The sequence below is a fragment of the Hippocampus guttulatus genome, chromosome 20 (genome assembly GCF_054856545.1).
Source record: "Hippocampus guttulatus isolate MCC_2025c chromosome 20, RoL_Hgut_1.0, whole genome shotgun sequence".
Classification (NCBI taxonomy): domain Eukaryota; kingdom Metazoa; phylum Chordata; class Actinopteri; order Syngnathiformes; family Syngnathidae; genus Hippocampus; species Hippocampus guttulatus.
This window is the reverse complement of record NC_141280.1, coordinates 6,376,349-6,501,589: the sequence shown is the minus strand read 5'-3', so window position 1 is coordinate 6,501,589 and position 125,241 is coordinate 6,376,349. Positions and strand designations below refer to the sequence as shown.

Here is a 125,241-nt window from a genome sequence, read left to right as displayed (position 1 = left end):
TATTCATCTCCCCTCCTCTTCCTCTCTGAGGCTTCCATATCCCGAATCTTGTTCGCCTGCCTTGAATACGCGCGCGCATTGTGTGAGCCGTCCACGTATGGATTTGTGTGTTCATAGTACCTTGCGTGCTAGCTCGAGGAGGTAGCCGCGATGACTTGATGTCTGTTGATAAGTAGCTTTGTAGCGACGTGACAAACCTTACTTGTACTCCCGTACATCCAAGTGTACACACCAACAACTATTTGAATCCCTCAAAAAAAAAAAAAAAATGCTGTCCCCTTGATGTGACACATTTAACAGTTAGCTGCTACAATTAGCGCCTAAAGCTAACAATAATACCTCCCTGCCTCACAGGCTTCATTATCCGCTGTTCCTTCCACTTACTCATTGTCGCGGTTAGCATCAGTCAAGTCAATACCCAGCGTTGCATTACCAAACAGTTTTTTTTTTTTTTTTTTTTATGCTAACTGAGCAGGCCCTATAAGTTACGCCGAGAGTGCGCGAGACTGTTTGGATGCTAATGCTAGTCAAGGAAGTGTAAGCAAAAGTTTACAATGCAATGTCTTTGTGGACTATTGTAAGTTTCGGATGTTTCCCCTTTTATTTAGCTCGGTGTGTTGTCACGCTGCAGAGCTAGCTTAACTCTCATTCCAATGAATGACTTTGCACCTGCCTAAGGTCATTTTTCGTCTCTGGGACTGAAGGTGACCAATCCCGTCCTGGTTATCTCCCCTCGAGGGAGGAAACCGCTCATCTTCACCTGGAAGGTTTGGTGCCAGAGCTCAGTTTTATAACCCATGAAATAGTTAACACAGGCCGTCTTTGACTTTTATGGCTGACTCAAGGAGAAATAGTCCGCATGATTTCCCACTCCCCCCCCCCCCTTGCACCTTTCGATCACCTGAAGGGATTTCACTGATTTTTTTTCCCCTGAGGTTGCAGTCAGAGTATGTACATTTCTTCCACTCGAGCTTCAAACCGAGAAGCGTCCTTCCTGCCCTCCGAATTATCGCGAAGCATTTATTTTGTGCTTCCTACGGCTCGGATATACAGTGCTTGTCCAATAGAAGCTTTACCCGAGCATGCAAGCGGTGGCCTGACATTTAGTTCCATTTCGAGGCACCAAAACATCCAACAGCACCACCCACCTGGATGTCCACCAAGTGTGTTTCCTCCACCCGCGGATGATCTCCTGTTGACAGGTTATTATCGTCGTTTCGTGGCGAAGAGGAATGTCGCTGCGCTACACACACAGACACACACGTACATATACAAGCGCGCATACGCAGCTTGAAATCTTATCCACACCACCCACAGAGAGGAAAAAAGAAAAAAAAAGACAGTCATAGTGCAAAAGTGACGCCTTGAGTAATTCGCGCTTTAAATGTCATCTTTTTATTGGACTTGAGTCTGCCGGTTTAACTCCAATTCATCACTTACGATAATTTACGGTACTTCTTTGCTTTGTCTTAATTTGTCATCTTGGCAAGAATTCGAGACCACTCGATGCTCCCCAATATCTCAGAAGGCCTTTTTCTGTTCCAACTTGACCAAAAATCATATCCATATTCCTTTATGGTTTGTGATTGTCATTCCCTTCCCCCCTTAATTTTTTAAATTTATTATCATAATTTTTTTTACTTTACAGCTGAGCTGTGACTAATTTCATGCTCGAATCAAAACAACTTTGCCAGCAAGCAGTCTGCAGTCTGTTCTCACCAGAAATAAAGAAAAAATAGGCCTTCATATGATCGTTTTATATCAAATGCATAGAGATCAATTTTCCCCTTTCTGCTTCGAAATGTTTTTTTTTTCTTCTCTCATAGACAGCTCTGTGGTCTTCATGTTTGCGTAGGGGCTAAATGTCATTTTCATACACGCCAACAACCATTCACAGTCACATTCAAACGTCAGGACAAATTCCAGCTCACAAATCAGTATCGGGGTAATATTATATAATCTCTCTTTTTAAAAAAAGAAAATTCTTTTATACTACAAAGACTGCTAGCTCAAACACTGAGTGTGGCCCTGCCGTCCGTGATTTGCTCCGGTCCGCCGTTTGATGATAGCTCGCCCGCATGGCTACTTCCTGCCGCCATTTGTTTTGAAGAGGCAACGTTGCCACAATGTCATTTTGCTTTGTTGAGCAAGAGAGGAGAACAATGCGGTTGTGATTCAAGGCTTTAACTGCTTCAGGAATGAGAGTGTGTTGTAAACGGGGGAACTTTGAAGGCGCCCGGTGACAACATGGATGACATCATCAGGTGCCACTGTGTCTGTCTGTGACATTTATTTTTTTTTAAACGCAATCACGCACTCTCTCCCTCTTCTCTAGAGAGCAGTCAGACGGCACTGCCCTCCACCTGTCTCCATGTCTTACCTGCCCTAGTCATTAACAGGGTCCTGGAGCCCCACTGTAAGTGCACATGTCAACAGCCAAATTACAGGGCACACCTTGCCCACACATATTTGTTTTGCTTTTAAAAGGGTAATATCCGTCTGCACGCAAAAGCTTTACACTCACTCTGCTCACTGCCCGGTGCACTTTTTTTTTTTTTTTAAACCCTCCACAAAGTGAGGTTCAAAGATCGAGGGGAAAAGGGATGATGACATCAGGGGGTCTTCTATTGTACTCTTAGCTTACGTTACAAAGCCCGAAGACAGTGTTTTGCTCCTCGCTGCTGTATAAAATGACATTTGGATGAAAGCTTCATTCAATAATTTTCAATATGAACATTTTTTTCTTCCCTGATCAGCTGCTGGAACAGATCATAGTCTTTTATTTTACTCATGGGGTTGCTCGTCGGGTCAATTTTGAACAAGGGCATTCTGTATGTTATAAATCGTCAGCCTCCAAAAACAATGGTCCTATTTTGATTAAAAAATAATAATTTTAGACATCTCCTAAGGGTGCTGGCCACCTCGGCTAAAAACGGGCTGTATCCTTAGCCAGGCAGACAAAAAAAGTCAGACCAAAAAAAAATCGATATACCGGTAATCTCATTTGGTTCCGTTTTTTTTGGGGGGGGGGGTGCTTTCTGAACGAAAAAAACAACTTAGCCCTTTTTTTTTTTTAGGAGCATGACAAAATTCTGTTTAATGTGTTGAATGGTTTAATGCACAGCCGTGTCAAACTCAAGGCCCGGGGGCCAGATGCGGCCTGCCGCGTCGTTTTATGTGGCCCGCCAAAGCAAGCTATGTCAACAACTTTCTTGATCCTTGCTAAAATCTGTACCAAAATGTCAAATTTTCATGAATAATGTTGACATTTTGCACTAATTTTTTTCCAGTTTAAACTCACTTGAACAAACAACAAAATAGCTGACTGATTTCAAAACTAGTCATCCATCCGCTTGTTGTGTACAAGTAATAATACGATGTGATGATGAAACATTTCTTTGCTTTCGCTATCGTAACGAGCCTCCAAGGGATGACGTAACTCTGACGTGGCCCACCACAAAAATGAGTTTGACACCACGGGTTTAATGAGTCCTCTTGTTGTTGGGTCACTGTTAAATTGTCAGTCCACAAAAGTGGAAAAAAAAAAACAACGCACCGTGCAGCGCTCGGTATGTTTGTCAGTTAGCCGTCTACTTCCTGGTTGACGATGACGAAATACCGGAGAAGTGAACAGTTTCATTTTGATCTGGAAATACAGGCCTCGCTTTGCAGCAAAGTTCCGTTCTAATGGCAGCTACCATGAGTGTTTTGGGGTGAGGAGGGCGGTGTGGAAGAGCCCGGTATGACTGATAGCATGAAAAGGCAAAAACCACAAGTCACCATAACTGTGTCATGAATACTCAATGCCGGTAACGAACAAATAGCAATCCAAACGACACCTCTCACCCATCAAGAGATACTGAACAGAAGCCAAATGTGACTGCAGCTACGTTTTGACTTCTCACCGTACATTTGAATACATTCCCAAATGAGGACAAACAAATGCCCGCAATGACAGTTTTGCGTGGGCAGCCCGGCTGGTTTGACGAGTAGGAAAACACGGTGCCGCTATAGCACATGATACAAATCGCTTCTTTTTTTTTTTTCTCAACCATGACGTCTTTTGAATGCAAGTATAAATATCAGTGATGCATGTGGCCCACATCTGTAAGTAACAGTTGTTTTGTTTTGTTTTGTTTTTGCGCAGACTATCCTTTTATTCTGGCATCTATCAGCGGTCCGCCGTTGAGTCACGCGAGTGTCTTCCTTTCAACATTATCTGTGCAAACAATGACAAACTTCCCTTCCACTCTGACTAATTGGCAGGTTCTTCTTGTAGCTCTGGTAATGTTTTTCTTCTGACGTATGACCGGAGTGGTACAGTTGCATTACTTCATGCGTTTCATCGCTTTTCATTAGCAACATTACCAAGAAACTCGATCTCGTAATCCCGTTTCCACAAAACGTTGTCGGCGGTTGAGGCCGGCAGCATTTGACAGCTATGTAGTTTTTTTCCGCTCATCTAAAAATATCTCCAGGTCATATATTATTTCTGTATAAAAATGTTTAGAGATTATTTTTACTGGAGACATCGCAAGTTTGCAACTCTTCTTATTCGGCAAAATGTGAAGCTTTGCCCCCAAATCCCAATTAACAATTGGCTTTGATTTAGTTTCCCTGGCAACTGGAGCCCGACGGCTTTGCCGCCCTCCATTAAGTACACACACACACAGACAAGTAGCAATAAAAACTGAAAACCGAGATGACTCCATGCAATCGTGCCACCCTGGTTGACCTCGCATATCTCCACACTGACTTCACATTTTACGATGAAATATTTGCCTCATGCGCCATACATCCAAACCCGCAATGACGCAATTTGGAACTTCCCTCTTCCTGTTGACATCTGATGGGACAGGTCGTCCTGACCATCGACCGCGTCACGCACCGGCAGGACAGGACAGAGCGGAGACTGTCCCCCCGGCCCTCGGCGGTTAATAACAGCCCAATGAGACAAACAGGCAGGAAGCCGTCCTCTGTGATCTCGGCACCTAAAAGCATCCTCGAGCATTGTTGTGTCGCCTTGGCATCCCCCTCAAACAACTATTATTATTAGGATAAAAGGACAACTTAAAATAGTTTTTTAGCCGAGGTTGTGTCATTTGTGCTTATGTCGTACAATGGACAGCGTTTAAATAGTATTTTGTTTGCATTGTTGACTATTTTCCCTGGAAGAGGTATGAAAATCATTCTGGTTCTCTGTGGAATGTTTTATCAGTCAACAGTACTTCCTACTCTTCGGTAGGCCAGTGCATTTTATATTTAATACAGAGTACTGATTCGATCACTCGAAACAGTCTGGTTTTGGGGATTAGTTCATTTTTTCCTGGATGTTTTTCCAGCTTCCTGTTCCTATTGCCTGTTGTTGTTATATCTGCTTCCAGGGCATTATGAATTCTGCCCAGCAACAAATGGTCATCCTGCGCTAGCCACCTAGTCTTAGTCTATGTATGGTTTTGATCAACTTTCCGCCTCCAGGACACTCCAACTTGGCATTTTTTTTTTGTACCAAATTGCACTAAATTCAATTGGAGTGAGCATATGAAGGTAACCTCGTGATGACCCCTCGCCTACAAACACAACTGGTGGTCGTCCTTCTTCATCCGCTCCCACTGAGACAGGTGCTTCCTCCTGTGATGGGGGGTGGGGGGGGGGCGGTGTCCCATCATTGTAGACGCCGGATAATGGCGTTAAAAAAACCGAGGGAGGAGGAGCTTTAATTCATACGCCTCCGTCACATGTCAAAAGATGCTTCAATACCCCCCCCCCCCCCCGCTCCACCCCACTTACTCACCGAATGAAACTAAGAGGTCAATTTTTTTTTTCAATGCAAACACACTCATTCAAAGTGTCAGTGTTTGTCTCTCCCTCGTGAGAGGACAATAGTTTGACCCATATCCGACAGAGGGAAAACATCCTCTTTGCATTGTGGGGTATTCCTGATTTGAAGTTAGGGGAAGAAGAATAGAATTGGGTGGAGGCCAGGTCCAACGTTTATCCCATTAACACCCATCAACCTTCCCTCCCCAGTTTTTAATTTCGTCTCCAATAAAACAGGATCGAAAAACGTTCACGCGCGACCCTCATCTTGCAACTCTGCCTCACTTTCGCTTCGCATACTTCTAGACGACACTGACGAAAGTTTTTCTTCCAAAATATGACATGTGTGATGCTAAATCTGAAAGTGAAGAACTGTGCGGAATGTCCCGGACGACATCTGACTGTCTGATCAGCTGCGGCATCCAAACAACGCGCTCCATTTTTATTTATTTTTTTTACTGGCGAGACAGTGCCACTGTATTAAAAACCTGTTTCAAGGATCTTATCGATAGAGCCGTGAAGAAAGCCAATGAGTCGCAGTGTTGAAACCGCCGTTTAATTGTGGCCGACAACGACACGCCAAGTTAAAAGCTAATTTGGAACAATGACCGACTTATTTCCTCAAGGCCACGAGTTGTGTGTCGCTTCATTTTTGCCTTATCTGCATGCTATCGCTCTTGTGCAAGAATGGGCGCCATTGATAATTATAGCCAAATCAAGATTGATTGATCAAGTCAGGCGAGGAAGGAAAGGGGGGGGGGGAAGACTAGCAGAAAGAAAGAGGAGGGAAAGGTTGAGGTCTCTCCTTCTCTGTCACGTAGATAAGAGTTGATGATGGAGATTCCCGGTGGACCCACATAGCCTTTAGCTAGAGGTGCAAAGGTCAACATTTACAACTGCACCCTTCACACTATATGCACTCACGGGAAACGGTTTAGAATAAACAATACATGCAGGAAAATAAGGCCTGGCAGAGAAATAGCAGGGTTGGCCATGTATCAGTATCGGGCCGTTACCAGCCTTAATTCGAGGTATCAGGAATCGCGAAGGATGCCGATACCAGTCACCGATACTTGAAAATATCTGACATCGAGTAAGTCTTCCTTGTCAGTAATTGGCACTGTGCTGTGGTCGCTTGGCACATGTGCGTCAAAACGACAGAAAAGTTTTACAATATACAGTATATTTTTATGTATCATAAGTACTTGTGATGTTTTGAGAGTGAATACATGTACTGGTATTGGTCTAGAGAAAAAATGATACAGAACATTCCAAATATACAGCAAATACTGTTTCAGAAAATCAAAAGCCAAATGTTAACACAATGTAAATGCTGATTGATTATTGTCAATGTTGTTTTGCAATTCTAAATCAAAGACGTGTTTATGTTGGAAAGAAAATCAGATTTTACTAATATACCAAATGTATATTACACAAGCCTGTTTGATATTAAATTAAAGGATGGTGATAAATCTGTCATTTTATGCATTCTCATTCACTTCTCATAGTCCGGTGTCTCATGGGCGGGCTCATCAGTGAACATTGGACCCTTTGTAAAAGATGTCTAAATGCCTGTTTTTTACTCTGCACCAGAACGTGATTACTGCACAGGAACCAAAATGCAAACAGGAATATTATGCACAACGCCTTCATCCATCCATCCCTTTTCAACACCACTTTTCCCGAACAGGGTCGCGAGTAGTTACTGGAGACTATCCCAGCTCGCTTAGGGCAGAAGTCAGACGACTCCCCCTGAACTGGTCGCCAGTCAGTCGCAGGGCAGAAACTTTAAAATCACCAAACTTTTGAAATTATTCTCACACTGTTTAATACATTACGGTCACCGTTGACTATTGTTGATTTATCTGTGTGGTATAAAATCATTTTTCCTCCAAATTAGCAGAGGGAATCTATTTTTCGAGGACTGAACCGCATTGTTACTGTGGCAATCTTCCTCCTCGTCACAGGGGGCGCTCTAACATTTCCGTGCAGGTCGGAACTTGATCCAACGCACCTCTTGACACAGTGCTCGTTGGCCGCCGTGAGGTAGCGAATCTGCTAGCGTTTCTACGGAGCCAATTTATTTTGTGTTCATGTGTTTGTTTGTGTGCGCGCGCGTGTGATTGTATCAAGTTAATGTTCTCCGTCTTCCACAGAGCCATATCCAAATATCCACTTCGGGCACAGGGGCATTTATTTTTTTTCTTACGCGATCCCCGAAAACTGGCGTCCAGAATGGCTTTTCAATACCCCGCCGCTTATCGTGACGATGCAGTCGTAAGTATTGTGTGTTAGCCCGATAAGCTTTTAACGTGCTAATCAACCGGACTGCTATCTTTGTGCTCTTTCATTCGTTGGGGAGAACGGCGTCTTTTGTTAGCATGCTAGTTAGCTTAGCGGGGTTTACGACACTGACTCCACTGCTTATTTCTGGATGAATCACCGACCGTTCCTTTCTCATTCTGACGACGTGATCACGTCTAACAAGTGGTGTTTATGTATCATAGGTGGATGATTATCATGGTTACAAAATACCAGATCCATACAGTTGGCTGGAAGACCCCGACAGCGAAAAGACACAGGTAATGAAACGCGAGAAGATTGTTTCGAAAGCAAATCCGTCACTGCTGTCCAATGTCTATCTGACAAAATATGAACCATCGCAAATTGTTGGGATGATCTAAATGTCATACGCAGTATGATTACACCAGTTTGACTCTTCCAATTGACCAGAAAGATGTTTCTGATCATTTAAAATCAAAACCAATTTGATTTCAATAGGCGTTTGTCAGTGCTCAGAATCAACTCACATTGCCATTTTTGGAGCGCTGTGAGGTACGGGATCTGTTCAAGGAGCGCATGACTGAGCTGTACGACTATCCCAAGTATAGCTGTCCCTTCAAAAGGGGAAACAGGTAAGGCTAATAAGAATAATAATTGCTCATTTCGTCTTAGTTGTATGACGAGTCAATGGTTATCATGTTCTGATGTCTTATCTGTCCTCATCTCCAGGTACTTTCACTTCTACAACACTGGCCTGCAGAACCAGAGTGTGATGTACGTGCAGGAGAGCCTGGATGCAGAACCGTCTGTCTTTTTGGATCCCAACACGTTTTCTGACGACGGGACAGTTGCCTTGCGAGGTAATGACTAAGACTTCATGACTTCACATTGAATTCTGAACAGACTTTTCAAATTCACAAACATTTTGTCTCCTCGTGAAGGCTACGCGTTCTCAGAAGACGGAGAGTACTTGGCGTACGGTACCAGTGCCAGCGGCTCGGATTGGGTGGAGATGCACTTCCTGCGAGTGGAAGGTACCCTGCGACTGGAGGACCGTCTGGAGCGGGTCAAGTTTAGCTGTATGTCATGGACGCATGATGGGAAAGGCCTTTTCTACAACTCGTACCCCGAGCAGGAAGGCAAGAGCGATGGTGAGGTCAAAAGATTAGGTCAATCTGTCCTTTTTCCTTCAATAGTGGACTCAACTACGGTAAACGTGTTCCAAGTTAATGTATCTTCTTTCTGCAACTAATTCGCACGATTGAAAATAAACCTCTTCTTTTCAAGGCACCGAGACCTCGACTAACTTAGACCAGAAGCTCTACTTCCACGTTTTGGGAACCCCGCAGTCTGACGACGTGCTGTGCGCTGAGTTTCCCGATCACCCCAAGTGGATGAGTGGAGCCGAGGTCATTTCTCCCCCAAATGAGGCTGAACTCAGTTTTTTATTTTTATTTTTTTTGCTTTGTCATTTCTACCCACTGAGAGGGTGACAAATGTCGTGACGTGTAGGTTTCAGATGATGGCCGCTATGTGCTGCTGTCCATCAGGGAAGGTTGTGACCCTGTCAACAGACTGTGGTATTGTGACCTCAAGAAGACCCCTCAGGGCATTGCAGGCATGTTTGACAGGACTCTCTGATCATTGTATGGATCTGCGTTTTCAATGTGGGCTTGCCCTTCTTAATTATCAATGTACCCATTGACAGTTTTTCTTTTGATCATGTGGTCACGTGTTCCAAGTTTGCCCTCGTTCCACTCTGCAAATCCAGGACTTTTGCCTTGGGTGAAGTTCATCGACAACTTTGACGCCGAGTACGAGTACGTAACCAACGAGGGCACGGTGTTCACGTTCAAGACCAATCTGGAGGCCCCCCGTTACCGCCTCATCAACATTGACTTTGCCTCGCCGGCGCAGAGCGACTGGACAGAGCTGATCCCTCAGCATGACAAGGACGTCATTGGTGAGCGGCGGCGGCGTGCTTGGATCCTCAGGATGCGTTTATTTTGTTCATCTCATACACCTCGCGCCGTCTTAACGCTCAACAGTATTCGCCACCTGCACCTACTCCAGCTACCTGTTTGTGTGCTTCCTCCACGACGTGAAGAACGTCTTGAAAATGTATCGTCTCAGTTCCGGGGAGGAGCTCCGAACCTTTCCTCTGGATGTCGGCTCCGTTGTCGGATTCACGGGAAGGAAGCGCGACTCGGAGATCTTTTACTATTTTACCTCCTTCCTCTCGCCAGGTAAAGTGTGACTAGATTGAACTCTGAAAACTTTGTGTGACTTTGTCTGTTGTTCAAATTCCATATTATCTCCACAAGAAGGGTAAGAATGTCATTCTGAAGTCGTTTTTGATTTAATCATTAGGAACATGTTGAGCCTGTTGAGGCATGAAATGCTGTGCGCCCTCTACTGGTAGCTGCCTTGATTGCCTTGGAACATTTTGACAACTGAACAGAACGATGGTGAAACATACTTGAGACCAATCAAATTCCATCGGATTGACAACATTCTGAATAATTGAGCAATTTGTCAAGACTCCCACCCCAGCCTTCAAAAAATCTACAACTGGAATTTTGCCCTATTAATTAGTCTAGCAACTTTTTTGTTTTTGTTTGCTTGTTTTTTTTTTTTTTTTGAAATCCAGCCATCATTTATCACTGCGACTTGACCAAGGAGCCTCTGCAACCGCACGTCTTCAGAGAGGTCACAGTCAAAGGCTTTGACCCGTCCGACTACCAGACCACCCAGGTAACATCAATTTCAATCTCCCCGTTCATCTTTTTCCCCATCTGGTCATCACCTCCCCGCTCCTCGTCCAGATCTTCTACGCTTCCAAGGACGGCACTCAGATCCCCATGTTCATCGTTCACAAAAAGGGCATCAAGCTGGACGGCTCCCACCCGGGCTTCCTCTACGGCTATGGCGGCTTCAACATCTCCATCACGCCCAGCTATAGCGTCTCGCGGCTCATCTTTGTGCGACACCTTGGCGGAGTCCTGGCCGTCGCCAACATTCGGGGGGGTGGGGAGTACGGCGAGACCTGGCACAAAGGTGACGAGTGTCGAGGGGGGGCGCTGCGTTGTTCTCAGGACGCAAATTCCACAGGGAATGGATGGAATGAAGTGACGATTTCCAGAAATGAGTGTGTTTCCACTTAAGTGTGAAGCCTGTCCTTCTTTTAGCTGGCATGCTGGCCAACAAGCAGAACTGCTTCATGGACTTCCAATGTGCGGCCGAGTACCTCATCAAAGAGGGGTACACATCTCCGTCCAAGCTCACCATCAACGGAGGCTCAAACGGCGGCTTGCTCGTAGGTACGTGCCAACCCAAGATGGTAACAAAACAACGTGCTCCATTTTTTGCCGCGTCAGACCATAATGTTTTTTTTTTTTTCCCCCCTTCCTACGCAGCGGCGTGCGTGAACCAGCGGCCAGAGTTGTTTGGCTGCGCCGTGGCTCAGGTGGGGGTCATGGACATGCTTAAATTTCACAAGTTCACCATCGGCCACGCCTGGACCACCGACTTTGGCTGCTCGGAAGAAAAAGACCAGTTCGAATGGCTCATCAAGTGAGTGAAAACGTGCGATCGCGTTTATAATTCTCTGCTCTATTTACCACGGCGCTGTTTAGATGCAAATCCATCACATCTAGAATGAAAGTATTGTCCTTCATGGAAAAAAAAAGTTTAAAAAGAACTATACGGATTTCATATTGATTCTAATGAATGCCGAGTTGCATCGGGGCATAACTTTAAAAAGCAAATATTTTGAAGGAATCAACAGCGCCTCCACTGGCTGTCGACATGTAATGCACCCAAATCAACAGTCAACAAGCCCCCCCAAGACTTTACTTTCTTGTGATGTATTTTTGTTTATGATCATATTATATTATCATTAATCTTTTCTTGGGAAAAAAAATAAGCCACAACTGATTCCCACTCAAACCTATGTTGAAGCACAAAGAGCATCTATGCATTTCAGTGATGAAATACGGTTTATTTAACATGAATGCATTTTAAGCTCACACGTCTGAGTTTTCGTTTGAATGTTTCATCTTTCGCTGCGGATTTGATTGGACACGTTTCAGGTTGCAGGGGCGGGCAGACCTTTCTGGATTCCTTAAACTGACCTGCGCTCAAATGAATTGCGTTCAGTTGCTGTGCTTGAAGGACTGAATGAGAGATTCTCACTGGAGGGAATGGACACCAACTGAATTTGCATCCCGTGTTGGTGTTCACCAAAACGTTTTTTTTTTTTTTTGCAATCAACTCCAGCGTGTCCTCCCAATCTCGAGAAATTGCCTTTCATGCGCCGATATTCACGACGACTTGACGTACATGCATGAGGCAACTAACCTTGACACCATTTCCATATCTTTTGGAATATGTGTCTATGCCAGATACTCCCCTCTCCACAACATCCGTGTCCCAGAGGACAACGGGGTCCAGTACCCCGCCGTCCTGCTGCTGACGGGCGACCACGACGACCGGGTGGTGCCGCTCCACTCGCTCAAATACATCGCCACCCTGCAGCACACGGTGGGCCGCAGCGGCAAGCAGTCCAACCCCCTGTTCATCCTCGTGGACACAAAGTCAGGCCATGGCGCCGGCAAGCCCACCAGCAAGGTCATCCAGGAGGTGGCGGACACCTACGCCTTCATCGCTCGCTGTCTCAAAATCGCATGGGTCAAATGACGGGCGTCTCCTGTCGACGCATGCATGCATATTTGCCCCCAACCTATTGCGCCACCCCCCCCCCCCCCCCCACGCCCTTGAAGAACTCCTGCACTTAATCGAAAGAACCACAAGCTAATGTGCAAAACGGCCATCAGTGTGGGCGGGGTTACAATAATCATCCAATCAGCTGCTGTCATGAGGCTTGAGTGTGACAACCCTTCGCGTGGCGGATGCTCCGCCGGCGTATTTATTATTATCTCAGCTTGCACATTTCTCACGAGGCTGCACCGTTCAAATGATTTGTGTGTGTGTGTGTGTGTTTGTATGTACAGTATGTATGAAGCCCCACAAATTCACAGATTTTTCTACCTCTTGACCTAGGCTGATTGTTACCATTTGAAAGGGAGCAAAACACAATAAACCTTTTTTTAAAGCAATGAGAAGTCTGCTTGGTGGTTCTTCTCCAAATGTTAACGCGTAAAAAGGGGCGTTAAAATGACAGAAATGAATCACCGCATGTGAAGGGCATAAAAAATAACAGATAACATTCCATTTCACAAAAAAACACTGAAGCGCATTTTACTGAATTGTTTTATTTCTGTGATTTGTACCAATTCACAAATTGTCAAAAATGTCTACACTGACAAAAAAAAAAAAAAAGAATGACAAAGCTTATGTTGTTGACAGTGATGCCTTTGACTGATTGTCACCAGTTACATACGGTAAGTGTTGGAAATGGCATGTTACTTGTACTTTACCTTAATTTCTCATCATCTCCTGTTGGATGTTATTTCATTGACCTTGAAGAATATGTTTTAATGATGCACTTCCCTTCCATCCGTCCATCCAATTTCTGTACCTCACTAGCATGTGAACGGGCCAATTGGAATTTGAAATCCATCCAGTCAAATTGTATAGTTTTAAAAACAAACAACAACAAAGTGTCCACTGTTTCACGGTAACACATTTGACAATGGTGTTGGCAAATTTACTAAAAACAAAACAAAACATTTGAACTATTTCTCTGATCAGCATATGGCCACTTTTCAAGACCTGGCCTCGAGATGGCGCTATAGAGCACAGAATCGAATTCATGCATGGGAGTTGCAGCACCCGGAAGCAGGAGGACTGTGTGGTTACAGTATTTTATTTGATATTTACCACGGTTTTGCATTGAACTAGTCACGTTTTAACATAACCCCGACCATCCATCCATACGTCTTAACAAAATTAGCATGTCAAAACGTGATAACGTTCATGTATAGCAATAACTTGATAGGTTTTTTTTTTCTCCTGGTGTGGCAGCAATTCGCTTCCGGAAATTCGACATTTGTTTTCTTTTTGTTTTATTGTATTTTGCCCCAACTGCAACTTTAAAGTGACGAGGCCGTATGCGACCAATGGGGGCGCTATTTCGTTTAATTCCGCCTCAATGCACAAAATGTGTAAAAAGAGTATGAATGGGAAATTCAAATACATGCAAAACAACCGAACTACACATGGTGAGTTATATATGAGGGGGGGGGGCAACAAAAAACAAACGGGATATTTACTTTCATTTGTGAGGAAAGAGGGCGAAGGGCTTTCAGGGCAACATGGAGTTATTTTGCACCTCGTTATCTGCAAGCAAGTCCCCTTTACGGACTGCGTCACTGTTAAAACATTTGTCATATTTGTAGATGTACAATTAAAAAAAAAACAGGACGTTTTTTTATTCAAGGCAAACCGCCCTTTAAAAGAAAACAAATCTTAACAAATGGTACTGTCGTGGTAAACCGCTGCTCATCTTACGTTCCAATGTGACGATTAAATATTCATGCATGGAAAATGTGTTTAATTGCAGACGGCCAGCACAATGCAAAACGCGGCTGGGACGTCCAAGCGAATTCGTGCACTTTTATTCGCTTGGCAACAAGCTACAGGGAAGATGTCGGCGCCATCTCCTGCAGGTAAGTCACTTTTATCATTTACAATTATACTCCGATGGAACAAATATGCTGTTTCGGTAAAACACCGCAGACTCGTCGTGATCGTGCTAAACTTTACGTGTGTGTATTAAAAGATGGCTTGGGGGAAGCAATCCAACACCAGAGAGACCATAATCGATCATTTACAAGATTTGTGGGGCTCCCTTTCCTTCCAGAAATTAAAATAAAAAACATGAGGAATAAAAGCAAGTCTCAAGATGACGGACTCACCTTTAAAGTTGAATAATACAAACAAAAATGCATTTAGTCAGCCGGAAGTGGTTATTTTGTGAACCATTGTGCGCATTTTTTTGCGCAGATTTTCCCTAAAACGCCTCTTCGTCCTATGACGTCAAATATTTTGCGTTCGCCTAATAATCCCTCTTAATCCTGTTTGTTATTACGATTTAGTATACGAGGAAAGCTTTTCTTTCTCTCTTCTTGGTGGAGTTCGGCTACTTAAATCAAAGTCGGTCAGCGCGGGGGGGGGGGCGGTTTCTCATTTCACCTTCGCAAAATTCAAAAAGCACTAAATATCAGGCGTGATTTTAAACGGTCCGTTTAAAGTATTTGTTTGAAAAATTGTGAATGTACAATAAAGTTTTGAAGATACACGCATGGTCAAATACGTATCCAAGCACGGCGCATGCGTGGTTTCGTCGACGTATGCAAATTTTTCGTTCCTTCCAATTTGTAATCAACGAAATCTGACAAGGTGGCGTGTGAAACGGCAGTGAAAAGTTTTGTACGAATAAAAAAAAAAAGTCACCCCAGGTGTTGATGCTCATCAAAACTGAGACAGTGATCAGAGCTTTATGGTTAAAAATAAAAAAATAAATATTTATATAATCAAGAAAGTGCTCCTATTTCTCCCTGGGGAAAATGGTCAGCTCAGATTAGAAAGACTCGTGAGAGCGAGTTTACCTGCTTTGCCCCCCTGAACTGTTTACACATCTCTTGTGGTGGATGTAAGAAAGTTGAAGGATTGGTGGCTGGAATGCATGAAATAAGTGACAAAAACAACCCCCCCCCCCCCCCCCCCCCCCATCACCCCTGCTCACTTAAAAAATGAAAAGCGGGAGGCGAACTCAATGAACCCCTTTGAACTGCATTGACAGCAAGTGAGGGTCGAAAAGACACATTTCCTCTGGGAGCCTACCCAGGCTTGCCTGCATGCATGTGGGGGTTGGGTCGGGTTAACTGGGGTGAGGGAGGTCAAAGTTGGAATCGTCGTCAAGCAGCTCAGGAATCTCCCCATGTGCCCCCAATACTCACTCGCTAAAAGCGGACATCTAACAAGCATTTTGGATTAGGTGACGTCACCGTATTATTGGCTCTGGTTTTTAATTGATAGGAATAAGGAACAACGAATGTATGATTGTTAGAGGTGCCTTGTCTCAGTAAAAAAATGTGTATATCTGGATCATGTTACTAGTAACCCCCCCCCCCAAAAAAAAAACACTACATGAGCAATTAAGACATCAAACTACCGGTATATGTGATGAGAACCATTTTAAGTGGCGACTCTTGCTCGTGCGATATGACATTTTGTAAAATAATAATAATAATAATAATTGAATTTAACTATATGTAAAAACAAAACGAAAGCACATCCGTTATCATTCATTTAACTGAATTAAATTGAATTTCTCAGTGATGTTCAGCAAACTCAACATTTCAAGGGAACAAACTTTGATAGAAATTCAAGTTGGGCAATTCAATAAAATGTTTAAAGTTTGACTTATGTCAAAATTGGCCTTCCCGCATTTTCAACAACAACAAAAAAAAAGAGAACTTGTATTGTCCCCAACTTAAAAATAGAAGAACAAACAACTCAGCAAATTTTGCTTTGTTTTGCTATAAATGTTAATAATTTCTATTTTAAAGTTGAGCCATCTTAAATGACTGTTTTAGCCCCCAAAATGCACTTTTTTGTAACAGTGTAATACACATTTTTCATGAGCTTCGTGAACAATATTTGCGAAGGAACAAAAGAATGAATGGCATGTATCCTTTTGATGAAAGTAAAGTGTATGTATCGAATAATTTTAAATAGGCAGAGACTAAATTCAAATTCAGTCTGATGTCACGATGTACAAATCATTGATTGACTTGCGTGGCCTCAAGAAATCCTCATGAAATTGAAGTCCGGAATCAAGTTTGTCCCTTCAAGCGTCAAAATCGGGCGAATCAATTTAACTCATTCACTCCCAATGACGTTTTTAAACGTCTTTTTAGACTTGGTCCAGAATTGGCTGGTACTGAATGAGTTAAATGCCGTTTCATTTGCGAAACATTATAGAGCGTTATTAAAAATGGCCTCAACGTCTCACAAAGCTTCACGTTGAAAAATAGCTTTTTTTCCAAGCACCGTTTGGTTCAAACTAGATTATAAACAAGAGTTTTATGCAGTGAGAAGCGGTTTCCAAAAGTCGCCCTCTTCCATCAGCGATATCACATCAAACATTGGTTTCCCCAATTAAACATCGCCTCCGCGTTTTGTTTGAGTGCCCCCTCCCCCTCTGCTATGCTTTTTTTTTTTTTTTTTTTTGACTGGGCCCACCCAGGGCGACCCTCGACGACGACTTGCCGTCGACGTGATGATGAGGACGCGATCCCATGTGACACTGGCATCCAGCCCTGTGACCCACACAGTAATCGTCTGGCATCCTCCAAAACACGTCTGCGTGTGCGTGCGCGGGGGCCCGGCCCGGGGTTGGGCCTAGGCGGGCTCTGGCCCGGGCCGGGGCCTGACTCCATGTGTGTGCGTGTTTGTGTGTGTGTGTGGGGGCGGGTAGTTGGCCGATGGGGGTTGAACTTGCGAATTCCGGAGGGTGGGCTTTCAAGGTCTATGGTGAGTGGGGATGGGCTTGTTGTTGTTTTGACTCTCCCGTTCCTTGTAGCGTGTCCCACCTCCTGGTTTCTCCTCGCACATCTTGGGGAACACTTGCACTCGATTCTCGACGGGCGAGAAGACCGGCACCGTCTCGCAAGCGGACGCCTCCTTTCCTTGTGGACCCCCATCCAATTTCCGTATTGACTTTCTCCTGAGCGGGATGGGCAACTTTAGCTTGAGAGCACCTTGGCTTGATTTTTGGGGGGATTTGCAAGTCGCAAAAAAAAAAAAAAAACCTTACCAAAATACAATCACAGTCGATTTAAAGGTTTAATCAATATTTTAGGAATATACAACTGACTAGCAGATTACGTCGAATCGCACATGCTCGAACTTAATCGGCAGCCAATACTTCTTGTCGCCCCACAAAATTCTTAATTTCATTCACCCCATACAATAAACAGTGAATGTTAAGTGACAGTTTTGCGGGCCCAGGATCAATTTAAGAATGAAAGGCGACGTCGAAGGAACGTCACCGTGTTTTTTTTTTTTTTTTTTTTGCAGTCCGTTTGGTTTTTCTGGGTTTTCCCGTCACATTCCAGAGTTGTGAGTTCAGCTCTCCGCTGCAGTGCCCACTAAAAAGATACAAGGAGCGTGCTGAGCGAGTGCAAAAACAACACGCAGAGCATGTCGGGGGGAACGGAGCAGATATTTAGGGAAGGAATTGAAAGGAAAATAAGCAATAGGACGCTTTGGGTTTTCCTCGTTTCCTTTTCGTGGATATATTAGCCCCAATAACAGTATGACATCCTTAATCCTCTCAGTTCTTGAGTGAGTGTGCGCACGCGCGGGTGTTTGCAAGTTCCATCTACCACATTGAAGTACTTTTGTGAGTAACCTGTGTCAGTTCAGGTTCTGTTTTTGCATTTGAAATCATTTGAAACTGGCCGCTGAATGGATGAGCCCGCGCACTCATTGATTTATTTATTCCTTATTCTCCCTTTTGGGGTAATAAATGTATGTGTGGGAAGACACCAGTACGAAAAAAAAAAAAAGAAAAAAAGGCTGATGGATGTCTCTCCCAAACGCTTGGCTCCCTCCAACTAGGCACTTAACGCAAGCCACATTTGGAGGCATGTGGAATCGTTCCAGCTTGAGCTCAAGAAAAGCGTGTTTCAATTAATCACCATCTCCTTATTTGCGGCTCTTCATTCGGACAGATTTTCAGTTTGCTTCAACAGATTATATATTTACGCGCAGTGATGTTGTTCAACCTTTTTGAGTCATCATTAGAATTGTTGTTGTTTTTTTTTGTTTTGTAGTGGTGACTGCTATTGTCCCAATCACCCCTTTGGAATCTTGAGAGAATGCTGTGGTCTCACATTCACTACTGAGCTGTCGAGAGCAAATATGATTTTTTTTGGAGTCGGTTATTCCATCAGTTAATCGGATAAAATGTTATTTAACACGAAAGTGTGTCACAGAGGCACCCCGCCCCTCCCAGCCCCCCCAATTTCTGTTTATCAGCAAATTCTTGTCACTTGGTGGTGTTCATTGATGAGGGAAAAAAAAAACCCTCAGACGAGAGGAATTGATGTGTTGGTACTGTTTAACTTTTGGGAAACTGATTCAGTTGCTTCGCTCAGTGTTTTCCAAAGTAAAAGCAGATGTTTGTCTTATTTTGATTCGACACAGGAGCTCATCGGTCTGCTTTCACGAAGAACTGCAGGAATTTAAAAGTGATTACCATTAGGATGCAAAAATACGACCATGTGGACACCTTTTAAGATCAAAATAGTTGATTCATTTGATAATTGATTCGAGGTTGATTAATCGATTCATTGTGAGAGCTCTAATTCTATGTATGCTGTTTTTGCATAAAAACGGGTCATGCTGCAACTAAATATAATTGTAATGATTGATTAATCTGTTGATTATTTTGTGAACCAGATAAAGGTATTTTCATTTCTATATCAAGATTCAAAGTAGACATGATTTCAAATTGACAATGCAGAAAATGCAGAACTCCGAATATTTACTGCTGAGAAGCTGAAGTCAGAGCATTGAGGCAGTTTTAATGAGAAAAAAAACGTTTTTCAACAATTATCAAAACAAATGTTTGATTATCAATTATTTGTCAAATAATCATTTCATCACTGCACCTCGAAAGATGTTTTTATTCAGCTCTTAAAGATAGTCACCCCCCCCCCAAAAAAAAAAACTAAAGATGAATTTTTCTTTTTGCCAACACATTTGTTGCGCTAAATCCAGCACATGGATCATTTAAAATTCAGTCACGTGCCCCAACGCCAAAAAAAAACAAATGCCTCTCAAGAAAATCAACTCACGGGTGTCCTTTAAAAGAAGGTTGCGAGTTTGATTCCTCCAGTGAGTGGCAAAATGAGACCGTTGCAAAGTGAAGGAGGAAACAAAAACAAAAAACAAACATAGCAATCGGCAAGGTCACGTGTTACTACGACGACAACGGCCACAGCCAGGTCGGCAGCCAATCAGAGCGCGCGAGCTCGGCGGAGGGGCGGGGGCTGCGGAGAGAGAGAGAGCCAACGACTGGGTGAGGCGGAGGTGGTGCAGTTTGCTAAGGAGGAAAGCGGGGGGCTCGAAGGGAAGCCAGAAGGGGCGACATGACACCGACAACCGGCCGAACCACGCAGGCCGCGCCATGCGAGCCCCCGACGCGGGCATGACGACGTTGGCTTCATGGTGACCGCCGCAGCTGCTCTCGCTGGCTCCACAAGCTTCTCGACCGCAACTTGGCCGCAGAGGGTCCGCGGGGAAACATGGCCGAAGGTTCCCCCACGACACTTATTTCCTCCACATTTTTTTCAAACCGATTAACGTGAACGAATTGAGTTTGGAGATGCACAAAAGTGCCCACTCGCGTGTCCTTTTTTTCTCTCTCTCTCTCTACGTGCGCGTTCGCGTTTGAACGAGCGCGCTGAAGTGTGCGTTCGCGGTCCAGTAAAGCACGTCCACCATGTGTATAGAACACCTGCCTTTCGGACCAGCACCTCCCAGAACTCCCCGGAAGGAATACGAACAACGTGTGCAAAACAAGCGAGTAACTTTTAACTGGGGCCGTTTGCTCAAACTAGTACTTTACGCACTGTTTTATTGAAGATAAACGCCCTACCTTCGGGAATTACGACCGGCCATGAACCTCTCTCGACCTCCTCACCTCCAGTTAATTAAAATGACTCACTTTCACTCTGCTTTTTATTTTTATTTTATTTTTAATTCCAGGGGGACCCGCCAGGTCCACTGAGCAGGAGGAGCGGACTCGACCCCACGTCCGCTCGGGATCGGGCTTCTGCAAATGGTTCAATGTCCGCATGGGCTTTGGATTTATCTCCATGACCAGCAGCGAGGGGACCCCCGTCGACCCACCCTTGGATGTTTTCGTGCACCAAGTAGGTGGTCTCTCTCTCACACACACACACACACACACACACACACACACACACACACACACACACACACACACACACACACACACACCGTGGCGGTCTCAAGATCATAATAGCATTTACTACAAGCTCAGATGGTTTGCATCAGGCAAACGTGTGATGTGATCACGCGTTGTCCACTGGCCTGTGGAGGAAAAAAGAAAAGAGGAGACAAAACACTTTTCCTCTCCTGGCCACATGCTGCAAGTGTAGTTTCCTCCTCCTCCTCCTCCTCCTGCCTGCAGAGGGAGGGGAAAGTGTCTCCCACTTGGCCCCACAGGGTTCCCACGGGTGCTTGAAATTCTTGGAAATGCTTGAATTTCAATGTTGGAATTTTTGAAGGAAAGAATAGTCTCGGAGCTGGAATGATTGCTTTTGACTTGGCTACGACACAGTCGGTTGCGTTTTAGATGGAGACGTTGAATGTCGTACATGGTAATAAAACGGTCTATTAAACGAATGTTTTCATTTCATTTCTACGCCTCTTTGCTGTTTAAAAAAAGATACATTACTTGCTTATGACCATTACCATCTTCTTTCATTTGATATTATATTGTGTCGGGGGGGGGGGCAAGGAGAAAGGCGTAGTCAGGTGATCTTCATGGGAATTTTGTCACTTTTTTTATTTTTAATGGATGTCATGCATACGTAAAGGTTTCCCCCAAAAAAAGGGCCGATGCCGTTATGCATAAAATAATCGCTGTAGATAATCAGCCCGGCCGATAATCAATCCATCTCCGGTTTTGAGTCGTTCGCTAACGTCTCAACAAAAAATAATCGTCTCTGATTTGCGTAGCCCTCCATGAAAGCAGACCGCTCATTCTTGCCTTTCTCCAAAATACGATTCCAGCATAGGCTTTTACTCGGATCAGCATTTTTGCCCATTTTCTGACAAGTTCCACGCCAGGCGCTGCGCGGTCCATTTCCAATCGTGTCCTAATTTTGAATCCAAAAGGGATGGAAATTCAAACTTTTCAGAATTAGATCCGTCGCCGAATCAACCGAATCACTGACGGATTCATCCGGGAGTCAAATAACGAATTGCCGTGCCCGAGTTACAACCCGACTGCTGACGCTGCAGCCGTTCGAATGTTGTTGATTTGAGGCTATTGAAGGGTCGGATTGGAGGGAGGGGTGGGGGGGGGGGGGTTGGGCCAGCTTCAGGGGTCACCCACACTAATGACAATGTTGCCGCGGCTTCTTCAGGGCTGCTTTGTGGGTGGGTGTGCGAAAAGCCGCAAACCGTCCCCGTCCGCTGAATGCACGCGTCGGCGGTTGCCGTAGAAGGAGAGTGACGGTGGCGGGGGTAATGGTGGTCATCTCCGCTTCCACATCAGCCCCCCCCCCTCCCCACCCCCACCCGCAACCCCCTCACCTTACCGCTTCCTGTATTGATTGGCAGCTCCGGTGATGACGAGGGCCCGGCTGGTGAAAAGGACGGACGGTTATTTCTAGCCCGGCGTGCCGGAGCCCGTTATCGATCGCCGCTCGCTTCTTCCCACACGCGCGCACACGGATGGAGGTCAAAACGCACAGCTTTGCATTTATTTGAGAACGGCAGAATGCACCGCGCGCTATCGGCTGTCTTTCTTTCATTTCATTTCCAAGAAGCTGCTGGTGTGGTCTAGGGTAGTGGGGGTGGACAGGGGTTGGGCTTTTACAGGCTTCTGGCTTTTGACCTTCTGATCAAATGGGGGCGGGGTTGTTCTCCCCAGGCTCAACCCCCCCGCCCTCCCCTCCACGCAGTCCACCCTCACTAGCACTGATCAGGCGTTGCTCCTCCGCTGGAGCTGATCAAAATGCTCCGGAAGGCATTCCATGAGGCCACTCCTCTGTCCCCCCCCCCCCCCCCCCCTCCCACCCCCACACCCTTTCATTGACCTCTGCGTGTCAACTTCCACGACACCCGCCAGGTCGTTTCAGAGGACGGCACTTGAGTTGCTAGGTGTTGATTTCTTGTTTTTTTTTCAATCTCCCCCTCCCCACTGTCCAACATGTGACCAATCAGGAAGACGTAACACAGTCTTGTGCGCTCAGACCTCCACCGGGGAAGTCATTTTTTGGGGATAAAATCAATTTTGGAACTTGATCAACCTTTATTGCAAAATAGAAACAGAGCCCGATGTGGGGGGTTTTTTCCCGCTTTTGGTTAAGTTTTCCATTCATCCACGCTTGGTGGCGCCCGGCTAGCTAGCGCTAAGCTAAGATCACGTCTCTCTGGTCCCCCCGATGTGTTTCTTTTCCCGCTTTTGGTTAAGTTTTCCATTCATCCACGTTTGGTGGCGCCCGGCTAGCTAGCGCTAAGCTAAGATCACGTCTCTCCGGTCCCCCCGATGTGTTTTTTTTCCCGCTTTTGGTTAAGTTTTCCATTCATCCACGTTTGGTGGTGCCCGGCTAGCTAGCCGCTAAGCTAAGATCACCGTCCCCCCATTCATCTTCATTTAAAATGTCAGGCATAGGCAAGGATCTGCGTGAATGTCTATCGATTGTGGCCATCCGTATCAGTCACGGGCCTCGGGTGCCATTGCAGTCAGCACAGACAGGAAGAAGAGATCCTCTCCACATCCTGTGTCGCGGCGCTGCGGCGGCTGTGCGTCGCCACTGAACAAAAGTACTTGTGTGGCTTCCTCAGTGCTGCTGCGTTGTGGAAATCGCTCGCGGTTGGGATGGGAGTGGGGGGGGGGGGGTGCGCTGCTGTTTTATGGCTGTCAGGGGAGGGCGGTGGCAAACCACTGAACTTTGACCCGGAGGCGGCCATGAAAAAAAAAGAGGTTGCTTCGAAAGAATTTTTATATATCGAGCAGAGAGGCCAAAAGAGCTTTGAATATAAATAATTTTTCTCTCCCCCCTATACAAAGCATCCATCGAGGACCCTTTGCTGATGTGTAGTGTACCGTCGTCATGGTAACTGCCATAGTGGAGGAACACCGCTGAGCATATTTTTCTTTTTTTTTTTTTACATTGGACATCACCATCTCCCTTTAGTGTGTCTCCCGTACACGCGCACACACGGCAGGCGCCTGCAAAGAGGCATCGTGTGTTTTGTCCCCGCGCGTTTACCGGCAGCGCTCCGCCGTGGCTGGCCACGGTCACAGATGCCGGGGCCCTCTTTTATATCAGCCGCCTGTTTGTGTGACATCGGGAGGACCCGAATCATTGTTCGGCAGTTTCGACGGTGACTAAATCAATCGACGGGCAGTCATGCAGATAGAACGGCTGGTGCGTATCATTCACGGGAGAGCATTTATTAAATGGCCGCCGTGCCTCCTCTTCTTCCTCCCAGCGGGGACGGACTAGGAAGCCGTGTCGCTGCAAAAAGCAGATAAACATAATGCCGCGGGCTCGTGTGAGATAAGGCCGTGGCAGTTGATCCAAAGTTTATGTCATCGAGGAGCCTCGTCATTAAGTTTCGTAAGATTTCGGCCCCTGAAAATCTTTCAATGGTCAAAATAAAGGCACGTTTTGGCGCTTGGTTGAATAAGCCGCTTTTGTTCTCGGGGCTTTGCCTTGGACTATCTGAAGCTGATTCCCGTGTGCAAATGCTTTTGTGAAGCACATTGAGTTGCCTTGCGTATGAAATGGGCAATTTCAAATGAACACGTTGGCCTCGCCGCGCGAAATTGTACTCGAAAGCCGCGTTGTCCGACATTCATTGAGCCGAGGCGCTCCTCTGCCCTCTCCGCTGCATTTCTTTGCCCTGCCTATTTAAAAAAAAAAAAAACAACAAAAATTCTTTGTTTCCCCCGAAAACCTGTTGAAGGCGTCATCTCACGCTTTTTTTTTTTTTTTTTTGTCCCTCAGAGCAAGCTGGTGATGGAGGGCTTCCGAAGCTTAAAGGAGGGCGTGCCAGTGGAGTTCACCTACAAAAAGTCCTGCAAGGGCCTGGAGTCCCTGCGGGTGACCGGACCGGGTGGCGGACCCTGCGCTGGCAGCGAGAGGAGGCCCAAAGGGAAGGTGCCGCTCCAGAAGCGCAAACCAAAAGGAGACCGGTTAGTAATCCACGCAAGTGTACCTGAGAAGCTATCCAACTGTGGTAACCGCTGTCCCTGAAAGGGTTCATATTCATCGCACTGTTCTGCGGAAGAACTCGCTTCGAGAATATCCGGCAACTCTGTCGGGTAGATGTTGATTCTACACGACTGAATTATTCAGCCTACTTGGGGACAGCTGATCCAGTGTCAGTGGTCAAGTGACCGAGGACAGTGGGTGACCTCATCTTGGTCACTTATGAGCCGTGATGCTCATTGGGCCCCCCTTGCTGGCCGTTGTCTTTTTAAAAAAAAAAAATCTATCCAGACAAAATCAGGAAGTGACAATGGTAGAAAATGTGGTGTTGCGGCTTCAAACTGCTCACATCGCTGACAATATTTCGGAATGTGTCTGCTCTCATAAAAATGCCCTTTGGTGAAATTAGAGGCATGGAATTCCCCAAATTAAGCAGCACGGAATCGTTTCATGCCGTCTCTCGTCGATCAATTCGTTTTTTTCCCGTCAAAAAAAAATCAATAACGTTGTAGAGGTGAAGATCACACTCATGGCACCATTTTACCATATTTTCCGCACTCAAAGGCGCACCGAAAAGTCTTGCATTTTCTTAAGCGCTCACAGTGTGCCTTAAAATCCGCTGCGCCTTGTGTATGGTCATTACGGTAATATGTCGACCCAAGATGGCTCCTAGCTGGAGACATGCTTACAATGTCATAACTTGCTGTTGGTTCAGTGAACTGTGTCGCTGCTTTAAGTAAATTTTTGTTGCAGCTCCAAAAAAAAGAGAGCTGTGGTGTTGTTGTTGTTTTTTTTTTGTAACTAGCATCTTTATTATTTCAACCACACATAGGACCATACAAATCTGAACATATGAATACAGAGGACGTCGTACATTTCCGCCCGTGTTCAGTTTCCACAACAGCGTCCATACATGGCTGTGACGGCCCTTTAACATAGGAAACAACAAATGACGTACAAAAACATATTTGGGGAAAAAAGGAAAAAGAAAGAAAAAATAAAGGATAAAAAAATAAAAATTTAAATAAACAACACACCTACAAATAAAAATAGCAGAATATTGTGAACAACAGTGACAAGTGTCCCTTTTAATGGATTTATATCCATAATCTATAGTGACCTCTCCCGACTTGTGGTGTCATTCCCTCCTTCATTTGTTTTTGTACTCCTCCCATTTTTCCCATCTCGTTTTAAACTTCCCTACTTGGACCCTTAATATGTATGTGAATCTTTCCAACTCAAATATTTCTTCCACTATTTCCAGCCATTGGTTCTCTGTTGGCGGGTCAGTTTTAAACCATGTTCTTGTTATGGCTTTCTTGCTGGCACCCAGCAACACTTTTACCAGGTACTCGTCACTCGTCAGTACATTTCCTCGATTTATATCGCCCAGATACATCACTAAGCCGGTCTTTGGTATTTCATATCCGAGTATCTTCTTCAGTTCTCTCCAAACCCCTTCCCAATAACCTTTCAGCCTTCGACATTTCCAAAATATGTGTGCATGATCCACAGATCTGTCCTGTCCACATAACCGCCAGCACTCACTCTGCCCTTGTTTGTATTTCCCGGTCATCTCTGGGGTTATAAAAAATCTCATGATATTTTTCCAACCAAACTCCCGCCAACGTCTCGAAGCGGTTGTTGATTGTTGTATCCTGCACATATTTAACCATTCTTCTTCCGTTATCTCGGTTTGGAGTTCTTTTTCCCATTTCTCTTTTACATACAGAGTCGAATTCCCCTTGTTCAACAGGAGCCCTTTGTAGAGGGACGAAATCACGTTACTCTTGCCCCCGTTATATGCTTCCATCATTATCTGTATCACATCATGTCTTTCAGTTGTCGTACCCATTTTTATTTCTTTTGTATAGTAGTCTCTAACTTGTAGATACCTGAAGAGGTCGCTCCTTTCTAGATCAAACATTTCTTTCATTTTTTGGAAGGTTGGCATCTCCCCCTTCTCTATCATCGTACTCATCGCTGTGATACCTTTTCTTTCCCATCTTTTGAAACCATAATCTGTCCCTGGTTGAAAGTCCTCATCATGTGATAGCCACCTTAGGATTTTCACCTCCTTTTCTAATTTATTTTCTTTTACTATAGTGAACCACGTATTTAAAGTGAATTTTGTTATTTGATCTACCAAGCCCTCCTTTACCCGAAATAATCTTCTGTCCCCCAACAGTGTTTGAGTCAGGTATCCCTCAGCCCTCACTTCAATTTCTTTCCATTTTGCTCTATACTCTCCGTTACACCAACATGCTACTGCTCTGAGTTGTGCTGCACGGTAGTAATCCTTAAAATTCGGTACCGCCAATCCTCCCTTCTCCTTGGGCAACTGTAGTGTCGTCAGTCTAATCCTCGGCCGCTTACCCCCCCCAGATAAATCTTGAGGTCAGTTTATCCCATTCTATAAATTGTTTCTGTGGTATGGGTATAGGTAGCGACTGATAGAGGTATAGCAATCTCGGCAGAATGTTCATTTTGACCATTTCTATTCTAGAGCTTAAGTCTAGGACATGTGTTGACCATCTCCCAAGGTCTGCCTTGATGGCTTGATTAATCTTTGTGTAGTTCGTTTCAAAAAGTTTGTCCATGCTTTTCGTGACATACACACCTAGGTATTTTACCGTCTCACTGTCCCATTTTACTTTGTATTTTCCCTTCATCAACTTTGATGGTGTGCAGTTAAGTGCTAGGATCTGCGTTTTTGTTACATTAAGTCTATATCCTGAGTACCGTTCATATTCTTCCAGTCGTTCCATCAGTTTCGGGAAGCTCTCTTCCGGTTGTGTTACGTATGCTGTCAGATCATCGGCAAACAGGCTCAATTTGTGTTCTGAGCCTCTCAGCCTCACGCCTTTGATGTTGTGATTCTGTCTGATTGCCTGGGCTAGGGGTTCGATGAAGATATTGAATAGTGTTGGTGAGAGGCAACATCCTTGTCTGGTCGACCTTTCAAGTGTTATTCGGTCCGTCAAGCTGCCATTCACTTTCACTCTTGCAGTCGGCCCATTATACAGTGTCTGTACAACTCTAATCGAATCCCTATTGAAGCCGAATTTTTCCATGACTTTATATAGATAGACCCACCGCACACTATCGAATGCCTTTTCTGCATCCATGCTCACCAACACTGCACTCATTCCTGTCTTCCGAATCGCCTCCACTAGGTGTAAAGTCTTTCTTATATTATCCTGGGCCCGTCTACCTTTGACAAAACCCGTCTGGTCTCTATCTATAATTTCAGGCATGAAAGTCTCGAATCTTTTGGATATGATTGAGGTATAGATCTTATAATCGACGTTAAGTATGGATATTGGTCTGTAGCTACTACATAACTCTTTATTTTTGCCCTCTTTGGGGATTATAGAGACTATTGCCTCTTTCCATGACGGTGGAATCTTGCCCTCCTCCATGGTATATCGTAGTGAAGATAGCAAAAGGGGACGTAGTTCCTGTCTAAATATCTTGTAAAACTCTGAGGGGAAGCCATCACTACCCGCAGCTTTACAGTTCTTCGTTCCGCCGATTGCAATCTCCAATTCTTCTGCAGTAATTTCAGAGTTCAGGGATTCATTATCTTCTTCCCCTATTGATGGTAATTCCAGGCCCTCCAAAAATGTTGTGATACTCTCTTCGTCTGCTGCATCTGGTTGTGTATATAAAGTCTTATAATACTGCTGAAATGCTTCCTCTATTTCCTTTGGTTCTTTTAATAATTCATTCGTTCTGGGGCACCTAATCTTATGAATTGTGTTTAACACTTGTTGTACCCTTCACCTTCGTGCCAGTAATTTACTTGCCCTGGACCCACCTTCATAGTAAACCTGTTTCACAAACCGTGCTCTTTTTTCCACCTCCGTTAATAATATTCGATCTATTTCCTTTCTAGTGTCTGTGACCTTCATAAGTACCTCTGCGTTATTTGTTCTTTTATGCTGGTCTTCAAGTTCTTTCAGTTGTCTTGTTAAGTTTTCATATGATTCTTGTCTTATCCTTTTAAGCCGTACTGCATGTGCTATAAGCTTTCCTCTTATTACTGCTTTCAGAGCATCCCACACAATATTTGGGTTAACTTCTCCATTGTCATTTTCTTCCCTATATTTGACTATATCTCGCTTTATTTCTTGTACCAATTCCTTATCATTCAATAAACCTACATTCAACCTCCAAATAGTAGATTTCCTTCTACTGGTCAATTTCACTGTCATATACACTGCGCTGTGGTCTGACAAATCTGTGACACCGATTCTGCATTCTTCCACCCTGTGTCTATCCTCCATCTTCATGAAAAAATAGTCTATTCTAGCATAGGTTGCATGTGGATGAGAGTAATGTGTGTAGTCTCTATGTAACGCGTGTGCATCCCTCCATACATCAATTATCCCTAGTTGTTTTATTTGTGTGTTGATGCACTTGGTTATATGTATCCTAGACTTCCTCGTGCTTGTTGTATCCAAGTCATGGTTCAGCACCACATTGAAGTCCCCTCCGCATATCAAGATCCCATCCATTTCCACAGCTATGACGTTGAAAAGGTCTTCAAAAAAATTCCTTTCACTATCTGGTGGAGCATATACATTGATTAATGTGACCTTCTCGCCTTCCATCGTCCCCTTGACCACTATATACCGCCCTTCTCTTTTTCATTAATATAGCCACCCCTCGTCGATGGCATTCTTTAAATGAACTATAGTATGTATTAGTGTACCCATACCTTTTCAATTTTTCATGTTCTTGTGGCGTCAGGTGTGTTTCTTGTAAAAAAAAATGACCTGCATCTCCTCCTTTCTTAATTTTGTCAACACCTTCCCCCTCTTTACTGGGTTGTTCATGCCATTCACATTTAATGACACCACCTTAATGTCTCTATGGTGAACCATCATTCTTTCTGGAATATCCTGTATTTACCCCCTTGTCACCGATCACAACACACATACTAAACACTATAACCGTAAAACATAAAAAATTGTCATCAACAGTCAGAAAATGAACTTCCAAAGCTTTAAGGGATTCCCTTTTCGCATCCCCTTTCCCCTGTTGGTGGGTGGGGGGTAAAGCCTCTCCTAGTGAGAGGGCCCCCTTAGTGGCAGAGATCATCTCCAGTGCTGATCTCCCAATCACACTACAAAAGTCCAACAATTCAGTACAAGAGCTCCCGGCCAGAGCGTTGTAGATTTCCAAACATTCTTTAACCTTCTTCAGTGGATTATTTCGGGAAATGAAATCCCGCCTATCAATCAAATTACATTGCTCTATAAATCTTTCGTTTACACCCGAACATTCAGAGCCTGTCGACAGATTTCTAATTATCTCGACTCAAAGTTGCTCCCCCCTTCAAAAACTTTAAACGGCTTCCCCACATAAAATTTGTTCTTTACTCACCAACCGTTGAACTAGGGAAATTAAAGAAAGTTATGTGTCTTCCAAACGTTCTTTGAAAACAACTGCATTCCTGTCCGAGTTCTTTGTTCCGCAGCTTTTGTCCTTCATTCTCCTTGTCTCGTTCAAATTTTCTCACATTCATCTCTTGGTCTTTGTCCACTTGCGCGCTGCCTCCAGTCTCTGTTGTGTCGTTGGGTTCTCTTGTCCAAGGCTCGGCACCTGCCACCCTCTCATCCGCATCGCCTCCGCCGCCTCCTGAGCGCTGTTGTATATTTTCACTCCTTCAGTCCAGTGGACCCTCAGTGTGTCCATCGGGGACTGGAACCTAATTCCCTTCTCCTTTAGAATTTTTTTAAGTCCAGCATATTCTCGACGTTTAGCCGCCACTTCTGTCGCGTAGTCGTGGTCAATGGTCACTCTGTTCCCCTTCACTTGAAGCGGCGTTCGCCAGGCCGTCTTGAGTACGTTTTCTTTGATGTTGAATCTCAGGAAGTTTACTATCATCGCTCGTGGTGGTTTGTTCAGTAATGGCTTTGGAGCAAGCGCTCTGTGCGCCCTTTGTATCTCCAGTTGAATATCTTCGGAGATTTCCAGCTCTTTATGGATCAGCTTATCAACAAAGTCGATTGTGGAATCTCCCTCGACCCCCTCTTTCAGTCCCCAAATTCGGATGTTGTTCCTCCTCGACCTTCCTTCCAAGTCGGCCACTTTCTGCTGGAGCTTCCTTTGTTGTTCGAGTGAGACAGTGAGAATTTCCTGTACCTCTGTACTCCAGTCCTCCACTTCACCTGCTCTTTCTTCCAGCATCTCTATGTCCTTCCTTTGCACCCGGATGTCAGCGTTCACGGATTCAAGCTTTCTGTTAGTTTCCTCCCGCAACTTTTCTAGTCCTTGTTTCATCTCCTCCATTTGTTTGACGATTCTGTCCAACTTGCCGTCTACATGGTGTTGTCCCGTGTCCATCTTGGCTCTTATTTCTCCGAGTCCGCTCTGTAGATTAGCCTGCAATGCCGAGGCCCAGGCAGGTTGATCGTCGATGTCGCGAGCTAATGCTATGTTAGCAGTAGCCGCTAAAGCCGATCCCCCTTCATCTTCGTCGTGCGTGTTTTCAGTCTGTTTCTCGCTCTTCTTCTTCTTCTCCCTTCCCTTTCCCGACAGAGCTTTGTTCATATCCATCTTATCCTATGTTCGGGTCGCAGCCTCCGTTCTTTTGTCGTTCTTTTTCTCCGTTTTTTGCTCGTACGGCCGGGAGCTCCACGCGTTTGCAGCCTACCCTCTCGCTGTCATACCGGAAGTCTGTTGTTGTTTTTTTAACGCACACTTTGTTCATGGTTTTCACAGTCTCAACAAATACAGGTACTGTATGTCTTTGTCCACTTCCGTGCCTTCTCTTCTTCCGTTCGACTTGAGAGGCGTTCATGACCGCCTCCGAAAAACGTCAATTAATGATTCCTTCAATGAAACTGCGGAAATTGAAAATAATGCATCAAAACAGAAAATCAGTCCAGGAAATCACAAAATAAATTTTATAGCCCCCCCGCCCCCCACAGAACTTATTTCGTGATTTCCTCGTTTGTGAATACAGTACACAACAAAGAAATAAATAACAAACACTTCTGAGACAGTCCAGTCTCCTATATTTTACTGACATCTGATCGTTCGCTCAAGGAAATGCCAAAATAAATTCTGTAGGGGGGGCTATCGAATTTATTTAGGGATTTCCTGGCTTGATTTTCTGTTTTCATGCATTAGCTTCAATTTTCGGAGTTTCATTGAAGTCATCGTTAATTTACGTCTTTCGGAAACGTTCATGAACGGCTCTTGAGTCGAACGGAATAGCGGATGATGCATTGCAGATTGCGTTTTATAATCCAGTGCGTCCAATATATGACAAAAATGACAAAATAGGCCATTCATTGAAGGTGCGCCTCGTAATCCAGTGCGTCTTTTAGTGCGGAAAATACGGTAATTAATATTGCAGAACTCATTTATACAGGGGTGTGTAGACTTTTCCCATCCAGTGTTTGCATCATGTTTCTATCAGGCCCAAAAAGAACAAACACACACCAAAAAAAAAAATGAAGAGAATGGAGATGAAAGTCATTGAGTGTGTTGTGTTGCACTGCCTCGTCTTCCCTACACACTCCGATGTCAATGAAATTGTACCAAAAGCAGCTTTGGCCTGCCTTGTACTGAAGAATCCTCCTCAGGTGTTTGTTTGTTTTTTTTCCCTCACCTGCAGAGACACCAGTCAGTCCCATTGCCCCGACTTGTTTGGCAGTGTTGCTTTGGTTGATGAATGATTTGATTTGCGGGCATACATTTTCTCAACATCTTTTTTTCACTTGATGTTCCAGTTCACTGGAAAATCATGTTGTCAGACTGCCATCCAGTGGCGAATTGTTGCACGTGCAGGGGTTTTACAATCTCGACCAGGTCGACCGAGTTCCCCGTTTCACATCAGCACGTCGGTGTCAAACGCCGGTCATCGAGGGCGGCTTTCCCCCCCGCTGGTTTTCATGATCTGTCTTGGTTCGCCGCCTTTTGCAGCTGTTACAACTGTGGAGGTCTGGACCATCACGCGAAGGAGTGTAGCCTGCCCCCCCAGCCAAAGAAATGCCACTACTGCCAGAGCATCACGCACATGGTGGCCCAGTGTCCCCACAAGGCGCTGGCGCCCCCCGCGGGCTCTCAGGACCAACACGCGTCTACCTCGGCCTCCAGCCCAGGGTCGTCGGCCTACCTCGGCCCCCCAGAGGATGAGGAGCGCCGCGGCGCCTCTCCCTTGGGGGGCTCGTCCTCATCCCCGGAAGAGCCCAACAGTCAGCGCGGTCCCCGGACCCGCAGGTGGAGGAAATCCTAGAAAGACTCTCGTCCTCGACTCCTCCCCTCGCTTCATCTACCTCACGCCTGTGACAAAATGGGGGCGCTTCATTTTCAACTTTTTACGCGTGTCTTATGTTATTGTCCACCCATGCAGCTACGGCAACCAACCGACGGGTGCGGACGCGGACGTCCGGGCCTACCTTGCGGCCGCGGCGGTCGGTGCCGCGGGACGTCGACCGCAAGGGGGCTGATCTGGCGTTCAATCAGTGCAGCTCAGGAGGCAAAACGTGCATGGATCATGGTTTGATTTGCTCTTTCCTCCTTACACACCCCAAGTGTTATTTTTATATTTTTATTAAGATGATCTTTTTTTTTTTTTAACAATGTAATCATGCCCAATTACTCAATTTTTAAGCACATATTTTAATCAGGGTTATAGGGGAGGATGTTTAAATTGTCGCAACTTGTAAACTATCGTCAGCACACGAATGACTGTTCAAAGGTCTCTTAAGGGACACTGATTGGATTCCAGGTGCAATTGTCAACCCCCCCAAAGAAATGCTAAAACCACATTTTGGATTGACAATTAAAAAATGAGTTTCTCACTCTACTCACCCGCCCCACAACATTGTGTAGACGTGCGCAATCTAATAAGGTCCGATACAAGACGCTTTTCAGAAATACGATATTCGGGAACCGCAGTTTGTACTTTCAGCAATTTGCAGATCATTTTGGGGGGTAACTTCCCCATTTGTTGAAAAAATGCTCTGTGAAAAAATGGGGACGGATGAAAAATGCTTTACCGTTATTTTTCGCACGATAAGGCGCTTCGGAGTATCAGGCCCACCTTCAGTGAATGTCCTATTTCAAAACTCTTGTCCGCCTGTGCCTCGCCGCTTTCTAGCTCGTGACCTTGGCGCACTCCTCCGACCATATTGAATGTGAAATAAGCAACCCCCCCCCCCCCCCCCACAGTTGAGTTACAGTTTTTGTCACATCAAACCACTTTGTACGACGCTCACGCCAGCGCCCGGTCGCATGTCGTTAACGCCAACCACCGACAAATTGGCGTATTTCCTTGAAAAATAGCGGCAAGTAGCGGCCGCGCGTGCGTCGGAGGCGCCGGATGCGCCATCGGCTTGAATACAACGAACGCCTTACCTCAAATAGGTGCCTCATTTTCTCCGTTCTCCCGTTAGGTCAGGGTTTTCCCAATTTGGAATTTCAGCGGAAGACAAGTCAAAAATTAATATTTTTTTGCAATGAAATGTTGCAAACACGGAATCATGAAATAATTTGTAGAAAAGGCGTTGAAGACTAATCCAGGCATTTTTGGACATCTTAAGGAGGCTGACATTTGATGTTGCGACGCCCCCTAAAACCGTCGACTGAAATTGACGTCAAAGTGCCCGGCCGGGCTTTCCTCGCAAATGTCACGTGACCAAACCCAGGAAAGACGTCATCTTGTTGCGATGAAAGTTGACCAAAGTCAGTCGATCATTTTTGCGAATTTGTATAATGTCAAACGGCACCGGAGACAGTTTTTGGGCTCGCAATATAAAGAGGAAAAAAAAAACGGACCACTGTGCTCCGATATAATCATGAAAGGAACTATATGAGGAAATATATTCCGAAGTATTTGTACCCCAAAGAGTTTGGCTTTATTTGATGTCGAAAGCCTTTCAAGTCATGATTTGTCAAAGGGCTCCCTAACCTTTCTCGTTGAGGATTTTTATTTTATTTTTTTAAATGTCCAACTGTTATTTTGAATGTACGCCTCTCATGACATCAATGCAAAGTACCGATGAATGACAAAACCAAGCAAAGAACAGCCTGTGCTCACGTGTGGCTGCCATCCACCTTTTTTTTCCTTCTTTCTCTGGGTGTGTAATGTACATTCATTTTATCTGAATTTGTACCTTTTTTATTTTTTTATTTTTTTTACTCTTCTCTCAGGATGATGAAATGTTCTCAGGGAATTTAACCTCCAACAATTGTATTCTTTTAGGAGTCATCCACTCAACAGATAGGAGAGACGGAAGGAATTGGTTTGTGTTCCGATATCGTGATCTACCTCTTGACTTTCTGTTTGTTCACTTTTCTTTTTCTTTTTTTCCCCTTCCTCACCTGTTGGTTCCTGCCACAGACTCCAAAATCTTCCTTTCATATGCGTTTGGTTTGTTTGGATTCAGCAAGATACCTACCTCATCTGTTCAAACTTTGTTTGTTTTTGTTTTTTTAAAATAACCTCCCTCTGTGGAACAACTCCTGACCTCCCATATCTACCTCCTCCTTCCGTTTGTCACACAGTAGCTGGATTCGGCGAAAGGCCTTGGTCTCGCCTCGTTTTGGAATGATGGCGTTTGATCTTTGACCAAAATCAATAATTGCGCTGCCGTTTGTACCGTACGCTTTTTTTTTTGACAGCTGACGATAATCAGAGATGATGTGCCCTTTTGTGTGGCACTCGTTTAAAATTTTTTTATTTTTTTTTTACTAATGTTGACCTAATATACAGTAGGCGATTTTCTTGGTACAAGAACTCTTTCCGACGTTCTGTGAGATGGATATAAAAAAAGTGGCCAGAATGAAACATAATAGGTGACAGAACCTACGCGGGCAAATTTTCCTTCAGTTGAACAACGGGTGTTATTTCAGCACTCTCATTGGTCAATCCAAACATTTGGAGCCCGAATTTTCATAGACAGGCGCCGCGTGTGCTCGATGTAAGAACCGGCGCGTCTTCATTTAGTGCACGGGGCAAGTTTGTTGACCGTGTTTGGGGAATTTGGCGTTACAACACTGAGGACGTTTTTTTGTTGTTGTTTTTTAAAAAAAATGATACCATTTGGTGACAGAAAGTAGACTAGACTTTAGATGTAATGATTCATCAAAAAAATGTAAACTGCTTAAAGTTTGCATCAATGTAAAAAAAAATAAAAATCTATATTGAAATTTTGATCACATCAGGAGTTGTATTGATAACAATCAAAACGATTGATGTATTTTCATGTTTGGTTCTGGCACAAACGCTGAGCATTCAGATTTTGGAACTCGGTGTATACGCAAGGCGACCGTTATTGACCCCGCCCCCCCGCCCATCACCCATTTTGGAGAAAATGTCGGACTTTTATGTCTGACGGTAAAGCTTTGCTTCGATCGACCGTGACTCAAGTCGGCCACGTTCACTCCCACAGCGGCGCAGACGCCCACTTCAAAGTGCACCTGTCGAAGAAAATGTAGCGAAGAAAGAAAACATCACCCGTGCACACAGTTAGACTGCGATCACTTGCGCTGGGCTTGCTGTCTCGTGTGCTTGAACGCCTTTGGGGGGGGAAAAAAAGATCTTGTGTAACTTTTTGCCTTAGTTTTTCCAATCAATGTAACTACTGATTGATCTTTATGATAACGTAACGTTTGAAGCACATCCTTGAAGCCCCGATGGAAGGATGCAGCTGAGTAAAAATTGCACGAATGTTTTCAAGGGTTTTCAAGCGTACAAATTGTTCAGGTTTTCGTTCCAGATTTCCCCTGACGAGGTGTGCTGCAGTTTTGCTTTTCCATGCACTGAGCCAACAGCGGTGAAATGAATCACTCGACGTACGTACTCTTTTGCTGAATGTGACATCATGTCATGAAATATTGACGTGATCATTTGACAGTGCGGCAAAGTTGACACACAACTCAGTAACTCGATTAATTTAACCAGATTTAAAACAAGCAAACATTTTAAAATCTGTTTTTACAGACACAGCTTTTGGTTCGCTAACCTTAGCACAACTGCTGGAAAAATAAAATCGATGCAAAGTTCATTATTGACTAGAATAATTTTTTTTGAGGGGGGGGCATTGTATATGTGATTTGTGCGTTATGTCAAGATGTTAATATCAAGGCAGTGGTTTTACTTTTTTAGGCTTGTGTTAACACCAACCAAAGCTGATACTGGTTTGCTATACTGAACGGTGTTGATTTTCTCGCTCAAAAGTAAATCAACACCGATGCATTTTGGTTTTCCCTCGCGGACCTCAACTGCGGCTTTACCGTCACAGAAAAGAATGAATCGAATGTGTGCAGTTGGTTTCTCATTGTGATTGTCGCATTATGTCTCTGTACATGAAATCATCCTGAAAGCTGTGTCGTCAAATAATTCCGATGGGGGCATACAACGATTGGACAGTGTCCCTCCTCATTCGGACAAATGACCTCATTTTTGTGTGTGCGTGTGTGTGTGTGTGTGTGTGTGTGTGTGTGTATGTGTTTTAAACGTGACATTGCCAGTGAGAGTCCTGTGGTCTCTTTTCTTTTGGAAGACGTTGAAGCACTGATCGAGTGGGGAAATGTGTTATTTGTATGCAGATGACTTATTTCAACCCTGAGTGTAAGTGCACTGCCTTTCTTTTATTACTGTAAATCTTGGATTAGATTTTGAAATGTTTTTAAATGTCTGAAATTTTTGACTTGATTGGGGGAAAAACAGATTGTTTTGTCTGTTTGTCCTTGAGCCAGGAGGAGCTGGCCACGAAGGGGTGGTATGGCCTACGGTTTGCAAGCGAATCTCATTGACGCAAACACTTTTTGTGGCAGTGAGCATTGACTGTCAAACTAAATGGAAAAAAATGTGACTAACACGTATTTTAAAACAAAGATAGTATTGAAGGTAACTAGCTGAATTCTAAGACACAATTGGAAAATTCTCTAAAAATAGCATCTACGTGGTCAGAGTGCAGCAAAACCTGTAGACAGACAATATTCACTTCAACGAGAAAAACGACCATGTATAGTACGCCGTTTTTAGCCGGAGAAAGCCGAAACAAAAATGACCACTTATAGTAAGGCGTTTTTAGCAGAAGAAAATGACCATGTAGTAAGGCGTTTTTAGCCGAAAACCCCCCGACCATGTATAGTAAGGTGTTTTTAGCCGAAAAAATAGCCGACAAAAACGACCATGAATAGTAAGGCGTTTGTAACCCCCCAAAAACGACCATGTGTAGTAAGGCGTTTTTAGCCCAAAAAAAGACCATGTATAGTAAGGCGTTTTTAGCACCCCCCCCCCCCCCAAAAAAAGACCATGAAAAAAATGACCATGTATGGTGAGGCGTGTTTAGCAGAAAAAAATGACCGTGCAGTAAAGCGTTTTTGGCTGGAAAAAGACCATGTATAGAAAAGTGTTTTTAGCAGGAGAAAAACAACCATGTATTGGAAGGTGTTTTAAGCTGAAAAAAAATGACCATGTGTATGTAGTAAGGCGTTTTTAGCCGACAAAAACAACCATGAATAGTAAGGTGTTTTTAGCCGGAAAATAACGACCTATCTATTGTAAGGCATTTTTTAGCCCCCCAAAAATGACCATGTGGATGGAGAAAGGCGTTTTTAGCCGAAAAAAACGACATAGTAAGGGTTTTTTAGCTGAACCCCTGCCCCCCCCCCCCCCCCCCGACCATGTATAGTAAGGCGTTTTTAGCCGGACAAAAACGACCATGTATCGAAAGGTGTTTTTAGCTGAACCCCCCCCCCCCCCCTCCACCATGTGTAGTAAGCCGTTTTTAGCCGAAAAAAATGACCATGTACTGTATAGTTAAGGCGTTTATCCTACAAAAACAACCATTTATAGTAAGGTGTTTTTAGCCGGAAAAAAACGACTTATCGTAAGGCATTTTTTAGCCCCGCAAAAATGACCATGTGGATGGATTAAGGCGTTTTTAGCCCGAAAAAAATTACCATGTATTGTAAGGCGTTTTTAGCTGGGAAAAAAAACGACCATGTGTAGTAAGGCGTCTTTAGCCGGAAAAAAAACAGCGCCAAAAACGACCATGTATAGTAAGGCATTTTTGGACAAAATTTTTAGCCGAAAAAAAACGACCATGTATAGTGAGAAGTTTTTTTGCCGAAAAAAACGACCATGTATAGTAAGGCGTTTTTAGCCGAAAAAAACGACGATGTATAGTAAGGCGGTTTTAGCCCGTAAAAAACAGCCATGTGTAGTAAGGCGTTTTTATCCCGAAAAAAACGACATAGTATAGAAAGGCGTTTTTAGCCCAAAAAAAGGACCGTGTATGGAAAGGCGTTTTTAGCCGAAAAAAACGACCATGTATCGTAAGGCGTTTTTAGCCGAAAAAAACGACCATGTACCGTAAGGCGTTTTTAGCCGAAAAAAAGTCTATAGTAAGGCGTTTTTAGCCCGAAAAAAACGGCATAGTATAGTAAGGCGTTTTTAGCCGAAAAAAATGACCATGTATAGTAAGGCGTTTTTAGCCCGAAAAAAACGACATAGTATAGTAAGGCGTTTTTAGCCGAAAAAAACGACATAGTATAGTAAGGCGTTTTTAGCCGAAAAAAATGACATAGTATAGTAAGGCGTTTTTAGCTCGAAAAAAACGACATAGTATAATAAGGCGTTTTTAGCCCGAAAAAAACGACATAGTATAGTAAGGCGTTTTTAGCCGAAAAAAACGACATAGTATAGTAAGGCGTTTTTAGCCGAAAAAAACGACATAGTATATAGTAAGGCGTTTTTAGCCGAAAAAAACGACATAATATAGTAAGGCGTTTTTAGCCCAAAAAAAACGACATAGTATAGTAAGGCGTTTTTAGTCCGAAAAAAACGACATAGTATAGTAAGGCGTTTTTAGCCGAAAAAAACGACAGTATAGTAAGGCGTTTTTAGTCCGAAAAAAACGACATAGTAGAGTAAGGCGTTTTTAGCCGAAAAAAATGACATAGTATAGTAAGGCGTTTCTAGCCGAAAAAAACGACATAGTATAGTAAGGCGTTTTTAGCCGGAAAAAACGACATAGAATTAGTAAGGCGTTTTTAGCCGGAAAAAAATGACATAGTATAGTAAGGCGTTTTTAGCCCGAAAAAAACGACATAGTATAGTAAGGCGTTTTTAGCCGAGAAAAACGACATAGTAGAGTAAGGCGTTTTTAGCCCGAAAAAAACGACATAGTAGAGTAAGGCGTTTTTAGCCGAAAAAAAGGACATAGTGTAATAAGGCGTTTTTAGACGGAAAAAACGACATAGTATAGTAAGGCGTTTTTAGCACGAAAAAAAACGCCATAGTATAGTAAGGCGTTTTTATAGTATGTCGCGTTTTTAGCGACATACTATACTATGTCGTTCTTTTTCGGGCTAAAAACGCCTTACTATACATGGTCGTTTTTTTCGGCTAAAAACGCCTTACTAGTAACGACCATTTAGAGGAAGGCGTTTTTAACCCGAAAAAGACCATGTGTAGTGTTTCTGTCATCGAACCCAGGAAAACGTAACCAAGTGTTGTATTTTCACACAGAACTGAGCGCGGTTTGAACCAGGGTTGCCTGGACCACACGCCAGCATGTATACCTATACACTACAAATGACTGTGACTTGTCCTGCACTATAGGTGTATTTGACATGCACTTTAGAGGGTTTTCAGGAAAAAGTAACTAAGTGTTGTATTTTCACACATTACTGATGCAGGGTTTGAACTGGGGTCCCCTGGACCAAATGCAGGCATGTATACCTCTACACTACAAGCGACAGACACTTGTACTGCACTATAGGCGTATTTGACATTCACTTTCAAGGGTTTTGAGGAAAAAGTAAGTGTTGCATTTTCAAACATAACTAAGCAGGGGTTTGAACCGGGGTTGCCTGGACCAAATGCAGGCATGTATACCTCTACACTACAAGCGACAGACACTTGTCCTGCACTATAGGCGTATTTGACATTCACTTTCAAGGGTTTTGAGGAAAAGGTAACGAAGTGTTGCATTTTCACACATAACTAAGCGGGGGTTTGAACCGGGGTTGCCTGGACCAAATGCAGGCATGTATACCTCTACACTACAAGCAACAGACACTTGTACTGCACTATAGGCGTATTTGACATTCACTTTCAAGGGTTTTGAGGAAAAAGTAAGTGTTGCATTTTCAAACATAACTAAGCGGGGGTTTGAACCGGGGTTGCCTGGACCAAATGCAGGCATGTATACCTCTACACTACAAGCGGCAGACACTTGTCCTGCACTATAGGCGTATTTGACATTCACTTTCAAGGGTTTTGAAAGTAAGTGTTGCATTTTCAAACATAACTAAGCAGGGGTTTGAACCGGGGTTGCCTGGACCAAATGCAGGGATGTATACCTCTACACTACAAGCGACTGACACTTGTCCTGCACTATAGGCGTATTTGACATTCACTTTCAAGGGTTTTGAGGAAAAGGTAAGGAAGTGTTGCATTTTCACACATAACTAAGCGGGGGTTTGAACCAGGGTTGCCTGAACCAAACGCAGGTATGTATACCGCTACACTACAAGTGACTGTGACTTGTCCGCACCATAGGCGTTTTCTGACTGCACTTTCGAGGGTATACTAAGGCGTTTTTAGCCGGAAAAAACGACATAGTATAGTAAGGCGTTTTTAGCCCGAAAAAAACGACATAGTATAGTAAGGCGTTTTTTGCCCGAAAAAAACGACATAGTATAGTAAGGCGTTTTTTGCCGAAAAAAACGACATAGTACAGTAAGGCGTTTTTTGCCCGAAAAAAACGACAGTATAGTAAGGCGTTTTTTGCCGAAAAAAACGACATAGTATAGTAAGGCGTTTTTTGCCCGAAAAAAAAGACATAGTATAGTAAGGCGTTTTTAGCCGAAAAAAAACAACCATGTATAGTAAGGCGTTTTTAGCTCGAAAAAAACGACACAGTATAGTAAGGCGTTTTAGCCGAAAAAAAACGACATAGTATAGTAGGGCGTTTTTAGCCGAAAAAAACCCATAGTATAGTAAGGCGTTTTTAGCCCGAAAAAAACGACATAGTATAGTAAGGCGTTTTTAGCCCGAAAAAAACGACATAGTATAGTAAGGCGTTTTTTGCCCGAAAAAAACGACATAGTATAGTAAGGCGTTTTTAGCCGAAAAAAAACAACCATGTATAGTAAGGCGTTTTTAGCTCGAAAAAAACGACACAGTATAGTAAGGCGTTTTAGCCGAAAAAAAACGACATAGTATAGTAGGGCGTTTTTAGCCGAAAAAAAACCATAGTATAGTAAGGCGTTTTGAGCCCGAAAAAAACGACATAGTATAGTAAGTCGTTTTTAGCCGAAAAAAACGACATAGTATAGTAAGGCGTTTTTAGCCCGAAAAAAACGACATAGTATAGTAAGGCGTTTTTAGCCGAAAAAAACCCATAGTATAGTAAGGCGTTTTGAGCCCGAAAAAAACGATATAGTATAGTAAGGCGTTTTTAGCCGAAAAAAACGACATAGTATAGTAAGGCGTTTTTAGCCCGAAAAAAACGACATAGTATAGTAAGGCGTTTTTTGCCCGAAAAAAACGACATAGTATAGTCAGGCGTTTTTAGCCGAAAAAATCGACATAGTATAGTAAGGCGTTTTTAGCCCAAAAAAACGACATAGTATAGTAAGGCGTTTTTAGCCGAAAAAAACAACATAGTATAGTAAGGCGTTTTTAGCCGAAAAAAACATAGTATAGTAAGGCGTTTTTAGCCGAAAAAAACGACATAGTATAGTAAGCCGTTTTTAGCCCGAAAAAAACGACATAGTATAGTAAGGCGTTTTTGGCCGAAAAAAACCCATAGTATATTAAGGCGTTTTTAGCCCGAAAAAAACGACATAGTATAGTAAGGCGTTTTTAGCCGAAAAAACGACATAGTATAGTAAGGCGTTTTTAGCCGAAAAAAACAACCATGTATAGTAAGGTGTTTTTAGCCCAAAAAAACAACATATATAATAAGGCGTTTTTAGCCGAAAAAAAACCCATAGTATAGTAAGGCGTTTTGAGCCCGAAAAAAACGACATAATATAGTAAGAAGTTTTTAGCCGAAAAAAACGACATAGTATAGTAAGGCGTTTTTGGCCGAAAAAAACGACAGTATAGTCAGGCGTTTTTAGCCGAAAAAAACGACATAGTATAGTAAGGCGTTTTTAGCCCGAAAAAAACGACATAGTATAGTAAGGCGTTTTTAGCCGAAAAAAACGACATAGTATAGTAAGGCGTTTTTAGCCCGAAAAAAACGACATAGTATAGTAAGGCGTTTTTAGCCGAAAAAAACGACATAGTATAGTAAGGCGTTTTTAGCCCGAAAAAAACGACATAGTATAGTAAGGCGTTTTTAGCCGAAAAAAACGACATAGTATAGTAAGGCGTTTTTAGCCGAAAAAAACGACATAGTATAGTAAGGCGTTTTTAGCCCGAAAAAAACGACATAGTATAGTAAGGCGTTTTTTGCCGAAAAAAACGACATAGTATAGTAAGGCGTTTTTAGCCCGAAAAAAACGACATAGTATAGTAAGGCGTTTTTAGCCGAAAAAAACGACATAGTATAGTAAGGCGTTTTTAGCCCGAAAAAAACGACATAGTATAGTAAGGCGTTTTTAGCCGAAAAAAACGACATAGTATAGTAAGGCGTTTTTAGCCCGAAAAAAACGACATAGTATAGTAAGGCGTTTTTAGCCCGAAAAAAACGACATAGTATAGTAAGGCGTTTTTAGCCGAAAAAAACGACATAGTATAGTAAGGCGTTTTTAGCCCGAAAAAAACGACATAGTATAGTAAGGCGTTTTTAGCCCGAAAAAAACGACATAGTATAGTAAGGCGTTTTTAGCCGAAAAAAACGACATAGTATAGTAAGGCGTTTTTAGCCCGAAAAAAACGACATAGTATAGTAAGGCGTTTTTAGCCGAAAAAAAACGACATAGTATAGTAAGGCGTTTTTAGCCCGAAAAAAACGACATAGTATAGTAAGGCGTTTTTAGCCGAAAAAAACGACATAGTATAGTAAGGCGTTTTTAGCCGAAAAAAACGACATAGTATAGTAAGGCGTTTTTAGCCCGAAAAAAACGACATAGTATAGTAAGGCGTTTTTTGCCCGAAAAAAACAACATAGTATAGTAAGGCGTTTTTAGCCGAAAAAAAACAACCATGTATAGTAAGGCGTTTTTAGCTCGAAAAAAACGACACAGTATAGTAAGGCGTTTTAGCCGAAAAAAAACGACATAGTATAGTAAGGCGTTTTTAGCCGAAAAAAAACCATAGTATAGTAAGGCGTTTTTTGCCCGAAAAAAACGACATAGTATATAGTAAGGCGTTTTTAGCCGAAAAAAACGACATAGTATAGTAAGGCGTTTTTGGCCGAAAAAAACGACATAGTATAGTAAGGCGTTTTTAGCCGAAAAAAAACCATAGTATAGTAAGGCGTTTTTAGCCCGAAAAAAACGACATAGGATAGTAAGGCGTTTTTAGCCCGAAAAAAACGACATAGTATAGTAAGGCGTTTTTAGCCCGAAAAAAACGACATAGTATAGTCAGGCGTTTTTAGCCGAAAAAAACGACATAGTATAGTAAGGCGTTTTTAGCCCGAAAAAAACGACATAGTATAGTCAGGCGTTTTTAGCCGAAAAAAACGACATAGTATAGTAAGGCGTTTTTAGCCCGAAAAAAACGACATAGTATATAGTAAGGCGTTTTTAGCCCGAAAAAACGACATAGTATAGTCAGGCGTTTTTAGCCGAAAAAAACGACATAGTATAGTAAGGCGTTTTTAGCCGAAAAAAACAACATAGTATAGTCAGGCGTTTTTAGCCGAAAAAAACGACATAGTATAGTAAGGCGTTTTTAGCCCAAAAAAACGACATAGTATAGTAAGGCGTTTTTAGCCCGAAAAAAACGACATAGGATAGTAAGGCGTTTTTAGCCCGAAAAAAACGACATAGTATAGTAAGAAGTTTTTAGCCGAAAAAAACGACATAGTATAGTAAGGCGTTTTTAGCCCGAAAAAAACGACATAGTATAGTAAGGCGTTTTTAGCCGAAAAAAACAACATAGTATAGTAAGGCGTTTTTAGCCGAAATAAAAGACATAGTATAGTAAGGCGTTTTTGGCCGAAAAAAACCCATAGCATATTAAGGCGTTTTTAGCCCGAAAAAAACGACATAGTATAGTAAGGCGTTTTTAGCCGAAAAAACGACATAGTATAGTAAGGCGTTTTTAGCCGAAAAAAACAACCATGTATAGTAAGGCGTTTTTAGCCCGAAAAAAACGACATAGTATAGTAAGGCGTTTTTAGCCGAAAAAAACAACATAGTATAGTAAGGCGTTTTTAGCCGAAAAAAACGACATAGTATAGTAAGGCGTTTTTGGCCGAAAAAAACCCATAGCATATTAAGGCGTTTTTAGCCCGAAAAAAACGACATAGTATATATAGTAAGGCGTTTTTAACCGAAAAAAACAACCATGTAAAGTGAGGTGTTTTCAGCCCAAAAGAACGACATATATAATAAGGCGTTTTTAGCCCGAAAAAAACGACATGGTATAGTTAGGCGTTTTTTGCCCGAAAAAAACGACATAGTATAGTAAGGCGTTTTTAGCCGAAAAAAAACGACATAGTATAGTAAGGCGTTTTTAGTCCGAAAAAAAAACGACATAGTATAGTAAGGCGTTTTTAGCCGAAAAAAACGACAGAGTATAGTAGGGCGTTTTTGGCCGAAAAAAACGACATAGTATATTAAGGCGTTTTTAGCCCGAAAAAAACGACATAGTATAGTAAGGCGTTTTTAGCCGAAAAAAACGACATAGTATAGTAAGGCGTTTTTAGCCCGAAAAAAACGACATAGGATAATAAGGCGTTTTTAGCCCGAAAAAAACGACATAGTATAGTAAGGCGTTTTTAGCCGAAAAAAACAACATAGTATAGTAAGGCGTTTTTAGCCCGAAAAAAACGACATAGTATAGTAAGGCGTTTTTAGCCGAAAAAAACGACATAGTATAGTAAGGCGTTTTTAGCCGAAAAAAAACGACATAGTATAGTAAGGCGTTTTTAGCCCGAAAAAAACGACATAGTATAGTAAGGCGTTTTTGGCCGAAAAAAACCATAGTATATTAAGGCGTTTTTAGCCGAAAGAAACGACATAGTATAGTAAGGCGTTTTTAGCCCAAAAAAACGACATAGTATAGTAAGGCGTTTTTAGCCCAAAAAAACGACATATATAATAAGGCGTTTTTAGCCGAAAAAAACGACATAGTATAGTAAGGCGTTTTTAGCCCGAAAAAAACGACATAGTATAGTAAGGCGTTTTTTGCCCGAAAAAAACAACATAGTATAGTAAGGCGTTTTTAGCCGAAAAAAAACAACCATGTATAGTAAGGCGTTTTTAGCTCGAAAAAAACGACACAGTATAGTAAGGCGTTTTAGCCGAAAAAAAACGACATAGTATAGTAAGGCGTTTTTAGCCGAAAAAAACCCATAGTATAGTAAGGCGTTTTTTGCCCGAAAAAAACGACATAGTATATAGTAAGGCGTTTTTAGCCGAAAAAAACGACATAGTATAGTAAGGCGTTTTTGGCCGAAAAAAACGACATAGTATAGTAAGGCGTTTTTAGCCGAAAAAAAACCATAGTATAGTAAGGCGTTTTTAGCCCGAAAAAAACGACATAGGATAGTAAGGCGTTTTTAGCCCGAAAAAAACGACATAGTATAGTAAGGCGTTTTTAGCCCGAAAAAAACGACATAGTATAGTCAGGCGTTTTTAGCCGAAAAAAACGACATTGTATAGTAAGGCGTTTTTAGCCCGAAAAAAACGACATAGTATAGTCAGGCGTTTTTAGCCGAAAAAAACGACATAGTATAGTAAGGCGTTTTTAGCCGAAAAAAACGACATAGTATAGTAAGGCGTTTTTAGCCCGAAAAAAACGACATAGTATATAGTAAGGCGTTTTTAGCCCGAAAAAAACGACATAGTATAGTCAGGCGTTTTTAGCCGAAAAAAACGACATAGTATAGTAAGGCGTTTTTGGCCGAAAAAAACCCATAGCATATTAAGGCGTTTTTAGCCCGAAAAAAACGACATAGTATAGTAAGGCGTTTTTAGCCGAAAAAACGACATAGTATAGTAAGGCGTTTTTAGCCGAAAAAAACAACCATGTATAGTAAGGTGTTTTTGGCCCAAAAAAACGACATATATAATAAGGCGTTTTTAGCCCGAAAAAAACGACATAGTATATATAGTAAGGCGTTTTTAACCGAAAAAAACAACCATGTAAAGTGAGGTGTTTTCAGCCCAAAAGAACGACATATATAATAAGGCGTTTTTAGCCCGAAAAAAACGACATAGTATAGTAAGGCGTTTTTAGCCCGAAAAAAACGACATGGTATAGTTAGGCGTTTTTTGCCCGAAAAAAACGACATAGTATAGTAAGGCGTTTTTAGCCGAAAAAAAACGACATAGTATAGTAAGGCGTTTTTAGCCCGAAAAAAACGACATAGTATAGTAAGGCGTTTTTAGCCGAAAAAAACAACATAGTATAGTAAGGCGTTTTTAGCCCGAAAAAAACGACATAGTATAGTAAGGCGTTTTTAGCCGAAAAAAACGACATAGTATAGTAAGGCGTTTTTAGCCGAAAAAAAACGACATAGTATAGTAAGGCGTTTTTAGCCCGAAAAAAACGACATAGTATAGTAAGGCGTTTTTGGCCGAAAAAAACCATAGTATATTAAGGCGTTTTTAGCCGAAAAAAACGACATAGTATAGTAAGGCGTTTTTAGCCCAAAAAAACGACATAGTATAGTAAGGCGTTTTTAGCCCAAAAAAACGACATATATAATAAGGCGTTTTTAGCCCAAAAAAACGACATAGTATAGTAAGGCGTTTTTAGCCCGAAAAAAACGACATAGTATAGTAAGGCGTTTTTAACCCGAAAAAAAACGACATAGTATAGTAAGGCCTTTTTAGCCGGAAAAAACGACATAGTACAGTAAGGCGTTTTTAGCCGAAAAAAACGACATAGTATAGTAAGGCGTTTTTAGCCGAAAAAAACGACATAGTATAGTAAGTCGTTTTTAGCGGAAAAAAACGACATAGTATAGTAAGGCGTTTTTAGCCCGAAAAAAACGACGTAGTATATAGTAAGGCGTTTTTAGGGTAAAAATGCCTTACTATATATACTATGTCGTTTTTTTCGTGCCAAAAACGCCTTACTATACTATGTCGTTTTTTTCGGCTAAAAACGCCTTACTTTACTATGTCGTTTTTTTCGGCTAAAAACGCCTTACTATACTATGTCGTTTTTTTCGGCTAAAAACGCCTTATATACTATGTCGTTTTTTTCGGCTAAAAACGCCTTACTATACTATGTCGTTTTTTTCGGGCTAAAAACGCCTTACTATACTATGTCGTTTTTTTCGGCTAAAAACGCCTTACTATACTATGTCATATTTTTCGGGCTAAAAACGCCTTATTATACATGTCGTTTTTTTGGGCTAAAAACACCTTACTATACATGGTTGTTTTTTTCGGCTAAAAACGCCTTACTATACTATGTCGTTTTTTTCTGGCTAAAAACGCCTTAATATACTATGTCGTTTTTTTCTGGCTAAAAACGCCTTACTATACTATGTCGTTTTTTTCGGGCAAAAAACGCCTTACTATACTATGTCGTTTTTTTCGGCTAAAAACGCCTTACTATACTATGTCATTTTTTTCCGGCTAAAAACGCCTTATTATATATGTCGTTTTTTTGGGCTAAAAACACCTTACTATACATGGTTGCTTTTTTCGGCTAAAAACGCCTTACTATACTATGTCGTTTTTTTCGGGCTAAAAACGCCTTAATATACTATGTTGTTTTTTTCGGGCTAAAAACGCCTTACTATACTATGTTGTTTTTTTCGGGCAAAAAACGCCTTACTATACTATGTCGTTTTTTTCGGCTAAAAACGCCTTACTATACTTTGTCATTTTTTTCGGGCTAAAAACGCCTTATTATATATGTTGTTTTTTTTTGGGCTAAAAACACCTTACTATACATGGTTGTTTTTTTCGGCTAAAAACGCCTTACTATACTATGTCGTTTTTTTCGGGCTAAAAACGCCTTAATATACTATGTCGTTTTTTTCTGGCTAAAAACGCCTTATTATATATGTCGTTTTTTGGGCTAAAAACACCTTACTATACATGGTTGTTTTTTTCGGCTAAAAACGCCTTACTATACATGGTCGTTTTTTTTCCGGCTAAAAACGCCACACTATATACTATGTCATTTTTTCGGGCTAAAATTACCTTACTATACTTTCCTTTTTTTTTTTAATGACCATGTATGTCAGGCATTTTTTTAAAGGACAATGTGTATTTTTTTTTCACAACATGTATCGTCAGGCGTTTTGGGTTTTTTTTTTTAACAACCACTTACAGTCAGACTTTTTATTTAATGAGCGTGTATTTTATGTTTTTTTAGGACAATGTATAGTAAGGCGTTTGTTAAACAACCACGTATAGTCAGACTTTTTTTAATGATCTTGTATTGTATGGCTTTTTTGAAATCTATTTCTATCTATTGAAATCTGTGTTTTTAAACTGCAGAGCGTCTTCACTCAATCAAAACTGTGGCAAAAATTGCCACCTACAGGCAACAAAGCGAAACTGCTGTCTTTTCAGGTTGAAAGCAGAGCTGTGCGAGCGCGAATGTGGAGCCGAGTTCAGCGTCGTTGGGAAACGAGTCCGCTCCAAATATGTTCCCTGCCGCAAACAGAAGAAATCTGCAGAATTTCACGAATAGCTGGTGTATATGTCAACATGTTCAGAGCGTGCTAATATGGCCGGTTAGCTCAGTTGGTTAGAGCGTGGTGCTAATAACGCCAAGGTCGCGGGTTCGATCCCCGTACGGGCCATGTTTTTTTCATCTCTTTTAACGATATGGGGACAAGACTTCCATCATATGCATTTTCTGAAAATAAAAAAATGCATTCAAAATGGAAACAAGTGTTTCTTTGAAAAAGCAATACGATTGTAACATTTAATGAGTATTTTCACAAAACAGAAAAAAATGGTATCTTAGTAAGGATGTCCCAATCCCATCTTTTTTTTTTTGCAACTGAATCCGCACCCAAATCTTCCAAGACTTTTTTTTAAAGACCATGTATAGTTAGGCTTTGAAATGCTCCACAAATAAAGTTTGATCAATTGAGATTGGCTGAAAATCTATTTCCGATGATGTCGATCGGATCGGGACAGCCCTAATCAATGCATTTTTTTCCAAGTCACAAGAAATAGACTAACAATTCATTAGCCGCCCCCCCCCTAAAAAAATTTAAAATTAAATGTGATCCAATTCAATAGCTGCATCACAAAACAGGCTTTATCAAGACAACAATGCATTCTAAGGGTATTAACAATGTCAATTGTGTGTTTGGTTATACTTTTCGTTAAGTTTCAAAACTTCACATTAATACATTTTTGTACTTACACTTTTGATGGCGGCGCGGTTACACGCAGCGGCTCCTCTTGTGTTGTGATCTGGTTGAGAGGGAGGAAATTTCATCTGTGCACCGACAAGATATTTGACAATAAAGTTGGACTTGATTTATTATTTAAATAATCTGGTATAACAGACTACTTAAGGAGGGTGTAGTATATGTTTTCAATATATTTGTGGTTGCTCAACCACATACAATAAACGAGATGTGATGTCAAAACCAGATTTCACCTGATGCAAACGGCCTTCAGTGAGGTATTTCTGTCACTCGCCCTTTATGAAGACGCGCATGCGCAGTCCGCTGGGAAAGTTTCACTGAGGTTCACAGTCAGGAGAAGAGGGAGAAAAGATTGTCGAAAATTGTCAAATAGTTGCGGGGAATTGCGATGGCGTTTCGCCGAAGAAACAAAAGTTACCCTTTCTTCAGTCAGGAGTTTCTCATCCAGAACCACGCCGACATCGTTTTCAGTTTGGTGATTTTCATTTTGATTGGACTGATGTTCGAGGTGAGATGGACTTTCCAAGTTTCTTTCGTCTCCCACCACAGAGCTGCTTTCTGGTGGCATGGACATCATGGCGAAACTCGATGTGGACGTATTATTTTCCTGAGGGAGGGAAACAGTAACTTCTCATACCACAGCAGGACGTTTTGCAGACTTGGCGACTACTTGTGAGACGTTTTCGTGACCGGCAGTTCTTTGTAGTCGACAACGCAATAGCAACGAAAATCAGAGGAAATTAATGCTTGACAACTTATCGGCTACTTTGACACAAGTTTATCGGCCTAAACACTATTTGCATTCATGTTTTCAAGTTTCTGCGTGTCTGCAGAATTTTTGATTACAGTAATCACGTCACTTTACACAAACACGTACAAAAGGAAGCCGGATTAAGAAGGAAACAACGTGGCGTTGGCCTTCAAATTAAAAGTCAGGCGCTCGTTTCTGCATTCGAAACGTACACACGTCGCGAGCAGGCCCCTTTATTTGGGAAGCGGATGGACAAGAAGCATAAGTGTTGTATGGCGAAAAACTTGTCTAAATTTGTTGCTCACTGCCACGTCTTAAATTCAACCTCCCCCGCAGTCCTACCACGGGCATTTTTACATAAAACGACGCGTTGCAAAATACATGTATCACATCCAAACATGTTTAGCTCTGAATGTACTTTGGAAATAAGCCATACACAAATATTAAAATGAGCGATCTGTAGTGGGAGGGGGGGGGGGGGGGGTGTGTGTCTCCCCCTTTTTTCCTTGTAAAAGTTAACGTGTCACCTGACAAGACCCCATTCGGTCACCCTTTATTAGGTGTATGAACTATTGCCCGCAAAGTCTCTAATTCAAATGTACTGCGGGGGGGATCATTAATTTCATTAGACTGAAATCTATTATGTTCACATTAAAACCATTTGCTATACCAGCAGTGCTCACGTGGTGATGTCGTGTGTCTCGAATCATGAATGACCATTTGAATCTCCCTTACAGGCAACAGCAAAGACGGCCATATTGTTTATCCAGCCCCAGTACAATGTTACCACATTGACTCCAGGTATGCATATGGTGCATGGCAGTTATTGTGAAACATGCGGCGTTAGACTGTCAAAGAGATTTTTACCAATGAAAACCAGTCAATAAAGGTGTTTTCAACTCACCTGATGTGCTGTGCCCATAAGATGGAGAAGTGACATTGTATCATTACGGATGGAAGGACTGCGCCACCATCCTCTTCTACTTCTTTATTACCATCATCCTGCATGCAGTGGTGCAGGAGTATCTACTGGATGTAAGTACCACCAATCTGGGGGCTCGGTTAATTATAGGTGATCGTGTCCCTTTTAAGCACGTGTTGGTTAAAAAAAAAATCGTGTTCTGTCATGCTGACTATCCTGTCCATCTTGTTATATTCTAAAAAGAGCTTATTTTTTTTTTTTTTTTTTGCTTTAAAACTGATTCAAGCTTGTTGAAAAATGACAGTACACTGAACAGGAACTTTTTTTACGATTTAACTAAGCCATGCCAGACAGCACTTAAAATCAGTTCGATTTCTTGCGACAGAAAATATTCAAAGCCTATGTGGTCTGTTGAACCAGAATTTTTCGTTCTTTTTTTTTTATTTTTTTTTAAGACTAGTCATTTGGACTGCGCAAACTAATAGCTGTCTGACAGCCACATCGTTCCCTCTCTTGTGCAGCTGTTTTGAAAGCAGGCCAATAATGATTTAATTTCAGTGAAGTGACCACAATCCAGAGCATATCTAAACTGCCACTTCTTGTTTGGCAGCCTCTTCAAATAGCATCTTTTTTTTTTTTCCCTGCTCCCATTTATTTCAGTTTTTTTTAAAGACACACACTTGTTGAGTCAGCATTTACAATCCGCCGCGCGTCGTTCTCACTCCCAGAAAATCAACAGACGCCTCCATCTTTCCAAGAGCAAGAACACCAAGTTCAACGAGTCAGGTCAACTGTGTGTATTTCATTTGGTGTCCAGTGTGTGGAGTTTCTACATCCTCATTACTGTGAGTGTCGCACTCCTCATTTGCATCGATTTTCTTTGGACTTACAAGGGTTGTCTCTGAAACTACAGGAAGGATATGTTTTGCATCCCAGCAGACTTTGGGAAAACTATCCACATGCACACCTCAGGTATGATTGATGCGCGTCTTCTACGGGTCTGTTGAAAAAAGAAAAAAAGGTGATGAAGTAATACGAAAGGCTCCATCGTGACTCAAATGGAAAAACTGAAACTGAAATGCACAGTGCACTGCTGTCTGTTGCTTTATTTTTTAGCGAGCCATTTCCTGTTTACATAATATGACAGGAGCCGACTACCTTTTTTTTGTGGCAAGCATGGAGGGGGAAGTGAATTTCTCAAAAAAAAAAAAAAAAGGGGTGGGGAGACACATCCTACTGATGTTTGTTAAGTCACTTATCGAATGACATCATATGAAGGGAACCTCGACATATTTATTTCGGGTTGGCGGAGTGGCCCCATCAGTAATTATTCCATTGTGACTGGTTGGGCAAAATGGGGAAATTTAATTTCACGAAGTGGGAGGGAAAAAAATAGCGAAACTCTTCAGGGAAATTTTGGTTTTCGAAAGATGACTTGACACAAAGAGTCTGCGCAATTTGATTCGTGATCGGGGGAAACTGTTCCATCACGCCTGAAAACTTTTACCAAAAATGACATCATCCAAATGGACCGTACCATTTTCATTCATTTGAAACTGGGGGAATCAGAGTCACATGAATGTTCATCTCCAATTACAGTAAAAATAAAGAATATGTAAAAAAAAAAAAAAAATCTCCACTCTTGCCATCTCTTCTTATCGGTTTGTGATTCAGGTTCCAGGTCAAGTTTTTCTACCTCACTCAGCTGGCCTACTGGCTCCACGCTTTGCCTGAACTCTACTTCCAGAAAGTGCGCAAGGTCAGTCAGGAGGAAACATGTTTGCGTATGAGATTATACTCAGGTTAAAACGAATTTTTCAGAGTTGGAAACTTATGACGAGAACATAAAAGGTGAGCATGTGTTGGGTCATTTACCAGGAGGAGATCCCTCGTCAGCTGCAGTACATCGGCTTGTATCTGCTGCACATCTTGGCGGCGTATGTGCTCAAGTAAGCAGTCCTGCAAATTCAAAATCATTTCCAGTTGAAAACAAAAAAAAAGTGAATAAAACCGTTTGTGGACCTGTTTTAGTTTGAACCGCGTGGGTTTGGTGCTCCTCTTCCTCCAGTACGTCTCCGAGCTGGGTTTCCACATCGCCAGACTCTTCTACTTCACAGACGAGAACCACCAGAAAATGCAAGTTGACCCCGATTTTCATCACTTTTGTTCAAAGCGAAGCATTAAAAATGACCACGTACTGCGTCGGCGTTGTCCTCTTCAGGTTTGACATATGGGCGGCCAGCTTTGTCATTACTCGCATGACGACGCTCACGCTCATGTTTCTCGCCGTCGGGTTCGGTTTGGCCCGCTGCGAGAACCAGGTGCTGGACTGGGAGACCGGCAATTTTAACACTCTCCTCATCAGGTGAGGAATCCTCTCAATGTATTCACGAGATGTTATGGAGGCCACTGATTTTTATTAGTTTGGCAAAACTATAGTGAGTCTAAGCCACCACCAATCTGTGCTCCTCCGCTGACTGTCAATCATAAATCAAAAAAAAAAACTGTTCGATCGGGAGCGGCGTGATATAAACAGTCGGTCCATTATTTTCAGGTTGACTGTTCTTCTGCTGGTATGTCTGACACAATCTTGGCTCCTCTGGAAGTTTATCCGCTTCCAGCTGAGGCGCTGGAGGGAGTTTCGACATGAGCAAGCCGTCCGCAAGAAGGCCGCCAGCAAACAAGCTCTTCGGCCAATGAAGCGGGACTCTCGTGAGTACACAAGAGGGAAAAACTCGAGGTCGTGTTTGGAATCATTCAGCCATACTCCCCCTGTTCGCTCAATTGGCATTTTTTTATGTCGTGGGCTCTAAATGAAAAAAAAAAAGTTTGCAAAGGGGAGGGCTGAGCAGTTACGAGGGATTTTTGATTTGATTGATCAATGAATTTTGTATAAATGAATTTTCTGCTCTTATGACGCTAATATTTTGAAAGACTCTCGAGTTGTGACTTTTGTTCACCTTCTCGTTGTCATGTCTCTTACTCTCCATTTAGTTGGGCATTATGAAAATGGAGTCCTAAAAGCCGAGAACGGAACCTATCCTCGGATCAAAAAACTCAAATCCTCCTAAGGAAACATTCGGACTGAGCAGAGCAGTGGCCCGGTCCAAGCTGAGATCCCCGAACACAAAAGGGGCAAACTGGTGTGTCCTGGGATCCAGTTCCATCCCGACATGCTCCCGGTGACTGTGTGACAACAAATTTAGGGCTTGAATGCTGGAAAATGAAATCCAAGGAAATTTCTTGAGCCCAAGAGACATTTACTCTCCTCATCATATCTATTTTTCTACTTTTTTTTTTTTCCTTTTTAATACAGCCAAATGACCAGCTTTCCCATTTAAGGAGCAATCATGCCAGCAAAATGCCAGAAGTGTACAAACACAGTATGTAGCACGTTACTGTGTAGCAACGTTTGATTGTATGCATGTAATCCTCGTTACCAAGTACTGTATTGCTCGTTTGATTGCCGTTGAGCCAGCTTTGCTTCTTTTTTTTTCCCAGTCTGGTCCGTTGGGAGTAGCAAAAAAAAAAATGTTACATGATACAGGATTGTTGTAAGCCGGCCGGAATGTTCGCTCATATCATGTCGAAGGTAAGATGAGGGGGAGGGACTTTGGTCAGCTCGTGGAAAAGTCTTTCAAATTGACTCCCAAGTAAATCACGCTTCATATTCGTCACTTCCAAGACGCACATCGCAATGTACTTTACCGCATGCCGTTCCATGAAATGTCCTTGTGTTCAATGATGAATAATGCAATTTTCTGAAAGAAAAAAACAAACAAACACGTATGATTCATTTCAGTCACTTTTTTTTTTTTGCCTGGCAATCACTACAGACCACAAAGCCATTTTCAATTGATTTTTATGTTACATGCCCCCCTCCAAAAAAATATATAGCGATAATCTCTATACAAACCGTACATGTACAAGATGTGCAACATTTTACATACAAGTTATTTTGGTTGATCAAAGCCTTGGGCCCCTGAAAAATTTGGCAAATAAAATGTAGGCAAAACATTACGTATAATGTGGTGCTTCATATCACAGATGATCTGAAGAGCACTGAAAAGCTTGAAGGAAAAAAAAAAAGAAAAGGCCATCATGATCAAAGAATGTCATAACTTATGACAAGTGATGTTATTATGAAGGGCGAGTCAGTGTTTGGATAATGCTATTTTAAATGGGTGAGTCTTACACCAAAGTGTAAGACAACTTAATGGAGTCTCTGGTTCTCAGTGCGGCTCCGATACTCCTTTATCCATAAATCCGTCAAACAGTTCTCCAAAAAGCAGTGTATTTTGTTACGAAGCACCCCGCAGGCTCTTGAGTCCTGGTCCTAAGCACGAAGGGGACGCGACATCATGAGGGCGGCTCTGCAAAGCATATAAGTCATTCGACTTGACGCCAAATTTCCAAGGGATTTGAATTTCGTCCGTCACTCAAATGTAACATTTTGTTCCGCCGTCTGATTGGTTCCGGAGCGCAGCTTCCGCCGTATGGTTTCAAGTGTCTCCAAGGGAATCTGGCCGGGGTTGTTCTCCATGTAATTGAGGACGTAAAGGTCGGCGTCTGTCAGGACGAAGCGGTGGCCGAAAACTAGAAGAGTGCAAAAAAAATTAAAAAAACACACGAGTGGCTTTCGTCGGTCAGAACGAATCCCCCCCCCGAGTGGAAAGTCTTTGGATTGTGCTCAAAACAAAACACTCACCGTCCAGAATTGATCCGATGGAGAAATCCGACGGTGAGTAGAAGTCGGGATTGTCCACCGAAGTGTCCGGCTTGGGAACGCGCGTCCTTTTCAGGAACACCCCGCCCCTGAAACCCGAGTTGTTTTTGGGATTCTCGTAAATACAGATGGTGTCATTGGACAGGTAATAGGACAGAATGAAAAGTCGATCTGCATCTTTGCGTCTCTGGGACTCGGACGCGTCCTTGGGTGTGACCAGTCGGGCGCTGTAGCGCAACACTTTGTGCTCGTTCTCCAGCATCTTCAACACATTCTTTCTGGGGGGTGCGGGGAGGAGAGATAAACAACTCTGGAGGGAATCTTCGAGCGATCCGAAGCCATTGTAGGGAGGAATCTCCTGGAAATATGGCAGAAAAAAAAAAACACAGATCAGGGGAAATGCTTCAAAATCCAGGAATACCCGCTGAATGGCTGGTTATGATTTGTGTGTAGGTCACAATATGATTGGGGCTGCTTGCTGAGTTGAGTAAACGAGCTGCCTCTATACAGGCTAAAAACGCCTTCCTGTACATGGTCGTTTTTTTCCAGCTAAAAACGCTTTACTACATGGTGGGGGGGTTTTCGGCAGAAAAAAAAGCCTTACTATAATACATGGTTGTTTTTTTCGGCAAAAAGCCTTACTATACATGCTGTTTTTTTTTTTTTTAAATACCGTCATATTTTTGCTCTCTTGTCATACTGACAGAATCTAAACTCGGCCCATTCCTAGTCTCAAGGAATTTGTTAAGGCGAGCTTTGCATATCAGTTTAGTCCGGGTTGTTGGTGGATGTTTGGAAAGTCTTTGCTGCATCTGTATACGCTTTTATCTGTGAGGCATTTATTTTGGGGGGCGATACTGTTGAGTTTGAAATCATGCCAAACTGTTTTGGGATCATGTTTTGCGGTATGTTTAACATTTCAGGGGCATGGCCGTCAATTTCTGGCGGTTTTCCACAACTCATGCAAATAGCCCCGGATTAACTTTTAAGTCTCACCTTTTTCATGCCCTCAAACTTGCCCATTTTCCTGGGTACTTCGATGCTTTTGATGTTGATCTCAGGGTGGTTTGCGTGGTAGTAGTCTTTGGTGAAGTCATCGCAGTCGTACAGGAGGAAACGGCGTCCCAGGATTGTCATCATTTTGCCCACCTGGAAGTCCTTCGGAGAGAAGAACTCTTCCACTTCCTCGACCGAATCCTCCATGACGCAACTCGGGAACTGGTCTGGAAAGACAGAAAGACGGGGAAGCTGAGATGTGGCGATCGCACAAACATCGCTTCAGTTTGGCACTGCTTTTCAACCCGTTGTTCAGTATGTTTTATTTTTTTTTAAATTAGGGTTCCGCTTCAGAACGAGCAAATTTTGTCTTACCGTGACCGGGCTTCATTTTCTTCGGTATCCGCAGTCGCTGCATCAGCACCGGGAAGGGAAAGCGGCCGCTGTTGGGCTTGTGGTCCTCCCTGATCTCCACCGTGTCATTCACCAGGAAGTAGTGGATGGTAACGGGCAAGGTTTCGCCAAGCTCGGACTCCGAATCATCCCACAGGGCGAAGAAACGCAGCACCTGACCAAAGAAATAGTTCCTTGCTTACAGTGAAGACCTGACCCATTCACAATAACATGCGTAGAACTTATTACTTTGGATTTTTAGACTTTACCTTGCGATCCATGTGGAGAAACTGGTACCTGCTGTCAAATTCGGAGCGCGTCGTGGAAGTCGGCGGAGGTTTCTGCCGCCCCTGGAGATAAGAATCCACTGGCATTTCCTCAGGCGCGTTCAGAATGATGCCCTGACGCTGCATAAAATCCTGCAAATCGAGTCGACGGGGTCGGTCACGCTTGCATTTTCCACACACGTCCGATGGTGTGTCGTACCTTGGTAAAGGCATCACACTGGGCGATGTGGTACTTCACACCATACACTTCCAAGTCAATGCCGAGGTTGAGGTCTTTCCAGTGGTAATACTTCCCCGGTTCCCTCTTAGGCAGACATTGGCGTTTGATCCGTTGACCCTGCAGTATCCCGGAATTGGGCACCCAGGGCTCGGAGATGCTCATGCTGTCGTCCTCAAGGTAGTAGTAAATAACCACATGACGGACGCATCTCTTCTCATCGCGACTGTTGATCATTTCCTCCTCAAAGTACGCTTTGAAGCAAAGCACCTGTAAATAAAGCCAAGGGATCCGTGACGCGGTCGCAACACCGCACAGCCGCAACTCTGCATGCGTTCCTTAATATTGAGATTCGACTAAATACTAGCTAGCAACCGCTTCACTGGTTGCACATCGATGTCAACTAAAAATGTTATGGGTGACTGGTAACAGGACCATACCTTCTTGTCGAGAGTGACATAAGCTGGGATAAAGGGCTGAGGATCCGGGTGAGTGGGCGCAGGAGCGGCGTGGTAGGACAAATTAACCAAGTCTTTAATGTACTTGGTGTCAAAGGAGCCGTAAGTGAAGTCCGGCATGTCACCGGCCATGCCGCTGAGCTCTTCGTGCATCATCTGCTCTGTTAATAGAGGTTCCAGTCCGATGCCCAACCGGGGCGGGCGGGCCAATGCCAGGCCCTTGGAATAGGACAAAGTCTGAGGGCGATGAAATGCTGTTTTCTGGGGAGGTTAAAAAAAAACATCCATGAGACATGTTGAATACCACCAGAGTGCACCTTGGGTGTGAAGTTCAGCCCTCCACTTTTTGACACGGATGGATTGGGCAGCTCGCCTAGGGGAGATGCACAAAAGTCAGGTACGTGAACTACTGCCATACCATTGACCCGAGTATGCTATGCACTCATCTACTGCAGACATGATTGCAATTCTCCACTTTCTGCGACTGCTGTACTCTACTGCAAGAACTGCTGCCTTTCTTCCCACCAGCGCAGCTGATTGCATTCATTTTCAAAAGCATTCCATTTACCGTTTGTGTTTGGATTGCATGCATTTAACACATGCAAGTCGTCTGACTTGCACTTACCTTGTTCACGCATGTTAAATGTTAAACATCGTGTATTCACTAGACTGTCACGCAAATACAATATTCTGTAGTATTACAAAGCCAAAGACGATGCGATCGAATCATTTCCTATTTGGCAACATTGGAAATGAATGGCATGCTGTTAGAATGGAGAAGTAGCACAAGCATACGCCGAATGATGTCTTACAACAGGTCACTGGTTAGAAATTTTTGAGAAGCAGTGACTAGAAAAGTTCTACTTACCGTTACATCCTGGAAAGAGAACCCCGGCAAGAACGGCAAGCCGTTATTGTCCAATTTGCGTGACATTGTTGCTTCGAGTGGACGAGCGATACAGTAGTCGGGTTACATTTAATGACGTGATTTTGTTGTTATTTTTGGGCACTTTTTCGCAACGAGAACATTCAACGTCACGTCTGCTTTTATTTTGGTTCGGGTCCGGAATGTGACTTCTGTTACTATCGGAACGGCTTTCTTTGCTGGCATACGTTCTCAGTGAAAACTTTTCAGTCCATCCTAACAGTGTGTCCAAAAAACAAAGGTGATGTCATTGTCAGCCCTGGAAGAGAAACTGAGCTTCGGGGCGACGCCTCAGACGTTTTAAGACGTTTATTTCAAACATGCTAATGCTACTACAGAAAGTTGACGTTAGCCACACAAGCACAAGCTAACAGTCACGTTTTGGGTGACGTCACGAAACGACACGGAAGTTAGCAAATACGAATAAAAACAAAATTTAACACAAGTACAAGTGTCAACATTTTCAAGGAGATGCATTACTTTGCGCTGAAAAGCAATGTTTTGGCCGCACTACTGTTGTTTCCATGGAACCACCCGAAAAAACAAACAAATTAAAAACAAAATTCACACTCACAAAAAAATAAAACCACACTGACAGCGGAACTGAGGGCAAGTGTTTATTTGAAGGAGTTTGTGTCATCTCTTGCAGGGTGTGAAACCTAAAGTTGACCACCAAGGGGCGAGCAAGGACCTCCCTTTGCCACACACTTCCCTTGCTTGGACCAACTTTTCTGCCGTCATTCCATTTACACCTTTTTATCCAGGCATCCTCACATCGCTTAAAATTCCTTTTGTTTCTTCTTGACCTCAGACCAGCTTTTCTTTTCCCCTCCTGACGTCATTGCTTCTTCAACCTTCGTTCCTTCACCTTTCCATCCTTCCTGGAGACTGAGTTTTTGTACTCTTTTTTTTTCTTCCTTCCTTTTCACATTATCCCCATGGCTGCATGTCGTGAGCCTCCTTTATGATTAAGATTTTTTTTTTGTCTTGTGATTGGCTGGATACCAGTTCAGGCTATCCCTAGTCTCTTGCTCAAAGTTTGATGGGTTCGGCTCCAGGAGACCCACGACGCTGAATAAATGAGAAGCATTAGAAATAATGGATAGATGGACTCAAAATATCAGAAGACATATTTCTGAAACGTTTATTCCAAACACAGGAGTCACCTCCTGCCCTCGTGTTGGTCAGCTATCGGCGTGTTCATGTCCAAATGAAAACAAGAAATGTTCTAAAAATGATACAGCATAGACAGGCTGTCCCAATGTGGGTGACCCTAATATGTCCTGTGTGCTATCCGTTACTCACCTCTCAAGTTAAAAAAATAAAAATAAAAACTATGAGAGAAAAATATGGTTATTTCTACACTTGAAACCAGAGAAGCACAAACAGAACTGGATTGTAAATAGCTTATATGAACATGGCCGATGTGATTTTCATCACACAGCGACGGATACTTCCAGATACGAGTCCTGTTCAATCGGTGTTTCACTGAAGCAAACGCAACCGAAAACAACCGGAAGGAACTACGCTCAATCATTTGGTATTTCTAGTCATCAGACCCTTTGAGAGACCTCATAGTTTGAAAAGGCACTGCACTGTGAGTTTCATATCCTGTATCAAAAATACGGTTAAATCACTAAAAACCTCTTTGAGGCTCTCTGTATCATATTGTATCTCTTTAACTGCTAGAGGTTGACGTACATGATTTAAAAAAAAAAAAAAAAAAAAAGGGCGATTACCCCTCCTCCCCTCTTAGAAGGCAAAAACACACAGACACTGTAGGATTGTATCCCTGAGGCGCCGGACAACCTTTGCCAAGTATAAAAATATCTCATAATAAACCATACGCGAGAACCAAAATACACAAAAATCAATAAACTATTAAATATTATAAAATAGATTTCATAAGGGTTAGGGGATGGGGGGTGGGGGGGGGGGTTGAAGGAAATATCTTTTGGTTTTGTAAAAGGCAGCATCCTCTGTGGGGGCGGGAGAAAAAAAAAAGATTGTCCTGTACACTTTTTGGGCTTAAATGCTGGCTAAAGATCCAAGTGTTGCAGCTGCCTGATGCCTTGCTCGCCTCTTTAATCACCGTCAAGTCTCCGCAGGCCTGTACGGGTCCCTAGGAAGCTAAAAACCGAAGGGCCTTACTTCAAAAAAAGGGCTTCCTTGGGGTCATGGGCGAGGCCCCTCGCTTCCGGCAGTACGCTCCAGCTGAGAGGTAGAGGGGGACACTCCTACAACTTGGGGAAAATTACGATACCCAAAGGAAAAGGCCAACGACCTCGGGGAGGAATTCTCTTCCCAAGTTTGCAGTACCTCCTTATTGGTTGACAGGTGCGAGCCATCCGAAGTCTTGTTCGAGTAAGCGTTCCATCCAAAGCGGCGGTCAGTAATACCGATTGAGACTCCGCGTGCCGGGGACGTCGGGCTGCCCGTTCATCCAGATCTCCCTGATGATGCGTTCCCTCTCCTCGAGCCGCTGCGCTCGCTCCAGCTCCTCGGCCGAGGTGAACACGTTCATGTTGAGCGTGCGCTCGAAGCGCCGGTGCCGTCGCGCCGACAGGTCCGAGTTGGCGTCCCAATCCGAGTCGGAGTCGCTGGAGTCCGACGACGAGTCGGCGACTGGGCGCGCTCGTTTCTTGGCGGCCGCTTGCCGGCGGGGCGGCTGGCAGTCGGTGCGACAGGAGATCTGGACCACCAGCGCGAATAGGGTAAGGAAGAGGCCCAGACAGACACCACAGACAAAGAAGAGAGCCGCCCTCTCTGGGTGGTCTGGCGTAGAGTGGAAAAAAATAATGACCAGAAAAGTGAGTGATATGTGACAGTTACCGCAATAATTGCTCCCCCTTTGTTTCATATCAAATATTTGACTCTCTGGTTCCCTCGACTTGTGGACCTTTCGACATTGCTTGATTCTTTTGTCTCCAACACTAAGGCTAGATTTCTAGTTGTGGGAAGTAACCACATCCCAAAGATTTTCAGGCTATACTTGAGTATTTTTACTGACTGCTTTTGACTGTGATATCCTGCGTTTGAAAACCCCCCCCCCCACACTTTTTACTCACTTTGTCAAAATCGGGGGGTGTTTCTATGGCTGATAAAATCAACAGCAGCAACAAAGCAACGTGAACAAGGCAGCATTCACTATGACGGCAAATAAGTTCAGCAAGGCAAGAGTTGCCCGAAATTGTTTGATGTTGGATCCAAGAACGATTTACGGCGAATGCAATCTGTCTAAAAATAACACAGTCCTGGCATGCAAAAATCTAGGGGAAAAAAATATAATGGTAAGGAGGATTTTTTTTTTCATTCATTATCATAAGCTAATAGCATAGCTAATTTAGCTCTTCGGCGAATGCATAGCATAGCTAATTTAGCTTATGATAATAAACTACAATAATAATTAGCTTTTTAAAAAAAATTTTTTTTTTAGTCTGTTCACAGAGTTGGCAAAGTAAAACTCTATTTTTGACTCAAACACTTTTATCAACCATCACCGGCCCATCGCACACGATTATTTGTGTTCCTACTTGAGACGTATGTGTAGGCCACCAGAGCGTTGCTAATGAGGGCCATGCTGGAGCTGGAAGTGGAGTTCATAATGGGATTCATCTCCGGGGGCCTCAAGGGCGCCTCGCCTCCCCCTCTTCCAACCTCGGGATACCTCTCCTGGTCGGCGCTGGTCTCTCTGATGCGCTTCCGATCTGCAGTGGGGAGGAAATGACACAAAAGCCAGAGTCAAAGAACGGATAAGCCCGTTATGATCCTCAGACTAAAATGCGGTCCTGTGAATGCGATGAGGCACATCGAGTAAGTATCAGTCATCGTATTTTTACCACATGTGCTGTGTCGTGATGCCGCCGGTTGGGTCATTGACAGAAAAGCGTGCCAAGTGCTTCCGAGCCACTGAGTCATCCCCGCGGCGTCTGCGTGGGTTGTTTTAATCATTTTGGTCCGAGACGACGCATCGAAACACATGCACCGTCTTGTGATCGACAAGATAACATGGCACCACCGCAGCAGAAGGAAACTTGACTCAGGCCATTAAGAACTGAACAACCGATGTGGGGGAAGTTTGAGCGACGTCCTTCTCGGCAAATTGCCGCATCGGAAGCACGAGGCCACAGCCGGTATTTATTTTACCTGCGCCTTTCAGATCGAACCCGATCTGGTAACTTTGACAGAGAACGGCAAAATAAAGAGAAATCTTTTCACAGCTAGCGTAAACGTGGTCACTTGAATGTTTTAAGTCATGGTGGATGAGCATGGGCGGCCCGGTAGTCCAGTGGTTAGCACGTTGGCTTCACAGTGCAGAGGTACCGGGTTCGATTCCAGCTCCGGCCTCCCTGTGTGGAGTTTGCATGTTCTCCCCGGGCCTGCGTGGGTTTTCTCCGGGTGCTCCGGTTTCCTTCCACATTCCAAAAAACATGCATAGCAGGTTGATTGGACGCTCTAAATTGTCCCTAGGTGTGAGTGTGGGCTTGGATGGTTGTTCGTCTCTGTGTGCCCTGCGATTGGCTGGCAACTGATTCAGGGTGTCCCCCGCCTACTGCCCGAAGACGGCTGGGATAGGCTCCAGCACCCCCCGCGACCCTAGTGAGGATCAAGCGGTTCGGAAAATGGATGGATGGATGGATGAGCATGTTTTGGCGAAATGTCACACAAACGCGACGTACGCTAAAACTAAACTGACGTTAATTAACGTGCGTCAGACCTCTTATCTGATAAACATAGTTTAGACTGCAATTGCTGGCTAAAAGCGTAAACGTTTCCACCTGGACGTACGGCTGCGGCGTCAATGTCTGCTGATGTGACCAAGAATTCCCAATCACACACACACACACACACACACACACACGTGAAGGAAGCCAGAAAAATAAACAGGTGAAATGATTCATGATGGATCATTATCCTCTCATCTCATTTACCTGCAAGGAACTACTATGAAATTAATTTTTAAACAAGCGATAGGAAATGTATGGGTTTCAATCAAGCTAGTGCATGTTTTGGACACACCTCACAACAAAAAAGGCCAGAGCTGAGATTCACAACTGGAATGTCGGACTGTGAGACAGGCCTGCTAACCTCATTAGTAACATTATTAACTAGCCAACATTAGCAGACGTGCTAAGCATTCTCCCATGACATAGATATTTTTTTTATATTCACCCTTTCACGCACCCTGTAACTGTAATGTCATCCAAGATAAGCTTTATGCTGGTCTTCAGGCATATTTTGAGATCTCTTGTTTACACTAAGCAATGCTAACCACCGACTAGCGCGGGGCTGTCATTAATCAGACAGGTAGTATATTTAGAAACCGCTCTTTTCCTCCAGAGACAAAACATTTCATCACGGGACAAAAGACCAGACGAACGACGTGACGAGGAATGCCGGCTGTTCATGTCGACGTGTCGCGTTCCACCCACATTACAGTATTCCTCCCGTGTACCTCTATGAAAAACCGTTTTTTCCAGGTAAGCTGGAAAGGTGGAAAGCGCTTCCAAAGAGGTCAATGGCCTTTCAAGCATGAGGCACTGTCATCAACTGACGCGTCGAGCTCGTCCTTTACATTTGCTTATCGATCATCCTCATCAGTAGTCATTTGTGTTCTGAATGTTTTGCTAGTAGTCCAATTTCTTTTTATTCCGTTTGCTATGTCTCCACCCAAACATTTATGCCCTGATGTGAGACCTCAATATTGTTCCACTTGAAGCCTGAAAGGATGGGGGGGGGGGGGGGGGGGGTGGACTGTGTCGTGTTAACTCTGTCTGTGGGGGTGCCACAAGGGTCTGATCAAAGTCCCTCAAGCTTAGGTGTGTGTGTGCAGTTTTACTCACCTGGAACAGCGTTGGGGCGTTTGACTGAAGTCCCCTCAGGAGGGCTATCTCCCACTATGTTGGGGTCATGGGCGCCGGATGGTGGGGAGTACGCTGGCGCTCTGGAGCTTTGTTCCTGGAGTAACTTCTTTGGGACTGCAGAGAAATGGATGCCCGTGCAGGAAAAGGAAGTCGGGCACATAGGAGTCTGGTTAGAATGACAATGTCGTTCACTGCCCGTGGTAAGGATGACAGCGTTTTTGAAGTTACTTATCCAACAACGGAGGAGAACCGCTGAATTTATTTGTCATCATGTGGCTGTTGGTCATGGTTAAGAAACACACTTTAGAGAGTCCAGAGCACATTAACAGTTCAGTCACGTCACGTCTGTACTTTGTATGTTTGTTACCAGCAGCTATGCTACGGAAGAGCAGCAAATTACTCCCAATGATAAACCAAAAAACCACGAGGGTACAGAACAGAATATTTGAGCAATGAATGATGACCAAACGTGTCGTATTTACAGTATGTGCTATGATTCACACTTCTTTGACCTAGCGCTATGTTTTCCCGAAACCTACGGCTCCCACCGCCATACACCCCCTTAAACCTCACAGTGTCCTTTGAGTGAGTCAGGGAGTCTGCACCCCCCCCCCCCAGATTCAAACCCACAACGTCGTGAACTATACATTCCCGCCCCTGCTCTCACGTGGGTTCGGCGAGCTGAGCCTCAGTCCAGTCTGTGTGTTTGCACACGCTGAGCGTCTGTCACTCGGGACCAATGGTCAATAGAGACAAATCAGCTGTTTCCTGACATGAATTCTTCGAAGGGTTAAGAATGTGTAATACGAATACAGCAAGTTGGAGCTTGTACGTCATTGTCAAAAACCTCCGGCAATGCGAGAGAAAGGAGATTGCAAGTGAGACTTGGAAATCCAGCTGGGGGTCTAAATTTGGAACATTCAGCCACTAGATGAGCTGCTATGTAAAATGTCGCCGTCAACCACGGCATACTTTCCATCAGTAAAAATTTTTTTTAAACCAAAAAACAAACTTGTACAGGAGTTGAATGCTAAACTAATAGCGAACATGCTACACAACATCTGTTTTAGGGTATCCTCCAGGGTCAAGAAACTTCCATTTCAATACCATTCTGCAATTGACTCATCCCATGTGGCGAAACCACACAATATGTCACCTAAATTGGTTACAAAATAAATAAATAAAACAAGAACCTGACACCGCCATTCCTTCAAAATTGGTTGGTACCAACTAAATCAACAAACCCCTGTAAGTGGAGGTGAGAAACGCAGCTTTCCTCATCAGTCTGGCATGCTAATCACGGCTCCCAAAGCCCCCACCCCCTCTCGCCACCACGCTGCAACCGTCTTCCACACTACACCTTGATTACAGGCTTCTGATTGGCTCTAATTTGCTGCATATGTGGCCCAGGGTCACAGTTATGACACACCATCGTGTGACACACACACACACATCCGCTCCAAATACTCACTTTAAAAACAACCGCAGCTGCAAACAAAGCGCTGTGCATCAAGTACAAATCAGCCATATAAAAAAAAAAAGACTGTGAAAACAATGAATCAATCGCATAAAAACAGCGCCAGTCAGTAGGTGAGCAGCAGCATTTTGGACCAACTGGAGGTGCTTGAGAGAGGACTGTCTGACTCCAAAATAAAGGGCATTACAGTAATCTAGCTGAGATGCATTGATGAAACCTAATTCATACGAATTTATTCATCTACCTCCCACTATACGTTATTTATTATTTGTTTTTTGTATTTATACCCCCCCCCCCCCACAAGTGAAATTCGTTTCCTGCTACAGGCCTGATGATCTCAGCTGTTGATAATCGCCGGTGTTCTGCTGGACGGAAACGAGAGCTTGGTGGCAACCACTTTGAATGGCCGCTGGGCGCGAAGATACCAGGCGGGACAAGCGCGTTCGCAACAATGGCCTGTGTTTACACTGGCGGGGCTCAGCTTTGTTTTCTCTATGGCGCTTTCTCTGAGCCAAAGTGTGTATGTGTGTGAGTGAATGTGTGTATTCGCAGCCCATGTGCTGAGCAATGCAGTTGGGACAAAGCCCTCGTAAGCCAGAGGGGATATAATGCAATATTAAACCACACTACATCCAAAACGAGATCAGACCAAGGCTAACAAATTAAACACACTTTTGCCCACATGTCTACACTAAGCGGGTGGCGATATTTTTGTGTAGGTTTGATGTGAACAGTTGCCTACAGGACAGTTTCCGCACTCCTGCAGCACAACGTGCAAAAGGCGAACAGAGCAGTCGCGAAAGATTTCTCCTTTAAATTCTCTGACTTTGAACCCCCTCCGATTGGAAAACCTCCAAACAGCAGCCATCTGACAAGCAGCACTTTTGATTGCACGTATTCTAAACGTAAACAAGACGGGCTTTTGTTTGGCGGAGGATAGCATCACCAAATGACCTCAGCGGCATAAACACGGCATTGTGAAAAGTCTGGCTTTTGACATCACTAAACCAAATAGACTGAAAGTATGCGTGTCAGGGGGGGTGATGAACACACTCGTTTTATTCTTGCATTACCACCACAGAAGACAGTGTTCTGTTCAATCTTCAGAGGACAAACAGTTGTTTTAAAACTTATTCATGTGCCCGCACAGTTTTGAACAGCCACAGTAATTAATGTACATTTTCCACAGTTGATAGCCCTAAATCAAATTTATTCACGAGAGCCATAAATCGCAATCTAGCTCTTGCCGTTTTGATGTGGCCATGGAAACAATGCTTTGTGGATTTCGGCTCGCACAAAACGGCATCACGTATGCCCCACAAAGTCGGAACCGGCAGATACAGGACATCTCATAACATTGGTTGTAAAAACACGGACAGCAAAATGCAAACGTACAGTGAGAGGAAATTCAATCTTCGAAAAAAGCCGCAATTAGAATGTTCCAATCTGGGCAGCTGCCATCGAGTGAGGCTCTTAACTCACGCAGAAGTCTCTGCAGGAAACAATCAGAGGCTGTTGGCAGGAAGCTTGCCATGCGAGGAAGTTATTGACGGTGATTATTTGTAAATGTTTGAATAAGAATCACTGAAAACCTCGAGCAAAAAAAACCCAAAAGATGAGACCAAGTTTTGGCTCATATACTTGTTTCACTTCTGTACAATGTGTAAACTGTAAGCTGTTTATGGAACTAATTATAGCACAGGTGTCAAAGTCAAGGCCATTGAGAAGGTGCACAATTTTCGTGACATTTTTTTGTCGGTTGGCGTGCCGTGAGATTTTTCGAACATGAAATGCTTTTTGTAAGTTTGGGACCTCTATGAGGAACCAGATGCCTAATAAGGGTCTTAAACTCTGATTTACGAGCTGCTTTCCAAAAAATTCTGACTGTTCTTTGGGGAGGCGGGGTGGCGTGGGGTCGGGGGGGGGGGGGGTGCTGCAAGAAATAACTGTCACCAGGCACGACAGAATTTGAGTTTGGATGTCAAAGTCATGTCAGCAATTAACAACAGAGAGCCTTTGGATGAAGACGTCAAAAATAGATTTTGGAGGGAATTCGAAATGTCTTGGAAAGCAGTGGAATTACCATTCAGTGGGAACAACAGTTATCCAGGTGGTAACATGTTAAGAAACTTTAACATCATCTTTAGATGGAAGTGTAACTTACTTCAACCGAATTTTGGCCAGAGAAGTGTGCATCTTGGAGGCAGGTGCAGAGTACAAATATATATATTAAAAAAAATGGGAAGACTGCACAACTTCAAACGCATGACAGAAATTAGCAGTCACAGTGTTTCCATTTCTTTCATAGAACTGCACATTATCTACAAATAAATGCAATCTCGTCATGTTCACAAAGGCAATAGAGAGAAACGCCAAAACCCAAGGAATGACCCCTGTGGGACACCACCCAATTTGAAAGCTACGCTGGGATCAGTGTCTGTGTAAGTGCTGTGACGATGGTGAGTCAATCACACGCTACGTTAAAGCCTCCCTCCATATCAAATTGGCCTTGTCGTAAACACCACAGATGACTGGAATAGATTAACCATTGTTCCGGAATAGAGAGAAACGACACACTTCAGCATCTGTATCACATTTTTTTTTTCTTACCCTATCATTTGACATTGGCCTTCGTTATCATTTTGGGAAAAGCCAAGCGCTTGTCTGTCCGTACCCTGTCATTGTTGGGTAATTAGATGAGGTTCTCGTCAGTCCTAACCAGTCCGTGTTGAGTCTGAGCGACATCCTACATGCCTTAAACATCACCTACGAAATATGGAAGTTTGTCACGCGCATGCAATTTCGGGAGGCACGCTTTCGTTCTCCCAGCATGTTGACAGCGCAGGGGGAGAGTTACGTGGTTGGTATAGATTGGCGAGGTCTGGGTTGGTCTGTCATCGCCCTTATCACCACCATGATGCATGCCACTTGCAAAACCCATCTGTCTTGTCACTAGCCTGAAAATACTTTTTATCACTTTTTTGCCTCATTATTTTTTTTCCATCCAACATTCACATGAGAATGAATTCATCTGTTGAACGGTCACACTGTTGTAGCCCCAAACTCTTAACAGCACAGGCAAGATTTTAACTCAGTCACACAAGCGTAAATCTCACGCGAGGTCATCGTGACGGTGGCTCAGTCTTTCAATTCCAGTTTTCCACTGCATTCATGTGCTGAAAACAAACTGTAACTAGCTTTAGGGCGTGACACTACACATTTGTGTATTCGAAGCCTGCTTTTTCTCTGCTCGTTTCATTTCTCCCGAGGTGACGTTTTAGCTAGCGTTAAACAGTCGCAAGGATCGATGCCAAGTCTCACACACTCGTCTGCACCTTTTGTTTGGGTTTTGACGGTGTGCTGCTGGGTGCTCTAGTGATAACCAACTCTGGAAAAAAAGCTATTTATAGGTCGGCTGCAAAGTACAGCTGTTAGCGTATGAAAGAGAATGGCGGACAGATTAGAGGGACAACGCGGCAAACAAATGCTGCGATTGTGTACAAAGACACCGTACTGTAAATAGCTGAGCGCTGTTTTCCATTCTCGAAGTGCCTCCTGCGGGTCCAACACTTTTGGCATTATCAACGCCGAATTGCTGCTCGTCCGTTTTATGTCCCTCTCCCCCTCCTTCTTCTGACCCTGTCCACTTAGCCATGGTCTTAAAACAGCTTGAGCCCCCAACAGATGCTGATCGGTGCCTTGAGGGGTCAAGAGTGGAGCGAGAAGGCGTGAGTGAGACAGACGCAAGCGTGACTGATGGCCGGGCTCCGACAGACGCCGCCGTAAAAGCCTTCAAGATAAATATCCCCTCAACTTCCTCCTCTGGGTCCTTGGTGGACTATCTCAAAGAGGCTTCTTGCACAAGATAAAACAGACGAAACCAAAGAGCATCGAGGGTTCGAGTCTTCTGACAGACTGTGAAATGCTCGATTGCAAAATATGCAATTTGCAGCGACTCAAAAGTGAAAGCTCGTAGACAACGGCGGCCTCGGGAGACAGAGCCTTCAAGCCGCTGACATTAAGCGACGGAATAAAAACATCGCAGCAACACGTGTAGACAGAATATAACAATACTCATTACATCTTCTTCATCTTCTGTGAAGAACAACTAATATTAGCGCTGCACTGATGAGCTGAGAGGAGTTGAGGCATCTCAATAAACACCGGCGGTACACAAATTGTTTTACTGGTGAACTAAACCTTCAATCTAGATCTTCATTCTACTGCTGACCATTTTTGATTCAATCTGCACTACGATTCTCTTCAAACTGCCACCGAGGTCTCGAGCGCGCCGGAGTTGCTAATTGCAACTGGATCTTGGCTTCGGGGAGCACATCGCGACTGAGGCGAAACAGACTCACCCAAATGTATATGAGCGCACGACCCGACACTTGACGCCTGAATTCAAACACACTGCACAGCACACCTTGCGGACATGCAGATTGAGGCCAGAGTCAGCAGACACAGAGTGGGGGGGGGGGGGGGGGGGGAAACAAGATGACAAATGGGGAACCACACTGTTAAATGTGGCGTACATTCTTGGAATATTTTTTTGGGGGGGGGGGGGGTTCATGGAAAAACCCAACTGAAACCCAATACAATGCCGTACGAAACTTCAGAAATGCTTCTGAGTGACAGTGACTTCAGTTTTACATGAGCAAAATCTGCTTCCCCATTCCGTTTAAGTACGTAGAATTAAATATCCAAACTTTTCCTCCACTGAGCAGAGTGCTGAGAGCTAGCCTGCGTGCCTGCGCTCAGTCTGCCAACCCTCGCCGTCCTGTCATGAGCCCGACTTGTGCTCCTTGGGGATTTATTTGTTTATCGGCTACAGATCTGCTTCCAAATGTAATGGCTTCTTTCTTGGCTTCATTCTTAGCAATGAAAGTCAATCGGAGAGTTTTGGCAAGATCCTGCTTGCAGAAAAAGACCAAAAAAAAAACCCCCAGCTCAATCAATTCAGTGAGGCTGATAAATACAGTGCGGCCTTTCTTTCATTCAAATGGTTCGCACAGAGTCAAGGACATTCCAAATGCATGAGAGTGTGGAGTAAAAACGAGAGAGGACCACCCAGATGAGGAATAAAGGCTGACCTTTATGGGGCAAATCTCACATCAACACTCAGCGAATAAGTTTTTTTTTTTTTTTTTTTTTTTTTTTTTTACTAGGTGAACGAAAGACACGCGAGACTCACAAAAGGGCACACATGGTTGCAGTCTCGCCGAGTCAAAACCTCTTCCAGCCTTTGGACCTTTACCAGGGAAGAAATCATTTTGCTTCCCTTCATTCAGTCCAGACTCTCTCTCGGAGGGGTGGGGGGGTGGGGGGGGGCTCTTTTGGAAAAGGCTCGGATTCTAAATGCACGTGCGTGTTCGTGGTACAAAATAATCATTGTTGATATCTTTATCCTTTGGCGCAGCTCTGTGATCACGGCGGGGTGGGGGGGGGGCACAAAGGCCTCCCCAACAAATTGGCAGTATGGATTTGCTTAATTTTGCGGATCTTATAATAGAATTTGCTTCAAAACCAAACACGCGGCCGGATAAAGGGGTTCGGAGTCGGGGATTGAGGGACGGAAAACTTCCCATAATCACAATGCTAACGACGCTCAAAATAAAATACAAGCAAGGAGGTTTAAAAACTCAAGGTGACCATAAAACTTCCTCCTCCATTGTCTTGTCGAAGCAAAAACGAACCGCAGGCCTCATTCGGGCTGCCCGACTCGTATGTTTTTGGTGGCCAAATGCCAAGATCCAAATAGAAAGCAACTCGCTCGAGAGTACGTGAGTGCAATTGTCGGGCCGATGCCGCAACTGATCAGCAACCGACTTGGGTAGGCCGGCTATGATTAAAAACACATTCAACAAAAGAAAAGCAGTAAAGCATTTTTTTTTTTTCATGGAGGGAATTGGTCGTGAGGCCCGACATTTGCCAAGTAGGCATGTTTGAGAAGTGGGATGTCTTTTGAAGCAGTGGTCGCCAACCGCGTAGTCTCACTTCTAAAATCGGTTTGCGAGTTGAAATCAATCAACAGAATCCGCCAATAAATTAAAATGTAGAAGCAGTAAACAGCAATCGTAACAAGTTGACCAAACACGTAGCCTTGACTTCCGAAGATGAAGCCATTTTGACGAGAGAGGTTCCTCCCCACGCCGACGCGGAAGCTTTTGTGAGCGGCATGTTGTCAAAAAACGAGGCACAAGACAAGACACCCGCTGAATCATTTAAACAAGTCACGCGCCGAGTGATCGATTGGAAAGCATGAAAAATTTTGCACGGCCTGCCCACGTAAACACTAGCCCTTTAGCCGCTAACAACTAGCCATTAGCAACAACACTCACGCCGTCTGGACATAACTTAAAAATTATTAGGGTTTTACATCATAAGGTTTATTAATCATTTCATATTGGTCAATTTCTTAGTAGTTCAATGTTTTATTTATTTACTTACAGTTGAATAACAGTTTGTAAAATGTTGATCTCTATAATCATTTTAGTTGCCAGGACCGGTGCTTTAAAACTGGTAATTTAAACGCAATTAAAGAAATATGGTTGCCAGTCCGCGACCCTTGTCACAACTGGTCCGTGACCCCCCCCCCAACCCCCCCAAAAAGGTTGCCGACCACTGCTTTAAAGCATTTCTTTCCATCCATGCTAGTATCCTAATCCGTTTTCTTCAATACGGCACATATTTGTTAGCATCGTGAAAAGTCCCAGACCCTCGCGTTGCAATTTTGAGCCCGCTTTTGCCGGGTACCAGTCACAGAATTGTTGATGTTGTGTCGCATAACAGCACGCGGCTAAGCACTGACAACCATAAGACGACGAGTGCGGCGTACCGGCGATATGGCAACCTTCAACGCGCACCGCACGAGCAGCAAAAACCTCGTAGGTATCAGGTTGCGGGCAGGAAACAGATGGACTGCTGCTGAGATGTGGACGGTGGGGGGGCAAATGCCATAGAAGGCAAGTGAGAGTGACTCCCTCATCTTTTCATCCTCAGCTGGAAGGAAGAGGAAGAGTGAGGCAGCCGTAGTGTTCGGGGACCAGATCAGAGGCTCCTTGCCAAAGATCGCGGTGATGGAGTTGGCTGGGAGATTTTCAAACCCAGCACGGCGCAAGTGACTCGACCAGCAGCCTATTCGAGACGACCGTGTCGCATCCAGTTGAGTGACGGAATATTTTGCGACGCATTTGGTGGCTTCCGCCTTGACGCCTTCGAAAACAAGTTTAGAGAAATAGCGAGGCAAGATCCGACGAACGCATTCGGGGACAGCGGTTACTACAGTGGACATCTCATTTTTTTCAGGTTACAGCTTGCATGGAAGGGTTAAATGTTTCAAGAGGATATACATGATTATAATATGTTGCTTCCTGATTTCTCTTCTTAACGTCAAATCTGATTAAATATATAGCGAATGGCAAAGATATTAGCAGCACTTCATCCGGATACTCCCGAGAAGTTTCAAAAACTTTGGCGAGGACGATTTATTTTCTCTAGACCACAAATTTTGGTACGGAGACGCTTGAAGCCAGTGTGGTGGAACCGTATCCGATGAAGAATCAAGAATATACAAATGACAGGGAAGGGTGGCAGGAGACAAAAAATAAAATAAAATAAAAATACTCAACCCCCAGCAAGTTTTTGAGGCTTGGAAGCACATCTGCTTTGGCTATCACCCCCACTCCCCGCCTCCCTTTTCACCTACCCAATAACTTCAGCATGGAGTATTTTTAGAGAAAAAGACCACGTCGAAAAAAAAAAAGAGTACAGAAAGACTTTCATGAATGCATGCTGAGTTTCAGAACATATAAAACTGGAAACATGAGAACGATTTCTCTCCCCCCCCCCCCCCCACGCCCCCTCCCAATTCCAATAAAGAGTCGAGAAGAGGGCGGTTGGAGCAGACACGGCTACAGTACACGTTTAGTCGAGTGCCAGGTTCTACTCCGACTTGCTAGAGTAAATAAAGCGATTTGATGCCGCGGTGCAAATGGGTGATGACTGAATGAGTGCGAAAAATGTGAGGGGAACGTGAGCGGGGGGTGGGGGGGGGGGGTATCTAACGTGGGGTTCTTGAACAAATTACATGCAGTCGAGACGATTTTGCCGTACAAAGTCACTTTGCCAGCTGTTGGGTGCGTGCCCAAGCAATAAGAAAACGGGGGGAGGGGGGGGGCGTAATGTCGAAATATAATGCTGTATTAAAAAGAAAAAAAAAAAGCAAATAAAACTGACCTCATATGAAGGAGAAAAGCCCCCACAGTCGTCAAGAGAACAGCAGTGAGTTTGGAAAGTCTGAAAACGTTCCACTCGAAGCATTTTGGATTTCACACAGCTTTCTAGTGGACAACAACGCTCACATGCATCTACAAATATAATTCGGTAGAAATACTCATGCTTGAATATGGCCTACGGTTAATCGATGGTGCTACGCAAGAGCGATAAAAACAACAGATTGTCTTTCCTCACATACTGCTTTTTTTTTTTTTTTTTCAACACAACTCAAACGTCAGCCTTATCTAATGCCCAGACACGAGTTTACATGCTATTGCCGCAGCCCTGGATCACATCTGTGCGTGTGTCAATGTGTACGGGCAGGACAGACACGGGAGGGGGAAAAAAAAAGGCAAAGTACAGAGCGCCATTCTCCACTGTCATGTCAAACTTAATCTGTGGAGGACATCGCGAGATTAAGAGCTAATCTGGGATGATAAACGCAAGAAAGTTTATATTCGGTTTTAATCGAAATGTGCTCATCAAGCCGACGATGTCGATTCCGGTTCTGGTATCTGCGCCGCCTGCCTTCTCGTCTCGTCTCGAAACCTCAACCGCAGTCTAATTCATAAATTACTAACAAAGCGTCCCTTGTGGTTTGGGAGGAACGAGGATTTGCAAGAGTGCGCGCCGGACACGGGCAGAGTCAACTGGAGGGAAATCTGGCTCGTGGTGAGAGGAAGGCAAAGAGGCGTCACTAAAAGGAAAGCCACGTGCTGACAACACCATTCGCTCAGCCAATCAGACCATTTTTTTTGTTGTTGTTGTCGTTTGCACATCCGCGATATGACCTCGTTTTGGTCTTCTGTTTACGAGGGATGACGTGATTTTAACGTGAATTTGGAAAAACGTATGCGGGGAATTACAAAGAAGCAACTGGAAAGATGCCGTTAGCCCAAAAGGGTTAGCATCCGGAGCTAAGGTATGGCAACAGGGTAAGCTAACGCGAGCGGGTATGTTTGTGTTTGTTATCGCTAGCCGCGTTTCCCTCAAATGTCACAATGAGAACAAATCTGCTCGACGAACATGGAGTGGTCAGCCACTGTAAGCGGTGTGACCTCGGTACACTCGGAACACCGCCTCAGGAGGTAGCAAAACTAGGATTTGGTTCCGCCAACAGAAAAGGGTGAAGACAGAGACATTGAATGAGATGACATTCTCAACGCTAACAGAATTCATCTTTGCCGAGGTGAAATAAATAATCAACTGGCGTGTTGACGCTAGCATACTTCAAGTTATTTCGTTTGCCGCTGTTACATAACGTGACCCGAGATTCTTCCCGGTGGGCTCATTCCTCACAGGTACTCGAAGTTCGACTCACACAGACGTCCGCTGTTGCCAAATTCAGTATTAATATCAACATGACTGGGGGGGGAAAAAAAAAAAAAAGGAATAATTACAGGGCCTTTGGAGATTTACCGCTCCATCAAGTTTCATGAAAATCACCCTGATCTCACTCTGCGATGCCAACCTTAGCCAAAAGAAGCATACGGTAAAACGGTGACTAGTTCAGGTACGCGTGACGCGTGTTTGTGTCGAAATTGCGGTGTTGGCAGACACCCTCACCGCCGTTTGCCTCATCCGTACACAAACCCGCGGTTCCCTGCCAAGAGCTTAATCCGGTGAGTCGCCCACTCTGCTCATGTTACCTCATGTTTCAGTGGAATCTTACAACACGCACACAATTAGCACGTGCGGCCCAATTAACTTGTACTCACGCCTTTCAAAAGCAAAGCGCCTCCACATCCCCTAAGGTGATGCCGCCGGACGAGCCGTTTCGAAAAGCGAGGATGCTCCGACATCCCCAGAGCAGCCCAGAGCGCCAATTTAACAACACTTAATCCCAGCGTGTTCAGATTGAAGTCAAGGTGACACTTACACACACATTGTTGCAACGGAAACACCCCTCCAAGGTCCCGGCGGTCACTTTCTTGAAAAAGACACTCTTGTCAAAAACTCCCCACGCTTTGAAAACAAGCTCACACGTGAGTAGTCCGGCGTGAGGTCCGAGGAGAACGAAAGCAGAGCCCAAAAAAGGGAAAAAAACGGAGTGAGGGAGCGAGCGAGCGAGCGAGCAAGGGGGTGAGGAGGGGGGGGGTGAAGACAAATGAATAGCCCCCTTTAAGAAGGTGACTCCTGACTCTCTCGTAGCGCTTCTCATCCAGTGTGGAGGTGGAGGAAGCCGTCTTTTTTTTTTTTTACTGTTGCCTTCCTTCCAGTTTCGAGCTCAAGCTGGCTTTAGACGACAGGAATGTGACAGCGAGCGAGAGAAGGAGGGAGGGTGTGTGTGAGAGAGAAAACGAGAGAGTGAGAAAGAGGGAAGCGGCAGACACAAGCCAGACATGTCGTAGTGTTCACCTCCACAACACTCGGCTGTGTTAGCAGTCCGAGGGATGTGGAAAGGGGAGGGGTACAATGGGGGGGGGGGGGGGACGTGGATACGTGTGTCAGAGAGAGAGAGAAAGAGAGAGAGAGGCGGCGGTGTGCAGCTACAGGAAATGACCTGGGGATTTCATTCAGATGAAACGGGGAAGGTTGGTGCGCAACAGGCTCAACCAGCCTACTCGTACAATGTCGTGAAAAGCACCGTGGAGAACAAAAACACAACAGGGGATGGGGGGGGGGGGGGGGTTAAGTGATTGAAATCGATATCAGTCAGGAAATGGTTACAAAAACGGATGTGGGACTCCAGTGAACTATGGTCTTAGTCATTTTTCACAAACGCAGAAAACTGGAAACGCTAGTGAAGTGCACCGGCGAGGTTTGGCCAATTTATCCAGAAGGTCAAGAGTTTTTTTAAAAAAAAATTTTAAAAACTCTGCAGGTCTCAGTTCAGGTCAACGTTTATGAAAGACGTTGGGTAAAAATAGCAGCCATGGGAAAGTCAAGTGAAACTTGATTTCTAAATTCACATTTGAAAACAGATTAACTTTTGATTCTTATGTGAAGCTAGAAGTCGGAAAAATCGCAAATCGCCGTCACAACATGACATTTGCGGCGCTGCGGGACGACCTGGAAAACGTGCAGCGATTCATTTCGTTTGCCCCACGGCTTCTTCACGTCAACACAAACGCGCTCGCGCTTCCTTCTCATTTGCTTTCCTCATTCTCTCCTTCCATCTTCATCCAGCGCATGAAGAAAACTGAAACCAGCCACAAGCTGAAAAGAATTAGATCACCCCCCACCGCAGCCCCCTCACCACCAGCAAATTCAACCCAGCCCCCACTGGCTCCCACCAACGACCACCACCTTCCCATTGAAAACGCTGGACGGAAAACAAAAACATTTAAAGAGCCACAGTGCACCGAGCGACGCAGAGACCGTTGTGCCCCGAGTGTGCGACTTTACGAGAGAACGGGTAGGAGGCCCCCTTGCGGGGTCGCTCAAATTGCACTTTGCTGCCCAAATATTCCATTGCAGACATGGGAGAGATGCGCTTGTGTCGATGTGCATGACTTCCTTCGACGCATTGATCGCAACAACGTGAACGCTCTTTGGAATTGCCATTTCGAGAGCCGGCGGAGGACGAGCCAAAACCCCGTAATAAAAAGAGCTGTCACATCATTTCTGTCTTTATAACAATTTCTTAATGATTGATTTCATAGCATTGAGTTATGAAATGGCATAAAACTGATCTGCAGCTACGCGAGTCAATCGCATCCGATTAAGAACCGGGTCGTCAAGTGTTAGCGTCCCAGCAAGACTCCCCACGTTAACTCATTTAGTTCGGAGCGGCGGCCGAGCAAAACTGCTGCAGTGATTACATAAACAGACAACGTGTGAGTGCAAGGATGGAGAAAGCAAAAAAAAAAAAGAAAAAGGGGGGGTGAAAGCAAGAGGGGGCTGCAAAAACAGAGGAGGGAATTTAAGACCTCTTGTTTCTGCCAATTCCACTTTGCCCCAACTGCATTTTAATCGAATCAAAGTGAAAAACGTCCCCCCACCCCCGACGGCCCGTGATCTCAAATCAAAACACGGAAACTCAAAGTTTGAGGGTGATTAGCGCTTACGACCGCACTTTGGTGTCCGCGCGCGCCGCTCGACCAGATAAGCAGATGACGACAGTCGACGAGGCGCTATCGCGTGGCGCACAACTGTTGACCTCACCCTGCTGGCAAAGCACAATCTCCGCATTGCCCCTCGCATCAGCAAGTCGCCATGGCAACCCCTTTGGCGCCAGCCGCCCCCCCCCCCCCACCTCCCTCGCTCGGGAAATTTTCAGATGTTTAATTTTTAACTTTGGCAGAGAGCAGCTAAGCTATGTACCAAATCGCGCACACAGAATGCCTTGTATGGGTATTGGCAGGTATCACAACAGATGCTATTAATGCAATACACACACACACACAGAGGGTCAGACGAGGTCACATGTATTTTCTCGCAGCGGTGTTCCTGAGCCTGCCAGCTGTGGTTGTTTTGTGCAGAGTCAGGTTTGTGTTAAACGAGACCGGGGAGCACCTCATTCCTTTCTGCTCGCTAAAAATCAAACGCACCGAGACAAAGACCGACTTTCTCTTCAACCCGCAAACGTTTTGCATTCTGGTTTCCCTCCGATGCAGTAAAATGAGTTTGAAAAACGTTTTTTGGGGAGCGGGGGGATTATGGTTTGTTATGTATTTAAAGTCGAAGACCAATTTTTTTCTTTTTTTTTTGGTGGGGCCTCAATTAGTCGATCACGATGACAGTAATACAGTTTGTATCACCGAAAGCCACGATCGCCGACGAGATGATGGGTTTCCTCGACAGTAGATCGTTCCGAATAAGCATTTCCCACCAAATTTTATAGTCTGTCACAAGAAAACATTGCATGCAGAAATGAAAGCAAAGTACTGTTTCTCTTCTTTGACGGCAATTGGGAACCGTCTAAAAAAAAAACGTTCATCAAACATTTTGAGGTCTGGATCATGCCAAGCATCCTAAATCACTTTTTTTTTTTTTTTTAAAGGGTGAGAACTGAGGGGGTTTTCGACTTGGAACCGGCACCAGATTCCTCACAGGACTGCATGTGTGGCATGATGTCAGATCCTCAAAAACATGTTTATTCTCATTTGTGGGTACTAAACGGACATATGTTTCTGGGGCTCTCTCTCCCCCCAGCTTGACTAATGTTTGGGGCTACAGAGCAGCGAGTAGTGACCGCAGGTCCACGCTAGCGGGCCAGTATCAACACATGTTGTTATGTTCTCCCACGTGCCTGCACGGGTTTTCTCCGGGTACTCCCACATTCCAAAAACATGCACGGCAGGTTAACGGAACGCTCTAAATTGTCCCCAGGTGCGCAGATCGTCGTATGTCAATGTCCGCCCTGTGGTTGGCTGGCACACCGGTTCAAGGGTGTACCCCCGCCGACTGCCCGAGGACAGCTGCTACAAATCCAAACACTTGAGCTGTGTGTTTTCGCGGCAGCTCAGTGGTGCGAATGAATCCATTTCCGCCCCCCCCTCAGCAATTAGCGTTGTTCATTACGCTTTCCCTGACGTTTACCTACCCCCCCCACACACACACAAGAGTCTACTGTGTATGGTTCACGTGAGGCTTACCGAGGCCCATCCGTTACGCTGCAGCGCACCAAACGGGAAGTCGTAGAAGGAGGGCCTCTTTATCTTGATTTAGGTTTAGAGAGATGCCTCGGGGGAGGAAGGGAGCTAAACTGAAGCGGCGAGACTCGCATAGGAACAAGAACACGGATTAGCGGTGTAAACTACATCTCGTACTCCGGCAAAGATCAATAATTCCCCAAAGTTTGAAGTCGATTGACTGACAACTATGCTCTGTCGAGAACAACAACAACAACAAAAAAGGTGATTGACAATATCACTCTTGACCTTAACTGCACTGTCGGAATTTTTTGATCGCGAAAGAAACGTCTCTTTTGACATTGAGCAGTAGATATTGAACGTTTGAAGAAGAAAGAAACTGGCGGTGCACCTGGTGCTCGTAAAAAGCGCCGTCCAAATATATCAAATAAGCCATTAGCGGACTTATTGTTGAAATCACTTTAAAATTTGAAAAAGGCAGCGCAAGAGGTTCCCGATTTGAATCCGTCGCTTTTATCGAACACTCACGGTAAATGGTAAGCAAGAGAAACTCCTTTAGTGTTTGTTTGTTTGTTTTTTTTGTTTGTTTTTTAAACAGTAGGGCGACTGAATCGTGTGACCTGCGGGCTGTTTGACTTTCAAGCTTCCACTGTCTAACGCTCCACAGGCTTCTTGGATAAACCGCACAAGCTCAAGCTGATGTTCACCGAGCCACACAGAACCTACAATACGCACGCCATCGTAAAAACAAAGCACCCCCCCCCCCACTTCATTCATTTTTGCCGTGTTGCAAAAAGACTGCGAAATAGCACTAGGGTCAGAAAAGGACATTTAAGATTGCCCAAGCCTTGTGGCAAACTTGCTGTCTGCAGCCGCTTCAGTGACATACTCAAGTTCAAACCTCTCCATCGCCCAACCTGGCGTCTTTCTGTTGAACATTTACCCTTCCGCTTCCCCCACTCCCCGCTTCCTCGCAAACACCCGCTCGCTGATCGAGCTGTTTGGTGAGTTCGTGATGGGTTATCACAGGCAGATAAGGGAGGTCAGACAGCGATTGAAGACAAAAACGACTCCATAAACACGGCTCAAGCGTCGGCCTGTTCTTGTCTGCATCCGGCGGTTGTTACCGAGATTTAGAAAAGAAAAAAAAAGGGGGGGTGGGGGATGGCCACTTGGAGAACTATTTGACAAGGCACTTTCAAAAGATAACATGACACTCAAGAGAGCCCGGTGTGAATCAGGTCTAGACTGAGTCGTCCGTGCTGTGGCGGATTTGAGAGGCTCCAGGCCACGACGTTGATTGATCAGTCCCGGATGCTCGGGCATCTGGATAATGTGCGCGCGTCCGAGAGAATGGTTTCAAGAACGACGGCCTTGGCCTGCCGGGATTAGCCCCGGGGGCGCGTTACTGACCAAACAAAAGAATAAAACCATCATTTACACTCATCTCCACAGACTATAAGCAACAGATTTAAGTCATTTAAACTGGAATGTTGGGACTTGCTCAGAGTTTTACATCCATTTGTGCTTGGAATTAGTCGGGCAACAAAGAACATATCATCATCGGCATCCCAGCATGTGAACACCCAACAATGTGATTCGGTTCTAATTCTTAAAGCCACAACAACACAATCGTGCCACAAACCAAGAAAAACTGCCTTTCGCTGTACACAGTTGTCCCTTTTGGTAAAATGAATAAATACAATCACCAGCGTCCAAGGTGAGACAGTGAAGCTTATCGTTGGGGAAACGGCGCCCCCGTGTGGCACATGTCGGAAGCGGATTACTTACCGCAGGTGTAGATGACGCTGAGGTACTTCCTGGTGCCAGAGTAGCAGGGATTCCCAAATTCCCTGGATGAGGCTCGAACCACGCAGCTCTTCTTGGCCTGACAGCGAGACGTGACGACCCGCAGGGCGATGGACGACTGGCAATCTGACGGAAGACAAAAGATTGACCATTTATTGAGGATGCAAGTTGTTGTAGATGGATTTTAAAGCAAAGCACCACAGTCATGTCAACAGGCCACAATGAGTGGTGCCACAAGTCAGAGGGGAAATGTTCGAGTGAATTCAACCACAGACTTTTTAATGCAGTAACATTGGCCTAAAATGTGAACCCACGCACTTCGGTGGAGGCAAAGGGACATTCCCCAGCAGGAACTAACAATCTGAAATTCCTGACCAGGACACAGTGAGGTCAAAGCCTGTTGGAAAGCAGCGTGGAACTTGAAAACTGTCGAGACATTTCAGAGACTGGACAATTTCCCCACAAGTGCGCGCTCACTGATCAGGTGAAGGTTAGGAGCATTTTACAATTTGTTTTAGCTTCAGGGAGAACTTAAACCTTAAAAAAAAAAAAAAAATCCCTTAAGAAGCCAATCTGCGGTTTGCCCAGCTGAGCATGGTTTTAAAAAGTCAAGGTTTCAATACCGGCTAATACTGTTTGTCACCGTTAATGAGCTAAGGGGACAACATGATTAAACAGGGACCAATATGATTGGCTACTTATGGAGTGGAGCGAAAGAGCCGTCTCTGAGGTTAATTGGGGCCCGTCACCGTTTTGTGTCTCCTCACAGAGCAGAGAGGGGAGGGGAGGGGTGAGCAGTTACACATGGACAAAGAGGATAGGGAGCAAGACGAAAGAGACACTGCAAACACGGATGCAGTTTTATTATGTTGATTAATGTGCACCGTACTTAAAAATATGTTGGCAGTGGGAACTAGTTAGCCCCAAGGTTAACATGAGTAGCCAAATGGGTCTTTTCTAAAAAGGGGACAGGACGCTGTGAGCTACTAAGAATTAAAACAGAATTAGGATAAAATGTATTTATTTCAACTTAACATGGTTATAAAAAATACAATTTACCCAAATATTTTTAAATAGGACATTTTTAGCTGTAATATTAAGACTGCACCACCACCATATTTTTGCTTTTGAAATATGTGCAACAAAAAAGCCCCCCACCTCCCAAAAAAAGCCAAACAAAAACCGAAATACGTTCATACTTGCTTACTGAACTCCAGTTAAAGCCCAACCTTCAATTTAAATGAAATCAAATTCCAAAATTTCCGACTCACATCACATTTCTTTCCGTTTGAATAAAGTCCTCCAGGCTACACGTGGCAAGTACCTCATGACTGTTTCTACGCAAGTCTAATTGGATATAATATGACACGATGACCTTCTGGCCTGCCTTGTTGCTGAAAACTGTTCCTTCTGATGTTCGTGTCCACTGACAGACATGCGCCTATTAGCTGGAATTCGGATTCCCTGGCCTGACTACTGTGATTTGAAGCTGAACAGGAGTCTCACAGAAAAACAGGATTTGGATTAGGATCCAAAAATCGGAGTGAGGGAGTCATTAGAGAGACTTTTTTTGGGGGGGGGGGGGGGTCACCCAAGAGGGCTCTCATGAGTAAAACAGACGGATGCAAACAGGACGGTCTAACCTATTTTTTTATTCACTTAAGATGAACACAAAGGTTTCAGAAAATACAAATTTCTCAATATTCTGGCGGGTGAAGCTCCAAACACAATGCTCCGGGTTGCCCCCCCCCCCCACACACACACACAACTTGTCTGGGAATTTACAATAGGGGGGACCTATTTTATCTCCTCCTCCACTCATATGACTCACATGTGAAGCGTATCGTTTGATACATAAGCCACTTGTGATACTTCAAGCCTTTGTATGGCCGACATATGACATGCAATGGTGTGTAAGGTGATAGCTGCATATTTTGAGGGCACAAAATATGTAGAACATGAGTAACACCTGACTTCTCATTGCAACGCCATTTGTGCTTTGCTATTGGTGGGAAAATAAGCGGTACACTAAATGATAAATCGTATTTCCTCATGCCATGGCATGGCTGTCATTTATTTACTCCACTACAGTGTACAATGAATCTTTTAGGGCTAAAACATTTAGTAATTTCAATTTCTTTTTTGTAAAAACGTTCTGTCCACAAACTCCACATAGCATCTGTTCTGCTTTACAGATGCACATCTGTCTGTTTGATTTCTTCCAGACAGGACAAAGGTGGCCTTAAGGAGAAAATATCCTTTTTGCTTAGCGGAACAGCTCTGAATCAGCTCTCATTTGCTTAGCAGTGAAAGGGAGCACCATGTTATCTTGAGATGGAACCCAGGGGCAACAAATTCAATGGAAACAACAAGGGCCCCAAAATTGAACCCTGTGGAACACCATATGATGGGAGGGGGGTGCTCAGAGTAACACAAAAAGTACTGCCTGCCAAATTGTATCACCTGTTGTTTATTTCCAGCAGGGAAAATAAGTATGACTCAGTTTGAGGTGTTTGTTAAGTGCATGGCGCACCCAGCTATTAATTTTGAGTGGAGGCCACGACTCGCAGAAATACAATATATCACCTCAAATTCCTCTTCCATAAAAATAGTAGACATAGTAATTATTTATTGCTAATGCATCCAAGGGAGGCAAAAAGTTACCGTGTATTGAAAAAATAGCAATGTCATTTTTGGAGCTCCCTACCTCTGGTCTTTTTTAGGCTTAGTTTGAAACCCATGAAAGCATAGCGACCCTGAGAAAGAAAAAGCGATATCAGACACGGCAAAGGGGGGGTAATTTAGATGTCAAGAGTTTTGTCTGATGATAATGAGTCAGATGAGAGAAGAGAGCTACTGCTTTGAGGCTCCTCCATCACAGTTAAGACCTGTCAGACTCGGCACGAAAAAAAAAAAGGGGAGAAAACAACATCAAAGAAGTCTTAGAATTTGGCGCATGTCTTTTGTGCACTCCCTCGTTAAATATTCCTGGTCATGCGGGTTCGTCGTGCTATCACGCAGTCTACTCTGGCTATGAAATGTACACATTTCACTGAATTTTCCAAAAATACAATTGTGACTGACCTCAAACTTTTTTTTTTGGTAAAACAGCACACAAAAAAACATGCCCAAAATACCAGGACAACCAAAACTACCGATTTCAGCTTTGGACGTCCAGCCAGATGTCACCAACTCTGCTTTTGAAAGATAATTAGCAGTGTGCGTCTGCGCCGTCACTCAGGACAAGCTCACTTCCTGCAGCTCGGCGTGACATGGGAGCCACATGAAAGACGTGGGGAATCCCACTCGACAGTCTGGAACAGCCCGAATGCGAGTGTGCGCGAGCGTGCCGTTTCCATGCGCATTGTTGACCGCGCTCAAAGCGAAATGCCATTTGACGGTTCAATAATGCTTCTCCCTGCCTCTAATCTGGCCTTTGTATCGTCGTAACAGTAGAGTTCATCTGCCAACGCTACTGCCACAGTTACGCTACTGTATTTAATGTCGAGCTTGAAACTAGATATTAGACACACACACCAAGCCACCTGCTGTGCTACTGGAGTGGAGGTCACTCCATTGGCACGGTATGCGCTTTACTCACACTGTTCGTGTTAGCCTTTTGAACCCGGTGTTGCATAAAGGGCCACACACACGCACACGCACACATTGCAGGGGCATGTCGGCATTGCATTGTGCACCTCGCCATTTAAACTCACACTGGCGTCGTAAACAACAATAAAAACGTAGAGGTTAAATTATGAGCATCGTTGTCATGCATCCAAGCAAGCACGCGCGCACACACACACACAGATGCAGGGAAACATTCTTAATGGCAATTCAATCCTTGTACCCCTTGCTACGGCACATCAGAGCACGGGATGACACTCGATCTACATTCCGAGCCAGTTCCGCCCCGACAATGTGTGCGTCTGTGTGCACGGGGCTTTTAAATGTATCTCAGGATGCATTTAAAGCCCGGCCAGGAAACAACGGCTTCAAATGATAATAAATCTGTCTCATCTTCAAGCATCGAAATGGGTGCGTCAGTCAACAAATCACTGGAGGAAGCTGTAAATCTCCCAAGACGCACATGAGGGTAAAATCATGCAACATCGCCCCCCCCCCCCCCCCCCAGAAAAGACTTAAAGTGGAATTAAGGCCTGGCAGGATTTGTGAAGGTCTTTGTGCTGAAGATGCGTTCGAGTCCCGACATGTACGAGTCATCAATAAAAACAGCGAGACACACGGTGACGCCTGGTATGTTTTCCTTTCAGAAAAGGAAAAAAAAGGGGGGGAAAAAGCAAGACAGTTCTTCCCTCAATGCTCAATTATGCAAATTGATTTTTTTTTTTTAATGGAATGGTATGCGGCAGTGTCATCATGGTCGCTTACCCGCCGATGAGGCTCTGCTGTGCTGCGGGGGACACTCAAGGGTGCCCTTTTGGGTGCGACCAAACATGGCGGAGTAGACCGCGATCTGCATCCCCCGTTTGCAGCTCAGCCTCATCCTGTCCTCCTCGCACACCACTTTGCTTTTGTATTCATCTGGGCGACAAAAAAAAAAGGACTTTAGAGATAAGGACCAAGTTTGATTTGCTATTTTTCACCATTGTAATTTTTTGTCAGAGTCAAAACAATGTCATTGACATTTAATACAGAGCGGTGATTCAAAATGAGCGCCTTGATCTCACTTGGGGGGGTTTCGGAGTGATTCCCAAAACAGATATTTCATGACACAAAATCTGCCTAACAACAAGACCAACCAAAACAATCCCCATTTGCATTTGAACATTTGCTCCAGGCTGTATTTACTGTCGTCAGGTATGAACATAGGGTCTAAAATGTCAAATGTTCCCGTTCTCAATAGATGCCTGAAGGCATCGCGCAGCGTAAACACACAAGAGGTAAAGTTGCCCGGTGGACAAGTAGAGCCACGCAAGCGGCATTCCTCACACACATCCAGTCATGGTGACCTGTGACCAGCAGAGCAGCTCCGCTGGCCGGCAAATGAAAACAGCCCCCATTCAGGTGGGGAGCGCAACAGGAATGCAGAAGAGAAAAGGAGTCGAGAAGGGAGCGCCATTGGCTTGTTGTGTCTTTTGCTGATGGATCGACTCTTTCTCCTTCACTTCCTCTTTCGATCCTACGCGCGCCTCTTCTTTCAGGGGCAGTGACACGTCTTGGTGGTGCCCCCCCGGCCACACACACACGCAGCGCTTTTTTCTTCCCCCGGACAATTCATTGGTTAAGTGGCAGGGAACAAAAGAGCTGTTGATTGGAGGAAGGAAAAAGTTGGGATCAGTGGATTAACCCCCCCCCCCCCCCCCCGCCCACACACACACACACACACACACACTTCTGGTCACTTGCAATGATGACAAGGGTCTGATTAGGATTACGGTGCTGTTGTCGCCGTGCTCTCACGGAGAGAGCTGATTGGTAAAATGGTACAATGTCCCCCACCCCCTTCGAGGGAACATATCCATCCATTTCTCAATCCCGCTGATCCTGTTCAGGGTGATGACAGGCGGTGGAGCCAATTCCAGATGATTGACGGCCAAATGCTGCCTTACCTGTCAAGCAATCGTTTAGTTGGCCTAGGCTGACTCTTTGACCAGTTGATTTATGTGAGGTCTGAGATGAGACACTGGGGGGAGGGGTGGAGGGTTACACCTGCCCCCCTTTTGAAGTGCCTCTGACATGTAGCTGTATGTGCTGAGTCCTTTTTTTTCCCCAGGTTCATCCTGTGCGACCCCCCCACCCCCCACCCCTTTTTTTAAAGGAGCAAAGTGCCATCAATATTCATTAGCAGATGCAATGCAGCGAGGGACTTACTGGGTCTGCACTTGTACCAGAGTGTGAGGTATTTGCTGCTGCCGGGACACTGGTCCGTCCCAAACACGCGGCTGTTGACGAGAACTTGACAGCTCCGCCTGTCTTGGCACTCGTCCAGCATTTTCTAAACAGGGGTGGGGGTGGGTGGGGGCGTGGGGTGAGGACCAAAAACACAGTTTAACAATGAGGAGCAGGCAAACCTAAAACCACTTCAAACAGGATTCGAAAAAAAACAAAACAGAAAGGTCCACTTCATCCCATTCCCATCTCAGTTTTCATCCTCCATTCGTCCACCACGTGACATTCAAGTTAGCCGGTCGCCAGCCACGGGTGGTCTCTGCACTCGGTCAACGACGTGCTACATTCAACTAAATGAACTGATCCGCCGTCGATCACCGAGTGCGGGTCACGGTGGTGGAAAAGGGGCCGCAGCACACAGCGGCGCTGTCACTTTTGCACTTGGAAGACAATGCGCTTCTATGTCTCCGGGCATCCATTAAGGGGGGGCAGAGGCTATTCCATTCAACACTACAATGTACTAAAAATACACACCGCACGGCCGAATGAATGGCAGATGGGCGTGTGTGTTTGTATTGCGGTGCGCTACTTGCACTCGCATCCTAATTTGAGAGGGTGGGGGATAGATACTGAGGCAAAGAGCCCATGAAATCGCTTTGTGTCACGGGAAAACAAGAGAAGCCTGCTTCCTCTTCAGGAAGTTTAATTTACCAGAAAACACACTCACAATGCGTTACATCACCAGCGGGCCCCCCGAATATGAATTAACCCTTGACCACAAAGTTTACTGCGTAACTCGTGTTTACTTGATGATGACAGATGTTTGTTTTTTTTCTCAGCATTGGGCAAATAACACAAAGCCAGTTCACGGTCGGTGTTCGTATCCCGCAGTTATAATCAGTCATACGGTTGCCGATCAGTTTGCCACATTAGCCCGCTTGCATTGGCGTCTTATCTGGTGTCTTACCTGTAGGGCAGTGGACACGGAGCAGTGCTCATCCCCACGAGCGTCATAATAGCCGAGGAGGGCCTGGTAGCTTTCACGGCATTGATGGAGGTCGGAGGGGCCTTTCCTTCCGTAAAACGCCGATTGGACCGTGATGGTGGTGCGAGGCGGGCAGCGCGCAGACAGGAGCTCTCCGTCACAGGCCTGCTCCGTGTAGTTCTTTAACACTTTGGACAAGTAGCCTGCGAGGGTACATAGTGACTGTTAATAAATATTCAGGCAGGGTAAGGCATCTCATGGGACAAAAAATATATATGTAGCAGTTTTTGGGGGGTAAATGTTTAAGTCACTGAAATAAACATTGTGTCTTCAACGCTGTCTGTATTGTTTGAGGTCTCAGTTTGCTGTCATTAGTGGACATTTCAAACATTTGGTGGCACAGATCTGACAGGGCGATGTCACCAACACCCCAAACAAACGCATCGACGTGGCGGCCATGTTGAATGGGGCGACGTGCCCATCGAGGGCAATGCAATGACATTGAAATGTAATCTGAACTTGCTAGTTTCTCAATCGATTTTCATGAAGTTGACTTTTTTGTCAATGTCATATATGTGCTATCATTTAATTAATATATACCTGTATATGTACTGTCATCATAATTGACTTTGTGATGAGGAAGTCCATCACAGGGGAAAAAGTTGGTATCAAGTGGGGAGGGAGCAGACTAGCTGACCTGGAATTTGCAGATGATTTGGCTCTGTTAAGTCACACCCAGCCCGCACTCCAGGAGTTGACCAACAATCTGCATGAGCACGGAGTTAAGGTCGGTTTACGAATTAGCCAGGAAAAGACCAAGGCCATGGCCGTCGGACAGCACCAACACCTTCAACCACTCACTCTACACTAACATGACATAGACTACATTGACAGCTTCACATATCTTGGGAGTAACATCTCAAATACAGGTAGGTGGTGTGGAGAAAGACGTCAACAGTAGACTTGGTAAAGCTGCGGGAGTGTTCCAACGCCTCCGCAACATCTGGTCATCGAAAGCCATCACTACGACCACTACGCCTCTATATGTCAGTGGTTATCCCAACAGCGATTTACGCCTGTGAGACATGGATGAAGACAGCCAACATTACCAACAAGTTGGATGTCTTTCATCGGCGTTGCCTGAGATCCATCCTGAGGATCTCATGGAGAGACCACATCACCAACGAGGAGGTGATGAAGAGGGCAGGAGTGGCTGAACTGTCAGACATTGTCTCTGAAAGGAGAAGGAAAATGATCGGCCACGTACTCCGACTGCCAAGAGAGAGACCGGCAAGTGTGGCCATGGACTGGATGCCAGAGGGTGGAAAGAGGAAGAGAGGTAGGCCAAAGAAGATGTGGAGACAGACTGCCAAAGAAGACCTCAGTGAGATGGGTGTCAGCTGGCATGGAGCAAGAAGGGTCGCCAGTGACCGGAACAAATGGAGGAGGCTCGTCGCCCAATGTTCCAAATAGGAGCGGGCGGAACTAACTAACTAACTAACTATATGTACTGTATATATATTTTTACCAGTTTAATGTTATCCCCACTGTCATAATTATATGTTACACGCACGCCATATCCAGGACAATATCCTTTGTTTCGTTGCGTTCAGTTTTTTTTTTATGTTTCTTTGCATGACTCCTCCCATCAACAGTCATTAAAAAAAAAAAAAAAAAAACACGACAATCAGGCTTTCACTCACAAAAGAACCAAACGAACCAACAAAAGAGCCACCATTAACAATCCGGCCGGTGATGACAAAACCCCGAAAAAAATAAGAGACGATACCCAGGCCGTCACTTTCTTGCATCGGTCTACAGTTGAGTCCCCTTTTCAGGATGCAGAAGAGGAAGAACCGTCAAGAGGTACAAAACGTCACTGGCCAGATCTTCATGTCAAAACCTTGAGAAACGCTCAGAACTAAAAACAACCTATAAACTGAGTGCAAACTTCCTGGTGAAGTGCTGTGCAAACATATGCAAAGAGTCAACAGGCGCACGCACGCACACACACATCAGGTGGACACAGTATGTGATTCAATTACCTCTATTTGGTGAGCTTTTACTTGGAAGGCGGGGATTACCTTGGAACACACACACTTGTGCGCTTACGTGGAAACACACACATTGCCCCCCCCCTGCCCCCCTTATCGCCATGGTCGCGGTTCCAAGGAGGAAGGCCTCCAAAGGTCACGTCTCAATATGGATGCTTATTAAACCGCCGGCGATGAGTCACACGTTTGCACCCGCGGCAGACTTGTGAGGCGAGGCAACAGGTGCGTTTCTTTTCAACTTTATGGAGGGGTGGTGTCGGAGTCGACTTTTATGGAGGATCTAATTAAACGGAAGGTAAAGAATGAAACCAGTGATGGCATTTTTAAAAAAAAAACTTCTAAATTCAATCCCCATTTTTGCTGCTCCTTCTGGTGTGTGCCTTGGCCACTTGAAATACGGAAGGAGAATTTCAGCCGCGACTCAGTCAGCTACAGTAAGATTAGTCATTTCCAGCAAAGGATAAAAAACATATCCTTTGCTGGATAAAGAATATATCCTTTGCTGGTATGATAAAGGTGTGGGGGGGGGGGGGGTCGTGTGAATGGGGAGTCCAACATCTTTAAATAGATCAAGTGCTATAACGATATATTTGTAACAAGACCTCAAATCGCATTCCGGCCAAAACAAAGTTCACGAAAAGCCACAAAATCAAAGGGCCCAGCATTGCGTTTCATCCTGGCTCCATTAGCATTTTGAAGCATTGACAGCTTCATGGCTTTATTGGTGTTATTTTAAGCAAATTATAGCTGTCAAAACCATCAAATGTTTCGGAAAAGCAGAGCTGCGGGGCCCACCGCCGCCGCCGCGGAAGGAATTCCCCTCAAGTGGTGATTATTGAGGACGTGAGAGACCGAGTGAGCGCGAGATGAATAGAAAGAGCGGGCGGAGGGGGGGGGGGGGGGGGGAGTCGTTCATCGCGAGTTTGGTCGTCTGAAAACGGCTTTGAAAGCTTGCCGTTTAGCGATAAAGGCCTTCCGTCGTTGCGAGCGAGGCAGGCGGCGGTTTCAAGGATGCGGCAGCCGGAGTTGGTGGCTTTAGCTGCTGTACTAATTACTTCTCCCCCGCAGACCGCGGAGGCCGTCGAAGCCCCCCCCCCCTCCCGCCGGGAGCGCAGCCCAACGACACGGCAAAGATTTCTCACTCCTCGGACACAATCGTTTTGACTTTTTGGCATTCTTAAAATTGGTCGCATTCCACTGCCTTTCTGATGACGTTTTGGATTAGTCGGCTTTTCGGGCGGGGGGGCGGGTGAAAGGTGGACGTGGTTCAACTTGACATCAAGTCAGGGTTGGATTACTTTTTAAAACGACTGAAGGAGAGTAAATGGGTAGCTCACGGCAAGTTCTTTCAAGTGCTGCACTGAGTCTTGCGTGAAACCACCGGAGATTGTCTATTTACACACACACACACACACAAATCATCAGCTGTAAATTTGACCCAAATTATGAGAAAAAAAAATGACAGCATGTGAAATATTTACAAGTAAAGGACATTTGGCTTCTGGGTGAAATGTCAGAATCAATCGCAAAAGCACTCTCACCTTTTCAGGGGAACTTCATTTGACCATCTTTCAATGCTTTTTAAATGCACACGTTCAACTGGTTAATGTTTCAGGACATTTTGCACTTGTTGTTCTCTGACACGGACGTTTCTGGATTTCGTGAGGTTCGAAATGTCAAGCGGATGATCAAGCCGATTATTGAAATAGCGATTGGAACTGACTTAGGAAATGGATTAGTCGAATCAGCTGTTGTGAGTTTTAACTTTTGGTTGTTGAAGGTATCGGTGAGAGTACATTTTAGGGTCATTTGGGGACAGGGGGGGGGGGGGGGGGTTGGCGCAGCGTGTTGGTTTCTGATTCCCATGGAAGCCAAGCAAATCTAAAACAACAATCGGATTCATTCATGCACCACAATCGAGTGATTGCAAATCCAAAGACGAAAGCTGACGCTGTTCCAACACGTCCCCCTTCTTACGCTTTTCTTTTTTGTTCCCAAACAACCCGAGGGCTTGCCTCGCTGGCTGTTATCAATATCAACCGATGATGGTCGGCTTCATTCGACTGGGCGAAGACATCTACGCACTTTCCAATGCCCGAGAGGCGAAAAGCGGAGCAGCCAGAGCAGCTGGAGTAATCCAACCCCCGGAGATGCAAACGCAAACACTTGTGATTGCCACATCCTTTCCCTCCTCGCCTCAGACGGCTTCTCATTTCAAACTCCTGCGCAACCCCTACACACAGGCAAACCGAAACCGCCACACATGAACGCTATTTAACTCATTCACTCCCAAAGACGTTTTTAAACGTCTTTTCAGACTTGGTTTAGAATTGGCTGGTACTGAATGAGTTAATATCCTGGCCCGTTCGTCTTTGCTTGGCTTGGTCCTTCCGAATACCGTACCGACCTTTCCCACAAAAATGAGCAATTTGGTGTACTAAAAACACTGCCGCCATCACCAACCGAGTTTATCGATGGAAAGCAGAGCACCGAATAATCACAAGCGATGAAGTGCCGCAGACATGCCAGGCTCACAACTTGTAAACTCAATGAGCCTTTTTTTTTTTCGATCAATGCGGCTTGTGTAATAAAGGGCCACCCAAGTGACGTTGGCAACGAGACCGAGGTCACAATAAAGAGAGAAGCGCTTCTCTTGTCTGGGGCGGGGCAGGAGGGGGTGGGGCTGATACAGATTACGCAACATCTGGCGGCCAAAGGGATAGTTTCACAATTGGATATAGGACACTTCTTCCCTGAGGAGGGGGCCCGAAAACCAAACTCGGGTCACAACCGCGGCCTCCCGCGACCTCCTCTAGCGCGTGCCTCTTTTTACGACACTTTGGGGTCAAAGGACGCTTGGCGAAAGGACACTTTTACTCTGTGCATATCCGTTGTGAGAGTCCTTATCACTGCTGAAAGGGGATAACGGGGTGAAAGCGTGACCTGCGAGAAGATCCCCCGCGTCGGGTCGCCCGCGGACACGATCGCAGGGTGCGCCGCGTGACGACGCAGGAATGGCGCTTAAGTGCAAGAAAAGGTGAGATTTGTCATTTTAATGGGTCGTTTTTATGACACCGCGAGAGCTGCGTGAATGCCAGACGACCTCGATGCCGGCAGGGCCGGCAGACACCAGACAGATGCGTCTGTGTCGCTTTATTGTCACTCAGTGAACAACAGATGGATCCTTCATCAGGGCAGGCTCGTCGTCGCGACAATGAAACGGCAATGATGCCCGAGGCTGGACAAAGGTCAAAGAGGTCGAAGAATGATCAGCTTTTTAATGATGTGTCGGGAGCAGGAAATGAGATCGAGTTCCAGAGAGAATCAAAAATCAAATCCTGGATGATCACGAAAGCAATTATTACGCCCCAATCCTACTTCCGCCATTTTTAGAGGGGCTTGCGACATCATTTGGACAAGACAATCTCACATTAACAAACTTTTTGCACGGGTCAAAGCAACAGGTGGTCACTGTCATGCTCAATCAGAAGCCTTTAAGGAAGTCATTGTGAATCAGGGATTATTAAAAGGAACATCTGCACCCTTCGCCAGAGTAAAAAAACGAAACCAAACAAAGTCGATCTGAGGCTATAACAAGGTTGAGCGACAGAGTAATTTTCTCAGCCAGGACGAATCAAAAAAACAGCAATAACAACCTCTCAATGTTAGAGTGGCACGCCTGCCAAATATTCACGTCCAAGTAGGGATGACCAGTCGAGGAAAAAAGCCGCAACTCTTGCTTTTCAGACTACAGACGTCGCTCGGAAAAAACTCGGATCCACCTGTATTGACTTAAATGGCGTATTATTGAACCGCCCGCACCCCAAAATGAATTGAGTGTGGCTGCATCAAACAGCAAGAAGGCATGCCTGATTTGAAGGTCCAACAATGCACCTTGAAGAAAAAAAAAAAGGTGCAAGTGGGTGGGAGCTGAAAGGATGAGCTTGGAGGGGATTAAACCAAATGTAATCGTGGAGCGGCTCTGTGAAAACAAGCAAGAGAACAAGCCCGGTAGTGGGCGAGGAGGAGAAAAGCCACCTGCGAGCACGCCCAGTTGGACTTAGCCGGCACATCGACTTCCAACAAATGGCAGGACCGGACTCAAAAGACAACCTGCGGGTTTTCGCTACCTAACCGTACAAGTGCCTTCATACAAGGCATTGTGGACAATTCAATACGATTGTCGATCCTTGCGCTATGATACGATTGAAGGATGTTGCGATTCAGAATGAAACCTGTTCCTCGTTCTCTTATGTCATCTTGAGTAAACTGCGAAGGACCCTTCCAAAATGTACACAGACGCTCCAGCTTTGGGGTCGACCAAAAGGTCGCTTACCTGAGCTGCTCCGAGGGGGCCGGAAAGCAACAGATTAGCATTGCCGAGGGGAGCAGGCTGCTGTAGCGTGTTGTAATGCAGGCTGTCAGGGCGACACAGTTGGGGGGGTGGGGGGGGGGGGTCTGTACAAAGCCTCCTTGTTCAGACTGCACCCCCCCCCCCACCACCCTCCTGCGCCCCACCTCACCAGCTTTTCATCAAACCTCCGAAACTACAATATCCCTTCCGTTTTGCAACACTAGCGGAGTTGAGGAAAACGAGAAGGAAGGACCGAAAGGGGAAGTTCGGATCGATGAAGGAGTTGGAGGAGGGAGGCTGAGTTAATAAGATGATGGGTGGACGTAAACCGGTGCTCGTCACCCATGAGCCGAGTAGATTCAAAACTGTCGATGGCATTTTAATATTTTAGGATACGAGGCTACACGTGCGCTAGCGTTAGCTTAGTTGCCGTGCCTCCGGGCAGGGGTGTCAAACTCATTTTTGGCGCCGGCCACATTTTTGTTACCGTCTCACTTGGAGGGTCGTTCTGACTGAAAACATATCAAGAAGTCAAGAGTAACTGTTGATTCAACTGTTGTTGAAGTTACGATCATGAGGGGTTTGGTAACAAGAAAAATGCTTCGAATTTATCTCTTATTTGTTCCATATAAGAATTTAAAATGTTGGTCGACATTTTAGAAAGGATCATGGAAATTGACATTTGAGCTGCTTTCACGGGCCATATCAAATGAGGTGACGGGCCAGATCCAGCCCCCGGGCCTTGGGTTTGACACCTGTACCTTAGGGGGGTCCCGTGGTTTGCCGCGGTCGTGACGGACATGGTCAGTGTGTCCTTTTCAGTGCACAAACTAAGGACAAGAGTAGCGGCAATCAATCGCACAAGACGATTCCACAAAATGTCGCAGGGACGGAAACTGCTGGATGCTAAATAACAATTTGCCATCATAAGTCGAGGAGCAGTCGTCATGTGATTTTTAAGACCTGTCGTATTCTTAAGACCCGGAGAACTCTGCACAAGTGTCTCTGAAAACAAGCACATGGTTTAAAAATTGCAAACGCTTCCACTCCAGTCACGCTGATGAAATAATAACGAACTGAAAACCCTTCAAACGTTGTTTTCGCACCGCACTGAACATCACCCCGGCGACAAAATAAGATTTAATAAGCTCCTCAAACATTACGACGCCGCGTACGGCGGCACCGCAAGGAGACGACTTTAATTGGCGCACATTAAGGTGCCTTGTGTGCCCAGACTTGACTTGCTTTGACACAAAGCTTTGAGGCACGTCCACGTTTGAGCACACGTCCACATTAATCACGTCAACGCCGCTCTTTCCACATGCTTTGCCTTTTCACTCTGGAATGTCCATGAGATTGTTTCAGTGTTCTGAAGGTAGATAACACCTTTGATACGCCTAATTTTTTTTTTTTTTTTAAACATCACAGGCCCAATTATATACATTTGGGTAAATGGTTTAATGCCTCTGCATGCATGACTTGGAAGAGGGTCCGCCTCTCAATTCAAGAGCACTTGCTAACACACATGCACACGCACACACAGGTGCAATGTATGCTTTATGTATTTGTGTGAGCTGAGTGTCTCTTACAGGGAGGAACCCTTTCAACACTTTTTTATTTTTTTATTTTTTAATAGACACAAAGATGCACCCTAACGACAAGCATAACAACTATTCGGGTGTCTGGAGCACCCTAACGAGAGGCATAACAACTATTTGGGTGTCTGGAGCGTTAGGTATTCCAAACACTACCATCAATTTGGACTTCAAAAGTATGCGTTTCAAATTGCGGTCGTCCGCCTTTTCGTTTCATCTTCCTGCACTTGAGCTAACGAGCGACGAATCAACTTTTGAAGGTCTCGTCGCAGATTCCAAAACCGCTCTGCGTTTGGAAAATACAAGCCTGCATGGGTGTGTCGCTCACGGAACTCTGCGGTTTCTACTCCGATATAAGACAAAGACAACGATGATGTCATCTTCTTGCATCTGGAACTTCCCGAGAAGTAAAACTCCCCCCTGCGAGGAGAGCGGCGGTCTTATGTCAAGAAACTCACTGTCCGCCTCGCTGTCTGCCTGCGGTGGGCTAGACAAAACAAGTCGAGGGCTCTATTTGTTTAGATGGTGCTCACCTGGCCCACACACGCACACACACACACGCACACACAAGCAGCGTTTGGGGAGAGCCCCGGGGAGGCAAAGCAGTTAGGAAAAAGGAAGGGGAGCTGATGAGTGCGCGTGTGTGAAAGCGGGACCATGGGACATGTGGCGGTAAGCGCCGAGGTCTGCGTTAAACCTCATCCAGCGGCACTCCAAAAAAGAAATAAAAATTGAGCAGATGAAGGGGCCAAGTGTATGTGCAACTTTCAACAATTTTCAACCAAAAATGGGAACTAACGGCACAAGAATAGAATTTCTCAGCCCGAAAATGCAGATTTTTGAAAAGGATGCTTAAAAACTTATTTTATTAAGTATTTCGCAATAAAAACAACAATGGGGGACCGACCACAAAAACGTGGTTATGTGCCGCTTAAGATAAAGGAGATGTACGACACCGATCGAATCAAATCCATTTCGAAACCAAGAAATGTGCCAACAAAGCGTCTTTGAAAAATGTTACTGGGGTCGGACCACAAGAAGAAATCGTTTCGATCTTTTCATGCGAAATATTTCAAAAAGAAGCGACCTGACTTCACTTTATCGGCGCTTCAAAATGATTATTTATTAACCTACTGATGGTACAAAATGAATCACAGATGCAGAGTTCGTAGTTACGATGCGTTGACCTCAGTTAACCCCTCTGCCCTGCCCCCCCCCCCCAAAAAAAAGCTTTACATCCCAATGACTGGGGTTAAATGGGTTTCGTCAAAGGAGACGGAGTTAAAAAAAAAAAAAGCAGCCGTCACTGGAGGTTTTGAAGAGTATCACGGCAACACTGATAGGCCAGGCCGGCCGGTCTGGGCTTCCACCTCAAGATTTTCGCAGTCTCAGACTCAAAACTGAAGGTCAGAAGAAAGTTTGGGAGTTTTACTTGTTCCGATGTACAAGGATGCTGCGTCAGCAATTCTCGTGAGAAATGCGATATACAGAGCGCCGGGAAGCGGATCATATTGCAAAATGTCAGCCACCTGGGTGAAGATAAAGTTGGGGGATTACAAGCAAGCCCCCCCCCCCCAAAAAAATCATAGCAAATTCTGCCGAGTTGTAACAGTGAAAGTGACAAGGCAAACAATGGGCCATTGCCGAACAGGTTCCGCCAAAGCCGCCATTTCAACTCATTAACTCCCAAAGACGTTTTTAAACGTCTTTTCAGACTTGGTACAGAATTGGCTGGTATTGAATGAGTTAACTCTGAACTATGACAGCGCTATTAAATAATCGCGTCTGACCCGGTCTATTGGTAAATCAACTCCAAGTGGAAATCTGTAATCGGCTGTTCTAAAACACCCCTCCCCCCTCAACACCCTTCTTACTCAATTTAACTTCCACTTGATTCAGACTTCGTCGGGGGGGGGGGGGGGGGCAAAAACCGACAAGCCCGCAATCACGCCGCGGTTGTTCACAGTTTTTCATGACAGCCTGACATTCAAGCGCATGTGACCATTACGGCCCATACGGACGGCATGTGACACGGATGTGCTCCTTTCGCGGTGTACTTTCCGACCATTAGACCCCATTAGGGGCCAATTAACACCGCCACAAAGCCGCCTTCCTGTTTTATGACACAGTAAACAAAACCTACAGGCCTGCTTTGGGCTCAGCAACAGCCGTGAATCCAGCAAAGAGGCTCATTAATTAAGTGTTCCTCCCCGATTTCATACAAAAAGCCTTTTTCTCGATAAGACATCGGGTCCCTCAGCCTCCGTCATGCCTTTGCGTACAAACTGGAGCTGGAAGAAGAATGGGCAGATTTCACGCACTTATACGAGCTCACTCGTTTACTTTGACAGCCGTCCAACGCAAACCAGGGAATATTCATCCGCACGCCGCGCCGCGGTATTGTTTGCTTTCTCGTCTCGGCTGTAAATGCAGGAAAGGTCAGGACATTATCTCGGTAATAAGTTCCTTCAAGTCACACTTTAACCAAACTTGGTTGCCGCTTATCTCCACAGATAGGAGGGTCCGCTTTTGCGCTTCACTGGCCAACTTAAAAATAAAGATGCGGTTGAGTGTGGAGGCAAAGTAGCGGGAAGGCTTTTTCATGACACGTCGAGAAAGTTGGGAGTGTCATGATCGCAAAAAACGGAAGAGTAGGAGGTTCCAAATTAAAGCTCTCCAGTCACAAGTCAACAAAAAAACAAAACAAGGCAGACAACCACGTGAAATGCGTCTAGCTTGTCAACAAATGGTGTCTTTTTAGGCAGCACTGTTCAACTGTTTACACTGAAGAGCCACATAAACAACACAAAATACCTTTCATACGTGGGGTCTTGGGATGAAAAGACTTGAGACTAAAAACATGATGTGCATTCGATAACGCAGCAACTAGCACCTGCTTCATTTCTCTGCCAGGCATGCGAAACGAAATCTGCACAACTATTGAGCCACGTGTTTAGTCGATACTAGACAACAAACCGGTGTGCGCGTGCAGCAGCCAGTACACATCGCGCAACCTCGAACGGATTAACTAAATTTACTTTTCGAGGGAGAGCGCATGTAAAAAAAAAAAACATGCGCGATCGCTATTTCTGGATCGCAGCTGCTCCACTCTCCACCCAATCTGTGGCGCAGCAGAAAAAACAACAACAAGCGCGTGCTCATGTCAGCTTGTCGTTGCCTCGGAAACACTAATCGATTGCGTATTTGGAACGCGATCGTAAACATCACAAACTGACCTGAGAAGTCCGACGAGCCCGTGGAGCGATCGCAGACGACGGCCAGGCAAGTTATTCCTAACAGGAGCGCAGAAGTGACGGCTGACAGAGTCCCATCGAGGTGGAACATCCTTGAAGAGTCAAAGGCGCATGTGAGATCCCGCTTGGGACCAGAAAGTCCACATCGGAAGTAGCAGCAGCAGCAGCGCGGGCGAGAAGGTTCCGAGTGGCCCGCATGAGACGTTCAATGTCCCGTCAAGCGCGCTCGTCCCACCGGGATGGAGGCTCTTCTTCGACTTCTTCCTCCTTCAGGCTGCAGCTGCAAGCTTTTTTTTCTTCTTCCCTTCTTTGAACTCGGCGTGGTGGTAGTGGTGGTGGTGGAGGCAGTCCACCTAGAAGACGGTCGCCCCCCCCCCCCCCCCTTCTTGCAGGCTTCCTGACACCTGCAGACGCAACTGGAAGAAATATCAGATTACTTTTGTGCGACTGCTTTGATATTAAAAAATAAATAAAATAAAAAGTTGCCTCGATTAGAATATACGAATCGTTTATTGTTTTAGCGATTTTCCAATCACACCTGCAATGTTGTCGTAACATAAGATCGCATCCAGGCGAATCTCAGTAAATTATATCGTGGAAAATTGATTTCGGTAGTTTAAAAAAAAACATTTAAAGGGAGTCGCCACTCAACTCAACTGTATTTATAGAGCACTTTCAAACAGCCATCGCTGTTTGAAACCACGAGAAAGAACTGAATTTGTTCGGTCAGCTATTTCTTACGGGGCAGGTAATGAGTAGGGTACATACTGGAATGTTTGGTTTAACATAAATAAATAAAAAAATCTGTTGTATGATTGGCATTCGCAATCACCCGTGCTATCTAGTGGACGACTACTTCACTGTTCCTCCCGTGACAAAACTTCAGTGAACAAAAACAGTATTTGTGGGAAATAAATTTTGGGACCAATCACTGATCTAATTTACTGTTTCGCACCTGTAGTGTTGCATTTGAATATCGCCCATAAATTTTGTTCAATATTTACGTGAAAAAACATCATTGCTTCAATTGAAAAACTGAAATGAATTGCTTTCCCACAATATATTAATTACATCGAGATGCACTTACGAAAGACTATGATACACATAATTGGATAGTATGTCAATTAACAAATGGGAAACCCAAGGCAACATTTTACCAACAATTTAACATTTTTTTGACACTGTATTTCAATAACTGTACGAGCCCATTTTAAGAACGATGCTGCCGTCCTGTGGTCAGTCAGCTGTACTTCAGTTCAACCAACATAGTTTTGGCCCAGCGCGGCTTCCGGACAAGGCACGCGACAACAGAAGGTCAAAGATGGCGGCCTCCGCTAAAAGCCTCGAAATATGTCTATTTTCCTCAAAGTTATTGAGAAACATACAGCTCCGGAATGAACGTAAGTGACCGCTTTTTGCTCAACAATAGCCTTTGTGTGTCCACCTGAGCTAACAGGAAGCTAACGCTGCTAGTTAGCGGGGAGGTCGACAACGTCCGTCCCCCTTGTAATGCAATGCTTATAATGCTGTAGTTAAATAACCGGGACTTGTTTTGTTTTCAGGGTTCTTGTCCACGTCCGGGTGTCGTCCGGTTGCGGGAAGCGACGGAGGCCGGCTCCCGAAATTCACTCCACCGCCCAAGCCTGTCATAGTAGACAAAACACAGAATGAGGCAGCTCTGCGGAAGTATGCACAAAATCGAATTGCATTTCATTAATTTTCACGTTAATTGTACCGCTGGGAATCCCTCAAGGAGGGATTCAGATTTTGTTTGAAGACAACATCACTCAGCTCTACCTTGACGTGTGTTTGCATATTAGGTTCCTCAGCCCAGAGTTCATCCCACCACGGCAGAGGACAAACCCGTTGAAGTTTTACATGGAGAGGAAAGACATGGTCCGCAGGAGGACTGTGATCGACCTTCCTGAATTCTACGTGGGTAAGTCACTCGCATCAGCATCCATTCTGCACAGGAACACCCGTTTTCGTAAATCATAGGGACTTGTGTGACTTTTGATTTTATAGGCAGCATCCTTGCTGTGACCATGGCTGACCCCAATGCCAGCGGCAAATCAAACAGTTTTGTTGGCATCTGCATCCAGAGAGGCGGGAAGGGTCTCGGAGCAACATTTATCCTCAGGAACATCATCAATAGTCAAGGTGACTTCATCAATCCGCTATTTTTCGATTCATAATACAACAGGTAATATTGACGGTTTGGTTTCCAGGAGTGGAGATCTGCTACGAGATGTACAATCCGCGCATTCAGGAGATCCGGGTTCTGAAGCTGGAGAAACGGCTGGATGACAACCTGATGTACCTGAGAGACGCCTTGCCCGAGTACAGCACCGTGGATCCGGAAATGAAGCCTGTGCCCGTCTCCCCCAGCGGAGAGGTGCCAGTGAACACGGTGAGCAGGACATCTGGAAGACAAGCGTGAACATTGTTTATCCGTCTCATAATTACTAATATGGAAATACAGTGGCATTTTGCAACTCAAAGACGTTACTAAGTACAACTGGAGTATCAAAGTAAACATGGCAGGTCCTCAAAAGAATGTTATCACGAAGCACAAGGTCTGCAACAAATCAAGACAAAAAAAACAAAAACAAATAAATGTTGAGACACATTATAGTTGGGTTACTAATGGCACATACCTGGGAGGAATTCATATTTGAACTCTGCTTCGCTCTCCGTCCTCCAGCTTAAAGTGAAAATGCGTCCACGGCCGTGGTCCAAACGCTGGGAACGGCCCAAGTTCGACATCCGGGGCATCCGCTTCGACCTGTGCGTGTCGCCGGCCAGGATGGAGCGGGCGCAGAAGTGGGCGAAGCCTTGGCAGGAGTTCGAAATGTTGCGGGAGTACGACACCTCCAAGATTGAGGAGGAGATCTCCAGTGAAATCCAGCAGGATATGAGCAAGTTGAAAAGCACTTGACGTCTGTGATTCCCCCGAAGACTGGACTTTTTTTGCTTGAAGTTTGTTCATGTGGGACGGAAATATGGAACTGCTCATTTGCTGTAAAAAAAACAAACAAAAAAAACCAAATTGACTATTATGTTTTGAGCAAGTGTCTTCACCCACTTGCAGATCTTCAAAATAAATATCACACAACATAGCAACACTTGCATGCGTCTGTTGTTTTTCCTCATCTTGCCACTAGGCGGCACTGTTTCCCTTCATATACTCATGATCCGGTCAGCTGTTGCATAAACGAGCTGCTGTATTTGCCGGGGTGGGGGGAGACCCGTCCCAGATTTTTGCCTTTCAATCCACAAAAGTGATTTTAGTGCTTTCATCGCGCAACCCCCCCCCCCCCCCCCAAAAAGAACCATTTGAGTACAAGTTACAGATTTAGAGTATTTCACTTGGTGTAAACCTGTTAACAGAGAGGGGCTGGGGGGACGGCACAGTGGTATTGACAGCAAATGGACCAAGGACACCCGGTCGTGTTTTACTGTAGTGGATGGAAAGTTGCGCTGTTGGGAAGGTATGTCAGCGCGTCACTCGCCTAGTAAAAACACTTTAAGACTCCTTATGTTATGTCTGCTCTTGGTGAACGTGTATGTGTGTGTGAGTGTCTATAAACACTCAACGAGGCCCTGCACTTTAATTTCTCCATATTACAGGATGACACATGGAGAAAATAGCCTCTAATACGGGAGTAGCAGATGTTTAGCAGGCTCATTACGGACCACACAGATCGGAAACGCTTCAAAGAGGGGTTGGTTGATCATCTGTTGTGGCAGTTAACGTCCGAAAACCTCCTTTCGGCATCATCGTACACACAGCAGCTTGTTTGGCCCCAAACTGTGCAACTGTCAAACCGCCCTAACTCCACTCCAAAAACAAAACAATAATCATGATAAACCTTTCTGGACCTGCAGCTAAAAAAAAAAAAAAAAAGCTTTTGTATACAGTAAATCACCCAGCATGTTGTCATTCCGCCACCTTCGCTCTTGCTTTTGCCTCGACCCCCCCCCCCCTCCCCCTCCCATCTGTTCACGTGCAGAGGCGGAGAAGCGGGATGTTTATCCTGCCGCACGCTGCCAAGTCCTTATAAGCAGACCGCGGCTGTATGTTGAAAGCGCACAGTTACTGCTTCCAGGAACGCGCCGGTATGCGCATGCGTAAAACGGCAATAGTGATCGCAATTGTATGTGCCTCCTGTGCCCTCAGGTTGACTTCTGTGCACCTGGAGAGGAGTTAAAGCCCCACTGGCTGAGAATGGAGATCACACAAAACACACACACACACACACACACACACACACACACACACACACACACACACACACTATGTCTCATATCAGACAGACAACTCAAACAGCGCCAACTGTAAACGTCTGGGACAGGCCCGTCTTGTTTGGAAACCAGATAGGTTCGGTTCACGGTCGCTATGGGATAAGTGGGCGGGGTTTACAGGTATTATTGACAAGCGTCTAATCGCTGTTTCTTTAAAGCCTAGCACGGGTTTATACCCTTGCGTGGAATAGAATTGCATTTCTTGTGGAACGGAATCGACATGATTGAATGTTGCACGTCACAAGTACGGAGCAATGAAATTCACTTACGTTTATGTACAAGAGACATAAAAAACAATGACCAACAGAGGGCGACAGAGCTTCAGGCCAGAGGGCTCACCAATTATTATTATTTTTTACATCTGAGAAATCAGATGGGGTGTGGGGAAGATAAAGAAGGGGGAGAAATATATTACCAAACTGGGCTCCAAAAAGGGGAAGAGCATAGGATGGATTTGGAGAAAGAAAATAAAAAATCAAGTGTTTGAGATGTGAGATATGACAAAGTGCTCTGATCTTCGGCCACCCAGGTAAATTACATCCTGTCACCATGCATGTAGTAGAGTCGATAAGCGCGTGTGTGCGCACGTATGCTTACGCCGGGCCACCCGTAGTCACGGGTAAATTACACACTTGAGTTTCACCATATGCTCCGAGCCAAATGACCCAGCCGTCTGCGCCTCTCCGGCCGTTCCCAGCGGGCCCCCCGATGGGCTCCTGCCACCATCACTCTCTCTTTTTTTTTTTTTTTTTTTTTTTTGGTGACGCGCTTGCACAGAGCCTGACAGAGGCGGCAGCTGTTGGCATACGTCGACTTAGCCGGCAGCTGATGCCTGCAGCTGAACAGGCGCCCATCAAAAGGCACTTTTTTAAATTAATGGCGTCCTGTGTGGCAAGGATCTGGCAAGGGCTCTGCGGGTCAGGGGTTCACTCGCAGCCTTTATGTGTCACGGGTCGGGATGTCAATCAGGCGTCACGTTTGCCGAGGTACGTTTCCGTTCACGTGCGACACGGGGGAAGCGGCCGTCAACGCCTCCCAAATGAACTGAGCCCTATTTGATTGACAGATGAAACAGGAAGCCCCGGTCTTCTCAAATTCCGTGCACTCGCCTTGTGGCACAACTGATAGTTCATCGCAACGTGACGTAACTTGAATTTCTCACACTTGACAGAGCATCGAGGGACAAGATTATTTGAATGACCTTGTCAGTGTAAAGCACGCGATGCCAAAGTTCCTATTTTGTCTGCCCTTTACTATATTGACGTGCGTCGACTTCCAAACAATGCATCAAATTCACATCAGTCCAACTTCAACATCTTCCAGAAGTTCACCTCTTGCAGGCTATTATTTTTCTTATTCTAAAAATGCAGTTTTCCCATAATTACATTCCCAAAAATTCCCTATTTGATCAAAAATGAAGAATTGTCACCACTAAAATTGCCGCCAAAAAAAAAAAAAGCCCTTTTCATTCCCAATGACACATTTAACAAAATGCATTCACATCATCATTCCCATTTGAAATTCAAAACACTCGGCAAGCTCATTTCACCTTGGTAATGACTTTGAACAGGCCCCAATTTTCTACATCCCATCTTCATTTCACATTGCTTAATAACATTCCGTATCATTCAGCATTTCCTCATTCACATGTAAACTCTCCAGAAATAGCAAATGTCTGGTGATAAAAAGCTGCACTGGCACACATCAGCACACAATTACTTTACTTTTCTTATCGGAGAGAGGCAAAATATCAAAATATTTCGAAATATTTTGTGGTGCAGTTTTACAATGCTGCATCCACTCACTAGAGTAGACCACTTAACCTTTGCGGGGTTACTCGCATCTGGACCATATCGCTGGCTGACTTCGGGCTAAACCAGCCAAGTGAGTCAAAGGCAAAAAGCAAAACGTGTGTCATGTCCCAGGCAGTGGAAATTCGGTTCTAAAATATCTCACCATTTGGTATCTGCCCCCCCCCCCCCCCAAAAATGAAGCATTTCATTTTACGGCTCGGAACATGTCGTTCCTCAACTACATTTTGGAACGCCGCCCCGAACAAGCTGCGGGCTTCAAATTGATTGGGATTGGTGGCGTTTTGAGTGTCCCAACTGGCAGCCTCAGAAATCCTTTGGTATCGTTAAATTTAACCCGGGAGAACCCAAGAACCTTTTTCTTCTTTGAAAAATGATGAACTATACATTAAATGGCTGCTCTATGTTCACTGAACACCAAAATATATGTTTTTTCAACTATTTAATGCTTTAATTCTAATTTAGGATTAGGGCCAAATTTGACCCTTTGGGATTTAAGGGTCGCATTTGAGTAGCAGAATTTATAGAGGTCAAATTAGACCCCGTGGGTTCTTCAGGGTTAAAAAAAAAAAAAAGGAGGATTGCAGAGTTTAATAGTGTGCCAGAATGGCCCTCGATCATATGACTGAAGAAACACTCTGACTGGACCTGAGGCGAAGACCATTCGGATCGTTTTTTTTCTGGAGATGAATCCGGTTGAATGTTATTTATAAATTAACTCATTCAGTACCAGCCAATTCTGGACCAAGTCTGAAAAGACGTTTAAAAACGTCTTTGGGAGTGAATGAGTTAAACGTCCGCATGCGAACAAAGGCTGGACTATGTACGTTACAACAACAACAACAACGGAGCCGGAACATTTACTTTTGGACGCAGTATTATTTATTTATTTTTGCCTAAGGCAGCAAGTATTGCAGTCGGAGGAGAAAATGAGTCAGTGGCGTGTGTGTGTCTATGCACGCGCATTTGACAATTTATTGACATTATGCCACCATGCAAAATCTCTTTGCCCAATCCTAACACAGAATTCCTGCACAAGTGGCAGCTGTCTGAATTGTATCATCATTTCAATCCTTTCGCCGCGTCTGCGTGTTGCTCCAGATAACAAGCGCCAAGGTTGTTCAACACATTCTTCGCATTTCCAGGGTATCACAGCGTGTTCCCCCGGCCACAGCTTGTGTTTTTTATGTGGGTTTTCACGCTCGGGACAGGTCATAACACGGCATACTAAAAAGTGCTGTGATGGGCGCTTGCTTCTGTTTGGTCACGATGACCTTGCTATGAGCTCGGAAACTATTCCGTCGGCTTTGATCCCAGCGTGATATATAAGTGCAGGCACGCTGGCGTTCCTCTGAGGGGCGCCCTAATCTTAGCGTCCTCGACCGTTTCCCGATGGGGGCCCCTGCACAGCTGGCCCTCCTCTCTCCAGAGCTGTAATTGCAATTCTGTCCTGGGAAATGGAAGGAGGAAATCCCAGAGCCTTCGCCCTGCACCGACGACAATAATAATAATAATAATAAAAAAGGAGGTGAGGAAAAGAAGAAGAAAGCGTTGCACCTGAGATTTAATAGGGGAGGGAGGTGGGTGTGGAGGCATGAAGGTGAAAGCGGAGGAGGGAGGGAGGATGCTGGTAGTAAACGCTCCACTTTATGAAGCTCATTTATCTGAGAGCGAAGGGAAAGCAGCGGGCTCATACTGTGAACACAAGACTGGATCTTGCTAATGACTGGAATACACGGTATCTCCCATCACAACGGAAAACACGACGGCGACCGACATGGATTTGCCAGACACCTTGGTGTGTTTGGGCTAAAGCAATTAAAAACAGCAGTGACCTGACTTCAGAAGCCGCTGTTCGACGAGCTCAAAACTCAACTCACTTTATGGGCAGCTACTGAACAACTTCTCAAAAAAAAAAAAAGAGACTCCAAGCTGTTTATCGCCACTTTCAGATGAGCTTTACTGCCAAACTAAACCTAAAACAAAAGAGAAATACAAGATGTGTATTTCAAATAATGTCGCCTTGGGAATGCCCCTGCTAGCTTGATGCTAACACATTCGGCGAAACGCCACAGACACACTAACAATTAGCATTGATATTTGAACACAGTGGCACAATGCACGTAGACGGACAATGCGGAGGCTGGAACGGATTAAGTCGTTGCCATTCATATCAGTGGCTAAAGCTGATTTGAGAAACAAGTACTGAGTTACGACTGCGGTCACGGAATCTGTCAAGGCATCACTAAACACAAGATATTTCCATCTCACTACATTCCCCAAGCCCGTATCCAAAATTATATGTTCTGTATTTGTTACGAATGATCTGTTTTTTTGGGGGGGGGGGCAATCTTTTGACCCCTTGCCAAACCACGCAGCCTTTGAAAAGCATGCGCTCCATCAAGTCCCAAGAACAGGTTTGCTCGATGAAAAACCGAGTGAGAGGGACAAACAGTGCGGTTGGAATCTCCTCACAGTGGGAGGCAACTGGATCAAGATTGTAAACTGGGGAGAACTCTATGCTGCAATGCCCCCTCACACCCCCCCCGGGGGTCAAGAAGGCCACCAAACACCTAAGTGAATCATCTGAAGTCTTCGGAGAAAACATAGTTAGCAATGTTTGCTGAGGTTAACCTTGTTGAGTGGCCAAAGATATGCTTCTAATAAGAACTGGGTTCGTTTGAGACCCTTTTTTTTTGGGTGCTCATGAAAAAGCCAGAATATGCAAAAACTGGACTCCCACTCTCCACACACTCATCCATTATACACGGCGGCCATTGCTGACCCGAGTGGACACAAAGAATGCACTCTGAGGACACTTGCAGAAGACGAATGAGCGACGGTGCACTCTGAACTATTGACAAATGGCGTGAAACGCACACCGGAACACACACACACACACACACACACACACACACACACACTTAAAATACGCGTTCGAAAGATGGATGATGCGGCCGGGGGCCGTGGCGATGTGGCGCTGCCCGAGCTGAACTGTAGGTGACAAATGATCGGATGGTCTCAGCGGGTCTACTGCTACGTCGCGACAGCTGACCGTGGGGGGGGGGGGGGGGGGGGGGTTACGTTTTTGGATTCGGCAAAGGTTAAGTGACCAGTTCTTCATTGTCTTTGTCACGATGATCAAGTAGTGGTGGAAAGTAATGAATTAGAAATACTTTTGTTACAGTCCGTACGTGGACTTGTCAAGTGTCTGTACTCAAGGGATCCTTCTTTTCTGACGCTTTCATTGTAGGAGTGCGCCGAACAATAAAGTGATTCATTTATCTTAAAACAATCCTCATGTCTTTACGTCTTTACTGTATTCAAAACAAATCGGCATTTGCGTGATGTAATTCAACCGACTAGAAAATGAGACAAATGTCGGCGGTCGTGTCAGCTCATCCACACTGACACCTTTTCCCATCTGGAAACTTCAAGCTCATTAAAGCAAAAGGAGTGAGACCGCCAAATGAAAATGTGAACGGCCAGAGGTGAGTCGACACCCCCTTTGAAATCGGGGTCAACGGATGATGTCCTGCTTTGAGAGTGTGATCTTTTCAAGAGCCGCGACCGGGGCCATTCATGGCGGCCTCTCAATCGACGTGTCAATACGCAACCCCGTGTTACTGTCTTCGACACAATGCGCACGATACCATTTCAACTTTTGACCCCTGTTGCGCGTCCCTCTTTAGAAAACACAACTTTTGTGTTTCGATGACGTCTGTGGATACGGTTGATGTAGCGGTCACCTTCGAAGTGGCTACTATGAGTTTTTTTAGTTTTTTTTTTACCAAAGGTGCATTAAAAAAAAATAAAAATAAAATCGAAAGCAGCTTTGCCCGAGCCGCGTCCACGAGCGTGTCCTCGCTTCATGACCGTTCAGATAATCACATGCCGGGCAATGTCCGCACACAGAGTGGCAATAGCTTTCATCGCAAAGGACAAAAGGCTTCAATTTGAAAGTCTCCAACATTGCCAGCATTCCACAAATGATACGCCTTTCACACCGCCTCAAAAGTCGGCAGATTTGCAGGCCGGCTACAACCCGCCTGCTTTCTATCACAGTGGTGTTAAACATACAGCCTGCGGGCCGGAATCAGCCCCCAAGGAGGTTCAATCTGGCCCGCAGGATAATTTAAAAGTGAAAAAATGCATTAAAGACACAGAATGAATATTTTCAATAAAATGCAATTCATGGATTATCCACTTGGGGCAGACCGTTTTGATTAGAGGAGAAGACAACATTGTTTTGATCAGGGAAGAAAACAGCAGTCTAAATCTGTCCCTGAGACAGACCCAACACAGTAGACAGTATCATTGCGCCAATGCTTCTTTACACCAAAACAAAGGAAAGACATGATATTTTGGTTATTTATAGCAAAGTATGGTATAATGTTAATGGTCCGGCCCACTTGACATCTACCAAGTCCGTATGTGGCCCAAATTGTGACATGAGTTTGACACCCCTGGTCTATCAGTACCTTACACACAGTGCGGCAAGCTGACACGACCGAATTACAAACCAATTCTGCCATTACTCTTTTTTTTTTTGGGTAGTTGTAATGGATTCTACTTCACTGGTTGATCTTGAGGAAATGCAGCCCATCGGGAAACGTGACCCATCAAAAAGAATCTCCAATGACGGATCGATATCAAAAGATGTTACGGCACGTTCTATTGGGTAAGCTGATTTCCGAGGTTTTACTGCAGCTTAGCCGGCTGATAGCCCTGATAACAACGCCGTCTCCATTACTCGATGTAGAAGCCATCACCGAAAGGTCATGACCTTCAAGCCATTGGCCAGCCTTCGTCGCCAACTTGCTGGCTGTGCCACCACTCAATACCCGAGGTCCAGTTTCCCTCAATAAGTTACTCCCGTACCCCACCACAGTCTTCACAGAAGTGTCCGGCTCGCAGATGGTGGGGGAAGAGCGGGGGGGGGGGGGGGGTGATGTTGGCTGGTAACCAGCTGCAGATGTTGCTCCGGGAACACCGGCCCTCATTAACTTCAATGCACTTCCTAATGCGACAGCTACCATATTTCACTGACTGCGCACCCCCCCCCCCCCCTCCCCGCCCGGACCCAGTGGACACGACCGGTGCTTCCACTCCTTGTGAACAGAGTGCCCTGATGACAGCGAGGTGCGAAGACACCAGCGGAGTGTGAGGCGCGACGTGAGGGGAGATGTCAGAAAGATGATACGCGTCCTCTCGCAGAGAGGAAATCAATTTATTGAAGCTTTTTTTTTTTACACGCCTGCGATGATAGCTTGTGAGAAGTCGGTAGCAGACGATAATAGCTTGCGCACTTGAGTGTGTCTCTGACCGAACGTTTATCAAGTTGAACAAACTATTACTTACTGGCGTCGGGTTTCAAAATGAATTATTTGTTGTGGCGAGCGGACATTATTATGGTCTCACAGTCAAGAGTTTGACATCACTGATCGACATTGATATTCATGCCCAAAGATGCGCATGAGAAAAAAAAAAGAACCGATAAGTGTTGCTTTCAGTAGGCGTAAAAAGCAGGACTCAAGACGATGTGACATTCAATAGCGAAAACTAGCCGGAGCTGAAAAACTTGCTTCTCTCATTCTTGTTTCATATTTGCACCGTCAAACTAAACAATGCGCTGCCATCTAGTGGTCCACAGTAGAATCGCACACCCCAAACAACTGAAAGCATAACAAAATTGAGTTATAAACTGTGTGAAAAAATAATAATGAATCTGAGAATTAGTGGGACCGCGAACCTGCCAGGGGTGTGTCCCGTTCTTCCAAATGTCTTTAAATTCGGATTCAGGGTGGATTAGGGAGCGGACCCCTTTCATTGATTGAATAACTGATTGGTTAAGGCAGGGGTGTCCAACTCATTTTTGTCGCGGGCCACGTTTGAGTTACGTCTTCCCTCGGGGGGCCATTACGACAGTGAAACCACAAAAATGTTTCATCACATTACCGCATTATTACTTGTAAGGCGAACAAAATGATTGCAAAATCTCAATGTCATTTATTACACGTAACAATTTGACGTTTCGGTACATTTTCTTTAGCAAGAATCATGCAAGTTGACACACATGATTTTCTTTCGGGGGGTGGGGGGGAGGCATATAAAATGATGTGGTGGGCTGGATCTGGGCCCCGGGCCTGGAGTTTGACACCGGTGGGTTAAGGGGTGTGTGTGGGCAGCCAAAATCGCTAATTGCCAGAAAAGAGGCGCTAAGTATCAGGGAACAAAAAAAAAGAAATAAATACATTTTTAAAAAGCTAAAAGACGGGAAACACGCAGCTTAGTGAGGGAATATCTACGATTGCGGCTCTTGTACGCAAAGACGGCGCACAGCTCGGAGAGATGAGGGAAATGGGCTACAGATGTCGTGTAGCAAACGCGGAGGCTTGAACTTCAATAGATACGTTACGATGCACTCCCCTGCTGCACGGCATTCCGCGACATCAAAACCCCCTTCTACCTTTCTCACCCTCCATCCTCATCTACACCCACCCCCCCCCTGCCACCCCTTCTCTCCACGTACTTACCCGAGCGCCGCGCTAATATCCGCAAGCCCGCCCGGCGTTTGTTCTTTTTCTCAATGGCGCTGGGCTGCCGCATTGGTTTGACTCACTTTATTCTCTCGCTGTTTACAAGCCCAGCAGGAGCAGCCCTCCTTTGAACTGAGACGGCTTCGAAAACGCCGTACACGTTTGGCGACATCCAGTCTTAATGACACGACTATATTATCGTGCCCCCCCATGTGACGGTTAGATCACCGCTCTTCACACTTGCCCCTGCTCACATAAATACAAATCATTATGAGTGGAAATACAGGAGGTGGCGAGAAGGATCGGGGAAAGGGTGAGAGAATTCCGTGTTTCCGAGATTTGGGGGCTTTTGCTTTGATGTGACAGGCCTGCCGGGGGGGGGGGGGGGCAAAAGCCATGTAAGGGCCTGGAAGTGGGAACTGGCCGTGACCTTCCCCTCGACTTGTTCGCCATTTTACCAAAGAGAGGGGTGAGGGGTTCCCTCAGGAGCGGAGAGCTGAGATGTCGGAAAAAATTCCCGGTGCTTTCCCGGTGCCTATAGAGGAAGGGGGGGGGCGCTCTGGATTTGTCAGTTGCGGCTGCAGCTGTCTCCGGGAAAAAATGGACCACAGTGGACTTGACATTTGATCTCTCTTCTCCCTCTCCATCCTTTTATCTCTCTGTGCTTTGACTCGGTGTATTTCTTGCCTCATCATTCTTTTCACTGTCTCACACTTTATGACGCCCGCAACCACCCCTCGCCCTCCGAGCTTCCACAACTAATCACGCCTTCTTGACACCAGATAACACTCCTCACACTTCGCCTTTTGTTTTGATGTCGCGAGGAATGTTTTCGCCTTCTCCAGCGCTTGACGATCGTGACCAAGGCTGAAAATCTAATTGGAAAAATTTCACAGCTTCAGACATACGACTCGACAAATAGGAACAAGTCTGAAAAATTGTCACACCGCCGGTACCCAAAAGACAGACAAACCTTTCCAAGTTTCCAACTCTCAAAAACCGAAGTACGTTTGGCAGAGTTTACGACGGGAGATCCCAAACGTCTCGTTTGGGTCTTCCATCACGGACCACATCGACGCTACGGCACGGTCGACGTTGGATTGACTCGAGTAACAAAACGCGAGAGCAAAACTGCTACTAGGTTCGAACATACTGTAAGTCAAGGAAAAATTGAGGCAAGCTTTGGCAGGCCACATGAGAAAATTCCATCGCGGGCCAGATGTGGCTCAGAAGGGCCGACGGATCCTTCCATGAGAAACCAAACAAGGAACAGTTTCGGGACTTCAACGGATCAAGGTGAGTTGTTCCCCTTTGTCAAGAACGAGAGCCGCAACCAATGGATTAGACCCCCCCCCCCCCCCCCCCCCCCGGTTCGTCAATCCGCTCGTCTTCCTTCTCGGCATACTTAGGCGCTAACAAACGACAAAAGGTGAGCAAAAGGTTGGCGCGGCGCTGCTGGATGGACATACCCGCGCAATGTCCTCGTGGAAACCGACCCGGCACTGCCCCCCCACCCCCCACCGGTCTCCGTGTAATTGGCCTATTTTGTCCGTGGCGGCACATCTGGCTTCCAGAACCGTCCAGTCAGCCCGACGGTCTTTATAAAGTACAACTCCATCCATAAAATCTGCATTAGCGTGGGGCTGCGTTAAGGTCACGGCGAGGAGAAGCGGGGGTAAGCGCCTCGCTGTAATGCCTTCACACGTGGGGTTAGAGGTCAGCGCTGTTGACATTCCTCCCATGACTGTCTGATATCAGCGTGATTGATCTACTGCGGCCAGGTTGTGGGAGGTACGCCCCCCCCCCCCCCCGACTCCCCCCACCCTCTCACATCCGCAAACTTAAACATTTACGTTTTTTTTTTTTTTTTTTTTTGCTCATGCCTCTTGAAATCTGTCCGGCTCGCCATCGCTTTCGTCTGCGGCATCTCCGAAGCGCGGCTCTCTGGTGTCACGCGAGGATTGACCTTGGACGTGCGCGGCGCAGAGTGTTTATCTGTTTTTCCCCTCTTTGCTCGACGCAGATAAAAGAGTTGTGATTGATGGCCCGCGGGGCCCCCTCTGCGGGTTTTGGGCTTGGCACGTCTGCGCGAAACGACAGGAGAAGGGGCTGCGAGGTATGATGGCGACAAATTCCACACCTTCTCATTGATGTTGGCTTTGGAAGGGAGTCGAAGCTTTCGACCGGCACATGTTAATGAGAGCTAAATGTACTTTTTTTTTTTTTTTTTTTACACTCTCCCCAACCTCCAACCTGCTCCAGCTCTGGCGAGTAAGAAAGTTCGGGGGTTTTCATGCTGCACCGTGATTCACAACTACTGTAACTGGCGCCAAGACTGAGTTGTTGGTTGCCGTGACAACGAAAATACAATTTATTTTAGGCTTGTTGTTTTGCAAAGTATTTTGTATTTCTATGTGAACTTTCATTTATGTTTTTTCTTTAAATCCTCTGAATAGGTTATTTGGAATGTTTTGTTAAGAATCACTTCCGGGTCACGTGCCGTGGATAGCGAGGAATGAGAGAAAGATCGAGAAGACAACTTGAGAGAGAGAGAGACAGAACTACGATACCATGTGGTCTATGTGATTTACTGTAATTTGATCTACTTTCGGTTTACCAAGGTGCACACGGTATGTCATTTTGTGTTTATTTATTTAATGTCCTGTTCAAGATATTTAATTTTGATTGTTGTTTGAAATATGTTTTAGTTTTCACGGTGTTCCACGAGTAAACGTTTTTGGACATCAGTACGAGGCGTCATCCTTGACCGGGGTAGATACAATTACGTAAGCGTGTTTGACGCACTGCCATTATCGTGTTACACGGGACAATTATTATTTTTTTAAGCTGTTGCAGCTAAAATGCAAAGTTACCAGGTCTGGACTGCTGGCAAGTCCAGCTACCACTCAGACTCTATGAAACCGTAACATGCAGAATGTCGCTTGGCTTTGACTTAGTGAAAAAACGTTTCTGAAATTGACATTGCTTTGATGCTCTGAAACCAGAATATACCTTTGAGGATTATTCATACATGTGCACGTTAACCACTTTTAAGGCCGTTTTAAAACGTTTGCGTTTTCAGGCCCCGGCGTGCAGTTGTTGTGAAAAATGAACAGCCAACGTGACACCGTTTTCAGTTAGAAACGCTGTTGTGTCAACAGCGCTCACCTACAGCGCGGTACGTGCGCATGATGTAACAGGCATGACAAACTTCAAGTGGGGTCGCGAAGTTTTAAACGCTTCCCCAAAAAAAGACTCTTGACAGGTGCGCGTCATACAGTGGGGGGGGGGGGGGGGTGAGACCTCCTGTACTTTGCAGCTCCTTCCTTTGTTGCTATTTTCCGACAACCTCTTTATAAAAAAAAAAAAAAAAAAGATTCAATTATGAGCGCCACTCTGACTTGTGATTTTCAGTAAGAAGCCAAATTAAACGAGATACACCCAACGTTCCTGTAGGCCACTTTTGTCATTACAGCCCACTCACGGTCACGCTTATTTCCCGCTATCAAATCCATCGCGGCCATATGAGCCCAAGATGGACTAAATCACATGTAATTGAAGTGCCCCCCCTCCCTTTTTTAGTCGAAGCTCTGTGCTGATAATCTCCTGGTGTGTTTGGGGAAAACAAACAAACAAACAAACAAAGTTGGGACACAGACGGTCAGCGGCTGGGCGGGCTGATTAGCGTTCCGTCGTCTGGGCAACGGGACCCCGGCCTGTTTGTTTTCCCCTTGGGAGGTGAAGTCTGGTGAGTATTTAAGGGTGGATGTGGAGAAGGAATTGGAGGTGGGAGGGGGGCGGGGTGGGTGGGTGGGGGGGCTTGTTGTTTATTACTTTAATTTGTCTGAGTAGTTCTAGAAAGACTTCCAGGCTGTTTGATGAAGCCTGGAGTGTGCAAGCTGTGCCGGGGGCGGCGGGCCCGATTTTTAAAGCCTACCCCCCGCGCGCCCCCGCCTCTCCAAGGCCTGCATCTGTGATCTTCCAAACTTGTATTTTTGAAAACATGTCACGGTAGCCTTTCGAAATTATTTGTCAGGCAGAACAAATGAGGAGCCGAGCCTCTGGTCGAGCGGAACTATTCGTCTAAATGAAAACAGAGATTAAACACCCCAATGACTTCTAAATGGACGAGACGGTGTCAAAGTGGTTCACTCTGTTGTCTCGCAGCAAAGAGTTTCACCAAAAACGAAGGCGATGATTAACAAGAACACCCAGACGACCGCCAAGGCTAAAACAGGCCTTCAAAATAAAAGATCAATTGCATACAATGGACACAATTCAAAATAAATTAACGTGAAATAAAAAATTCAATACATCTGGATTGCATTTGGTTCTAACAACACCGATTTTTAAATTTTATTTTTTGCTTGACATTCACATTTAAGGAAAATAAAACACCCATGACAAAAAGTGTGGCTTTTTTTGGGGTTATGATATGTGTGGACCCTTGTCAAATTTTAATGGGAACTACTTAAAAATAACACCAAGATTAAGCGGCGTGTCGATGGAAACATAACTTCCTGGTCATAAAAAAAACCTCATAAAAAGTCCCAGCGGGTGAAAGCTCAATTGTAATCAAAACAACGGTAAAAGAGCTATTCCCTGTCTGGGGTGCCAGAATGCGGATATGGAATCGTAAATCAAGTCGCCGCAAAGGTTAAAGGCTGTATATCAATAATTAATACCTACGTTTTTTTTTTTTTGTTTTAATAAAGGATTGTTTTAATAAAGGATTAAAATGTGTTAACATGAGGTAACATTTCATGGTGTGCTAAAGATCTTGGACACTGAATCACAATCTTTACACCCTTGGACCGTACCACAACAATAACTCATCATCATCATCATAATTGTACGAATTGTCAGAAAGGTTCCAGGATTGGTGTCACGAAAGATGTGTGTGTGTCGCCATGTCCACGCGAACATCAAGCGCTTGTCAATGATGAAATTCAGCGTTGACACAAATCTCATTTCAACCTCATTAACCCATGCGGGGTTTGAGTGTTCATGTCTGTCATCGTTAAACCGCCTCAAGTCCTTGGTGGCTCTGTTCCTCCCGGAGACAAATTCCCCCCGCTTGCTCAAGGACACACGTCGGACGCGGCGACGATTACAACCGGCGTGGAGACGAAGATGAAAAGAAAGGATGAGCGATGACGAATGAACATTAACCCTTTCGGGGACGGCGGTTACGACAGTGGACAGCTTAGCATGTCATCAGGTTTCGGGGTGCATTAAAGGGTTAAAAAAAAAAAAAAAAAAAAACAGCCGACAGTGAGTGGGAGAGGAAGCCGGCAGATGGAAAACGTGCGCGCTGCTGAGAGATATTTGGAGGCAGGGGGGGATATATATATGGTCCGAGACAATGGGACAGACCGGGACACGGGGAGAGTCGTGCAGTCGGGAGGAAGTCCCCTAATAAAAGCTTTCCTGTCTCACTTAGCATCGTGGGTCTCCGAGGCCCGCTTGACACCAATTAAACTTGCTCCTCTCAGACCAGGAACACCGACTCACTCCCCAACCACACTTGACACCTACACAGGAACGCAAATAAGAGCCTGATAGGTGGAGACTGCAGAACAGCGCTTCCTATTTCATATACGAACACAACGTTCAACATGGACGAATCCAAAGACACCCATGTACACAAACTCGAGGCACCAAGATCACCTGGAGAACATAGATTGGTTTCAGCCAAACCACCTATTTTGGACCAAAAAATGCTGACAATTAGGTTTTGGTCAAAAGATGTATTTCATCGCACAACAGTGACTTTGATGCGAGTTGTTTTAGCTTTAGTGACGGCTTGAACATCTGAAGAGCCCTTTGCTACTGTGAAATAGAAAGAAAACTATTTAAAAAATGTAGTTTTGAGTGCAAAATGGTATTTACAAATAATCACCAGTAAAACAATTTTACCTTTGACAAACCAACTATTTGCCTGCTATTTGGTAGTCGTAGTAGTATTTAGTAGCGTGTGTGCGCCTAAGTGTGAGTGTGCGAGTGTGTTGTAGATTCAATGCTTTGGTCAATCACAGGCTGCTTGTAAGACTAATGAGAAGACGATAAGATGTACTTCTTTTGTTTTTTGTTTTTTGCTGACATCAGCTTTGGCATCAGAACTTGTGATTTAATTACAGAATCGTGTCGATGTATAACGGTGAATCGGATCGAGATTCGATGTAGGTTTTAGAAATGAGTCGAAAAGGGTATTCAAACCATCAGGGAACGATTGCTTCACTTGTGGTTTTCTGCACGGTACGGGTACGGCGAGTCCCAAACATTTGCATACACACACATGCACACACGCACATGCACATGCACCCGAGCAGCTGTGTTGTGTCAGCGTGTCTTAGTCTAACCGTAACTAACTGTAATTAATGTTACACAACACAAGAGCCAGCAGACCCCTCGCCCCACCGCACCCCCTTCAAGGAAAGAAAAAATAAAGCGCAGCTCCTCCTTCTAGGAACACCTGTCCTGCAGGTAAACTGGAGAAATCATAATAAGTACTACCACATCATTTTTTTTTCTTTTCTCTCAAGGTCAAAAACTTCGATCCGGACATTTTTTCAGTGCATTAAACACAAATTTTCTTTCCATTTGTGACTTTCCTAAAATCCCATCGAGGACTTGTTCTCACGTCTAGACAAAAGCACTATTTACACTCACATTCTCAGGACAAGTTAGATTCTTCCGTGCAATAGAACATGCATGTTTTGGAAGTACCTGCAAAAAATATATATAATAATAATAATAAAAATAAAAATAAAAACTCGCATGCCGACTCCTCGCAGGAAACCATTGGCCACGATTTGATTCCGAAGCACATTTCAGCAGCCGCGGCCCCAACCTGTTGCAACTGCGGTCACATCCCATCATGTGAAAGAAAACCCGATATCTGGAAGAGGATTCAGGAAGCGAGGACAAGCCCAAACTCATCCCGAGAGGCTTCAAGTGACAACGACACGCTAACGGCCATTGTTAAAAGGCGGAAGCGTGTTATGCTTTGTAGTTAGATGATGCGGTTGAAATATATCTAGAAGTTCAGTGCGGTGCAACTGTCTTTAAAAAAAAAAAAAAAAACAATATAGTTTATTCTTTAACAGTTTATCAAGAATTGCAAACGCTTATTTTCCCACCTTTCTCCCACCAGTTCTCCCTTGCAATTATCCTCCTTGTCTCCTTTAAAGTCTCCCTTTCATTTCTTTTACTCACCGAAATCACCCCCTTCCCACCCCCGCTCTCCGATCCCAAATCCCCTCTCCTCTATTTTTTCTTCTGTCCTTTCTTTTCAACCCACCCCGCTTCTCTTGTTCGATCCCTGACTCAACTTTCACATTCCAGGAGCATTCCCGCAGGATTAGCCTTTAGCATTCCCAGGCTATGCTGAGGCCGCCCCCCACCCCACCCTCTTACCCCCAAAACCGACCATCAACCCATCACCCTCCTGCCCTCCTACTGTGACGGTGGCAGGCACTAACGGATGACACTCGCGAGGGTGTGTTTTACCATCTCACTCAACTGACTCGGCTTCCGTTGCGCCATCTGGCAAAACAATCAATACCACTGTGGAAAATGATGAAGAATTTTCTCTCTTGAAAACCTAAACAAGCATAAAATGGATGCAAAATATCAAACACCTGTGTACAGGCATGTGCCTTTAAGAGGCGGGGCTTGATGGGGGGGCGGCATTTGACTTCGTCTATGTGTGAGTTTGAGGCAAGTCTCTCATTAACGTTAAGAACTCTCTTGCTTCGTTATTTTCCAATTGGCTGTGTCTCAAGTAACACTTTGGGATTTATTGTAACTTTAAAGTGCATTATAAATACTTATTTTATTGTGATTATGATTATTGTTCACATCAACGGCGGATTACATGTGGTATATATTCTTATCAATGCTGACTGATTGTCACAAAAGTTCATCCTGGACACATTTTTGAGTGACTTTGACACATGTTCTTACGTCCTTTTAACATTGCGTTTGGCATGCCGCGTGATTTGTAAAAGCCGATGCGTCCACTTATCCCCCTTTCTAAAATTACACACCACTCAAAGTCGGTGATTCTCCTTATTACTCGCCCGCGTGCCATCTCCAAACGTTTGAAATTGTTCTCGTTTTAAATTAACAATACGACGCATTGTTGCTTTAAGTTAAAGTCGCCATGTATTAAATTGTTAAAACAACACGCAACTCACTTGAGACGCACGCTGACATCTGTTTTTTGTCTTCTACGGGAATACAATCAGCCTTCATTCCGGTGTCCGATGACTGCAGGTAGTCACGGCTGTCTATTGGTTCCAGCTCAGATCAACTCTAATGTAAACATGACACCCGGGTGTATACGCTAATTGTCGCCCCCCCCCCCCACCCCCACCCGCCACCCCACCCACACACAATTTTGCCAGTCTGATCTGTGACACATCTCGTCATAAACGCTCAACTTACACATGTCAAGACACTCAGAGAGCACAATTTATAGCCTCCAGTCAAAAGGCTACACATCGACTGGCACGGTGGTGCTAAGAACATACACACAGCTACCGGATACTGAGTAGATCGAGTGAAAGTTACTTTTGCTTGGTACTAACTGTATTCGAATTTTGTCAAAGAACGGAAACAGTCCTGGTCAACTCACACTTTGTTTTCAATCAAAATTACAGTCATCACATTGTTGCCTCCTCCCTGAAGGCATCATGACCAGTTGTCCCAGTAATTGTGTCCAAATAGCATATTAGCTTATGTATTATTGCGCTAACAGTGGTTAGTTAGTATGACTTCAGAATAATTAAGTGATATACAACAAATAAAATTCCAAGTTTTGAATTCCACCCTCTTTATCAGCTTACGAAGAAAGATAAGAAACAAAGTAGCTAGCTACAATTATGCTAGCTTTTTTCAAAGGTACAATTTTAAACTCATACAATTACTCTAACAATAACAATGTTTGAAAAATATAATATGCATTGACTATTTGAGGTTTTTTTTAAAAAATCTAACCAACTAGCAGCTAGCTAGAGAGCAAGATAGATACACAGCAGATAAGACATGCCCCTATTGAGCCTATGTCAACACTAAGCTAGTAGGGGCAAAGGCATCAGCATCTTCTGTGTGTGGACGGCAAGATAAATGAAGAAGGGTCCTGCATACAGTTGAGCTGTAAAATTACAACAAGGCAACAGCTGGGTATGATGTATCACAGGTAAATGCTAAATGGCCTGCCACTTGCATCGCACTTTTCTACCTTGGGTACTCAAAGCGCTTCACACTGTTACCTCATTCACCTACTTGATGACGCAGCATCAAGTGCAACTGGGGGTTCAGTAGTTACTTACTCAAGGACACTTCAACACGGTTGCAAATCAAACCACCAACCTCTGAGTTTGGGAAACGATCACTCGAGCACTGAGCCATGCCGCCAGCCCTCTCAAATGTTTTGCTTTATTATTATTATTTTTAGATAGCTCCATTGCCAGCTAGCTCAAGAGCTCCATACCGCAAAAATGTGTTTTGAACTAAGTGAATAACCACAAGAATGCAGTTAAATGGTGCAGGATTTTAAAAAGGTACATAACGTAAGAGGCATACCGCGGTACATAATGAATATTTATTTGCTCAGGCTTTAGTACCCACACAGAACATAGTTGCTTACTTTCCTATTTTTTTTTTCCGATGCAACCTTTTAAGTTAAAAGTGAAGCATTATGAGGTAATCACGGCCGCTTTCCTGTTTGCTCTTGGCTTTCTATAAGGAGGGCTTTGTGTTGAGTCAGTGTTACAAGCCAAACTAGTAGCACTGGCTCACCACATGTGGAAACACTCACGGAACCAAAAAGAAAAAAAAAAAGGGAAGGGGGGGGGGGGGGGGAGTAAAATTGGCAGCGACAGACACGGGTGAGCAGGGTGGAGGAGAGTCGGGACGGACCGTGTGCAGCTTTCTGATGGTGAGGATCACCTTACTTGAGCCAAAATAAAAGCGCGAGCAGAGCCAAAGGCGCACCTCCAAAAAAAAAACTCTCAGCTGTTTTCCCCCTTCGCTCTCGCCAGCATGACTCATATCTATCGCACCTTTGCCTCTGTATTTTTTTTTTTTTGCCCTACTGTGGCTGGATAATAAACTTCTTATCCCCTTGAGTATTTTTTTTTCTTTTATACACCCCCCGACCCCCCTTTTAAATCGACCAACTGCTAATTTCCCTCCTTATCCACGGCTTCATCTAAATCCCTCTTCCCCGACTCATGTTGCAGTTCTTCCTGTGAATGTACAGTACGCCACTGTGTTCCTCCACATCAAACTGATTGCTTTCTGTCAGGGCCGCGCTTGCTGCGAGAGGCCTCGAAGCGGGGGCCCGCCTCACTCACATCTAAACATCTGTCCATGCCATTACTGTAGAGGCCCAAGGAAGGCAAATTCTTTTTTTTTTTTTTTTTAACGCCAGAGAGAGATGACTTCGATGACTCCTTGAAGCCCCCAATGATGCGAGCCCTACTGCTTGACGGAAAGCGTCCTGCCGCGTTTTTTTGGTCCACACGGGGGCCATCTGACCAACCGGGCCCCGGATGTTTTGGAAAAGTGGGTTTGGTTATAGCGAGATGTATGGAGCGCAGTGTGAGGATGGAAACGCTCGTCTCTGCATCAGGCATCCGTCGGCTGGATCGTTTGGTTAGAATGCGAGTGGGGAAACCTATAATGGGTTGGACTGTACGAGCTGGCTGGATGACTGGTGCCTTTTAGCGCAGCGAGACACACGCGGCTAGCGATGGTGATGATGATGGTGGCGGGAAGAATGAAGCAATTTCACTTTGAGTTCAACTTCGGATTCGTTGACACTGGGTGCTAACTTCACTTCTGTTGGTAGCTTATTCTATTTGCATGCAGCACAACCGCAAAATGCTGATTCACCGTGTTTTTACACTCAGGGCTAACTTGCTTTCTGTTGGCAGTTTATTCCATTTGCATGCAGCACAACCGCTAAATGCCCATTCACCGTGTTTGCTTTGAACTTGACCCGAGTCAGGAATGTGCAGGAATACATTTTCATTTCATATCATGAGTGAAATTCCATTATGATACAGGTGAGTGTAGGAGAATGCAACCCCTAATGACGAAGCACTCATTTCATTTCACAACCTATAAGAATGAAGTGTCCCTGTCCAATTAAAAAATGCTGGATTGCATTCGTGTGACATTTACAGCCACATCAATTGCAAGCTTTTCAAACCGCTACGGGCTAATGTGAACATCAATCCGATTTATGGCGAGTTATTGGTTTGTTTATAGAGGGTGCTCATGATTATCTGAAGGAACGGTGAACTTGTTACTACCTCTGCCAAG

General features: G+C 44.8%; 6 protein-coding genes, 2 long non-coding RNA genes and 1 other non-coding gene across 11 annotated transcripts; 6 read left to right on the top strand and 3 right to left on the bottom strand.

Annotated features, from left to right (window-relative positions):
* The first annotated feature begins 7,846 nt into the window (after positions 1-7,846).
* LOC147187764 (prolyl endopeptidase-like) lies at positions 7,847-13,220 on the top strand. The gene is made up of 14 exons (XM_086100900.1): positions 7,847-8,097; positions 8,328-8,402; positions 8,602-8,735; positions 8,833-8,963; positions 9,045-9,254; positions 9,391-9,512; positions 9,616-9,721; positions 9,875-10,066; positions 10,152-10,349; positions 10,754-10,857; positions 10,929-11,160; positions 11,292-11,423; positions 11,520-11,676; positions 12,507-13,220. Exons 1-14 carry the CDS (start codon positions 7,957-7,959, stop codon positions 12,799-12,801), a joined length of 2,229 nt encoding a protein of 742 aa, XP_085957026.1. The 5' UTR covers positions 7,847-7,956; the 3' UTR covers positions 12,802-13,220.
* Positions 13,221-20,178: 6,958 nt separating this feature from the next.
* Positions 20,179-37,707, top strand: LOC147187763 (protein lin-28 homolog A-like). Its single transcript, XM_086101093.1, has 4 exons — positions 20,179-20,394; positions 20,848-21,014; positions 24,852-25,039; positions 32,997-37,707. The coding sequence occupies exons 1-4, from the start codon at positions 20,385-20,387 to the stop codon at positions 33,307-33,309; spliced, it is 678 nt and encodes a 225-aa protein (XP_085957219.1). The 5' UTR covers positions 20,179-20,384; the 3' UTR covers positions 33,310-37,707.
* Positions 37,708-49,859: 12,152 nt separating this feature from the next.
* Positions 49,860-49,933, top strand: trnai-aau (transfer RNA isoleucine (anticodon AAU)). Its single transcript has one exon. It is a non-coding gene; the product is annotated as a tRNA-Ile (tRNA).
* An 888-nt stretch (positions 49,934-50,821) lies between these two features.
* LOC147187761 (translocating chain-associated membrane protein 2-like) lies at positions 50,822-55,973 on the top strand. The gene is made up of 11 exons (XM_086100193.1): positions 50,822-51,023; positions 52,004-52,067; positions 52,192-52,301; positions 52,917-53,033; positions 53,102-53,160; positions 53,863-53,947; positions 54,067-54,137; positions 54,220-54,324; positions 54,410-54,553; positions 54,743-54,900; positions 55,183-55,973. Exons 1-11 carry the CDS (start codon positions 50,904-50,906, stop codon positions 55,257-55,259), a joined length of 1,110 nt encoding a protein of 369 aa, XP_085956319.1. The 5' UTR covers positions 50,822-50,903; the 3' UTR covers positions 55,260-55,973.
* A 7-nt stretch (positions 55,974-55,980) lies between these two features.
* On the bottom strand, positions 55,981-61,176 carry LOC147187760 (EF-hand domain-containing protein 1-like). 2 transcript variants are annotated; one of them, XM_086100191.1, is made up of 8 exons: positions 60,134-61,176; positions 59,248-59,526; positions 58,790-59,077; positions 58,573-58,722; positions 58,286-58,478; positions 57,911-58,137; positions 56,897-57,272; positions 55,981-56,784 (listed from the first exon to the last, which is right to left on the bottom strand). In XM_086100191.1, the coding sequence occupies exons 1-8, from the start codon at positions 60,197-60,199 to the stop codon at positions 56,624-56,626; spliced, it is 1,740 nt and encodes a 579-aa protein (XP_085956317.1). In that variant the 5' UTR covers positions 60,200-61,176; the 3' UTR covers positions 55,981-56,623. The 2 variants fall into 2 exon arrangements, with proteins under 2 accessions (XP_085956317.1, XP_085956318.1); XM_086100192.1 differs by having other exon boundaries at positions 55,981-56,757.
* Positions 61,177-61,320: 144 nt separating this feature from the next.
* On the bottom strand, positions 61,321-101,807 carry LOC147187759 (protein eva-1 homolog C-like). 2 transcript variants are annotated; one of them, XM_086100189.1, is made up of 9 exons: positions 101,485-101,807; positions 101,232-101,341; positions 89,975-90,195; positions 88,990-89,113; positions 87,547-87,699; positions 83,137-83,280; positions 66,034-66,168; positions 63,724-63,897; positions 61,321-62,965 (listed from the first exon to the last, which is right to left on the bottom strand). In XM_086100189.1, exons 1-9 carry the CDS (start codon positions 101,805-101,807, stop codon positions 62,580-62,582), a joined length of 1,770 nt encoding a protein of 589 aa, XP_085956315.1. In that variant the 3' UTR covers positions 61,321-62,579. The 2 variants fall into 2 exon arrangements, with proteins under 2 accessions (XP_085956315.1, XP_085956316.1); XM_086100190.1 differs by having other exon boundaries at positions 101,232-101,626.
* Positions 101,808-102,468: 661 nt separating this feature from the next.
* On the top strand, positions 102,469-104,372 carry LOC147187758 (large ribosomal subunit protein bL19m-like). Its single transcript, XM_086100195.1, has 6 exons — positions 102,469-102,649; positions 102,812-102,935; positions 103,070-103,188; positions 103,275-103,409; positions 103,478-103,659; positions 103,954-104,372. Exons 1-6 carry the CDS (start codon positions 102,469-102,471, stop codon positions 104,185-104,187), a joined length of 975 nt encoding a protein of 324 aa, XP_085956321.1. The 3' UTR covers positions 104,188-104,372.
* On the bottom strand, positions 103,532-112,818 carry LOC147187757 (uncharacterized). The gene is made up of 3 exons (XR_015097648.1): positions 112,727-112,818; positions 103,907-104,268; positions 103,532-103,672 (listed from the first exon to the last, which is right to left on the bottom strand). It is a non-coding gene; the product is annotated as an uncharacterized LOC147187757 (long non-coding RNA).
* Positions 112,819-116,477: 3,659 nt separating this feature from the next.
* LOC147187756 (uncharacterized) lies at positions 116,478-116,651 on the top strand. The gene is made up of 2 exons (XR_015097581.1): positions 116,478-116,534; positions 116,613-116,651. It is a non-coding gene; the product is annotated as an uncharacterized LOC147187756 (long non-coding RNA).
* Positions 116,652-125,241: the final 8,590 nt, after the last annotated feature.

Coding starts and splice junctions, on each gene's coding strand:
- LOC147187760 (XM_086100191.1), bottom strand. CDS start 60,199: ATGTCACGCAAATTGGACAATAACGGCTTGCCGTTCTTGCCGGGGTTC. Junction 58,723..58,789: donor AGTGTGATGCCTTTACCAAG/GTACGACACACC, acceptor CTCGATTTGCAG/GATTTTATGCAGCGTCAGGG. Junction 58,479..58,572: donor TTCTCCACATGGATCGCAAG/GTAAAGTCTAAA, acceptor TTCTTTGGTCAG/GTGCTGCGTTTCTTCGCCCT.
- LOC147187763 (XM_086101093.1), top strand. Junction 21,015..24,851: donor TGGATGTTTTCGTGCACCAA/GTAGGTGGTCTC, acceptor TTTGTCCCTCAG/AGCAAGCTGGTGATGGAGGG. Junction 25,040..32,996: donor CGCAAACCAAAAGGAGACCG/GTTAGTAATCCA, acceptor CGCCTTTTGCAG/CTGTTACAACTGTGGAGGTC.
- LOC147187758 (XM_086100195.1), top strand. CDS start 102,469: ATGCTGCCGTCCTGTGGTCAGTCAGCTGTACTTCAGTTCAACCAACAT. Junction 102,650..102,811: donor CATACAGCTCCGGAATGAAC/GTAAGTGACCGC, acceptor TTTTGTTTTCAG/GGTTCTTGTCCACGTCCGGG. Junction 102,936..103,069: donor AATGAGGCAGCTCTGCGGAA/GTATGCACAAAA, acceptor TTTGCATATTAG/GTTCCTCAGCCCAGAGTTCA.
- LOC147187761 (XM_086100193.1), top strand. CDS start 50,904: ATGGCGTTTCGCCGAAGAAACAAAAGTTACCCTTTCTTCAGTCAGGAG. Junction 53,948..54,066: donor ACTTCCAGAAAGTGCGCAAG/GTCAGTCAGGAG, acceptor GTCATTTACCAG/GAGGAGATCCCTCGTCAGCT. Junction 54,325..54,409: donor GACGAGAACCACCAGAAAAT/GCAAGTTGACCC, acceptor TGTCCTCTTCAG/GTTTGACATATGGGCGGCCA.
- LOC147187759 (XM_086100189.1), bottom strand. CDS start 101,807: ATGTTACGACAACATTGCAGGTGTGATTGGAAAATCGCTAAAACAATA. Junction 101,342..101,484: donor GAAGAAGAGCCTCCATCCCG/GTGGGACGAGCG, acceptor TGACTCTTCAAG/GATGTTCCACCTCGATGGGA. Junction 63,898..66,033: donor ACGCCCCAACGCTGTTCCAG/GTGAGTAAAACT, acceptor TCCCCACTGCAG/ATCGGAAGCGCATCAGAGAG.
- LOC147187764 (XM_086100900.1), top strand. CDS start 7,957: ATGTTCTCCGTCTTCCACAGAGCCATATCCAAATATCCACTTCGGGCA. Junction 10,067..10,151: donor GCATGACAAGGACGTCATTG/GTGAGCGGCGGC, acceptor AACGCTCAACAG/TATTCGCCACCTGCACCTAC. Junction 11,161..11,291: donor CGGCGAGACCTGGCACAAAG/GTGACGAGTGTC, acceptor TCCTTCTTTTAG/CTGGCATGCTGGCCAACAAG.